We start from the raw sequence: 144179 nt of genomic DNA, 5'->3' as shown, positions 1-144179 counted from the left end.
CCCTGGGGGTAGGAAGGAGAGGTGCCTGTGCAGGAAGGTGGCGGCAGTTGCCCAGGAAGGGGCCGAGCCAGGCAGGGGACAGAGTGGGTGGCCTTGAGGGTTCTGGAAGCAGTCACGTTGGTGGCCATTGTCAGTTATTCTGTTCATGTCTCTTGGGTACTCCCAAGACTCCTCATAAAATCTTGCTAAAGAGTCCAGTCCAGTCTCAGCTGCAGTGGGACAAATTGAAGGTAAATTCTGTGTTTGGGGCTGGTTAGGGAGCATGGAGAATGGGCAGGGCCTTGGACATCAGGGGTATGATGACAGCAGGGAGACCCTGGAAGGAGAGGCAAGTCTCAGAGGCGAGACTGACATGGCCCTCCCATGGTGGACAACCTCTCCCCTGCTGCCAACCCCAGATAACCAAGGTGAGAATTTGATGAGGACCCCAGTGGGGGAGGCACCCTTTTCCATGGATTTCCCTTCCCAAGATGGGTGTCCAGGGCTATGTGCTATGGCCACGTCTGGGTCAGTCCGGGGTTCCTGGTAGGGTGGAGGGAGCCAGCAGGGCCTGAGAGAACTTCAAATTCAAGGCTTCAAATTCCAGGAGGACCAAGTTCAGAGGGTCAGAGCAGATCTGGGGTGAGTTAGAGTCTGCGCTTAGAAACCTTCGTCCATGTCTTCAAGCCTCTCTGGCCCCATTTTCTAGCACTGCACTGGACTCACCCAGGTTCCTTACTGTTCCATTAGCACATGAAGGAGCTCCACATCCGGGCCTTTGAACCTGCTATAATTTCTCCCAGAAACTCTCTTCCCACAGATCCTCACTTAGGTCTCTGCTCACATATCACCTCAGAGAGACGTCCCCGACCACCCCATGGAAAACAACAACTCCTGTCTCTCCCTACACCTTCTCTTACTTCACAGCACTACATGCCTAAAATCATATTCTACAAGGCGTGTATTGGTTTATCTGATTACTGTCCCTTTGCCCTGATAGAATGGAAACCCCCCGAAGGCAAGAACTGTGTGTTTGCTCCCCATTGACTCCCAAGGGCCTCAGGCAGGGCTTGGCACATAGTCAATACTCAATAAATCCTTGCTGAGTCAATGACTAAAAGCGATAAATGTCTGCTGAGATTCTACTAGAGTTCCAAGACTTGGTTTTAGGGAGTATGGGGCCGCTTCAAGGGGCGGGAACATGGCAGAGGCAATTCTGATAACGTCGTCCTTTCCACCGAGGCTGTTTGGCATGGGGTCCACCCCTGTCTGCCCACTCCCTGACCATCTGCCCTGAGGAGACCCAGGCTCGCAGGGCGCCCCCCTCCACACCACACACGTTTCCCCAGCCCTGCCTTTGCTCCTGCTTTGGTGACTCACCATGGTCTTCCCGGTTCTCTGCTTTCCAAAACCTGGTTCCTCCTTCAGGCCAGAACTATTCACCCTTCAAGAACTAGCTCGAGGCTCTCGGAGCTTGTTGTAAAATCACACCAGGTAGCATGAATGAGTATTCCTTTCCCTTAGTACCCAGAGCTCGCTCTTTATATTGCAATTAAAGCAGTGTTCACAGTCTGGAGTAATTAGGACACAGCAGGTCTCTGTCCTCCAGACAACGGGGTCCTGAGAGCTATGAACGGAGTGAAGGTATCTCTCATACTTGCCCTGTAAGTGCTCAATTAATATTTGCTTAATTAAATAAAATTAACATTATTCTCGGAGAATCAGCTGGGGGAAAGGAAGTAAATTTAAATACACACTGTAGCAATAAATGCCACCACATACTTTATTTTCCAAATTCCTTATTTCCAAAATACAGCAGTGTTACTGCATAGATGTATTACCATCTGCCGTATAATGAGGGTCAGAGATGTTGTGTGAGTTACCCCAGCTCACATAGCTAGTAAGATACAGAACCAGGGTTTAAAGTCAGGTAAGGGCAGCCTGGGTGGCTCAGCAGTTTAGCACAGCCTTCAGCCCAGGGCATGATCCTGGAGACCCGGGATCGAGTCCCAAGTCAGGCTCCCTGAGTGGAGCCTGCCTCTCCCTCTGCCTGTGTCTCTGCCTCTCTCTTTGTGTGTCTCTCATGAATTTAAAAAAAAAAAAAGTGTCTCTAACCTTTATAAAAATAAAATAAAGTCAGGTAAATATGGGCATGTGGGTGGCCTAGTGGTTGAGCGTTTGCCTTTGAGTCAAGTCGTGATTCCAGAGCTAGGGATCGAGCCCCACATCAGGGTCCCTGCGGGGATCTTGACTCTCTCTCTCTCTCTATCTGTGTCTCTCATCAATCAATAAATAAAATCTTTAAAAAAAATAAAATAAAGTTTCTTTTAAAAAATAAAAAATAAATATAGTCAAGTAAATAAAGTCTTTACTTACTTAAAGACAAAATGGCTTATATTCAGTTAAATCATTTTAATCCTGGGGATCCCTGGGTGGCGCAGCAGTTTAGCACCCACCTTTGGCCCAGGGCACGATCCTGGAGACCCGGGATCGAGTCCCACGTTGGGCTCCCGGTGCATGGAGCCTGCTTCTCCCTCTGCCTGTGTCTCTGCCTCTCTCTCTCTCTCTCTCTCTCTGTGACTATCATAAATAAATAATTTTTAAAAATTAAAAATAAATAAATAAATCACTTTAATCCTTATAAGTTCATAGAAGATGACATCACTAGACACAAACAGGCATGGATTTACAGCCCTGATTATAATACACCAAAAGGTAAATAAAAACAGTACATCCTTCTTCCACAGGGACTAAAATAACTTTATGTTGTATTCTTTTTGTGCAAGGGGACTGTGAATCACATAGACACCTGCCCCAGACAAATCAAAACAATTGGCTACAATGAGGTCCCATAAATTGATGACGTCTAATTTACATTTTTCCAGAGGCCAGAACAGCTAGTGTAACTCACCCAGGGCTTAAAAAGGCAAGAGAACTATTTATAGCAACAATAACAGCTGATTGTAAGAATTTGTTTGCCAATTAAATTTATTCTAGGAAATCCTATAATTACCAAGTTCACTAGCTAGCACATCGGGCTCATGAGCTGAAGCTACCATTTAAAATGGATATTTTTAAAACCCCCATTGAAGCTAAGAATAGAAAAATAAGAGTTGCCTTGGAGTGGTGTCTTGGGGCAAACTTAGCTCAGTCCCTGAAGAAATAAGACTTAATAGTTGATTAAATGAAATTTAAAAAAACTATCCATAAGAAAGCATGTTTCCAAATAATGCACTCTGCTGCTTATTGGAACTTACCAGAACATGACAATTGTCCTTTAAAGCATTTCCACGAACTTCTCAAACTACTTCCAGAATGGACGGCAATGCATTTTTAAACTTTCATGCTTTTTTTCCCAAAAAAGTTGGTTACCAAAATATATCACCTATAAACTTGAGCAATAAAAAAAGAAAACCTTTAAGAACCTAAAAAATATGTAACGAAGTGTTGAGTAGAGATACTTTTATACAATTACAGTGATTGTTTTTCCCTTCAAGGAAAACTTTCTTCTCTTAATGATAAAGGACCACATGTTTCTTTAATAGACAATCTGGAAAAATACAAAAAAGAAATAGGGAAGAAAAAAGGCTCTTGTCCCACCGCTCCCTGAGACAACCAAGGCTAACATGTCAGTGTATTTCCGTTTGCTCTGCTTGTTTTTTTTAAGCTTGGTTTTTCTTGTTTCTGTGTTTGCTGTTATTTATCTGAACACTTGTTTTGTCCTAAACAGTGCTGGTGACCTGGCAGATGGAGGTCCTGGGGGCGACAGGAGGCTGAGCTATCATCCACGCTATGATCATACGTGAGTTACTTCTTACCTCCAGGCTGGACGTTTATACAGGTGGGTTCTGAGAATCTAAAAAAGCAATGAACCCTCTCTTCACAGAAACACAGACACCCACAATACCTTGCAGACAAGTTTAGTGCCCATGCCAAACTCCTTAGCCAGCCTGGATTCCCCCAGGTCAACGCTCCTGAAATAGATGGTTTTCAAGGCCCCCCTGGCAGCTTACTGCTCTGCTTTCTTGAAGAGGCTTTCACAGGCCTCCATGTATTTATGTACACCCCTGTGAGTTCTGAGCAAGAAGCGGGGAGGGGAGATCCTTCCCAGGACACTGCCTGGGACTCCCCACTGCAGACTGCACTGCCATCTCTGTGATCCTCACCATTAGGTTGGGGAGGGCAGCTTTCTGCATGTGGTCCCAAGTCACAGTGCTGGGGTCACAGGCTATTTGTGTCAGGGTCAATAGAAAAGAAGCCATAAGTCAAGGCTTAAGGAAAGGCTTTGCTTTTTCTGTGCCTGCAAAATGGTCGCGATTCATTACATGCCCTGGCATGCATCTGATGCCACCCAGGCCTGACGGCCACACCCAGGCTCTGACCACACAGGGTCCAAGGGCAGCAGGACAATGAGTAGTTTTGAGTCACCAACCTCCAAATCCCCCAGCCTCTGTGTGTTCTAACTGTGGCACACCCCCTCTCCTCCTCTAGGGACACAGCCAAGCCAGCACCAGGCAGCGCAATGGGCAGGGCAGTCAGGGACAGAACCTCATCCTGGCAGGCAGTGCAGAGAGTCTAGGGACAACCGGGGCCCAGGAGTGAATGGTGCCCTGGGAAGGACTTCTAACTGAGAGTCTGGAAGGAGAGGGAATGGGCTGGAAAGGCACAGGGAAGCTTCCACTTGCTAAGTACTTACTGTACCCAGTGCTTTGTGTACAGTAATTCTATTATCAAGCTTCTCATTTACCACGCGAGATCAGTATTGTTTCATCACTTGCCCACAAATACCATGGGGTGGTAGCTCTGTGCCGGACAGACTGTGGGAGACGGCAGCAAACAGATACTAAGCCTGCCTCTGCCCTCTAATCAGGGGAGCACACAAGAAAGAATTGCACACAGGGATATATGAGACAGCAAGTGAAAGGGCCCTGAAGAAGGGTGGGCTCAGGGAAGCCTGGGAACCGTGTGGGGGTCTAGGGCCGAGCCCCCAGGCAGAGGTCACAATCATTTTACTGCCTGAGGGGAAGCAGCAGGGAGGTCAGGTGGGGGCAGAAGATCCTAGGCCATGCTGGGCACTTTGGACACAGTTCTGGGTGCGGGCTGAGATGGGGATCACCAAGGACTTTTGAGCGAAGGAGTGGTGGGATCTGGCTTCCATTGTGGAAGCTTTGGTCTGGCCCTGGAGTGGAGAATTAGCCCACAGGTGGAAAAAAGGGAAAGGGGGGGGGCGGGAGGGGGGCAAGTATTGACCCTGCATTTATAGATGAAGATTCAGGGGCTCAGGAACGTGCCTCAAAAACCTGATGACACTAGGACCGTCTGGAATTTTGAATGATTTCCCTTTGCCTTTAGGATAGAGCATGTGTGTGCAGATGAGATCCTGAGTGGTCTATGCCAGCCTCATTCCCCAGTTCCCTGGATACTCATCGCCTCTGGACTTGTCTCTTTGACTCCTCAAGAGGCCCTGGTTCAGGCACTTACCTGGCCTTTTTGTGTCTCTCCTGGTACCTGCAGTACCTCCTCACACTTGCTCACCTGGCGCAATCCTTGTCATCCTCTGAGCCCTTGACCACCTTTTCCCAGGGAAGCCTATCGTGTCCCCTCAGACCAAGCCAGGTGGGTGGGGTACCTCTGCGGGGTCCCCCTCCACTTCAGCTGCAGTCCTCACCTTTGAGTGTCCCTGCTCTTTGTTGGTCTCCCCTCTGGGCTCGGAACACCCCAGGGCAGGTTGGCTTCTCTCTTGTTCACCCATCAGCACTTAAGCCAGGCACATGATCTGGCACATTGTACGTATGGACACTTGATAAGTAAAACTTCATGAGTTGAATAGAAAACTCGCCCAAGATCACACACAACTAATTAACAGGAAGATCAGGGTTCAACTTTCTCTACAACAGTCTTGTAGCCTCAGAACTTCAAGTCTTGGCTTTGTAGGCCCAGCTCTTGATGGCTCATGAATAAGCCATTTCATTTTTCTGGCCTTCTATTGTTTCAGCGTTAAAAAGAGAGCATCCGACATTGAGTGTCTTTTTGGATTACTTGCCCAGCAAGTGCTCCCTGAATTCATCTGACCTCAAGAACCTCCCAGGCCCTGGGCGCTTCTTTCCATTGCTGATTCCTGGCCTCGCGCCAACCTGCAGAATCTCAACTCCAAGATCAACTTGCGATCCTTGTTCTGTGTATTTTTCAGTTTCATCAGGAATCCCAAGTGATTCTTACCACCGAAGAAATTTTGGAAACACATTTCAATGAGACTGCTTCTCGGAGAGGCTCCCCAAAGAAAAAGTTCAAAGAGGACATTAAAACATGATAACCATGACTATTTCAACTATAATAACCGTTCCTTCTCAAATGTCTCCTCTCTTTTATAAAAAGAAACTGCAACTGAAGCCTCATATTTATTTATGTGAATTATTTTGGAGGCCTAACGGAAGGCTCCTGAATTTCCACCGAGAGTATAATTTCCTAGACAACCCTAAATAGCACTGCTTTGATGAGCATTAGCCAACTCTAGATGAAGGAACGCTCAAAAGGAGCACAAGCAAAGGTGGAGAAACTCTCAGCGGCCGTGAAAGAAGAAGCAGAAGCCCCGAACAGTTAACCGACTTATCTGAACATACATAATGCACAGGCGGTAGAGATGGAGCCAGGCTCAGCTCTCTGAGCCCCTGACTGGTGGTATCTTTCTGAACCACAACACTGTGCCAGGGCACCGTGGCCTTTGTCCAGAAGTGGGAAGTTCACACTTTAGAGCAACAGGTGTCCCATAAACATCACATCAGTAATGACCAACTGCAAGAACAGCGCGTGGCACGTAGTATCCACACAATAGCCAGGGCTTCACTGATTGACCAACCCCACTGTCTAACCATCTTGGTCTGGAAAGGGGGCACTTTTCAGACTAGTCCATAGCCTTGTCTTGTCAGAGTAAATCTGGTGGAATTCCTGAGATGAGTTCCTGCTGGTCAAACAGATATGCGCTTGATGATCCAAAAAAATAATCAGTGCAGGATCAAGGGAAGCAGACTAATTCTCACTCTGCCATCTCCTGACCTCTCAAAACCTGCTTCCTCCTCTGGAGAATGGGGATGACACCTGTATCATTGTGTCATTAGTGAGGACTAGGTAAGATACCCAAGTAGCATCTGACACAGACTCAGCCAGCATTGGCTAAATGAAATGACCAACGAAGGAAGGGGAAGAAAGGGTTCGTTGAGCTCTGGGTTTGGAATTCTTCCCCCTTCTTCTCAGCCTCTGGCTCTCTGTAACAAGTGTGCAGCAACTGGACCTTTCCTGAATGAGATCTGTGGCTAGGGGGAGAGTGTAAGTTCAAACACACTAGACGAATAAAGGTAGAAGTGAATGGCAAATCAAGAAGCCCACAGAACTCACCACCTTCCACTGCGTGTGGTATGTTTGCATTTTATTAGTTATGAGGAAGTTTGGCTACAAGTAACAGAGGAAACTAAAATAATAGTAACTTAATCCTTATAGAGATTTATTTGTCAGTCATGATCCCAGTGGCAGAGGGAAACCAGGGCAGGGCTGGAGTGGGGCTCCACTGTTCCTTCCATGTTGCTTTTAGGCTAAGCGTGGCTTCTATTTTCAAGGTCACCTCATGGCCCACAATGGCTGCTGGATTCCAGCCATCAGTGTAAATTCTGGCCAGCAGGTAGAAGGAAGAAATGAAGGAGGCAACTTCTCCCTCTGTGGTGGCCCATTTTATTGTCACCCTGACTAGCCACAGGTGCCCAGATTAAATATTGTTTCTAGGTGTGTCTGTGAGAGGTTTCCAAATGAGGTTAGCATTTGAATAAGTGTACTCAGTAAAGGAAACTGCCCTCCTCAGTGTGGTTAAGCACTGGCCCATCTGTCAAGGGCCCGAATGGAACAAAAGGCCCAGGAAGGAGGGATTCTCTTCTTTTTTTTCCTGCTTGAGCTGGGACATTTCATTTCATCTTTTCCTCCCCTTGACTGGGATTTGCATTATCGGCTTCCTGGGTTCTCAGGCCTTGAGACTCAGCCAGAACTACACCACCGGCCGCCCTGGGGTTGCAGCTTGCAGGCAGCAAATCGTGAGACTTCTCGGCCTCCACCACCACGTGAGCCAATTCCTGCTAATACCCCTCCAAAGAGAAAGCCTATTGATTCTGTTTCTCTAGAAAACCCTGAGTAATACCCTCTCCAAGGACCTTTTCCCCGAGGTTGCACACACGATTCCTGCATAACTCTGCTTGATCAGAGTTAGTCCTGTGGGCACGCCAGCTCCATGGATGGCTGGGAAATGTATTTTTATTTGAGGAGGCCACACTGTGGCTTAGTTCAGCTTCTCTGGGTGGAAGAAGGAGAGAATGGATACTGGTGGACAAAGAGCAGTCTGGGCTACATCCTTATTATTTGCATGCTTCTTCTTCTTCTTTTTTTTTTTTTAATTTATTTTATTTGCATGCTTCTTGAATACTCACCAAGACCAGGGCTTCTCTTTGGCCGGCCTTTTTCAAATGTCAAGTTGGGGTAGAGAATAGAATGCTTTTTCTTAAGTGGGAATTGTATTCAGGAACCTGACCCGTGTCACTGACATCTGGGTGTTTGATGTCCTTGAAATGGGCCTTGGGAGTCTGGGCAACATCCACGCACACTCGAGGGTCCCGTGGGTCACAGGCAGAAAACCACGCTCCCAGACCAGAAGTTCTTCCAGAGAGGGCTTCTGGAAATGAAAGCATAAATAGGCTTTGATGGGGGGCTAGCTTTGTAAGATGCGCATTCCTGCCATGCTCTGTGGTGTGGAGCAGAAATTGAGGCTCAGAGAAGGCAAATCACTTGTGCCAGGTCAGGGAGCCAGCAGGCCCAGGCCCCACACCTGTCCATCCCCATGCTGCTCCCCATTGCACGATGAAGGGGCCCAAGGTGGTCTTTCCCCAATATTCCCTTGTCCCTACTGGAGCCTGAAGGAAAGACCCCTGAACGGAGGAATCCAGAACCCTTGGTACCCATCTTCTATTAATTTCTCTAGCTCTTGGCTCCTGAATCCTGCTGTTTCTGCACAGCACCAAGACTCTGTGAGGGGGCATTCATGGACAGTGGAGCTGGGGGGAGACCTGGAGGGGTGCTGTTTGGGAAAGGAGGGCAGGGCACCGCAACGGAAGCTCTGCAGGCCTTTGCTGGGCAATGTTTCCAGCATGCTTGGGAAACTGGCTGCCATCACCATGTAGGGTATTTTGGAGGCAGATATAAGTGGGTATTGAGCCTGGAACCCTGGGGGGTGTTAAGGCAGGTTTATTCGGGTTATAGTGGGTTTAGCGGGAGAAGCCGGGCCCATCTGTCAGCGATGGGGGGCCAGAGTTTGAGGATCAGTGGGCCAGGTGCTGCCTGGGAGCCCTCTCCTCACTTACTCTAATCTATCCTGAACAACAAGGGTGCCCAGGACATAGGACACCCAGGAGGGATCACTTCCCCAGTTCTCCTTACTGCCAGGAATGGTTCTGCTACAATGTTAGTCTCCACGGCCTCTGGTTGACTCTGAAGGCAGAGGCCCAGGGATTCTTTAAACCACGTCTGAGAAACAGGGGTAGCTGAGCCTGAGTTCAGTGTTAACTCTAAGAGGAGGGAGGGCAGACTTGGTGTGCTTTAAGTCTTCTTTCCTTTCTCTTGCCTGAAAAGATGGAGTCACATCTGTCCTGGGCAGAGCAGTGGTTCTGAGTCAGAGAGACCTGAGATTTAATCACTCACACCCCCACCCCCACCAACTGACACCGTGATGTCAGGGAAGACACAGCCAGCACATGGCAGGTGGTCAGTAAATACTTGCTGAGTAATAATATATGTCAGCCCCTTGCAAGCTCTTTGTGTGTATTAACTCACTGAATTCTCACAATCTAATGCCATATCAGCATTAGCCATGACTTGCAGACCAGGAAACTACAGCACAGAGAGATCCAGGTGGGTGGTAAATACCCAGGGGACGGCCTCCAGAATGCCGGCATTGACCCCTTCTGATGTAAAAGGCCGAATATGCAATTTCTTAGAGTCCATGTCCTCCTCTATAAGGTGGGGGCATTTGCAGAGCTGGGATGTGATGAGTGCAGGCTGGCTGGTGAGGTGATGGACACGTTTCTGTAGGTAACAGCTGGAAGGTCGAGACCCACCCCTGTCTAGGAGGTCACTTGAGCTTGGGGTTAGGTCTGATGGGAGACTAGATGGTCAGGCAGCAGTCCCAAATGGAGATTGGGATGTTGTTCTATGATCCTCCTCATTGTCTGGTCTTACCCAATATCCTGGGGCCTTGTATCTGTCATCTCCAGAGAGGAGTAGTGATGGGTAAAAACAAAAGGAACATTTCCCCCAATTGTCCTCAAGAGAAATATGGGCAGTGCTAGCTTGTAGTCCCTTCAACAGAGGGTGACATCAAAGACAGAGGCACCCTCTAGTCCCAGATACCTTAAAGGGTGTAGACAATCCTCAGGGGCCCCAGAAAATGGCAGTGATGGGGGGTGAGGCAGGCAGAAGAGATTGCGCCCACCAGGTGCTAGCCACACTTGGGCTCCTGGGCCCCCAACCACATCCAGGCCTCACTGGGCAGCCAGGGTCACACAGCGGGGTGTCATGAGGACCTAATGAGGTCAGGATGAGAAGGTCTGAAGCCCAAGCAAGTTAATTGTGGGAAAATTACCCCAGATTACTGGTCTAGCTCTTTAACAGAGGGTATCACCAGGGCGAAAGAGATGCTCCCCAAGTGTCTGAATGCCTCGAGGGCATGGGGGGGTCATGCTGGACAGAAGGAGAAAGAGGAAGAGATAGAGACTGCAAATCTGGGGTGAAGGGTGGAAAAAGCAGAGGAGCAGCAGAGCATCCCAAGAAAAACATGGAGATGCAGCCTCCAAGAAGAGGCCCAGAGGAAGTATTTAAGAGCACCAACCGTGTCCTTTCACAAAACCCTCGTAATAACCGTAAAACAAGCGTTATTATTCCCATTTTGTCCACGGTAAAACAAATTCTGAGAGATCAGATGACATGCCCAAACCACACCACACGCCACACACATAGTCTGTGCAGTTCCAAAGCCCACAGTCTTCCTCCCATACCTACTTCATATTTTCACCTAGAACTGATCCTGCAGGGAACACACTTGTCACATCAAACGGGCAGCTAGGGCCTGCACCGCAGAGCAGTGGCTCCCAGCGTGCAGGTTACTCAAAGTGTCTTTGAAGCACCAAGATCAAAGTCACGTCTAATGTGGGGTGCTCTGAGGGGTGTCTAGAAAGCTGGACCAGAATGCAAGCTGACTCAAGAGGAAGTGAAGCCAGAAAGCTGAGGATAGGCTCGTACAAACCTCTTAATGACATCCAGGCACAGGGAGTAACAGGAAGTAACACCTCGGGGTTCCTGGCTTCAGTTTAAAACTCAGGATGGACTGTCTACGGAGGCTGCCAGGTGGCAGGACAGCCTGTGTATTAACAAGTAATTCAATGGTCTTCTCTTAAATGAAAATACTGAGCTCCCTACAAATCACACAAAGTGACTCAGACAAAGTACTGAACTTGGGGAGAACAATGAATCACAAACTGTCAGACCGTGGGAAGAATCTCAGAGATTGCTCTCTTGGATGAGGATGCGGAGGCCCCACAGCACGAGGTAGCTGTAAGTCTGTGTATCTGGCCAGAGGGAGGGTCAGGTCAGCACTCCCAGCTCCTGGCCCCAGTGAGCATGGAGCATTGGCCCACTGGCCCAGGGCAAAAGAGATTTCCACTGAAGTTAAAATCTGGACACGCCTTCAAACAACCACTCCCCTTCGACTCCTTGGTCAGTTGCGCCATGAAGTTTGATTCTCTCCATCGTTCTTAATCATCTGAAATGCATCGTTCTTAATCATCTGAAATGATCCTCTTGATTGCTTTGTGCCCAGATTTCCCTGTGTGTCTCAGTAACTAGACAGTACGCTTTGAACCTCTTCTGTCTTGATTCCTGCCATGTATTTGGGGCAATACCTGGCACATGTAGGAAGTATCCAATAACTATTTGTAGGAGATAGGGTAGGAGGGTAGGAAAGGGTAGGAAAGAGAGCGAAGAAAGAAGGAAAACAGTTTAGCACCTATTAGGCACTAAGCACTCTCTGTTGAATTCTCTTTGTGTATTAATTTATGGGTATAGCCCTCCCCTTATTTCCAACACACCTGAGGAATCTCTAAGCACTGTCAGGCCCATTTCCAATGAGGAAATTTTGTTTGGAGAGCAAGAGTGAGTAGTCTCCAGTGCCTCAGCCAGCGTGTGGCAGAGCAGACTGGAACCTAGGTTAGGGTACTTCCACCATGTGCTTTCAATCGAGGCATATTTATTGAGCTCCTACTCTGTGCCAGGCACAGCTTTCCGCTCATGAGATACTTGAGCGAACAAAGCAGAGGAAGACCTCGGCCCTTACGGAGGTTACAGTTGGTGGGAACCTAATGCTTCCGGGGTGTGTAACAGGGCAGTGGGTGCGTTGAGCCTTGGGGCGGAATCCGCAGGACGCGGGCCTCCCAGGGCCGCCAACCTGGGCTGAGCTATGCCTGACAGTTCGTGCTGCACCGCAGGAAGCCAGGAGCTGGCTGGAAGGCAGTAGAGGAGGTGGCCTGGAGCCTCTTCCTTGCCCGAGGTTTGGGAGGTTGGAGGGTTTGAGCTCTTCTGACCAGAGGGGTAAGATCCGGAAACTGGTGGAACAGTTTGCAAGACTCAGGAATCTCTAGGACCAGTCAAAGCTGTTTTTTTTTTTTTTTTAATTTATTAGAGAGAGAGAGAGAGCGCAAGCACAAGCAGGGGGGAGGCAGAGGGAGAAGAAGACTCCCTGCTGAGTAGGGAGCCCAATGAGGGGCTCGATCCCAAGACCTAAGCCAAAGGCAGATGCTTAACCAACTGAGCCACCCAGGCACCCCTCAATTCTGTTTGGAGCTCCGAATTAAAGCTGAGCTTGGAGAGGAGGCCATACTCCCCTGATCTATGCAGCACCCCTGGAGCTCCACGTTTTGAGGGCTCCGTGAAAACCAGGAGGTGGCAAGGAGCCAGGTGTCTCGCGATGAGCCCTCATGGGGATGCTCTGTCAGCGCGGGCAGTGGAAGGGCCTTCCTCAGCGGGGTCCGAGGGCTGCGAGGGTCAGAGCAGGAGCCCAGGCACCTGTTGGGTTGGGGCTCCGAGTGGTGAGGGATTGCCCATGGCTGACTGGATGGATGAAGCACGCTGCTGGGGACTCCCAGAAATACCTCAGGGCTGCCTAAGAAGCATCTAATTTCCTGCTTGGGAGGGAGGAAGTGGGGCAGGGCAGAGAGTCCCTAACTGTGACCTAAGTGTAAATGAGACTTTATTTTGCAGACAAGATATTGAGGCCTTATTGAGACCTGCAGACAGTTGCTACACATAATCATTGCACTTTTTTTTTTTTTTACCAGCACTTAGAAGGAGAAAGGCAGTACGAGGTGTTAGATCTAACGGATTATTCCAAAGACCAGAACCCTTCATCCTACAGGAAAGATTGCTTAAGGACACCAGGGCCCTCACAAACCAGTTCCGGAGCACGCCCCTGGGCACTCTCCCACCAGGCATCTCTCTCTGGTGCCATATGGTTTCCTTTTCCCCTCCCTACCCTCCCACCCCCGTGCTTCCTTCTGGGGTGACCTTCTTGAAACCAACACAACACCATTACTTCTCCGCTTTAGGACCTTAAACGGTTCCCCCATTGCCTTCAGATGGTCTGAATCCCTTGGCACGGCAAATGAAACCCTTCACAACCTGACCCTATCCAGTCTCCTGCTCTAGATTCATTTCTTTGTGTTCATTTCCTCTAATACAATGTTCCAGGCACATTACCATCCTGCCCAACGATATCATGGACTGAATCTGAACATACCTGGGTATGCTGACTCCTCTACTCAGAATGTCCTTCTCCTTGTTCTCCAGCTGGTGAACATCTCATTCCAAAGGATTAGCTTAAGTACTACAGCCCATAAGAGCCTATTCCTGGTCCACTGAGGGCTGAACTCAGTATTCATTGCTATTTTCATGCCCATGCTTACCTTGTCCTCTCCCTCTGTTGGTGCACCTAGAATTCAGAATGCCCTTTGTTTCCTCATGAAATGGTGACATTTTTGAGGGCTGGACTTGGTGTTAATCATCTCTGCATGCTTACAGTCTAGTATAATTGGGTACAGAGCAGAGTCCTAAAAAGCCTGTTTAGTGAATGAAGGGGAATATATGAGAAGCTCTGGTCCTGACTAGTATTGCATACAGTTATGCAAGGACCAGCACAAAATATTAGGGAATGCTCAAAAGCTCAATAATTGAGATAAGTAATATTTTAATGCGATATTTAAAAAAATTACTATCTATGCCCCAATATCTTGATGAACAAAATCATTATGTTAAGTAAAGGCGGGATCTGATCCTGCACCTTAGGACTCATTCACTTTCCCCCAAGTCCTGACCTAAGCAATTTGTTCAAAGGGAGTGACTCCCACATGCAAGCAGAGTGGCTGAGTAAGCACCGCCACTGTGAGACTGTCAAGAGAGACGTGGGTTAGAAAGTAAAGTGAAGGTGAAGGAGATGGTAGAGGTAGTGTTTTCATCAATCAGGCATTAACAGGAAGCAACTCTGGCCAATCTTAGCCAGAGAAGGAATATACTGGGGGGTATTGGTTGGCTCCTGGCCTCATCAGGAGGCTGAAAGAGCAGAATCAGAACCAAGGGCAGCGGGCACAACCTGGTTAGGATATGGCTGTTGGCACCTGGCACCACCCACACTCCCATCACTGCCGCCCTCTGTTGGTCTGATTGGCCCTATTTGCTGCATCACACACTCCAGAATCAAAGTCATGGGCAGGAGTGGCCAGCTGGCCAGGCTGGGTAGGACCATGCTTTGAGTGCATGACAGGTCAATGGGAAGTTAATCATTTGGCCTTTGTGGTGGGAGATGTTGAACTGGCCCACTAGTACTTCCCATGAAGGGGTGTTTGTTTCACCTAGAAAAGGGGCTATGTGTTGGACAACTCTACAAATGGCAAATACTAACTACAGGTAAAGTTGAATTTCTCTCTTGGGAGATTGTGTAGAGCCATTAATTAGGATAGAAAACTGGCAAAAGGAAAACCACTAAATTGGTTTTGCTTTCAAACACATGTTCTGGTTCTATTGGTGCCCGTGGAGGCCAGTAGGACACATTTGGGTTGTTTTCCATGGTGGTGATGGCTGTGGAAACATGTGGCTCCCTTATACCTTCTAGTCTAGTTTTAGTGAAGAGCTGCCTTCTTGTGGTAGGGGCTTGGGGTTGGGATGTCAGAGCCATCCTATAACCTGTAGCTCCAGTGTCTTTTTGATACCACGGTATCCCATGAATCCAGTCAGCCACAGACCTGTGGGATGGGAGAAAGCAAGGTGGAGTCTAAAGAAGGAACATTGTCCCGCCCTAAATATAATCAGACGTGGAGTGGTCAGGAGGAAAGAACCAGCTGTCCCTATACTGTGTCTCATTTAATGCTCTCAGAACCCACTGGTACTACCAGTGTTAACTCCACTTTACAGGTGAGGGAAACTGAGGCTCAGAGGAGTTAGGTAATGCAACCAAGGTGACATGTGGAGTTAGGTGCACCAGAGCCAGGCTCAAACTTAGGTTGATCGTTCCACAGTCCATGATTCCAGAATCCATGTTACTCTCCAGTCCATAAGAGACAGGGAGCTGGCCCTTCCTTATTAAACTTCCCAGGCATTTGCATTGTCCTTTTATAAGTAAAACAAGACATAATCAGAGAGAGAGAGACAAACCATAAGAGACTCTTAACCATAAGGAACAAACTGAGGGTTGCTAGAGCGGATGTAGAGTGTGATGGGGTAACTGGGTGTTGGGCATTAAAGAGGGAGAGGACATAATGTAACCAGCACTGGGTGTTTTGCACAATTGATAAATTCCTGAACTCTACCTCTGAAGCTAATAATACACTATATGTTAATTTATTGCATTTAATTTTTTTTAAAAAAAGAACTAATGTGACGAAAATAGCCAAGACGAGACAGACCTTTCTCTTTGCCCGCTGACTGGTCTTTCACACCACATTCAACTCAGCCCTTCGGCCTCACCCCCAGCAGCCATCATGACCTTGCTACAGCTCGTGGACAAGCCCCAGTGCCACTTCCTATTTCCCTCAGCCACTGACTTGATTAATTAATTAATTAATTTTTTACCTTTATATAGTGGAAAATTCAAACTGGTGTGAAATAGAACCCCTGATACCTATTACTCAGCTTCAGTAATTTTACCAACTTAAATTTCACTTCAGTGCATGCTTACAACATTTATTGGTATTCTCTGCATCTATAGGGCTCCTTACCAGGGGATTTTTCCTTAGGATTTAACTTTACTTTTACTTTTTTTGTTCCTCCACTCCCCACTTCTTCAAATTAGACACCTCTAAAAGCAGTACATCCTCTTTCTGGTTTTACGCATTTTAGCATTTTTAGCGTTAGGTGGCTTCTGAGATGTTTTGCAGAATGAGGTGCATACAAATGTTTTTTTCCCACAAGTCTGTAATTTTGTCTTTTGTACCAGTTAAGCTCTAGAATCCCCCAACCTCAGCTCAATTTTTCTAAGGCCCTGCTTCCCCAGGTTTATCATCGTTGTTCTGTTGTATTCCAAGAGATCTAGGATTTTGTTGTTCTTTCTATTACACTTTCTTTTATTTTTTTTTAATTTTTATTTATTTATAATAGTCACAGAGAGAGAGGCAGAGACACAGGCAGAGGGAGAAGCAGGCTCCATGCACCGGAAGCCGGATGTGGGATTCGATCCCGGGTCTCCAGGATCGCGCCCTGGGCCAAAGGCAGGCGCCAAACCGCTGCGCCACCCAGGGATCCCTACACTTTCTTTTAAAATTATTTTTCCACTACCACTGTTACTTGCCATTTAATAGAGTTTAGTGGTGCAACTACAGTGTACAGGAGGCCAGGTCCACCCAAAGAGTTTCTTATTGGGATGGGGCTGAAGTCACCTCTGTGTTTCTAAGTTCCAAGGACAGATCTTACCTGGCACAGACTAGGTGCTCATTAAAAGCTCACTGAGGAAGTGTCTTTACTTCCAGTCGTAGGTCTGAAGGCTGCCATCTGTAGTCTTGCATAATAGCTTCCAGCAGGGAGGCAGAAGGTGGGATTGTGAAACGAATCATCCCACCTGTAAGCATTTGTGAACGTCTATCTTCCCTCCTCTACTGTACACTTGATGGGGACAGGGCCTGTCTGCTGCTGTGTCCCAACCACCGGGGGCTATCCTGGCACATAACACATGCTCAACCGACTTTTGTTTAATTTGCTTAGATAATACCTGCTCCCTACAATTATTTTAAATACTAGATGAGTTATTTAGAGTAATTGTTACCCTGATAAATGGTAACTATTATTCTTATTATGAAACCAGTAGATAAGCCGGTTTCCTTCTCTGGAAAATGCAGGTAACAATGCGCCCTTAGGAGGGTTAATCGAATAAGGGAATGTATGGAAAGTACTGGGCTCAGTGCTTGACAGGTAATAGATAGCCAATAAAATGCCAGCAACAAGCACCCAACTGGATACACGTTTTCTACCTTTCAGCACTGTCTTACCATTACTATACTTATTTGCCTTCTTATGAGGTAATAGCTTCACCTTATTCCCCTTATTTTTCTCTGAGGTCTACTGAAACTGTGTAATGTGCCAGGCACTTTTTCACTAGGTCATGAGAAATATCATTAACAGTCTTATTCTTTTTTTGGAATGCTTCTGTGCTCAAGTTTCTAAGTATGATGTCCAGTTTCTCCAAGGGCTAGGTTGTACTCAGAACAAGCACCCAGCACCCACCACCCAGCATGGGACATCTGTGAATGTCTCCAGGAGGAATACAAGTAGGCAAATTACTTTTCTGAAATAACTCACTTTGCAGTTCTTCCAGGGCAGGCTGTCATAGGAGGTGATGTGGAGTTAACATGAGAGCTGTCTTATCAGGGCCAGGTACCTAACATGAATATGTCGAGTTTGGGTAACAGATATGCTTCAGTTTATGTGCAAAGTCCTTAGCACTGGCCAAATCTGTTACCAGGAAGTCCCTCTTTAATATGTCTGATAAAATTCTGCCCAAACTCAATAATTTTTCCTATGCCTTAAAAAAAAAAAATCAACTCCAAGTTTCAAGTATTTTTGGTTGTCACAGCTGTGAGGGGGGTGCTACTTATATCTGGTGGGTAGAAGTCAGAGCTGTTGAACATCCTTCATGCCCAGAACCACCTCATGACAAAGAATTATCCAGCTCAAAATGCCAAGGTTAAAAAATCCTGATCTAGAACAATTTTCTCACTTTGCAAGTTTTCCTCCTTTCATAGCGAAAACTATTCTGGAACTCTCTCCCAGATTTTACCCAGATTACTGGAAGGAATGATCCTATCTCCAGGCATAGTACTCACACACACACACACACACACACACACACACACACACACTCCCCAGAGCCTGTCTTTCCTATTTGCTCCTCGATCTTTCATGGGTGAGGTGTCCACTTGAATTCTGAGAATGGAGCAAAGAGCCACATTTGCAAATGTTTGAGCCTGCTTCCCAGCTACTTTCCTTGATCTTTAAGAACCTTAAACCAATTAATTAAAAACCAAATCATTCTGTGTTCCCAGCAGCCAACCAATAGTTTATTGTGATCTAACTTTTTAAAATCTTTCCTTTTCTCCCTAGCTGTGTCTTGGAGCCTCAGGTCAAAGATTGTTCTAAATGGGTTTGCTGTAGGGAGGCTTTGGGAGAGAAGTTGGCAGGAACTTTGGTGTGCTGCTTGCAGCATCTCTGTCCCAGTGAAAGGGCTTTTATTATAATATTAGAGTCTATACAAAGATTTAGAATTTCACCTTTCCAGCATTTATTCAAATTGTATTTATTCTATTTTATTTATTTTTTTAAAGATGTATTTATTTATTCATGAGAGACACAGACTGAGAGAGAGAGAGAGGCAGAGACATAGGCAGAAGGAGAAGCAGGCTCCTTGAAGGGAACCCGATGCAGGACTCGATCCCAGATCCTAGGATCACGACCTGAGCCGAAGGCAGGTGCCCAACTGCTGAGCCACCCAGGCATCCCTCAAAGTTTAATTAACAAAATTAATTAATGTTAAAATTTGCCATTTGTCTCTCTAGAGATCATAAGTTCCATTAGAGCTTCTAAATTACGACTTTCAAGGAATTAAAAACATGACTTTCATGTAAATATATAGTGGACACATGTCAAAGGTTTTACTCAACTCAGTAACTACTGAGAGAACCAGTCATAACATCTTACTATTATGTAAGAGGACATTTTGGAAAGCAGACGTTTGTATACACAATCAGGAATGTCGAAATGAATATTTGCCAGTAGTTGCAAAACATGTCACCAGTCTATTGAAAACTGAAATGCTGTGTTTGGGGTCATCTTTTCTACAGGGTAGAAATGAAATTATCTTTCGTGGAGAACATTCATTTGCATCATTATCTGTGTTCTACAATATCGCTTCTATCCTTACACATTTGTAATGCAGCCTAGTCAATAGAAATACAATGAAAGAAGGTACACATCTCTGTAGAATCCAGTAATCCCCTGAAGGTCCCTTAGACCATGGCCCTCACTCCACCAAAAAATACCAGTGCCATTTCCAAGTGATAGACGATTTCTTCTGCAGAGCAGAAGCCAGAATACATCCCGAATATGTTTTTTTCTGACTCGGATCTTGCAAATCCTTGGGGCATAACATGTAAGTAACTGTGGGATGCTTATTTAGCTCGTGGATCCTATAGTCCCACACTCCTAATCTATGAAATTGGAAATAAAAAGACGAGTGGGAGCAGAGGGTGAGAGAGAATTTGACAGAGAAATAGAAAGATATAATAGTGGCGATTTATCGCCCACTCTGTGCAAGGCATGTTGCATATGTTGGCTCATTTATCTTTGCAAAATTTCTGTCTTGTGAGTGAGGACACTGAAGTTCACAGACGTTAAGTAACTTATTCAAGGCTATATAGTGAACATGGTTATTGATTTGGTGGCGTTTTTTAAAAAAGACTTTATTTATTCATGAGAGACAGAGAGAGAGGGAGAGAGAGGCAGAGACACAGGCAGAAAGAGAAGCAGGATCCATGCAGGGAGCCTGATGTGGGACTCGATTCCAAGACTCTGGGACGCAGGCAGACGCTCAACTGCTGAGCCACCCAGGCATTCTGATTTGGTGGCTTTCCTGTTCTGTGTTCTCTATAAGGGAGTGAGCTCTGGAAGGGCAAGGCCTTCCCCCCTTGTTTTATTCTCTGCCATATTTCTGCTCAGTCTGGCCCACCAAAGGTGCTCAGTCAATATCTGTGCAATGTGTGGATAAGCAATGTATGAGGGAATGAATGAATGAATGGAGCAAGGACTGTTTTCTTATGTCTGTTCAAGCACCACGCCCCATGCCTCCCCTACCATACAACAACAAATTGCTGTTCCTTCTCACCCTGTGGAATAAGTAGTTGAATGGAACTATAATTTTTTATACCGTATTTCATACTTTTTATTTATGTTTTCTATTTTTACTGAGAACATTTGTTTTCCTGAGATGAGAAATTTCAAGGTCTATTCACTTGGCTACTTTCAAATACACAATACAGTATTGTTAACTATAGTCATCAAGCTGTATATCACATCCCCAGGACTTATTTATCTTGTAAATGAAAGTTTGTGCCTTTTGACCACCTTCACCCTTTCCCCCACCCCCAACACCCATCCCTGGCCACTGCAAATCTGAGCTCTGTTTCTATGAATTGGTTTTATTAGATTCCATATGTAAGTGAGATCATACAGTATTTGTTTTTCTCTTCTCTGACTTATTTCACTTGGCATAATGCCCTCAAATTTGGGTAGGACTATAATTTAACATTTTAGTTGCTCTGGCAAAAATGAATGTTTTAATTAGCATACAGTTTATTGTGCTTAAAATAAATATCTGATTATAGCTTATGTAGCAGAGTATGAAGCGAAAGAGAATTCATATTTTTTTCTTTTTTTAAAATCTCATGATGAGGAAAATAGGCAAGAGGTAGAGGAAAGACAGTGTTTGATAAGTTTCCTTTTTTTTTTTTTTCCCATAAAATATATTCTGGGTCAGAGTAATTGGCCTCTCTAGCTCCTGGCCTATATAGTAGGTGCTGCATCAATATTACTGAATGAATGACTAACCGATGGCTAATATATGCTTTCAGATAATGAGAGGAGGATAAGTGCAAATTCTTAGAAGGAAGTAATAATAGCGATCGTTCCCAGAGGGTAAAACACTTCTTAGCAGAGTAGTAAGTTTTACCATTGTATAAATTACAAGCTCCTAGGTGAGCCTTTTAGGGGATATGATTTAAAAACTGACAACTATAGAACCAGAAATTGAGAAATTTTCCTGCCTACCTGCCTCCTGAATCAGTCCAAGCATTGAGATGAAAGCACCTCGCCCTCCTTGAGAAAATGAGATCAAGTATCCTAAGGCTTTGTAATTCCCTGCCCTTCAGCTGCTCTCATTCCCACCCCTCCCTCCAACCCTCGCCCCTGCCATGCGGTTACCAAAGGCAAATTAGGAAGCCCCATGTGAGTTAGTGCATGTTAAAAATGAGGGAAAGGCACAGATGAAAGCCAGCCCGAGGTCTGAAGCATTTATTTGAAACCGTTACTGGAAGGCCGATCCAGCACAGAAAATAGAAAACCATCCTGCGCCGGCCACCAGTAAGTGTGATAGGGTTTTCCCACTTTCCAGCTTCAGAATCCAAGCACTGGGGTGCTGGCCTGGGCTTTGGTCTGGTCCCTGCTCTGTCTCTCCTCCTTTGTCGGACGGAACTGGGTTGAAGTTTTTTCTTCCTCTGTCTCTGAATTAGTACACGATGGGCTTGATGAATGAGTCACAAATCTTACCTGAAGGTTGTGGAAGGTACAAGAAGGATAGTTTTTTGGCTTTTGGTTGGTAAACGTCAGCAAAGCTATTTTTGGTTTCTAAGCCCAGGGGCAAGGGGAGAAAATGCAAGATGAACAGGAAAGCATGAGGTAAAACATTTATGGGAGAACCCTGCCTTGCATGAAGCCATTCCCTTCAAAACTAGTGGAATTTTGATTTGGAATAATCTCTCTCTCTCTCTCTCTCTCCCTCCCTCCCCCCCCCCGCTCATTCCCACCCACACCCCCCCACCCCTGCTTAACTTCTCCCTCTCTCCTTAGCTGTCTCTTACACAAATTTCAGGCTTAAGAAGGCAGGGCAGCCCATGTTGAGATGACACAAACCTGATTTCCTAAAGGGTCACTCGCTGCCCTGTTTGTTGGTCATACAAACACATTACTTTGGGGGTGGGGGTGGGGTGGGCATTGTTATTCATGGTAGAAGGTATCAGGTTAATTAGAATAATATACTCACTAACATTTTGTGTTAATCTTAGTGATTCAAAGAAGACTATCCAAAGTTTTTCGTTAAAAAAAAAAAAAAAGTCCTTCTAAGGAACAGCTCAGTAAAGATTGAGGGTTGTTGAATGACCAAGTGTTGTGTACTCTGACAATGATTAACCTCAACACTTCATTTCTTTTTTTTTTTTTTTTAAAAACTTTTTTTTTGTTTTAAATTTTTATTTATTTATGATAGTCACACAGAGAGAGAGAGGCAGAGACACAGGCAGAGGGAGAAACAGGCTCCATGCACCGGGAGCCCGATGTGGGATTCGATCCCGGGTCTCCAGGATCGCGCCGTGGGCCAAAGGCAGGCGCCAAACCGCTGCGCCACCCAGGGATCCCTCAACACTTCATTTCTAAAGCTACATAACCTTGCTAATTTCCGTGGCAATTTAAGTTTCTTACGCCAGTCCTGCTGTCATTTTTCCTTTATTATGGTTCACTATTTAATTGAGCCCTATCCAGTAGACCTTCCTGTGTTGTTGAAAATGTCCCCTATCCACGGGGTGCCAAATGGTAGCCTCTTGCCCTACTATTGGACCGATGAGGAATGTGAAGCCCACGGGGGTTACCTGACTTACCAGGGACCACACTGGCAGGTAGTGATAGAACCTTAATGAATCTCCTGGCTCTTGCTAGAATGCCACACTGCCTTGTGTTTAGATTTCATTTGGGCAGGAAAAATGAGAAGCCATTTCAGAAAGGGAGACCTAATTTTTACTTTTTGCACCTAATGACTGACTGGATATATGGAAATAATATTACCTCCTCCAGCCCTGCATGGAACAGATGACAGAGAAATTCAGTTGTGCTAGATAGTAGGACTGTAGCTTTAGGACTCCAAGCCGAATTGAACAGAATAAATCATTAAGTCCTGTGTCACTGTCTGCCTAAGGCTGCTCAGAACATATCTTAATGTTGTGTTCTGTTTATCATTCATTCATTTACTTATTGAACACCTCCAATGGTCCACATAGAGTAGGTGTTGCGGGGCGGGGGGGGGGGAGGCACATGAAAATGGATAAAAACAGTCGAAGCATTCAGTGCCTACAGGAAGACAGATGGCCAATCATTTCAATGCGATGCTGGAGTGCCACACTACATTGTCAATCAGGGGAGTACAGAAGAGGGTTTTATGTTATCTCTTGGTACACTTGCTGTGCTAGGGCAATGATGGGCTCTGGAGGCCAGATCTGGGTTCAAATTCAGCGCTTTGCTGACTACCTCTATGACCTCGGGCAAATTACTGCACCTGTTTTTAGCCTTACCTTTAAGGTGGAGATAATATGCTGTCTTTGTTGCTAAGACTACAGAAAATAATGCACTTTAAAGCTCTGGGCATAGTGCCTCATCCAGAGGAAGCATTCATTAAGTGTTAGCGCTCACTCCTACTACTGTTGTCATTTTTATTTTTATTCTTATTACTAGGAATAAACAGGAGCCCAGTGAGGCCTAACTCTCTTTTTATTTTGCAGACAAGGAAACTGAGGCTCAAGGAGATTGAGCAGCCAAAGTCACAGTGGTAAAAACGGACAGAGTCCACCTTTGATGCAAGTCTGAGGTGGCTGCTGTCAGGAGGGGAGGACTCCCCACCTGGCCCAGCTCTGAGAGGGCTGCCTTGGAGCAGAAGTGCTGGGGGCCTCTGGGGGTGCAGAAGCAGAGGCTCCAGAGAGAAAGCATCAGGCCCGATTAGATTACCACCTAAACTTGCTATGCCTCTAGTGTCCTTAACAGAAATTTTCTGATCTGGCATTTGTTGCCTAGAAGCATGCACATGCAAGATCAATTGAAACTTTAAACAAACCACTCTCTTTCCAGCACAGATTTTATGTTAGATTCTGGGGTTAGTGAAAGAGCCAGGGCAGAAATGGTCCTGTCCAGTCTGCCATCCATCCATCCATCCATCCATCCATCCTCCATCCACCTGCATCACAAACATTAAACGCCTACTGCGTGCTAGACAGTATCCTGACTATGCTTTTCTTCCATAAGTTTTATGTTTTCCACTAGTCAGTATTCTCAATTCAAGATAGGAAGTGGTGAGCAAGGTGTGAGGTGCACATTGGTGAGTGCCATTAGGAGAGTGAGTACTTAGGGGCTGGTTTCCACCGACTGGGCCTGGCAGCTTTGCAGACAGGTGAAGACTGGATGTCAGGGGAGTCTCAGCCCACATCTGAAAGGAGTAATTAAAGCGCTTTGTGCTTCGGGCTACAGCAGATGCCTGTACTCATGGGGCGGAGGATTGCTTCTTGCAGGTTTCACAGCTCCAGCCACGAGCATTGTGACTGGTACAAACTAAGGAGCAAAATGATTTGGGTTTAGTTTTGTTCGGGTAAATTAGAAAAGAAGCCTGTTGGGACCCGGCAACAGGTCTAAAGCGGTTGGGGGCGGGGGTCCGCGGAGGCCTGTCGGTGGTGGGACCGGAGAGAGTTTTGAGAAGGGGGGCGGCAGCATTCCAAGCAGAGGGCTGTGCCCAGGTGACGGGGGTGGGGGTGGGGGTGGGGGTGGGGGTGGGCGCCTGAGAAGGGCCGGCGCGCCGGGGCAGGGCTCCCGCCTCAGGACGTGCGCGCAGCCCCGGGCCGGGAGCTCCGGGCGTCGCCGCGCGGCTGCCCTGCTGGTCCAGGGGCGCGCCCCGGAGCCCGGGCTGAGCCGTCCTCGGAGTCCGCAGCGGGCCGGGGGCACCTGGCCGCGCGCTCAGCTCTGCGGCCCCGGGTGGGGGCTCGGGCAGCGCTGCCCTCCCCGAGGCTGCGGCCGCCACCGGGCCCCGTGGGCACCCCGGGCCGCGCGCGCCTCTGCGGAAGGCGTCCGGGTGGTCCCCGAAGCGGCTCATAAATCATTCACGAGCCGGTCGGAGCCGGGCGCCCGCGGCCGCCGGGGGCGGGGGCGGGGGCCCCGCCGAGCAGCCCGGCGCCGGGTGAGCGGCGCCCTGGCCCCGGGGCCCGGGGGCGTCGGCGCGGACGGCGGGGCCCGAGCGCGCCCTCCCGCAGGGAGCTGGGGGCGGGGGACGGAAGGGCAGGCTCTGGGCGCCGAGCGCGGGCCCCGCGGCAGGTAGTCCGAGCCCGGGGCGGCGGGGACGCGGGGCTGCGACAGCGGGCGTCCCGGGCCGAGCGCCGCCAACTTTGCGCGCTGCCTGGTGGCCGCGAGGTGGGTCGTGTCTGCGGCCGCGGCTGTGGCTCGCCAGGTTCCGGGGACCCCGAAGCCGCGGGCTCCCTCTGAGAGGGCGGAGGACCGAGGCGAGGCTCGTCAGGGGCTCGGGAACTGCTTTGCGCGGAGGGGGCTGCTGGGGGTGCCCCGGGCGCGGCGAGGGGGTGCGGCGGAGCGCGCGGTGCCAGACACCGCAGCAGGAGCGGGGAGCCGGGGGGCCAGGGGCCGTCCCCGCGATGGCGCACGCAGCCCTGGCTCCACGCAGCCCCCCACCCACCGAGGGGCACCCCTAGGGCCCCCGCCGCAGTCGCTGGGTGGAGAACTGGGGGCTCCGGGCGCACTTGGCCAGGACGGCGCCGGCTGGGACAACAAAGGGAAGCGTGGACAGAGGAAGGAGCTTCGAGGTGCTGCAGAGGCTGGGGCCCCAGGTCAGTTTCCCCGAAAGCCCGCTCCGAAGGGGGGGGGTCAAGGGGATGGCACGTCGCCCGGGTTCCCCTTCTCCCTGGCGACCCCGGTGCAGCGGCGGGGGACGCGCTGGGGCAGCCAAGTTACTGGGGCAACCCCCCCCCCCCACCCCCGGCGGCGGATTCCTCGAGTCTCCTGGCTTCCCGCGCCCGCCCTGCGCGCCCGCCCTGCCGCCCATTCTTTTGTGTCCCGCAGCCCGGGAGAGCTTCCTGCGGAGGAGGGAGAGGGGGAGAGGGGGCAGGAAGGGGCCCGGCCTGGCGGTGGGCTGGAGGGAAAGGCCAGGGGGAGCCGGCGCCCCAAGCTTCCTGCAGCAACAGGTTGCGCCTGTAGCCACAGGCGGCTGCTGACCTCTCTCCTGACCCGGCTCGGATCCAAAAGGTTGTCGGGGTGCCTGTGGGCAGCGGCCGACCTTCGTAAAGACAGACACCGAGGCGAATGGTCGGGGTCCTCGAACGCCCCACCGGAGACTTCTGTGTTGGGTTGAACCCCACGCAGTTGCGGTTTTCGTAGCGCAAAGACGAGTGTGGGAAACACTGGATTCACGTTGTGTGAAGTTACTAGTTCTTTTTTCTTTCTCACTCTTTTGTGAGCACCATGGGGAGCTGTCCTGTCTGTCAAGGTGAGCCCAGGGCCACGGTGGAGTGTGGAGGATTGATGCTGGCAAAGGGGGTACAGACCTTGACTGACTGCCAGCTGTCGCCTGGTGCTGTTCCTACTCCGCCTCTAACCTTCTGCTACTATTCAAAACCCCACTTTACAGACAAGCGGAGGAAAGCATGGAGAATGTAAAAAACTGATCATGTCGCAGGGCTCATGAGTGGGACTAGAGACTCCTGCCCCGTCTCAAACCTGTGGTCTCTTGTCACTTCAGCAATGTCCTCTGGTTTCGTTTTGCTTCCTTGTTATGCCCTGTATTTTTTTTTTTCTAAATGAACTTCCTTATGATTTCCACACTAAACTGTTCATTCCAGCATAGTGAAGTAAACAAGTGCATCAAAGGACAGTTCAAAGTAATAAGACTTTAAACCAAATATTATTTTATTGGGACTGTTTAAAATATGAAGGTTAAGGGTTTCGCAGGGGGCCAGGAGCTATCTCAGATTTGTTAAGGGGCCAAGATGTTTTGTTACAAATGATAGAAGCCAATTCTGGATAATTTTAGCAGAAGAGGGACTGGGTACCGGGTAGCTTAGAGAAGTGACAAGAAGACTGGCTAGCCAGGCTCAGGAGCTCATGCAGGACATGCAACAGGACCCTCGATTGGTGTGTGGCCACAGCAGCCACTGCAAGACTCTGGATGTGGCTGCTGGCACTGTGCCATCACTGCTAGACTGAATTAGAAACTTCATGCAGAAGCCCAGGAACTTAGTGAGTTTGAGGCACCCCCCAACCCAGGGCACAGTTTGGGCACCTCTGCTGACCTCACAATGAAATGCAAGCAAAGGTTCTGCCCATGGGATAGGCTCAGGAGTTGAGTAGCACCCATTTCCCCACCACAACCACTACCCATCTAGGTGACAAATATCCACTACAAAGACCCTTTCGAAAGATGGAGAAATGAAGCTAAATGCTCACCATATTTGCTTTTAAACCAATGTTTGTGAAAGTGCCATTCTCTGGACTCCAAGCTCAGAATTATGTGAAGTATTTCCTGAAAGTTCACATTCTCAGGCCCCATTTCCAAAAGTTTGAACTCAATGCTTTTGAATGGAAAACGGGAATCTGCACCCTGTAAATTAGAAAAATGGTGAGATTGCCTTATTGATTGGTTTAGTGCCTGTGTAAGGAGCTAGCCCCTGAGGGAGCAGTTTCCGAGACCTGCAAAGTCGAGGGTCCCAGCAGAAGGCATGGCCCCAGGATGGTAGATCAGTTGCTCTGCCCTGGGTAGTAAATCCAGTAAAGAGGCAGTCTGCTGCCTATATTGTGGAAATAGCTACAAAGACTCCCAGCACCTCCCTTCCGGAGGCTATGTGACTGCTAATAAACGCTCAATACAATTTTGAAATGGGTAGAAATGATCGTTTCATGTCAGCTCTCCCCCCTACTCCTCACTGCTTGATTTCAGCAATCCTTTATTGAGTGTCTGGCTCCGGGGATACAGAGAGGAGTAAATCAGAGACCCCCACACAGCAGCTGGGATAGATCAGTTTAATGCAATATAAGAAGGGCATTGGGGGAACTTGTCCCTTGCTTCTATTGTCTGGCAATTGTGTTTGAAGCCAACGGTGTCTTTGGAAAGTGGCACGAATTAGCCAGATGAGTGGGCACTCAGGAACAGTGCTGGTTTTCAGACTTTAGTTGTCTTGAGAATCAATCACCAGAGGAGGGTGTTAGAAATGCAGATTAATGGGCCCCATCCTCAGAAATTAGGTCCAATAATTAACATTTTAAATAAATATGCATTTTATGCTAATGCAGCTCTTGGTCCAGGAGAGCTGGCCTGGGCTTTCTTCTGGTGGTGCCGGAGAACAGCTCCAGTTCTCTTGCTACCCAGTAACGTTAACAGGTGAGGAGCCAGACTGTCTCCTTTAGCTTGATTTTTATTAATTATCTAATGTTTCCTAAGTAGTGAGATTTTAATATTTTCTTAACATTTACTCTAAATGTAAGAGGGTCTGACACTTTGGAGCTAGAAGTGAAGAAATCTGGACATGTGGCTCTAGGTGCTGGCTAGGTTAATTGGCACTTCCAGCTTTGCAGCCATGAGTGGGGCTGTGTTTCACTTGGGATTTGCCTTCCCCTGCTTCTTCACAGAGAGAGTTTGAAACTGTTTATTCATAGCTCTTCCCCAGGCCTCCTGCCATCTCTCTCCTGCTGTGCTTCTCTCCATCCCTGGCTGAGGCTCCATGGCATTACCAGAAAGTCAGCCTTTCTTAGCAGCTGAGCCTTTAATCCTTCTAGCTGCTGTGCTCCCTGCCCATCCTTTAGCAGAAAACAAGACGGGAGTGTGTTGTGTGAGTGTGTGCAAGGGTTGTGTATATAGTACATGATGTTTATGTGAGTATGCATGTTGTGCGTATGTGTGTCTTGTGCATGTGTGGAGTGTGTTAGTGTGTATGGTGTGTGCATGTGTGGTATGTATATGTGTTGTGTATCAAGGTGAAGTGTTTATGTATGTTAGTATGTGATACATGCATGTTTGTTGTGTTATACGTGGTGTGTGTGGTGTATGTCTGTGTAGTATGTGTGTGGTATGTGTGATGTGTGTATATGTATGGTATATGCTAGTGTGCGTGGTGTGATAGTGTAAAGTATGCATATGTGTGATATGTGTTAGTGTGTGGTGTATGTGTGGTATGTGTTAGCGTGTGTGCTGTGTGTATGTGTGGTGTATGGTATGCGTTTGTGTGGTATGTTACTGTGTTAGTGTATGTGGTTTGTGTTAGTGTGTGTGGTGTGTGTATGTGTGGGGTATAGTATGCATTTGTGTGGTATGTTACTGTGCGGTATATGTGTGGTGTGTGTTAGTGTGTGTCGGGAGTGTTAGTGTGTGTGGTGTGTGTGGGGTATGTGCTAGTGTGTGTGGTGTGGGGGGCGCATATGTGTGGTGTGCGCGGTGTGGGAGGCGTGTGCGTGCACCCTGCCTGCCCGTCCCCACGAGAGGAGCCCTAGCCTACGTGAGTAACGCCTGCCCGCTCCTTTCCCATCTTCCTCCTGCCCTGGGCGGCCCCGCACGCCCCCAGAGCGGCCCCAAAGGCTGGCCGGCCTTGTTTCTTTCCCATTTGTTCGCTCTGGAAACTATTTGAAGACGGAGCAGAGCAGGCCCGGGTGTGCGTGAACGTGCGCAGGGGTGACTTCCAATTGGAACCAGTGGAAGGCGAGGGCACCCGCGAGCCGAGCAGGGGGTCTGCAGCAGCCGTGCCTGGAAGGGAGGACGCCCTTTGGAGACAGTTAGCAGGGGCCCGGTGTCCCCAGGGTGTGACGGCGAGCCGACGCGGGGTTAACCAGGTTGCGCTGGGAGCGTGAAGGCTCCATGATTGGACAGAGAGAGTCCAGGGTCATTCCGCTGGGCGCTCCGTGCAGAAGTAATTGGGCGGGACAGGCCTTAGAAGATGAGGCAATATCCAGGGGCTTAAATATGAATTACCATCTTCACTCAGCTCCTGCTCTCGCACATTCCATCTGGAGCTTTCTCCGACTTGGTGGAATACAGGTAGCGGGCCCTCTGGCCCTTGAGCGATGTGTCACATTCTTGAGGACCTCCCTTCCCCCATCTCACCTTGGGTTTCTGGAGCACCCTGCCCTGATTTTGAAAGTCACTCAGTGTGTAACTAATATACAAAATAGAATGAAGTCAGGGTGTTCCTGACCCCAGAACAGGGAGTACGAGCTGAGCATCCGAGGTCCCCTCATACATTCTGTTCTGATGCACCAAGTTCCACGCAGTGACACAAAGCAGTCATTGTAGCTTATTTAGTTTTATACTCAAGGGTACCTTCTGAGCCCTGGCTATGCGTGCTGTCTTGCGTTCGGTTCTGGGGGTAGAAACACAAGGGGACAGGTTCCACTTTCGAGGCCCTCTCGGTCTCTTGCCCTCGCTGGACACTGGCTTGGTAGCTGCTTCTCGTGTTCCTGTTTCTTTCTCCCCGGTGGTGAGGAGTCTCCCTCCGCCTTGTGTCTCTTCCCAGGGACCCCTAATTCCCAGGTAGTGAGTTGGGGGTGAGGGTTTCCATCAGTATTACCTGGTGAAAATGTCAGAAAGGTAGATGCCAGTCTGACTCGGCCTTAGAGAGCTTGGTTCGTGTCCTTGAGGTCTCTAGTTTGGGTTGGGGGTGAGGTAGAGAGGGGAGATGTCTGAAATAAGGTCAGTGAGCAGATGAGTAGAATTAAAAAGCAGGTAAGATATGGCTCCAGAACCAGGGACAGCAGCACTAGCTTGGAGGAAAAATGGGCATATAGTCCATGGCTGGAGGCTTCTGGGTGCTGCCGGGAGCCCCAGAGAGAGGGCTCTGTAGGAACGCTGTTCTAGCGTCTTACCTGGGACCTGAAGGCAAGCTCCCAGGTTTGAATTGTGATCCCACCGCTAATCAGCCCTGACCTTGGGCAAGTCCTAGAAGTCCTCTGTGGGGGCGGTTTCTCATCTGTAACTGGTAGAAGGGCCCAGACGGTCGAGCCCCGACAACGGTGTTGAATACATAGTAAGTGCTCAGTAAGCGTCTATATCCAAGGCTGCACAGCCTTCTCTACACTGTAGGGTGTTTCCTGAACCCATAAAGGCCTGTGTTCTGCATCTGACCCCTGGGGTGGGACCTTCTGGCTTCCGAGCCCTCGCGGCTCTAAGCAGGCACTGCGCTTGCCTCCCACCTGGCGGATTAGGCTGCTGCTCTGGCTCTAAAGCTCTGCAGCCTCCTCTCCGGGCAGCTCCTGGGCAGGCGGGCTGCCTGTGAACTGAGTGTCGCCTTTTGTCTCACCAGGGATGGTGCCTTGAGCTACAGATCCGGACCCGGGCCCAGACCCAGACCCAGACCCGGACCAGCAGAAGGCTCTCGGACCCCCTTCGCTGCATGCCAGCCCGGCCAGGAAAAGGAGGACTCCGCACACCCAGCACTCGCAGCGCCTCTTCTGCACAGGAACGCAGGCTCCTGTCTCACCCAAGGCTTCCAGAACCTCTGAGGCCCCTGGCCCCCAGCTCTACCTCATGCGTGGGGGACATTGCTAGCCATGGCCCTCCTCCTCGGCTTCCTGCTGCTGCTGGAGCTGTGCTGGGACACCTCTGCCCTGGGGCCACTGTCTTCCACAAAGGGTTCCGATGGTTTGGAATTTGAATTGCCTGCCACCAACTATGAGACCAAAGACTCTTACCAAGCCGGGCCCATCAGCGTTCTCTTTCAAATCGTGCAAGTGTTCCTCCGAGTGGTGCAGCCCCATCCTTTCCCCGAAGGTAAGTGTGGGTGGCGGGAAAAGATGGAACTCTTCCCCAGACGCGCTCACGTGCGCACACTGAATATGGTTTGTTAATAATGACACAGTAAACATGTATTATAGTCAGTATTTTATTTTATTTATATATTCAGTATTTTAAAGCATAAGATTCAAAGGGATTGGATTGCACAGGAGCAGAAAGTATTGAGACAGAAGTTAAGAAAACTCGTCCTCGGTTAAATAGGTTGTCAAGGAATGTGATTAGAAGAAATGAAACCAAACGATGTTGCTATGTTGGTTTTCCAATTCTTGATCTTTCTTCCCTCTCTCTCTCCCTCTCTCTTTTTTTTTTCCTGGTGAGAGCAATGAATTACTCTCAAGTGCCAACCAAAGGTAAAAATTAGGGTAAAAATGCAAATTCTCTGGCATCAGATAAGTTAATAATTACCTCTGGTGGCCAGGCCAGCGCTGACAGATTGACCTCTCCTCCACACACCACAAAGTGTGATTTCACATTGCTTGGGACAAGGACAGGCCTGACCTCACCCCCCAGGTTTACCTGAGTTACTGTTTGCTTCAGTTCCGAGACTCTAAAGTGTGAGGAAGGGAGGCATGGCCCCTGTGGGAACTCTGATGGCAAGATGCCTTACCCTTCCAGAGTTTTGCTATTGTTTGCCCCACTCCCTGTACTTGGAAGTCTACGAGTGTGTGTTTTCAGTAACGAGATTATGAAAATTTAAATGGTCTGTGGAAAGTGTCTGCTATTACGGTTTGGCAGTCTAAATTTTTATTGACTTAACATTAGACCTATTCTAGGCTTGTTCTTTTTTTTTGAATTTATTTATTTATTTATTTATTTATTTATTTATTTATTTATTTATTTATTTATTTATGATAGTCACAGAGAGAGAGAGGCAGAGACACAGGCAGAGGGAGAAGCAGGCTCCATGCACCGGGAGCCCGACGTGGGATTCGATCCCGGGTCTCCAGGATCGCGCCCTGGGCCAAGGGCAGGTGCCAAACCGCTGCGCCACCCAGAGATCCCTAGGCTTGTTCTTCAAACTATGAAGATTTGAATACTATTATTGATTACTACAATATACGAATTATAAAATTTGTAGTAATCCTTATCATCTTCCTTAGGCTGGTCAGCTGTTGTTCATAAGAGGATTATGTGTCTGTGTATGTGAGAGAGAAAGAGACAGAGACAGAAAGGAGGGAGAGAATGTATTTAGTGAACTTTCATTTTTTTAAATTTTTTAATTTTTATTTTTTTCAGTGAACTTTTAATACTTGTTCATATTATGGGCAGTTTATAGATTTTCATTATGATACATTTATGTTGAAATTGTCTTAGGTTTTTTTTTTTTGTCTCAGATTAAGCAATCAAAACAGTTTGAAGTGTAGTTCTCAATTTACTGTTAGTTTAAATTTCAGTTCAATGAAACAAATCACTCTGAGCCCTGTTGCCATTGAAGAGAACCCTGAACAAATACTACGAACTATTTACGTCCCTGCTTAAAAGACTAAATTTGGAAATCTGAAAGATGCAAGTAGAAAATAGTTCATTTATTACTACTGTTGGATATAAGTTCACTATTCTCGATAGATACCACTTCCTTTGTTTGTGGACATGGTGTAAATATTATTGCATAATCAAATACCTGCTAATGTTTTTAGTCTTAGCTTCTGTGTTTTTTTATGCAAAAGGAATAGAATTCAGTTGTCTTATATGAATTTATAATGGTATCTTCAAAAAGATTGTGAAGCATCCATGTGTTATTAAGGTGTATCATGTAATTAATTAATCCTATAATCTCTTTCCATATGTTGCTTTATTTTGCTTCCTCTAGGTTTCAGAGGAAGGCTTCCTCACACTTATTTAACAGAGGAAAGCAATATTCTTTAAAGTTTTCGTTCAAACGATCAGGTCAAAGGCATCCTGCATCCAGTGCCTTCTCCAGTTTTGTTTTTGTTTTTGTTTTCCTTCTCCAGTTTTGAACTCCAGCATCATTATTAGTTGAGAAGGAGTTGTCTAAAGAATTTAAATCCTGCTGTAATCTGAGGGTGGTAGCCTTATTTGTCCCTTGACCTTCATCAATACTTACTACTTTGGAAAAGGAAATTACTAAAAGTCTCAACGGTAGACCAGAGTAGAGCAGCACTACTCCTTGTGAAAAAATAAATAAATAAATCGTTAGGTTGCTTCAAGAATATAACACTGACTTTCATAAGGGACATCGTGGAGTGTTGATTTTTTTCCCCACCATCCCATTTTTTAAATTCTTTCATCCAGTTACTAGATCTCAGAATGGTTTCAAAGTGCCCTGGAGGTGTTTTGCCACATAAAGGACATACATGAGACATGATTTTTCCTGCTGGGGCCAGTTCATTTCATGAGCACCAGATCATAGACAGACGTCCTCATTATTGAAGATGCAAAAACAACGAGAGAGAGAGAGAAATGCAATCCTCTTCATTAGCTTAACTAACTTAATACATTAATCAAAACAGATGACTTCTGGACCTCTACAAAGCAACATCTTCACGGAGAGAATGATCCCCTAGGTATACTCTGTCATTTGAAAGAGTGTTTTGAATGCAGAGTCCCAGGCCGGTGCAGAAAGGGAGGACCCTCAAGCCTGGGCTTCCTTTTCTCATGCTTTTGGACTGGAGAGTCATCCTGTATTGGAGCAAAACAGCATATCACCTTTTGCATTTGTAACTCTCTAAAGCAAAGCCCATGTTGTATCCTTATAAATACAAGATGGAAGGCTCTTATTTAGCTAAGACTTTACATGAAAGCCTATTTAACTTCCTGGGCAGAAGAAAAGCTCAGGTTAAGTCAGACCAGAAAGACAGGTAACTATACACCATAGCAGAATATGCTCGAGAACCTGGTGGGAATATTTCATAAACAACTGCCCTAGTCTAAAGCTGCAAGAGGGATGCCGAGTCCCGGGCATAGACTCACCAAAAAGAGACTCATGGCTGACATTCAGGAGGAGTCACTTGTCCATTCCTTCAATTTAGAAGGGGTGTTGATGGCAGGATGACCAGGGGGACTTGAGGGATGGATGTTCTGGGCACAGGCAACCATGTGCCCAGGGAGTAGAGGAGACATTGGTTCACAGTGGAACCATGAGGTGGGTATTCATTGAGTAAGTCTGCTAAAGGTCAGACCCTGACTGGCACGCTGGTGAGTTTTGTAAAGGGTAAGAAACTAAGGCAGCATGAACAAAAGTTTCCTTCACTTGGCAAGCATTTATTGAGAGTCCTTGCTTTTTGAGGTGCACCTGCTGGGGGCTGAGAGCCTGGGCAGAAGGGAATTGGGTTTTGGGAAAAGAATCTTATAGCAGCTGGTAGGAAAGGTCATAAGGAGGCAGCGTGCTCTGCAGTGGTCCAGAGGGAGGTAATAATGGACTAACTTAGCACAAGGCAGAGGTGATGGGGGAAACAGTCAGGATCCATTTCATGGGTTTCATTTCAAAGGACTTTGGTACGAATCTTAGCTCTTGCCTATTACCTGCTGGGTGATCTTGGCCAAGCTAATTTTCAGAGATTCTGTTCTCATAGATGTAATATGACTAATATTAATGATCATACCTCACTTTGTAGCTTTTATCTGTGAAAAACATATGGAAAGAGATTATAGGATTAATTAATTACATTTAATACACATACATGTAGTGAAGCCTAGGGGTATAAAACCACGCCTGAAGGGTATAGATAAAATGCTCAATAAATATAGCTGCTGCTATTATTATTATTATTATTATTATTATTATTATTATTATCATTATGAGGAAGAATTGACCAAATTTGACACCAAGATTGATGCCAAAAAGGGACGTGGGAAAAAGAAGATGTCTCCAAGAGGGATCATTAAAATGTCCTTGCTGCTGCTCCATCAGGAATATTCTACATGGAGTTGCCTTTGTAGGAAGCAGTTCCATTACTTTTGATGTTCAACGGGCTCTGTCTCCTCCCAAGCCCCATAGCCACAGAACCGGGTCTAGAAGGCAAGGCATGAATGCAGTGCTAGTCTACTGAGTGGTCTTTACTCTTCCACTAAAGGCTACATCTAGCAGGCTCTCATTCTTCTGTTTCTTTGTTTTTTCCTGCCGTCCCCACTTATCTGTTGTGAGGCATACTTTGCTAAGTGTTATCACATTCCAATCCCCCAGCAACTTTGGGAGGTAGACGATAGTGGTAAATGATGGTCTTCTTTCTATTTATTATACCCCCTTTACAGATCAGAAAACTAAGTCAGAACAAGAGTATATGTTCAAGGCACACAGCTAGCCTTTGGCAGATCCATAAACCTCTGTCCCTGGGACTAGTTGTTTCTCCTATATTCCACAGTTTACTTTGTGGGTCATTTACTTCCCTTTTACTTTACCACAGTGCTTTAAAAATGTCTGTGGGTCCCTATAAAAAAACAGTAATTTTTGCACACTTAGAGTGTGTGTTGCAGGAGATTATCTGGTGTGGAAAACAAATGGTGCCTTTTTAATTTCATGTGTCTGTGACGAATTTGGCATAAATCATGACCCAAATCAGAGCTATTCAATTGGAGCAAGTAGGGGAAAAAAAGCATCCTTTGTTTTTATTTTATAGAAAGTCTCTAAAATTATTCTCTACCCTATTTTTGGTGTATTTTTAAATGAGATTTTAGGCCGGTTGACCTGTTTCTAACAGTGTTCTGGGTTAATCGGATTTTGGCGTGTGGCCGAGTGGAGCTGGGTGAGTGGGAGGGGCAGGAGGAGGGAAGAGTGAAGCTTGTCCTCTGCTGAATCTGAGATCCAGGTAGGATGTTATAGTAAGTGAGAGTTCCCTCCATTGCAGGTAACAGAAACCTTTTAGCTAAGGGAATCAAAAAGGACTTTATTATCATGACTCCCATTTACCTCATGGTGCCCAGCCACTGGGGACTGAGCCTCACTCTGGGCCCTCCTTGCCTCCCACCTTGGCTCCTCTCTGCACATAGTCACTTTGTACCCTCGCCTCCTATCCCCCTCCCTCTAGGTTCCTCAACTCCTGCCTTCCTTGTGTCAGGGAGCTAGATGCCAGTGTCGCAGAATTCAAGCCAACTTCCTGGACAATGGTTGGGGGTTCTTATCCTTAAGTCTCAAGCCCCCGTTCCAGGCCTGCCTGGGCCAGTCACTAACCCACTAAATAGTGGCAGCCAGGGTCACACCTCATGGGCATGACACTGTGAGCCATCACTTTCCCCATGACAACACAGGTAGGAAGGTGCTTCCAGGAAAGGGGGCGGCTGGGCAGACAGCCTAATAGGCCTGTCTTTGCCAATGCCCACTGAGAATCAGGATGTTATATTATATATAATACTCATGTGTTCTTAAGTCAAACAAAGCCAGCATTGTCTCCTTTAGATCATATCACTCAGATTGGCAATGGGCCTGGTCATAGATAAGGTCATTGAGGGAAAGAGCTAATATCTAGTGATCCTTCCTCCTCAGTGTCACTCATTGTGCTGGACAGGCTACAACTGTCATCACTTCTAATCCAAACTTATGTAAGAGCAAACAGCTATTATGTACATGCTTTGGGGATTTGAGCAACTCAATAACTCTATGAGCTAGGTATCATTATTCTCATTTTACGGAAGAGGAAGCTGAGGGCCAGAGGGTAGTTGACTTGTCCATGCGACTAGTCTGTAGCAGAGGCAGGGCTGGAATCCAGGTAGGCTGGCTTTATTATCCAAGCTCATAGTTGCTGCCTGTATTTGCTGAACAGGAACTCAGGAGACTCGGGGACTGTCCCAGGGTCATACTGATGGTGAGGGGGTCAACCCAGGGCCAGTGACTTTGCCCCTCAGCGCTGCACCATGTTGCCTCTGTGGAGGAGATCTGCTGTACAGATTGCATTCATGTGTCCCAGTGACCTGTGAGTGTGGGGTGGGTTTGGGTGGGAAGTGACCCGTCCACAGACTATGATGGGCATTGCTCTAATCCATGTCTTCTGCTTCATAGAACAGCTTTAGCAGCTAAACTGAAAACCTAGTCCTATTGACTACATTCCTGTAATGTTGTCTATAAGGTCCTGCTGGAATGTGCTCCTGACACTATGCATGTAAACAACAGAGGCGTGTTATACTTCTCTGGGAAATGTGTGCCAGGCCCACAAAAAGACACAAGAAAAGCTCCCTACTTTTCTAGTCTCCAGTGGTGATGTCCTTTTAGGCAGCCTTCAAATACATGCAGGAAATGAGAGATTAAGTACGAATGTAAATAAAGAGAGGCCACCTGAGCAGCTACTGGATGAAGCCCATGTGGTGTTAAACACCACTTGTCCACTAGTGTTGAGCGGAAGAGAAGTCATAAAATTTGCTCTTGGAGAAGCAGCTGTGAAGTGTGGACTATACAGGGAAGGCAGCACTAGGCCAGAACTCCTGAGCAGGCTAGACATTAGCAGGAGAGATGGTAGGCCTAACAGGCCTGCCATGTATCCTCTGCTTGGCTGGGATCTAGATTCAGAAATGAGCCCAGTACTTGAGCAGTGGTGAGAACTCACATTCTGGAGCCACTGCCTGGTTTGAATCCTGGCTCCGTTGTTTACTAGCTCTGTAACCTTGGGTAAGTTACTGTCTGTAGTTTTCCCTCTGTAAAATGAAGAAAATAGTCATGCTACTTTTGGGGTGCCTGGGTGGCTTGGTGGGTTGAGCATCTGATTCTTGGTTTCAGCTCAGATCGTGATCCTCAGGGTCATGAGATCAAGCCCCACATAGGGCTCCCTGCTGGGCATGGAGTCTGCTTGAGATTCTCTCTCCCTCTGCCCCTCTCCCCATTCTCCCCAGTCTCTCTCTGTCTCTCTCTCAAGAAAAGGATAAATAAATAATCATGGTACTTTTTAGTCATCATAATATTTAAAGAAATAATGTTTGCAAAGCAGAACGGTGTCTAAGATACACTAAGAGCTGTGTGTTTGTCAAATAAAATTTGAATGCATGAAATTAATTTGAATGTATAAATTCCATATCTATTAAAAGCTTTTGAACTGATGTCAGATTTTGGTGATCACATGGACAAAAGAACAAGTATTTATTTGACCTCTACTGTACTGGTTTCCTAGAGCTGCCATAATAAATGATCATCAACTGGGTGGCTTGAAACAACAAAGATTTATTCTCCCTGAGTTCTGAGGGCCAGACATCAAGGTATTGACAGGGCCTTGTTCTCTCTGAAAGCTCTAGTGGAGAATCCTTGCTACTTTCAGCTTCTAGTGGCTCTAGGTGTTCTAATCTCTGCCTGTCTTCACACAGCCCCCCTCTGTGTCACTGGCCTTCCCTTATAAGGACTCCAGTCATTGGATTTAGGGCTTACCATTTATCTAAGATAATATCATCTCAAGATCCTTAATTATGTCAGCAAAGACCTTTTTCCAAATGAGGTCACTTTCACAGGATCCTGGGGTCAGGACTTGAACATGTCTTTTTGAAGGCCACCTTTCAACACACACACCCACTACATACTTCTTTAGTTCTCCCCAACAGCTCAATTATATCTAGTAGTGTGCCTAAGGTCATTATTTCAAAAAAAATGGAACCAGATTCAAACCTGACTATTTGATTCCAAGTGCTCATATTTTAATCTTGCAAATATGTAGTGAGCTCCTACTGGGTGCCAAGCCTAGTCGTGTTTGGCAGAGATGGCATCAACCAGGTTTCTCTGTTCTTGAAAGGCTGACATCAAAAGAGGAGACCTCCACCTCCGTAGTGGGCTGTGGTGCAGGGTGGGCTTATCCTTGCTCATTGTCAAGTGCCAGTAGTGGGCTCATGGCTGTCTGGAGGAGGGATTAATCATCATGGGGCCAACAGAAGGCTTCATGGAGGAAGTAGCATTTGAATTAGCCATAGGGTGTGAAAGGGTTCAAGAAGCAGAGGAGAGCACGCAGGTGCATAAGTAGAGGCCTGATTGATGCAAGTTGAAACAGGCTCTTGGGTATGGCCTGGAGAATACCAAAGCTAGACTAGAGCCCTGAATGCCTGGGAGATTGTCAGGTCTACAGAGCCACACAACTACATGAGGCTCTGTAGACAGTGAAGGATGGGCATTGCTCAGTAAACCTGTGGCCCTCACTTAAGCTAACAGGAGGAGGTCGTGGAAAATATGTGTTGTCCACTGAGCCTGCTCCTAGAAATTTTCAGGTACACTTGGACACTAGTGGACTAGCACAGTGCTACCCCAGATGTGGCATTTGGAACAATAGCATCAACATCACTTGGAAACTTCTTAGGAATCCAGATTCTTAGGTCCCACCCCATATCTACTAAATCAAAATCCTTCTTTTAATTTAAAAAATATTTAAAATATTTTTATGTAGAAGCATAATATGCATACAGAAAAGTACACCTAAATCTACAACTTGGTGACTTTTCACAAACTTCACACATCTGTGTATCCAGCCTCCAGATCAAGAAAAAACACAAGCTTCAAGAAGAACCCTGTCTTGTTTACTGCATATTGTCCTCCAACTCATCCCAAGAGTAAAGCCTCTTCTGCCTTTCAATAGTATAGATGAGTTACACCTGATGGAATGCAGTATATTATACACTTTGTTTCTGCCTCCTTTTGCACAATATTTTATTTGTAAGATTCACCCAGATTGTTGCAGATAGTTATAAGTATTCATTCTCGCTGTTGTATACTCTTCTATCACATGAATATACTATAATTTATTGATCTATCCTACTGGCTTGGCTTTTGGGAGGTTTCCAGTTGAAACCTGTTTTAGTCAGCTTGGGCTGTGGTCACAAAATATCATAGACAAGGCGGGGGGCATGTAAACAGCACACATTTATTTCTCATAGTTCTGGAAATTGAAAGTCCACAATCAAGGTGCAGGAGATTTAGTTTCTAGTAAGAGACAGCTGCCTTCCTGCTCTATCTTCACATGGAGGAGAGAGAGCACAGTCACACAGGTCTCTCTTCCTCTTATAAGGCACTAACCCCATCATGAGGGTCTACATCCAGGCCTCATCTAAATCTAATTACCTCTCAAAGGCTCCACTTCCAAATACCAGGATGCTGGCTTCACTATATGAAGATGAGGAGCACACATGTAGTCTATAACAGGGCCATTATGCATAGTGCACTATGATGAGTTTTGTGTGTGTCTTTTGGTGATTACATATACACATCCCTGTTGGGTGTATACCTAGGAGTGAACTGCTGGGCCATGTGGTGTATATTTTTTCACTTTTAGCAATACTACCAAACTGTTTTTCAAAGGTATATATATCAATCAAATATCTTTTTAAAAAAATTTTTATTATGGAGAATTTCAAGAATGTATGAAAGTAGAAGGGTCTGATGAGCCTTCATTTACCTGTCACCCAAGCTTAAATAACTTTCAACACATAATCAATATTTTTTTTAATTAAAGATTTCTGTTTATTTATACATGAGAGACACACAGAAAGAGGCAGAGACCTAGGCAGAGGGAGAAGCAGGCTCCTTGCAGGGAGCCCAATGTGGGACTCCATCCCCGGACCCTGGGATCATGCCTTGAGCCAATGGTAGAGATTCAATCACTGAGCCACCCAGGTGTTCCCAACTCATGATGAATCTTATTTTATTTCTACCTCTACCTAGTCTTTCTACTCAACCTCTTAATTTTGAAGCAAATCCCAGTCTTTCTATCATATCATCTGTAAATATTTTAGTACCTATCTCTAAAAATAAAGATGCAGGACTATTACACTGTAGAAAGTCAATAGTAGTTCTTCAATATGATAAAGTATTGAAGTGTTCGGATTTCTTTATTGTCTCGTAAATGCACTTTCTTACACAGTTTGGTTGACTTGGGATCCAAATAATGCCCATATATTGCAATAGGTTGATAAGTCTCCTTATGTCTCCTTAATTTCTAGGATGCGCCTTGAGGTCTTTTTCCTCCTTGCAATTTGTTTGCTGAAGAACCTAGTTACTTTTCCTGCAGTATTTCTTATAGGCTGAACTTTCCTGCTTCCACCTTCATGGTGTTCTTAAATGTTTCTCTGTCCTCTGCATTTCCTGTAAAGTAGTATTTATAAAGATCAGATACAAGTTCATTCTGAGGACAAAAGCACTTTATAGGTGGTATTGTACATTTGCACCAGGATACGGATACTATCTGTCTGGTTGTGTCTCTTTTTGTGATGTTAGCAGCACTGATGACCACGTCTAGTTTCATTCATTCATGATGAGTCCAGCCCTTTCAATGTTATTTGCAAACATGCTTTCAGGTCTATTAAAAATCTTGAGGAACCAAATGTAATACTTTGCATGTTCTGTAACTGCAAGTTTTCACTTAGTATTTCATGGACATCTTTCCAGGTCTGTCCCTGTTAGGGTGTTGCCTGAACTAGAAAGGTTTTTTAAACAAGGAGCTTGAAACATTCATTCACCAGCCTTTTGATGTAGAGCCAAGACTAAGACCTCTTTTTTTTTTTAACATGAGTTAATTGTTTGAAGTTTCATGATTAGCGTTTACGATATAAATAGCAGCCAAAATGTATCCTCTATAATTTTTGGCTTCTTTGTTTTGATTTCTTTGAATTCAAAGAAAACACTTAAAGTTCAGAGTTGTGTATTTTTAGTTGCTTTTTCTTCCCAGACTTTTATGATTTACTCACTCGTGATTTCATCTAATTGGCTGGTCTTTATAGAACATTTAGTTTTCTGTGCTCGTTCTTTTTATGTGCATATTTCCTCAGTTTGTGTAATATTTAATTACACATTGAACTTAATATACATAAAGAGGCAGAGAGAAGCTTGGTAGTAAATGGAGGGTTATGGGTTGAATTGTTCCCCCCACCAGTTGATATGCTGAAGTCCTAACCCCTGGTATCTCAGAATGTGATCTCATTTGGAGATAGGGTTGATGCAGGTGCCAGTAGTTAAGATGGGGCCATACTAGAGAAGAGCAGGCCCCTAACCCTGTGTGACTAGTGTCCTCAGGAAGGGAAAATTGGAGACCTATATCAACACAGGGAGGATGCCATGTGAAGGGTGGAAGGATGCTTCCATAAGCCAAGGAACTGCCAGAAGCTAGGAGAGACCTAGAACATTTCCTTCTCTAGAACCTTCAGAGGGAGCACTGGCCCTATCCCCTCCTTGATCTTGGACTTGCAGCCCCCAGAACTGTGAGACAATACATTCCTGTGTTTTAAGCCACTCCATTTGTGGTATTTTGATGCAACATGCCTAGCAAACGCATCCACTGAGTAAGTAGATGCATGGGCCGGTATTGCAGAGGGCCATGTGTACCCAGGAGAGGTGGTCACTTCACAGTGAGTGACAATGCACAGCCATGTTTTCTGAGGGAATAAACTGAGGGCTGGGTAATGTGGTCAACTGGAAAGTGGAGTTTAGCTCCCCATTTCTCCACTGTGCATTTATATATTTATGATCCGAGTCATAGCATCCATGCATTTCACTCATGAAGATTCAGTGATATGTGCTGAAAAGGGAAAAAAAAGGAGAAATTAATGCTATAAATGGGTCTCTCACCAACCTACAACCACATCACGTAGTATTCACCTGAAGGAATTACTGCTCCATCAGCGTTTAGAAGAAAAACTGGCATTGCTTGTTTGAGGCCAGTGATTTAAGGGAATTTCGTAGGTAATTCCTCTCTCTCTCTGCTTTTTGTTGACTGTAGTCCCTGTCTGACGTGGGGTCTCAAGCCCCTTCAAGGTCAAACACCTCTCTCTCTTGCCTCTTGTTCTTCACATGCCTCCTGGTAAAAGTCCTGTCGTTTCTTTAAAATTTTCCTCAGGCTCCTGGGTGGCTCCATTGGTTAAGCGTCTGCCTTCAGCTCAGGTCATGTCATGATCTCAAGGTCCTGGGATTGAGTCCCATATTAGGCTCCCTGCTCCTCAGGGAGGAGGAAGCCTCTCCCTCTGCTTACCATTCCCCCTGCTTGTGCTTGCTCTCTGTCGAATAAATAAATAAAGTCTTATAAATAAATAAATAAATCTTTACCCATGTGATACCTATCCTGGAAATCTGGAACCTCTCATCTCATTATATTGCCTGTACTATTTCTGTATCACTTGCGTGCTTTCGATGTTACATATTAAACTTTGCTTTTTTGCTAGTTTGTAGTCTTAGAATATAAACTTATTAATACCAGCAATGCCTGGCACTTAAGAGATCTTTCATAATCTCTTGCTTTTGTTTTGGTATTTTGGGGCTTTAAAAAAGATTATACTTTTCCTTCCCTACCAAACTTCTTTATTCACTCAACAAAAGTTGAGTATTTACTGTGTGCACTTTCTTGAAATACTGGTGTCACAATGATGCCATTGAGCTATTATACAATAAAACGCTCAGGGCATGTGTCTTTCTAGAGCTTTGCTCTGCTTTAAAATTTTCTTCTGTAACTTCCCTTACTGTCAGGTTTGCAAGCTTTTTCTTTTGTTTTTGCGTTGTCAGCTGTTAATGCAGCTCTGCTTTCTTGAAATCCTAATGCTTCACTTTATATAGTTGAGTTGCAGTGGGTAACTCCATTTTTCCCATAGAATTCAAAGTGCATGGACTTTATGATAGCTGTATTATTTCAGAGATTTATTACTTTATTTCCAAGTAATAAATAAATGCTTTTTTGCTTTCATGGGAAAACTCAACTTTATAATATTTAGCCATCAGGATTCTCAAACTTAACAGCAATTAAATATCTATGAAGAGCTTAAAAGCAAGGAACAGCTGTGATGTGAGGAATATCATGTGTGATCCAAATGGAAGGTGACCAGGAGTCCTGCAGATACCTGAACTGAGAAGGAATAAATATTGAATTAAATCCAAATCACCACATGAGTCCAATTATATGTATTTCTCTCATGTATTTATTAAAATAAAGCTAAATTTATTTTTAAACATGAAAGCTGTATATACACATAAAAAGCAAATAACATTTAAAGGTAATGATTGCTAACAAGTTTTGGGTGTAGCTGTTCTTTCATTCTTTCGTTCATTCATTCAGTGGGTAATTTAGTGAGTGCTTACTAAGTACCAGGCTGTGTTCTAGGCTCTGGAAATAAACATCCACAAAATGTTTTTACACATACACACACACACACACACACACACACACACACACACACACACACACATCTTCTAAAGGAATTATTCAACATATTCTTTGCTCCTTGCTTTTCAAACTTAATATATCTGATATGTTATTCTAAACATTCATTTCATTTCCCTTTAACTTCACAAAATGCAGGGAAGTACAGAGAAAAAAATTCATAAAACACTGGTAGTTTCCTCATGCTCCCAGAATGAATAAGTAGTCAGATTGTTTTAAATAAAAGTGAGAAAACATAATTGACAAAATTGGAATTTTGGAATTTATATACCATCCCCACTCCCATTCCCCTCCCGCCTTCCCTCTTTTGCTTCTCCACAGACACTGTTTCCTCTCAATGCATGTTTTTATGTACTCACTATACATATCCAAAGTGGTTTATGTGTGTCTTGTTTTGTGTCTGTTGGTTTTTTTTTTTTTAACCCACTATTAAGTTATGGGTTTCTTTTCTCTTTTTTTTCTAAGGAAAAAAAAAGCATGCTTATTTATTTGAGAGAGAGCACAAGCAGGGGAGTGGCAGAGGAAGGAGAAGCAGGCTTCACTGATCACTGAGCAGGAAGCCCAATGCGGGGTTCGATTCCCAGACCCCTAGATCATGACCTGAGCCAAAGGCAGATGCTTAACCGACTGAGTCACCCAGGCACCCCAAGTTTTAGGTTTCTATTCATGTTGAAACCCCTCAATTCTGATCCGTTCATTTGAGCTGTGCCAATGTACCATTGTAGGAGTGAGCCATGTTGTGTTTATTCTGTTCCCTAGTGATAGTATTTAGGTCTCTTTCCTCAACTGCTATATCGAGTTCCATTGATTTGACAATGCGTTTCACTGTTTTTGATGGATATTTAGGTTACCAGTTCTTTTTGCTATTTTAACACTGCTACAAAGACTGCTCTTGAATGTCTAGCTTTACATACTTGGGCGGGTAAATCAGAAGGACTCTCTAGAAAAGGAACTACTGTGGCAAATGGTATGTGTGTTTAAAATTTTGATTGATATTAACAAGTGGTTCCCTCATTTTCACTGATTTGGACTCCCAATGTTAGTTCATGAAAATGCTTGCTTACCCACACGTTTTCCAACCCTGGTTATTAAGATTTTTTTTATCTTTGCAAGTCTGACACGTTATAGGAAAAAAAAATTGTGGTTTAATTTGTGTATCTTTAATCACTGGTGAATCATATCCTTTATATTTCATTTTGCAAATAACTTCCAGTTTTTGCCTTTGCTTATTTTCCAGTTGAATTATTGGTATTTTCCACTCTGAGTTGTTCCAGTATCTCATTGAATTTTAAAAACATTTAATTTTTTGAATAGGTAACATGTTTACATGGCTCAAAATTTAAGTGTAGAAAAAGACAATGTAAAGCTTCTGCCCCCTTCTTGATTCTCAGCCACCCAGCTAGCTTCTTTACAGACAACCACTGTTATCAGTCTTATGTGTGGCATTTGTGTGTCTTTTCAGAAGTATTTTCTACATATACAAACAAAAATGTCTATGGTCTTTTTTTCATGAATGTTAACATATTGTATATATTATTTGGCACCTCATTTTCTTTTTAAACGTACAGCTTGCATGGTCTTTATTTTACATGAGTACATAAAGAGGTAGTTCCTCATTCTTCTTTTTATTGCTGTAAAACGAGTCCATTACTTATTAACTCATTTCCACCATTTTACTGCTACAAACACTGTTATAAAATCACTTTAATTATTTCATAAATGTGCAAGTACATACGGAGGATATATTTCTAGAAATAGAATTGCCAGGTCAACTTACAACTTTATGAATTTGCACTTACAATAGATGTTGCTAATTGCACTCTGTAAAAGGTTGATCCAGTTTAATCCTACATTAGTAATGCAAAAAAAATCTTAATGATGTTGTCTAGTGTCTTGTAAGGCAGACATAATTCTATATTACCTTTGTGAAAATAGATGCTCACAGAGAGGAAATCACTTAGCCAGGATCACACAGCTTGTGAGGGTGCAGAGCAGGAGTTTGGACTCTGGGCTGTCTGATTTCAGGATCTTACTTCTTTCTTATCATGCTTTTAGACTAGGCTTTGCATGATACCTTTCAGTGGGATCAAACAGTGCTTTTTAAGTTCTACTTGCAAGAAGACTAGGAAGGAAAATAAGGAGGATGATTTTAACTTTTGATATGTAGGTTCAAGTCCAGTTATTACTCATGGATTTTAGACCACTTTCATGTGCCTTTTTAGACATTGTGCTGCTTGTGTTCCACATCCGTCTTCCCTGCCACAGCAGGAATAAACTTCAAAACGGAGGACTGGCTTTTACTGGCTCCCCATGTGCCTTTTAAATGAAAAATTATGTTCATTTTGATCAATTTATTTTTAGGAACTCTTCCCTTTTGCATTCACAAGTCTACTTAATTTTCTTCTTTAACTTTTTGAGTTAAACAGTTGTTTCATTTTTATTCTCATTTCCTAATAGATTTAAGTCTGTAAAATGTCCTCTGAGAGTAATTTCAGCTTTATCTTGTAGATTTTGAAATATCTTGTAGATGTGAAATATAGATTTTCCTTTGTAATTTCTAATAGTCTATAATTTCAGTTTTGAGTTCCTCTTTTACCCAGTTTGACGCATGTCAATTGAGTAAAGGAATGAATGACAAAGGCTAATTGTGAGTCCTTATAGTCTTTTTATTTATAAATTCCTGCATCCAGCTGTACCTTCTCTCCTGGACTCTGTTCAGACCTGTGAGCTGTGCACCTGAATGGTTTGTGGTGAGCCCTCCTCTCATGCCTCTCGCCTTGCTTTCTGGAATATTCTGGCATTTCTTTGGCTACCGTCAGGACATTGTTAAGGCAGCTGTTGACTGTGTCTCAGAGTTTCCTTTTGATGAGGGCACCTAGGGGGAAAAAACCTTTCTAGTCTTGAGTTTTACCTGAACAACTGGCCTAAGCAATTGTAGGTGGCTTCTGGGTGTTGTAGAACCATGGCTCTGCCTCTAGCCACCGGTACAGGACTCTCCAGTGTACCCCTTGTTTCACGTCTTCCTTTTTCCACAAATGCCAAAAGTACATGGAGGGCTGAGCCAGGGATCAGAACGTTTCTGTCTGCAGGGACCTAAGGAGTTTCAGCTTATGTCCCTGGGCTGGCTCACCATTTTTCCTTCGTCTTATTTATGTTATCTTACAGAATAGGAATAAAAATAAGAAATCCTAAAGGCCAAATTTTTATTGAATGGGATTAAGAAAAATAAGAACTACCTAATTTCAAAGCAGAGGAGGAAGGTTGGAGAAGACCCCCGGGGCAGCAGCCAAGGTGAAAGCAGTCTCTGGAGCCTTGCAAGGAGAGTGTTGATTAGCTTACAGATTGTGGTTTGAGAGACAAGACTTCTGGTTAGTCATTCCGTGGGGAGGAAGCTTCTTAGTCCACACTGGGAGCCAAAAGGTGGTAACAGAACTGTGTATTTTTGCCTGGCATTTCTTTAGCATTTATTACATTTGTTACATCGTGCATTTGCTACAAAATGCAGTTCCTGAATTTTTTAATTTTAAAATATTTTAATTTGATGGGGTTGCTGCTTCCATGACCCATGTTTACTAATTGAGATGAAGGCTCTCTTCAGACCTGATTGGAAGTAAATAGCTCTGTGTATCCTGGGGAAGAGGGGGTTGTATGTTGTAATATCCTCTTGGAAATTGGCTGACCCAGAAACTCAGCCTAATGAGATTTGGATAGCAGGCCGCTAGGAGGGGAATTATTGTGACATGCTGCTTTTAATGCAGCCACGTCTGCTGTGTTTCAATATGACCGTCTACCCTGGAGGCCTATGTCGCAAGGAATTGCATTTCTTTAAGGAGTCATTCCTGATATAACTCATATAATAGAAGGAAAGCTAAGTAGAAATGAATACGCTGAAATTCAAGTTAATAGCTGACTTCAGAAACGAGTGCCTCCTAAGAATTGCATTATAATAACAGGAACGGAGCAGGCTTCCTAGAGACCAGTCTGTTGGCCGGTAAAGCCAGATGTTCTGCTGTGAACGTGTGTGTCAAATCTGTCCCCTTCTCTGTGTCAGGACTGTCCTCCCTCTAGTGAGGCCGTGCATCACCTGGACCATTGTAGGGGCCTCTGGACTCCCACAGACAGTGGGGAGGGATATACATCGTAGCCTCCTAATGACTGTAGTAGTCAAACCAGCTGACCTCCTCGCTCTTCCTAGAACACACCACACAACATCCTGCCTCAGACCTTTAACAACTGACTGTTCCCTTTGTTTGGACTGCTCTTCTGCATGGCTTGCACTCACGTCACTCAGGTCTTTGCTGAAATGTCATCTCCTCAAAGAGATTATCTCTGGCCATACTGCTATAGGATCACTCTCTCTGCTCCCTTGACTTGCTTCATTTTCATTTGTAGCACGTATCTTGGTATAATAGTAAAAATTTGTTTATCTTGCTTATTAAACTCTAAACAACTTGTTGGGGGGGCGGGTTATGCTATCTTGTTCATCTGGTTAACACTGCATCCTTGGAGCCTAGAATAGTGCCAAGGACATAGCGAGTGCTCAGTAAATCTTACACAAGTAAGGGTTGTGTGCGTAAGTGGATGCACTCTTGCATAGCTCACTTGTTCACTGTGCTGCAGTCACACTGGCTTAGAAGGTTACTAGACTCTAAACCACTTCCCAACACTGGTGCCTTTGCACCTGCTGTGCCTTCCACCGAGTGCTCTGCATCTTCTTGGGGGGGGGGGTGTTCCACTGTATCTTTGCCATCTCTGCCCGTGCTTCCTCCTCAGTGGTGATCTTCCCTGACACAACACAGCAAGCCACCCCCTCACTTACCCTTCTCTGACTAGGCACCCCACGTTCACTCTGAGAGCTCCTCATCTTCACTTTTTGGGCACCCACAACCCTGCATTATAGACATCCCCTTGCCTACCTCTCCCACCTTGATTCACCCACAGAATTTCAAATCTGGTTGTGCCATTTTCTCAGGTTGCTATTGGAACAGCTAACTGTACCTACTGGACTCACTTTAAATGTATGTCTGAACACGTTCCCATTTTCTACTTACCTACTTTCTCTTCTCTTCTCCAATTTCTACCCTATGCCCTCCTCCATCAGCCAGTGACCTCAGACTTCATGGAGGAAATGGATGGAATCACATAGAAACCAACCCCCCCTTCCCTACCTTTATTTCCAGTTTTTTCACCAGGGTTATTCAGACATTTAGAATTCTTTGCCCCAAGGAGACTTATCATTAGTGGAAAGATCTGATCATTTTCAAAGTTTTGGTTGTCAATTTACCAGAAGGTCCTATGATGGTTTACACCACCACCAGAAATGTGTTGGGCACTTTTAAGAATGAATTAATTGCAAGGGACAAAACAACATGTTAGTACTTAAATATATATTTCTGACTACTTGTGAGATTAATTGTATTTCCACCTGTTTCGGTTTTTTTTTTAGAAGTTTGTCTGTGAAATGCCTTCTAGTTATATAGCAGAGTCAGTCCTTTTAGTATTGATTCCTTGAGAGTAGAGACCCTGTGCCTAATGTGTTTACTGTGAATTGCCATTAGACCATTTGGATTTAGAGAATTAGTCATTTGGGGAAGATCATCTGGTCAGAAATAATCATCCAATGTATTACTTCCATTGTATGGATGAAAACACTAAGGCCCAGAAATAGGAAGTTTGCTGTTTAAGACAGTACAGCCAAGTGAGAATTGGTAGGACAGGCAAGCAAGAAAGAGAACAGGGATGTTGTTGCCTGGCAGGATTCTTAGCACTGGCAGGCAGTGGTTCCTTTGTTGTTCAAAATGGATCCCTGATCCTTGAAGCATTTCGCTGAATGAATGTGTTTCTGTCAGTCGAAGGAAGCGAATTGTTTAATCATTTGTAATGTCATTCATTGCTAACACAGCAGACATACCTTTAATTCCATTTTACAAGTAGAATATATTCTTATAGAATAAACAGGAACAGAAATTTAAAAAGTACCTATTCTCTCACCCAAAGATAACCTCTGTTTACATTTTCGTCTATTGTTTTTGGGCCTTTTTCCCCCTAAGCAAAGATTTTTTTGTTGTTGTTACTGTTTTTATATAGCTAAAATCATACTCTCCTCCCATATAAGATGGAAGCTTAAAGTTATGATCTAAAGAAAAACAGAAAGATACTTAGATCGTCTGGTTTTGAACCATTTACCCACTGGTCTCCTGTATATGCAGATTACCTAACTTGACTGTGCTTGAGGATTTAATTTTTTTATTATGATAAATGAGACTTCAAAAAACTAGGTTGTGCATTTAAAAACCAGACTGAATTAAGGGCTTAGAGCTGCAGGGAAATCATATTTTGTCTGATGTTTAATGTACCATTGGAAGGACTGGGGTTTTAAAGTTCAATAATAATGTTGATTTGAAATTGTGTCTTAGTTTGTAAGAAGTCTCTGATTTCCCAGCCACATCCCCTTTGGGACTTAATCAAGAAGGAACGTCTTAAAACAATACTAAACTTCTTATGAATAGAACCATGATTGTATCCTAGATTCTTTTTTCAAGGAAACTATTCTTCATAGAAGAATGGTAGCTTCTTGGATCTCGTTTAGACATCTTGTTTAGGGCATCAAGTCTTGTTGAACACTTGTCACAGGTGCATAGCACTGGGTTAAAGGTCACAGGATTTATATGGGAAAGGGAATTTTCTTACTTTAAGCAAAGAACAGTTTGTAGTTGAGGAGACAAATGTATTTACAGAGAATAAATAATGTAGGGAACATATAAGCCGATGGATCATTAAATGTCACAAGTGAGTGATGAGTTGTAAGTATTTAGTGATGAAAAAAGTAGGTTGAGGACCTTAAGTTTGAACCTTGAAGGATAGAAGGAGGGTTTAAATGGGTGGAGGAATAGCATCCCCAAGACTCAGGGGGGCATGAGTAAGGCACATTTCATTTTGGGGACCAGGGAAGAAGCCTGACTGGATTAGAGGGGTCTTGTTTGAGGGAGATTTATATCACCTGCCTATTGATTGCTTAATATGTGCTGGACATCTTGTTCAGGGCTTACTTATGTATTTATTTTTAAAGATTTTATTTATTCATGAGAGACACAGAGAGAGAGGCAGAGACATAGAGGGAGAGGCAGGCTCTCCACAGAGAGCACTATGTGGGACTCAATCCTGGGACTCCGGGATCACTCCCTGAGTGGAAAGCAGACTTTCAGCTGCTGAGCCACCCAGGTGTCCCAAGTTCAGGGATTTTTATGTATTACTTTTTTTTCTTTAAAGATTTTATTCATTTATTCATGAGAGACACCCACAGAGAGAGAGAGAGGCAAGGACACAGGCAGAGGGAGAATCAGGCTCCATGCAAGGAGCCGGACGCGGGACTTGATCGCAGGACTCCAGGATCACTCCCTGGGCCGAAGGCAGGTGCCAAACTGCCGAGCCACCCAGGGATCCCCTATGTATTTGTTTTTTAACAATGAGTATTATTACCTCTGTCTTACAGATGAGGAAGTTGAGGCCCAAGGATACTAAATAGGTCATACAGCATTAAGTATCAGATCTGGAATTTGAATTCAGGATCATTTGATTTGTTAGCCATTTAGATCATCATTTAAACCAGGGCATTTAAAGAGTAAAAGGGAACACTTGTAATGATTAGGCCAGGGCAACAGGTGTAAGCCAGGACTGTCTGGGCAAACCAAGGAATACATTTGGCCACCCTGTCTCCAAAGCCTGTGCTCACTTTGATTTTAATTGGCAGGATAGGGTGACATTATGGATAGCTCTAAAGATAATTAGTGGAAGCCACATAAAGGAGGTTATAGACTGATTTGTCTGACAGCCCTGTGTAGAGTGGAATGGAAAAGAAGAGAAACGAAGAGACCAAAGGAGTAATTAGTCGACAGCTTCACTAAAAGTAGGTTAGGTGTGTGATGAAGATCTGAATTGAATAACAGATTACGAGTGTACTAAGATTTCCTATAAATTGCTTATAATGAAAAATTTCAGACCTACCCAAGACTGGAAAGAATGACTCCCCAAACCATTTGCCAGCTAAAAAATGATCTGATTTTGTCATATTTGCTTCATCTGTCTTTTTTTCTTTACATTTTTCTTTGCTAGAACATTTAAGGCAAACCTGGACATAATATTTCACCTTGCATTTCAGCGTGCATTTCTAAAAGATATGGGCAGCTCTTACTATCCACAGTGTCATTGTCAACCTGCAAAAAATTAATAAGAATTTAATTTTTTTACTATTAATTCTCATTAAGTTTAATATCCACATTTTTTTTTCCAATTAGCTGTTTACTGATTCCTTTCTTCCCGTCTGATTCAGAATCCTGACAAGGAATAATAATACATTGTGACTCTCAGAAAGCTTTGAGCTTAGTAAACAAGAAAGTAGGTTAACTGGCTCACTGGCTGTTGAAAATAAAGTTTGGTGAAGGGAAAGTGATTATAGAGAATGATGGGATGAGATCTAGGAATGTTTTTCCTTCCAAATTTTTATTTTGAATAATTTCAAACCTTTGGCTCTGTTATGAGAATACAAATGAACACCTGTAAAACCTTTACCTAGATTCATCACCTGTTAGTCTTTTGCTACAACACTAAGTACTTTAGCACGTATCGCATGAGAATAAGTCATTCTCCTGTATAACCACATGCAAGCATGATACTCAAGACAACGGATCGTATTGAGACACTTTTTTCTAATGTACAATCCATACTTAACATTTCTCAAATTTTCCCGTTAATGTTCTTTATACTTTTTATTCCCTAGATCTAGTGTTCAGTCAAGAACCTTGCTTTATCTGTGGAGATTTAGTCTCTTCTAATCTAGAAGAGTTTCCTAGCCTTTTTATTTTTGTCTTTATGACGTACACATTTTTTTGAAGAGCCTAAGCTGTTTTTGCCCCAAAAATGCCTCTCAATTTTGGATTTATCCTGATTTCTCATGATTAGATTTGAATTAAATATTTTGTCAGGGCTGCCATGCAAATGGTGTATCCTCTTGGTAGATCCATCCCATCAGGAGGTTATTGGTGTCACTCTGTCCCATTATTGGTGAATTAAGTTTGATGGTTTTGCAAAGGTGGTACTTTCCAGATTTTTCCATACCCAACCTTGGTCCCCAGCAATCATTTTCTCTTAGCATCTGCAGATTATTTTTGCCTTAATAAATCGTTATTGTGTTGGTTGTAAAATGGTAATGTCTTGTCATGTCTTTTCCATTTACTGTGGGCATTCTGCTGTGTCAGGAGCATTCTGGTGCCATATTACAGGGACGGGGCTCACATAGTCTATTATTTTCCAGGGACTCAGTGGTAATTTTGTGACTGGCCAGCACAGAGCTCAGGGACTTGGATTCCATAGGAGTGCAACAAATGCATGTTTCTTCACACAGATGTGGGAATGATAAGGAGGAAGGGCCATGTGCTTCTTCACTTGCCGAGAAAGCTTTATTTAGCCCATATTTTCTCAGTGGGAGCTCACGACTGCTTGGGCTCAGCTGTCATAAAGCATTCCTTTTCATCTCCACACTGGCTGCAGGGTTCCTGGCCCCATGGCTAATATATAGGCATAGGTATAGATCCAACAGAAGTGTGTTGCTTTGCTTTTAAATAGAGAGAAGGTGGCTTTGGGGCACTTTGCTCCCTTCTTCTTCATTTGGGGCTTTGTTTTCTGATACCTGGGAGGTTTATGTAACAGAGATTCAAAACAGATAAGCAAATTGTGCTTGTATTGGGGCTTGGAGAGTTGTTTTGGGGGGCCACCAGGTTCCTGCTAATACCGGTGCCAGGATCACTAAGCCAGGGTCAGGAGTTGGGTCCCAGCTGTATCCCCTGAAATTCCTTCCTTCCACTTAATGCATTTCTACTTCTCTTTGAAGACACCGGTCAAATATCACCTGCTCTGATAAGTCTCTGCTTAGTCCCCACAGCACCCCCACAACCTGCTGACTTTGAACCTTATATGGCCACATCAGAGCACATCCATTTGATTTTATTTACTTACCTGTCTTCCCAGCAGACTATGAGCCCGTTAATGGTTGCATCTTTTCAGTTCTGTATCCTTAGCACTCAGTACAGGGTCTGGGACATATTCATGCTGGTTTAAGTATCTTCGTGTGTGTAGTGCAACTGTGTCACTACATGTGAGGAAATTTAGACCCCAAGGGGATAAGGGACTTGCCAAATATAATGGAACCAGTAAATGGAGAATAGGGCTAAGACCAAAGTCTCTCATGTCCAAGCCTTATCCCCTTCCCTGCTGCTAACAGATGTTTGGCCAATATTTTTCTTAGACTGGAAAACCCGGAGGTCTATCTATTCCTAAGCTATCACTGTGGCCCCCACCATCTCCCCCACCATGGCCACCATCACCTCCATTCACCACCATGATGTGGGGGCATTTCTTTTGTGTCAGGTACTGTTTCCAAGTGCTTTACACGTAGTATTTACATTGCTTAGAATAGTTGTGCAAGGTGGGTATGATTACCCCATTTCACAGGTGAGGAGATGGAAACAGAGACTCAAAGTCAGTGGCCCAGGTCTTCTTACGTGCAACAGGGCTGCGTAGTGGAGAGTGATCCTGAGTTTGAATTCCTGCCGCATCACTCATTAACTGAGTGATGTAGTGCAGCCTACTCAACGTTCTGAAGCTCTGGCTTCCTCATTTGGGAATGGGAACGATCCTGCTTCTTCTACTAGATTGCTGGGAGGGGAGACAGCCACCTTGAGTCATTTGTGATCTTTTTAATAAGCTCACAGATAGTGATTGCTGTCTTTCCATTTTATAGATGAAGAAATTGAGGCCAGAGAGTTTTGTAATTTGGCTTATATTCAAACCAGTCACAGAGTTTCTAATGTTGGAGGCAGACCTTGAAGCCAGCTCTGGTGACCAAATTACTACCCTTCCTGATCTGCCACACGGCCCCAGGTACTTGGCTCCATGGGCATTCATGGCTCTCATGAGCACCCATTGGAGGCTTGCAAGCAAATGCAAATTCGTTTCTGAGCCTTCTGCACTCACAATGGACATACTTGCCCATACTCAGTGTTAAGAGCTTATCAGCATTTTCAGTGATTTATTTTTACCGGACCGTCAAAGGGGAAACACTGTGTTTCCCTTTGTCTCTCTTTGGCGGGGCCTTGATGCTCTGTGGAATTGATGGCTTTGTAGGCTCAGAGCTCTCTGGTGGGCCCAAGAAAAGCCATAATACTGTCTATGATCTAACTTGCTCTTCTTGTTGGTGGGAGGGACGCTGCTTTGCAGATTTGTACATCCTGAATGTCAGAGGAGTGTGAGTCTCCTGATAGGAATTTCCCCAGCAACGCAACCTTTATGATTTTCAGCCTGGGTCTTATTCCAGAAACAAGAATTTATGGTGTAAACTCAGTTCTGATTTTTTTTTTTCCTAGACTTTTGCTGGTTTTCTCTCTGAGCTTCTAGAGTTGCTCCCCTACATTGAATTCAACAGCTCTTTTCTTTTATTAGACAACTCTTCTTTACTGAGTTTTTAAAAACATTCAACTTAGAATTTATGTAAACAGGAACTTTTGCTTTTTAGTCATGTTTTATCTGTTTACATGATATTCAATTAAATGATGTCATTGCATCAAGAACAACTAGCAAAAAGTGGTTTGGAGACAAACAGAAGAGAGCCTTAGAGAGCACATAGCTTACTTAGCTGGCAAAGCAAGAGGGGTGAACACACAGCCATGAAACACTGAAACATCGGTTCTGGTCCATCATGAACAAAACCCTGAAAGAGTGTGTTTGACTTGAACCAAACACTTATTGGGATCTTGAATACTTAATGATTTCTTTTCCAATGATTATTTATTGGGCAGCTTGTAAATTTTTGCAGATTTCAGCCTTATCTCTTTTCGAGATCTCTAGTGACAAACAGTACATGCTACGATGCTGTAAAAATGGCCCCAGATCATATATCCTACACAACATACGGTAAAATCTGATATACATTTACAGGAACTAGAATTTTTAACTCCATAGTGTTAAGAACTGTGGGTTTTTTAAATGTTATTTTTTTTGGGAAGAAAGGGCTAGAAGAATGTCAACAAAAATACTTTAAGCATTTTTCAATAGTCTTTTAAAGATTCAAGTGAAGGGCAGCTGGGTGGCTCAGTGGTTGAGCATCTGCCTTCAGCTCAGGGTATGATCCCGGGTTCTGGAGATTGAGTCCCGCATCAGGCTCCCTGTGGGGAGCCTGCTTCTGTTTCTGCTTATGTCTCTGCCTCTCTCTGTGTGTCTTTCGTGAATAAATAAATAAAATCTTTAAAAAATAAATAAATAAAATAAAAAAGTAAAAATAAAAATTCAAGTGAGTTCAAAAAACCTACAAAAAATTTTTCTCCTTTGCGCTGCCCCTCTATCCCTGGTTGGGGAGAGGCCATCGTCAACAGCTGAGCCTATTGTCACCTGATGGAAGAAAATGGGGCTTCCCTGATTTCACATTCTCCCAGGAGTGCATGTGAGATTATGAGGACCCCCCCACCCAGTGCACAGCAAAACATGTGATGCACATCTCATTCCTTTCAAAGATTCTTGAGGCAAACTTTGCCCCAACAAACAGCAGAGACAAAGACTGCAAGTGGAATTACACTTTCCAGGAATGTCTCGGGGAAGGAAATGAACTGAATACCTTGGGAACTGACAGATATTTTGACTCTGTTTCCTGCTCCCCTCCCTCCCTGGATTCACCGGTGGTGGCAGTCTAGCTGCCAGTCCAGCCCAGCTCCGGAGGCCCCCCCAGGCCCCGCCCAGCACGAAGGAGGCCAGGGAGCCCTGGGCCTTTACCCACATGCAGCTTTGTCAAGCACCCCAGGCTCCAGGAGACACCAGAAATTTCCCTTGGCCTGTGCAACCTGAGCTCCTGCTTCCTCTAAAGGAATTTGAGGTGATTTAAGGGCAAGGCTGCCCAGTAACAGGCTTGGCCACATGCTATGGGTAAGATAAAACCCCACTGCACGATCAGTGTGAACACATGGCAGGGAGGAAGCTGCAAGGGCCAGACTGGTCCCAGATGTTTTTGCAAGAATAGCTTCCCGGGCAGCATTTTCCCCACACTCTGTTCTCAGAGTGAGTTGGTGCCATCATTAATTCCAGTACAAGCCCATGTGTGTCCTTCAGGGAGAGGCTGCTCCAGTCAATTAAAGGAGAACCACTCAGAGTCATGTGTTGACAGCTGTAACGAAGGAAAAAGCACAGCAAGGGTGTTCACATTGTATTTTAAATAAAGGAAAGGAGGCTAGCCCTCCGGAATACTTGATTGTACACTTGGAGGCAGGGGGAATACATTCGATAGGTTCTAATAAACCCAGCTTGGCTTCTGATTTGTGAGGCATCAATCCCTGTATTAAAAACCAAACTAGAGTTTAGTTATGTTGCTAGAGGATTTCAATGGTATAATGAAGTGCTCCATGCGATTGGAAAGTACGGGAGGGTTACTGCATGAAGTGGTTGTTAAAATGCATATCCCTAGAGCACTGAATTCAGACAGGCTCCTGGCAGACATTCCAGAAAGAAATGTGCTCAACCGAGGGAATCTGATGAACATTAAGACCAGAAGAACTTGCATTGTTTGGGTCCCCAAAATCACTTCTTTGGGCTCAGCCTTACCCACATCAGCCACAGGAAAACATGACCTAAGAACTGGGCAGACTGTGTTCATCCCAGTGTCAAAGGATAACAAACACATTTAGTCATCAGGACTTCGCGAAGATAGGCTTGCTAAGTATGCTCTTTAGAGAAGCAACATTTAACCTTGCAAGTGACAAACAAATTTGGGTCTGCTCTTTTCTTCTTTCCTTTTTCTTTCTAGAGAGAGAGAGCATGCACGAGCAGTGGAAAGGGCAGAGGGAGAGAGAGAGAGAATCTTAAGCAGGCTCCACACCCAGCACAGAGCCCTCTGTGGGACTCAATCCCATGACCCTGATCATGACCTGAGCCAAAATCAAGAGTCAGGGGCTCAACAGACTGAGCCACCCAGGAGCCCCAGTTCTGATATTTTTGATGGAAATCTTTTTCAAGTGGCATTTATTCACCTGTCTTGTAGTTTGGCACACACCAAATGTAAATCAGTTTGGGGGCTGGTTAAGGATCATCATTCAAGATCAGTTGTCCTCAGAGACTGCATGAGATCCCTGCCTTGCACTAACTGGCCCTGATTGCAGTCTTCTGGTTGTCTGGGGGCATAGGTTGTCAGTAATGGCCATTAGTGATGGTGAGTCTACCTGCTTTGTAACAGGGCTGCTAGGATACATTCTGTTCCAGTAAACCTGCAGGGTGTGACTATTCTATGGCTAACATGGCTGGCTTGGGCAGAGCTATGGTTAGTCTTCTGGTCAACTTGGCTGGGCTGTAGTCCCCAGTGATTTAATGAAACACCAATCTATGTGTTGCCATAAAAGTATTTTATAGGTGTGGTTAACACCTACAATAAGTTGGGTTTAAGTGAAGGAGATTACCCTCAATAATGTGGGTGGGCCTCCCCCAATCAGCTGAAAGGTCTTACGAGCAAAAACTGAGATTTCCCCAAGAGGAAGGAATTCTGCTTCAACACGTAGCATTAACCCTTGCTTGAGTTTCCAGCCGACTCTAAAGATTTCAAACTGTCTAGCCCCAACAATTCCTTAAAATCAACTCCCCTTTCTCTCCATCTCTGTCTCTTCTCTCATCAGTGCTGTTTCTTTGGAGAGCTCTGATACAGGCAATCGTTTGCAGTATTTGGAGATTGTGGGGGGAGGGGAGTGTGTAGTTGGGAAAAAGCCTACTCCTCCTTTCTCCCATTTCAATCACTGAAGATTCAAATTAACCAGGTCCCCCCATATCTTGAGTCAGAGATCACCAAGTGCTTTCTCAAGAGGACCTATGCTATAGGTGGTGTCACTTTGTGAGGCAATGACCCCTTCTCATGTACCCTAAATGTGCAGTGCTGAGATGGGGTGGAAGGCAACAGTCTACCTTGAAATAAGGGAGGAGCTTTCTTTTACCATAGTCAGTCCTAACTCACCTCCATTCTAGCCAAGATGACTCATGATCAAAAATGAACCTTGGTTTCGCATCAAATGATAGGCAACAAACATGTACCTGTATGCCTTAAGTTAAAATATCTAAGGCATGATTATTCTTCTTTTTCTCTTTTGATTAATCTATCAGCTATCAGAACTGATTACGTCTACTATGCTGATTTAACATAGATTTAAACATTTTTCATGCAATAAATTGGCACCTTAAACACTTTTCTTGATAAAGGGTGAACTGAATCAAATTATCAAATAACCAGAAATTTTCCATTTTGTTCCCATTGAAATATTTCCGTGTCAAGAGAAGAAATAGATTTTCATTTATCGGAAATGTGAATCAGGAAGTTCTAAAGCACAAAAACAAAACCCAGGAAGCTTAGCCCAGGGAGAGAAGAAAGATCAACCACAATGAATTTCCTGTCTGTAGTCTAAGACCCCTTCATGTGGGAGCTCTGAAGAAAGTGCAAAGGCCACATAAAAACCACATAGAGGTTTATATTTTTACCAACTAACTTTGCATCTTGATGAAAATCTGCATTCTGCTCCAGAAAGAGCAACCTACCCTAGGGAGCTCGTGCTCTCAACCCATCTGAACAGCCATTTAGTGCCTGTAACTCTTGGAGATGACTCCAAGATCTTAAGCCAACGTAGTTTTAACTCCTTTTTGATACAAACTTCCCAGGATAACACTGTAACCTGAGAGCATTTTCCTTAGATATTTTGGCAGTAGAGATGCCTGAATCAGCATGTTTTAAACATGTGTTTTGTAGGTTAGGAAAATTCAGTTGGTAGTGAAACTGTTGAAAGGCTTATGGAAATTTAAGCCAGGACTATGGACATTTTCCAGAGCTTCATAGATCAACAAATGAGAAGCAGGCAGGAAGATGCTGTACCTGAATTACATTGTACTGAATTTTGTAGTGGTACTTCTGAGTTTGAATACCTTTTTAGGGATCCCTGGGTAGCTCAGCGGTTTAGCATCTGTCTTTGGCTCAGGGTGTGATCCTGGAGTCCTGGGGTTGAGTCCCACTTCGGGCTCCCTGCATGGAGCCTGCTTCTCCCTCTGCCTGTGTCTCTGCCTCTCTCTCTCTTTCTGTGTCTCTCATGAAAAAATAAAATCTTTAAAAAAATACGTTTTTATGCATTCTCTTTTATGGATACAGAAATCTCAACCTTTTAATGAAGATGTCTTTTAAAATCTCTATTTACATTAGTGCCAACCTAATGGCTTCAGCAAACGTCATTCTGTTGTGTTAGGTGTATGTGTGCCTGCTCCTGAGGAAAACAAGTTAACCTTTGTTTGGTCAAAGCTGGCAGGACCGTCTATAGGTAGAGGATGCTGCTGCACAAAAATGTAGGGAGTCTTGATTGGCTAAGGCTTTTTTAAAGTTAGGGTGACTGGCATCATTTGCCTATAACAAATAAGTCCAAGTTTCAGTGAAAAATGTTCTCTATCTTGGCTCAGTCTTTTATTTTTTATTTTTTTATTTTTTGTCTTGGCTCAGTCTAATGTAGAAGTGATGGAATGGAGATGTGCAGGGACTCTGGCTCCCTCCATTTAATGGTCCTTCCATCCCTGTGGGCTTCAGGATTCTTCACTGGGTCTTCCATATTTGCTGGAAGCTGGAGAAAGAGGGCGAGCACACAGGCCCTTGTGGGAGGTTTCAGAGGCAGGCCTGGAAGTGTTGTACAAACACACCTGCCCACATTTCATTGGCCAGAATTCAAGTCCTATGTCCCATCCAAGTGCATGGGCTCCAGGGAATGTAGCCAAGCAGTGGACCAAAGAAAATGAGGTGACAATCTGCCAAACATTCACATTCTGTGTCCCCACAAGCTGAAGGACTGGAAAAGGCAGAGCAGGAAGTGTGCAGTACCAGAGTGGAAGTGGAAGACGCTCATGTTTCCGTGTTAGTATATCACATACCCAGCACTGCACTGAATATTTCTCTTAGGGCAGAGAGCCTTTTCCTCTTCCATCCCTTGCACAATGCCAGCACATCCAGGAAGGTAACACTTTGAACTGTCCAGGTTTGGGTTTTATCTGCACTTGTCAGGCATTCCACTTGGTTTGCCTACCTGCCCCTTGTCCCCTCAGGAATTTGGTCTGGAGTGGGAGAGGGCGCACGTTGTCAAATGGATGTTTAAGAGCCTGTGGAAAGTCTTCTGTGTCTAGAACGAAAGGATTAAAGTTTTCATTAATATTTAATTTTTGAAAGCTATGCATTCACAAACCTAGCTGTTATAAGTTTCTAAGTTGAACTTGAATATCACTTTTATTACTTTTAGTAATACTTTTAAAAGCTAATTCTTTTAGTAGTAACCTGGATAATCTTTCACTTTGATAGTGTTGATTTAATGCACAAAATAACAGATTAAGTCATTCTTAATAAAGAGACATCCCCGCCCCCCCCCCCCCAACACATGGGTTTAAGACAGTGCCACCGGAGGTCAAAGAGGGACACTGTGGTGTCTCTTCAGGGAACACTGTTTACGCTTTTAGTTAATCACATTTCCAAGCAAACACTTTAAGTGCCTGAGAGAGCTTACTTTGTGTGCGTGTGTGTTTAATTTTTATTAATAAGCATTCTGAGTGCCAATACATTTAACTTGACATTTTGGAAAAAAAAACAAAAAAAAAAAAGGATTCACTCTCTAAGCTTTGTTCATAAAGAAAAACCTGTACGTCTTAGTCTCTAATTTTGATGCTTAACACCATAATGCTTCTAAGGTTATCACTTCATTTTTGGCTTCATTTTAACAGTTCTGTCTTGTTGCATCTAGTTAAAGAGACTAGAAAACATCAGGTAGAGAAAAGCAAAAAGACTAATTAAAATAACATGAATATAAAACTTTACTAAACTTTTTAAAAAGCATTTAAAATAGGACAGGCTAAAATTAGAATACTTTTGGCAGAAAAATTACCATCTACAAACCAAATAACATTCCATAAAAATATTTTCTCAAGAACCGCATTATAAATAATATCATTTTACATAGATTAAGAATTGGGGCACCCAGGTGGCTCAGTCTGTTGAGCACCCAACTCTTGGACTCTCGGTTCTGGCTCAGTTCATCATCCTAGGCTGCTGAGTGAGCCCTGCCTCTGGCTCTGTGCTCAGCAGGAAGTCTGCGTATCCCTATTCCTGCCCCTCTGCTCCTCCCTCCTCATCCCCATACACATACACTCTTTCTTTCAAATAAATTTTTAAAATCTTTTTAAAAAGGAATAACTTGCAATATACTAAATGTTTATTTATATAAAAATCTCTTTTTATGACATAAAAATTTCTTTCTTAAAAAATCTTTCAAATGTAATTTAGCACTTTGGGGCGGTTCTGTTCCCAATAAATGACAGGAACACGCTTTAGAAGATGTTAGGTAGCACATCTTTTAACTAGAGATCTAACCAGGTAAATCTTGTCAAACAGATAAAAGCAAAATCTTTGCAAGACCACTTAAGTTCGTCACAAATCTGATGAATCAACTGCCAACAGCAGGGGTTTTTGTTGTTGTTTTTAAGTTGTTTACCCATTTTCCAAGAGTGGAATCTTATTTTGCCCAGCTCGGTCCAGAACCTACATATGTATTAAGAGAAGCCAGTTAGGATCCGAAATATCTTAGTCAAAGATGAGTTTTGACTAACATAGGGAAGATGGATTTTTTAATGTATAGATCCTATTTTTTAAATATTTTCTTGCTGAGTGGCTTCAGACATCAAAAAATCCATAGAGAAATTATTCCCACATAGCAAAAAACTCACAACCAACCAACCAAATAAAACCAATGTACTTTCTAAGTTGGTGGCGTAACACAAGAGCTCAGACCAATGCTTCTACATTCCTTAATTTCCATCAATATATGAAATTTAAAATTAAGTCCCAAGCAAGATGGCATTGTACCATCTAAGAGTTGAATGCAGAGAAGCTGATAGTCACCATCATTGTGGAAAGACCCACAGAGCCCCTTCATGAGACCAGATACTGAGAAACAGTCTTCTACTATGAAACGAACTTCCTTATCCACTGGCTTCCATATTTCCCTCCCATTGCTATATCTGAAGTGACGACTATTAACTTGTGGAAAGAGCATGGCATTGGTGTAGGGGAAAATGAATAGCCACATGGGAAAGCTGGCCAGAAAGCTCCCCAAGTTCAGGGCAGGGTGACTCTTTCCCTGGTCTCTGGGAGTTGTCTGGCCCATGCTAAGTGCCTGCCAGGCTCTGTCAGAGTAGACCTCCCAACTTCATTTCAGGAAGGACGGGACAGGGGGGCACTGTTGTCCACACCAAGATCTCATGGATGGCAGGATAACACTGTGGTCATGCAAATGCTAATGGCTACCTTGCTCACTAGGCAATACCAGGAACTAATCACAGACTTCTGGAATCCCATCTGATCTGCAGAAAGGAAGCAACAATTTTTTTGATAGTGTCATGTTTCTGCAGCTTCAATACCACAAACAGTTCTGAGACCCCGGAACTTTCTAGGGATGCAGATGATCCAGAGGTCAAGATAGTCTCCACTGGAAGCCTTTAATGAGCTGGCCAGGAAGACAGAGACAGACACAAAGGATTGTAGTGCAGCAGAGCCACCAAGCAGGGGTGGCGGGAGCTTGGGGAGCAGAAGTGGGACCCTGCATCTTCCATATGCTTTCTGAGATGGACTGTAATTTGTTCCGAGTTCTCACCAGCAATGAACGTGTTAGAACTGACATAGAGTTTCCTAGTGTGGGCTTCATGAGTTCCCACATGAGATGTGAGCAGCAGCGTTAATACCAGGGCTTTACAAATACAGATACTGGGCTGCGTACTACAGGCATTTCCCATGATCATTACCTGGATTAAGAGCCACTTAGGGAAGGCGAAGGGAAAATGGATACTGTGGATGCTCATTTTGTGTTCTCATGACACTGGGGTACACTGGGAGGAAGGGGGAGATAAAAAGACAAGCCCTGGTGCTTTGGGTAAAATGGAATCGCTCCAAGGTAGATGACCTGCAGCTTCTAACCCTGTTCTGTCCAGTACAGAGGCCACGGCCATGGGTGGCCACTGAGCACTTGAATGGTAGCTAATCTGAACTAAATGTACTGAAGCACATCTACACCAGACTCTCAACACTTTGTGTGAAAAGAAGACTGGCTCATTAATATTTTTATACTGATTGCATAGAAAAGGGACAACATATTGCATGTATCTGGACTAAGTACAACATATTATTAAAATTAATTTAAAATAATCACCTGTTTCTTTTCACTTCTTAAATGTGGCTACTAGGAAATTTGAAATTACTCGCATGGCTTGCAATATACTTCTACTAGGCAGTGCGAGAGGGAGGGAGACCATCCCTGCTCCAAAACCTCTGGTGGGATTTTGGTCCTCACAGCAAGGATCTGCATTGGCAGAGGGACAGGGCCAGCAGGCAGACAAAGGACAGGGGTCAGCTGTCAGTAAGGAGTGTCGTTTGGAGTGGCTGGGACCATTCCTCGACACCTGGGACCACCAGGATCCCGGGAACCTGGAGAGTCCTCCAGCGAACCGAGGGGAGTTTCTGTCTGACATTGGAAGACTGTCACTGTCTCACGGTGGCTGTGGCCAACACATGATCCATATGTGTCATATTTGCTTGCCTACACATAGCTCCGTTAGGGAAGCGCCTGCTACATGTGTTATTGATAGAACCTGTTAAAGTGTCGTGAGAACGATGTGGTTAAACCCCACGTCTGTCAACCCCACGGATACAAATTTCGCAGAATTCTAATTTTTGCTTCAGTGCTCTAATTTTATCACTGGCAACAAGTCCCATCAGTCGCTTTCTTGAAGTTGCGAGCTTGGCTTCCTCCATTTTAGAGAAAATGTCTACGCGATACTTAAGTCCAAATAACCATGGATTGTCTTTCTTTCCAGTGCAAACGATGCTCTGTGAGACACCTGGTGAATTTAGCTCCCACCTCAAAATGACTGCCCCGTGCTCCTTCTGGGGACAGCTGGTCACCAGGGTGCGCAGCAGAAGCGCCTTGGGTAGACTTCTGCTTTCTCACACAGGATAATAAAAAGATGGTCACTCACTGGTTGATATTTAATAAAATCATGATTTTGTAATGCTTCATCGGGTTTATTCTGAAGTGTCACTGGGTTTTCTGTCTCTTTCTCTCTCTGTCAAATTAATTGGATCGTTTAAAAAAAATTATCAGGTTTGCTTGGGTGGCTCAGTGGATGAGCCTCTGCCTTCAGCTCAGGGTGTGATCCAGGGGTCCTGGGATCAAGTGCCGCATCAGGCTAGCCACAGGGAGCCCGCTTCTCCCTCTGCCTGTGTCTCTGCCTCTGTGTGTCTCATGAATAAATAAATAAAATCTTTTAAAAATAAGTAAATAAACAATTATCGGTAGACCCTTATATCCAATGAAATCTAGAACAGAAGCCTAATCTATAATACAAACCGAAGAGGGGCACCTGGGTGGTTCAGTCGGTTTAATCACCAACTCTTGATTTCAGTTTAAGTCATGATCTCAGGGTCCTAGGATCCAATCCCCCCGAGTCGGGTTTTGCACCTTTCAGGCAGTCTGCTTCAGGATTCTCTCTCCCTCTGCCTCCCCCCCCCCATGCATGTACTCTCTCTCTCTCTCTCTTTTTGTATCTAAAATAAGTAAATAAATCTTAAAAAACAGGGCAGCCCTGGTGGCTCAGCAGTTTAGCGCCGCCTTCGGCCAAGGGCCTAATCCTGGGGACTCTGGAGTGAGTCCTGCTCCTCCCTCTGCCTGTGTCTCTGCCTCTCTCTCTGTGTGTGTCTCTCATGAATAAATAAATAAAATCTAAAAAAAATAAAAATAACAAACACACCAAAACGACTAGTTCAAGGTCGGAGATTTGTGGGGCTGGGCAGCTGCAGGCTCCTCCTGTCCTTGGGTCTCCCTGATGTCCCTTGGAGGAATAACCAGAGTTCCTAGTACCCTGGGGTTAAGGTAGGTATCCCAAACCTACCAGTTTGATCCCTGCTCCTGCAGCACACCCTTTAAAGATCTGCTCCATCTAGTGTGCTTTGTGCAGGTGAGAAGTTGTTTTTCAGAAAGCCTTGTGAGGAGGTGGCTTGCTTTGATTTCTGGCATTTAAATCTGAACTTCTTACTTTATGAAAGGATTCACAGTAGGGTTTCCTTTGCCCCCCACCCCCACCCCCTTGGACTACACTTTAGAAGTGATCTGTACGGAATGCAGCTATAGCATTCCAGAAGCTCATTGCTGGGGTCAGTTACAGTGTGGAGCGTGGGAAGGATCCTGGGCCTTGGCCTAGCCCCCTCACACAGCAGAGATTTCAGACAAGTTATTGTCTCTGTCTGGGCATCAGTTACATCATATCATTACTAGATTGGTGAATTAGAATAAGAGGTGAATGGTAACCTGTGTAGGAATTTGAAAGGAATTTGAAACGAACATGCAGGGGAAAAAAATTCCATTTTGCATATTATTTCACATTTTCATGCACTGCTTGCAGATGGGAAGAAAAGGATGTTTCATGTTAAGGACTGCTGGATTAAGTTAATTGTAAGATTCCTTTTATTTGTAAACTATTATGTAAATGTGGAATGATTAAAGAATAAATTGCATTTGTGGTTCCAAAAATTAAGAGTGAGCAATTTCAGTGTAATATTTTATCCATAATTATTAATGATGTGTATGCTGGATAAGTATTAAGGTATCTTGTGAGAAATTGAAAACTCTTAAAAATAGCAACCCTCCCAGCACCTGGGTGACTCAGTGTGTTAAGCATCTTTAAGCATCTGCCTTCAGCTCAGGTCATGATCCCAGGGTTTTGGGATTGAGCCCCACGTTGAGCTCCCTGCTCAGCAGGGGAGACTACTTCCCCTCTCTTCTCTGCTCATGCTCTCTCTCCCTATCTCTATCACTATCTCTGTCTCTGTCTCAAATAAATAAATAAAAGCTTTTAAAAAAATGGCAACCCTCTAATTCCAGCAAAATAGTTAGTCAAAAATACCTGCCTTCCATTCTTTGCTTCTGGTTTGAGCCTCATTAGCTCAATTATTTACCTACATTAAGAAACAGGAATAAAATTGGGGTGCCTAGGTTGTTCAGTTGGTTGAACATCTGACTCTTAATTTCGACTCAGGTCATGATCTCAGGGTCCTGGGATGGAGACCCTGCATCAGGCTCCCCACTCAGTGGGGAATCTGCTAGAGGATTCTCTTCCTGTCTCTCCCTCTGCTGCTCCCCCTGCTTATGTGTGAGCACTCTCTTCTCTCTCTAAAACAAGTATGTCTTTAAAAAAGGAAATAGGAATAAAATTATAAGAATATTTCATAGAGGTACAGTAATTTGTGAGCATATATAGACTTCATTTCCTAAATACAGATTTTGTGTTTTTACTGGAAAAGTAATCTTGCTATTCTTTTGTGGCTTTTTCCCCCCCAGATATTTTAAGAAAAATTCTACAAAAGAAGTTTGACTTCTCAACTGATTATGATAAGGTAATTTTTATGGATGTCTTTGTTATTAAAATAAGTATATACAAGATTTTGGCTGACTTGGAAGTAAATCTTTAAACAATCAGTTAATCTGTGAGGTTTGTAATTTTTTTTTTTGACTAAGAACTTTTATGGAATATTGAAGCACCTTAAAAATCCCATTTGAACAACAGCAGAAATTCAAGCTGTGTGTTATTTTAAAACAGAAACTTCTTTAAGGGAAGTATTATGGTATTTCTTTTAGCTAAGGGAGAACTCTCTAAGAAGAATTGTTTGAACGTTTCTAGAAACAGGGATATATACTTTGTTTTAAAAGATAGTTTGTTAAAAAAACAGCTTCACATTTGAAGTGTGCAGTTGCCCCCACTAGAGATAAGGAAAATAGCCCTTGTTAAGAGGTGAAGAGCCAGATGGCAGAGACAGTACCTAATTGTTTAAGGAAGAAGAAGGAGAAAAAGGAAATAGGTAGATTTATAAATAATATGCAGAGGAATGTAGATGGAAGTAATTAAATCTAATTGAAGCTCTTCCATAAGGAGGTGATTTGGGGGCTTGTTGTAAAAAGGATAATAAGCAGGGCTGGAGCAAGTGGGGAGGTGGCATCTCTGGCATCCCAGGCTTTGGGGCCCAAGTAAACCGCCAGGACAAGGTGTGAAAGAGTGGAGTGGAAGGAGAGGTGAGCTGGGACCCTGAATGCTCGCTGATATGAGTGGACAGTATTTTCAGAAAGTATTAAAGGACCTTGTGCATCAGGACCTCTACTTACTACCCCAGCACTGCTCTGCCCATTCATTCCGTTTGCTCTAGGATCGACTACCTAAATGGAGGAGTGTATTATTTTGATTTTGGTTGACCACGAGTGTGGGTTGCCAGTGAAATAATCAGACAGATGTTTGTTGCACTGAATATCAGGGTAATAATAATATAATAAAATACTTGAATCTGTTTGTCAGGCTTTTGGTCCTATAGGGTCAGGGACTTTGCTCTCTCCTTCCCTGGCACGAAGGTGACTCTCAAAACAATAAAAGCAGGCATATGGAAATTCTTTAATGGCCAGCCACAGCAAACGTGAACAACAGTATCCCCAGTAGGTGTGGGGGGGCAGCATAGGGGGAGGGTGCAGTGAACTCCTGTCCAGCAAATAGGTACCTCAGATACTATGCTTACCGTGCCCTTTATTCTCAATTTGCAATAAAATGATACTCGAGAGCAAACAAACACAGAAGTCAAAGAGGAAAGTCTTATCTAAAAACTATTTATGTGTATAAAAGATGATGAGCCAGTTTCTCCCTAGTGCTAATAGCCTTCCCTAGTACCCTAGCTATGAAAACATTTTCATTATTAAATGCCACTGGCTTCATATATCTCCCAAACATGATTGCCCATGTCTGCCTGTGGAGCGACTGTTGCTTTTATACTGATATTGAAAATTAGTGTGCCATTAGCAGCCTGGCCTGAATGCCAACTAGTTCCACCAAGGAATGGGTGGAGGTTGTGCTTCACCTGGTCCCGGCCTTGGAGGATGGGATCCTGAGACCCTGAGGTGACTCTCAGCAGCCCAACAGGTATGAGCTGGAATTGGGCTGCCACCATGCATGGCAGGATTTTTAGCTGGGCAAGCCCTCTATGGTGGGCTCAGTATCAGATTTAGAGCACCTGTAAAATTGGCCATCTCCCTAGAGCCTGATTTTCTCTCCAACTTAGGTGCTTTTGCAAATGAGCAAAAACCACTGGTATGGGGGTAAAGTGGAAAAAAGAGACAGATCTGAGCCCTCACGAATGACCTGAACTCTCTCCTACATGTGGCACTGGGTCACATTTTCCACCACTGTCCGGGAAAGAAGGATTTGGTTAGTCTAAGACACTGGAGAGAAGCCAAGCACTTGGGAGGGGAACTCTGGGGTTGCTTCTAGTCGGCTGTATATTGGGCGTGTTGGGTTAGAGTCCTCCCAAGCAGACCCAGAGTTGAGGACTCATTGGTCTGGGAGGTGCAGGGAAGGCAGGCTGGGAAGTGGAGAGATAATACTAGGGAGGGTGTGGCATGAGGCCATCTGACACGAGGGGTGACGGAAGCGTCATCCTGTAGAATTGCTGGGGAAACGGTGCAAAGTCCTAGTGTCTGAGTTAGCCCATGGGCAGGGTGAGGGAGCTGAGATCTCTAGACACCCAGACGGAGGGGCACAGGGTAAGGGCCATGTGGGCATGGGGAAAAGTGTTAATCCCTAAGCACTCTTGATCTTCTACAATTCCAGAAAAGGCCTTCACACTCTTACTGGCATAGAGTGAGAAATGCCGGTAAGCTAGAAGTTCGAGGAGGCACAGGGGGGTGCTTGAGGCCTGAGGAGTATGGGGGTGTATCAACAGGACCCTCTTCACTGCCCAGTGCCCACCCCCCCACACTGGCTGTCTAATCCACACGGTCACACAGGTCAGGTCCGACCAGGCAAGTGTCCCTGGGGGGCAGCTTTTCAGCTTTCTGTGTCCTGTGCTCATCATTTTCTCTTCTGGTGAGCCCCCAGGTGGTGGTGGAGCTGGGCTGCTGAGTGGGTGGCCTTCTAGCAGGGTGCTCTCTTAGCGAACTCTCTTCACAAGGAGGTTTGGAAGCATCCAGCCGACCTCTGGTTCCAAGGCCTGGGCCTGGCTTTGGAAGGAAAATAGGGCTGCCTTTTGCAGAACTGCCTCCTTTTTAGACTTCAGCTGAAAGTCCAAAGTAATACTTTAAGATCCTTAGACCCTTGGCCACTTCTTCTTGACATTTTTTTTTATACTTCTCCTTTTGGTTCTTTTGTGTTCCTTTTATCCTTGTTTACCCTCCCCCCCGGGGGGCTGATGGGGAACAATGCACTGGGACAGGGACAAACATGGGAAAGAATGGCCTTCACTACTCTGCCAACGTTCTGTTGGGGGAAGGGAGGTTGTGGGAAAAGATATAGACATGGATGTTGGGGGTTGGTTGTGCCTCGGAGTCACATAGTTGAAGCCTGACAGACATGGAGGTCCAGGAGGGGAATAGGATTTGGAAATAAGGAGCCACGAGGAGAGCTGAGGACCAGACAGATGAAGCTATGGAAATCCAAGCGATGGCTGTAATAATCCCAGGTTCCTAGTGTGTCTGTAGCACGTGCTATGGGGTGGGTGTCCTTGTTCATGATTTTGCAAGTATTAAACCATTTGGTCCTCATAGGAATAGTGTATCTTCACCGGCGGTGTTAGTCTCTACTACTGAATTTGTCCATTCAGTTTGCTCAGTGTGTGCCAAGCCCCACACTCCAGTACAAAACTGGAGCTATGCAGAGCATCTGAGGTGTGTTCCTCGGGATCAGAGTTTGGGTGATCCCTCTCCAATCCTCCAGCTGACTGATAAACTGAGGGAGACAGCATACCATCCTCCCAGCTCACCTGGATTTACTGCAGAGAGAGCCTCTCAGCCTGGCTTGTCAAGTGGTGGCTCCTCCATTAAATAAAAGGACATGATTCCTGTCTTCAAAGAATGCATAGTTTGGGACAGTTTAGGTAGATGGTTTACAATCACTTCCACCAGCAATCCCTAGGTACCACCCGCTCTTTAGAAATCTTCCCAGGGGACAGCTCTCCCCGCAACCCCCCCACCACCTCCATCTTTTCATTTTGTGCATCCTTATCCATAGGAATGGCCAGCTTCTTTGTGATGACCTCCTGGGTTCATTTCCTTGTGGCCATGGTCCCTCACCACTCCAGCCTCTTGGTCGTCTCCCCTTCCTCATTCAAGTTATCCCACCATTGTTACCTTTCCCTTTCTTGAAGCTTCCCCTGGGGGCAGGTGCTGGGCCTGGGCCTCCTCCCTGCTGTCCCTCATGACCTCACCAGTGCTAACAGTCACTGGCTATCAATTTGGCACTTAGGAAATGGCAGGTCATCATGCCAGGTGGGTCTGTGGTATTTGGAACCCATTCTGTGTGTCTGCAAAAGGTAAGTGAATGAGTTCCTTGTTTCCTGCCCTCCAGGGGGAATGTGGCATGCTGCCTGTAAGAGAACACTGTCCTTTCCAACTAAGGGAAGTACCTTCTAGGACTCTCCAAAGCATGTAGAGAGCAAGGAGTGCCAGGCAGTCGGTGACTGATCATTGCCTGAGGCATGTTGGAGCTGAGGGATGAGAATCATGCTAACATGTTTTGATTATTATTTCTGGTGATAATGATGACTGATTGAGCATTACTCTGGGAAATCCTGGTCTAAGCAGTCCACATGTATTAACTCAACAAACATTAAATAGTTTACGTGAAGCACTTAGAATAGAATAACACAAAAAATGTGTTGCTTCTCACTGTTTTCTCTTGTTCTCTTTGCAAAAACCGCATAAAATAGGGTCTCTGCTTACCCCATTCTGTCAGTAAAGTAACAAAAACTCAGAGTAGCATTGGTAACAAGGCCTAGGCCTGTCCCCAGAGATTCTGATGTAGTTGGTCAGGGCTGGCTGATTATTGATATTTGTCAAATGTCCCTGGGTGACAATAATGGGTAATTAATTGGAGGGGAATCCCAGACACAAAGTGGCACAGCCGGATTCACACTGCTGCATTGCATGATAATAACTTGTTACCTGTGTGACACCAGCATGAACAGGGGAAAGGAAAAGATGCACCCAGCTTCACTAGGCAGGGGAGTTATTGGTACCCCATCAAATATGTCAGACCAGACCGACCCCTCCATGTGAAAATGAAACACAAAAGAATCAGCTGATTATTGTAGTTTACAGGTGGCTCTGGCCTGGCCTCAGCGCATCACGATCAGCCCTTAGAGCTGACAGCAGGTTTCCTGAACCCACCTGATCATAGTCCTGACACCAAGCTTTGTTTAAAGACAGATTCCTGGTTTTACCGAAATCTCCTGATCCCCACTCTAGGGGAGGAGATGGAAACCAGTCTTTTTAACATGTCCTGTGAGGTGCTTATGGTAGCAAGTTTTGGGTAGTGCAACAAGCCCGTAGAGCCCACACCCAAGAGGGGAGTCCAGGGTCATTCAAGATGCCCCATGTGATCCTGTGGACATGTACATCTGAGCTGCCCACCCCAATATTTTGGATGCCTCAACTTAAAAATTAGTAATATCACAGACATCATTCTTTCACGTCTTTGAAAATCTGCCATGTAAAGCTATTGTTTCCGAACTTTTAGATTTCCCAGAGTTTCAAAAAAGTAATCCAGGAAATGACTGAGAGGCATCTAATTTCATTTTGCCACACAATGATATTTAAAACCCATTATAGCAGCAGTATTAACTCTGTCCCTTTCATATACATATCACCTCCCTCTCTCCACAAAAGGATAAAATGAAAAAAAAAAAAAAAAAGGATAAAATGAGCAAATTTCACTTCATGGGAAACTCATTGCGTCTTCATTTTCCTAATTCACTGGGGGACGGTCCAGCCCTGTCTCTGGACCACCATTTCGGGAACTCCCTCAGTTCATCAGTTTACCTGATTCCAGTTGGGCACCTGTTGCATGCCAGGTCCTGGAGTGGGCGCTTGGGAGAGAATGGTGAGCATGACGTCACAGTTCTCACTCTCCCGGAGTGAACAACACAGCTCTGGCAGTGCTCCCGTGGGAGCCAGTCCTTCCATGCAGGACTGGTGTGGCCTCCAAGGCAGCATGAAGCAGGCCTGAAAGCAAACCCAGACTCGGTTATCAAGACAGATTCTCAGGAGGATGCAACATCCAGACAGACTTGAGGTTCATGAACCGCGGAGTGAAGGGAATAATGTTCTGGGTGAGGAGGCAGCACCAGTGAGCCGGAGGGAGGAAGGGGGAGCATGAAGCTTCTTCCTAGGAAGAGAATGGTGGGCATGAAGAAGAACAGAACATGAAGCCAGGATTAAGTAACAAGACGACTGCATTAAAAGGTTTGAATGAAACATGGTGGGAATCCATGGAATGCTGTTGAGCAAGAGAATGCCATCAGATTCTCAGTTTAGAAAGGACACTTTGGAAGTGTTGCATTTGGTTGGGGCTCTAGGCAGCTACTGATCTTCTATTGTGTGAAGACCACATGGTTAGTGTGTAAAGCATGTGCAACTTTCCCTCTAATTTCCTCCCCTGTCCACAATTGATTAGCATATTGATAAGAACCTTTCAAGAAATCCGAATATAAAGTTCAGATGTAGATTCCAGACCTGACTCTGCCTAAAGGCTGTTTCTGTAATAAGCACTCAAGTTTTCTGTTCCTGTCTTGTGTGGATCCACCTCTCACTTGATTTTCTCTGTATGGAATATTAACGTTCTCAGTTGTGGTTAATTGCTCATGTCACTTTTTCTGTTTTCTTGATGCATGCTTGCCTCTGCCTCACTCTCTTCAACTCCTCAACTGCTTTGACTTCCACAGCCAGAAAATGTAGTCTTGACTCTGAAGGTAAAGTCTTTGTTTGCTGTTTCTTGTTTTGCTCTGTCTAAAGCCAGCGAGTAATGAGATGCTTCTGCCAGAACTTTCTGTTCTTCACTGTCTCTCCATTGTGATGGTTTTTTCAATGGTTTGCTTCATTTTTTGTATATGGAATCTTCATTAAATCTTCTCTTTCAGTTTTAGTACCTCACCAAAGAATAGCGACCCATCTCCGCAAATTTCAATCTTGATCTTCTCCTCAACACAATCCACGAAGCTCTCTGGAGATCCTTGTGTATCAGAAAACTATTTAGGCCCTTGCCAGACTTCAGCCCAGAAGGGAACGCTTGATGTGACATGTCCTGTTCCTGATACATTTTGACATAATATTGAGTCAGTAGCATTGCAAAGGTTTTATATAAAGCGTGAAATTTGTACTTGGAGCTAAACATAGTACAATTAAAACTGCAAAACACCTTCCCTTCTGGGTTTGGGTTCAGTGTCTCTTGGGATTCAGAAAGGATTTTAAACCCCTTGAAAAGTAAATAATTTAGAAAATTTGCTGGGAAATAATAGGGAAATAGAGAAGAGTTTAGGGTGTCTGAGGCTGGTTTCTCAACTGGCCAATGATGTGGGTCCTCAGGGGTGGGTTACACGCACCAGCAGGTAATGACTCTGTGGCCATGCGGTGCGACTTAGTTTAAGCAGGAGCGTGAACTTGATGAATGCAGCAAAATTCAACCACTTTTTTCTTTTTTAGCATTTTATCCTTAACATCAAAGGAGATAATATTCAAATGCCATGTGCACCTCAATACTCTGAAGCATTTGTCCACAGTTAACTAATATCGATTGAATATTTGCTGTGTGCTGGGCACTTGACTGGTTGTTTTCACATTAAAACATTTAATTATCTGACCCTCACTATTTATGACAATAATGCTAATTCTGGTATAGGAAACCAGAAGCCCCCTGGAATTTAAGGCAGGTTCTGGTTCAGTACTAAGAACCAGTACTTAGTACTTAGTACTAAGTACTATCGCATTCACTCCTTCAAACAGCAGTTGTGTTGTGTTTATACTCTGCTCAGCGCAGCTTCAGAATCTGTTGCTAGCTAGCTGGTCCATTAGTTGCAAACAGCCAATCTGTAATTGTCATTCATTAAAAATGCCCTGCTTTCTGAGAATTTAAGTAACTGTACATGTGAATTGGAATAAACTCAAGTTTTGTCATCTGGTTGCATCAATTTTTTTTATCCCAGAATGCAGCCAGCAGTGATTATGAAAATATATTTAGTTCACATGGTTATATCTAGAAGTCATGCTAGTCCCTAGGCACATAGGACTATCTGAGACACAGGCTGCCCAGCCCAGCTTCACAGGAACAGCATGGCAGGTACCACTTATTAAGGTGTCTGCTCTGGCCCACATACTTTACTTGGCCATTATCACTGATCACACATCATCTGCAATATTCTCAATGACTTTACAAGGTATGTATTATTATTCCCAGTATATGAATGGGAAACAAAGCAAGTGGCCTCTGATTAACATGTCTGACTCAAAATTCTAAGCCTTTTATCTCAATTTAGATATATTCCAGATTCATTTGTAACTAGGAATTTGTCATTAATTGATCCAATCCAAACTGCTTTGAATCCTTAATAGCTTATATTGGTCCTGTCTTTCTGGTGAAAAGTGCCCTGATATGTAGATTATTCATAGAGCAAATATTTCTGCCAAAATTTGTTACACCATTTAAAAACAAACCCAATTGACCTTGGGATTTAAATTAAGCCATTTGCAACTTGACCATGCATTTGGACATTTTACTGTGAGTTGAAAGAAGATAGTAACTGGTTGGTTACATATTCCGATAATTCACATCTGCTTCCTCTGTTTCAAGAAGGAGCATCAAGAGACTCCAGGGTGGCCTGATCCATTAAGAGCCTCACTTTTGATGTCAGATGAGGTCATGTTCTCAAGGTCATGAGGTGGAGCCCTGCATCGGGCTCCATGCACTAGGTGTGGAACCAGCTTAAGATTCTCTCTCTCCCTCTCCCCCTGCCCCTGTCCTTCCCTCTAAAGAAAAAAAGAAAAGAGAGAGCATCAAGATGGAAACACACACACACATTAAGATTCAACTCATGATGGCAAATAGGTTAAAACGAATGAAACATGCAAGCTATGGAATGTGCTACTTGGTATTTTGTGTTACAGTATATGCTGTTTCTTTTGTTTGACTTGCAGATTATCTACTATGAAATCGGGATTATTATTTGTGCTGTCCTGGGGCTGCTCTTTGTTATTCTGATGCCGCTGGTGGGATTTTGCTTTGGTCTGTGTCGTTGCTGTAACAAATGTGGTGGAGAAATGCATCAGCGACAGAAGAAAAACGGGGCCTTCCTGAGGAAATACTTTACAGTCTCCCTCCTGGTGATTTGTATATTCATAAGGCAAGTAGAATCTGGGAGGACAGCTGATTTGTGTTTGGGGTGGGTGAGGAATGTCACATGTGGTAACTGTTAAACCCAGGAGTTGAAAGCAAAATAACAACAACAACACACTCATAATACAGAAAACAAAAAATGCGTGTCCAGGATGGTTCAAACACAATGTCACTATGCACAGAAGTTAGTGTTGTAATCAGGCTGCCCTAATTTACATGCCAAGCCAACTCTTCGGTATTTTTTTTTTTTCATCTTGAAGACAAGCTGATAAATCTTGGCCTGCAAAAAGTATTTACCTCCCAGAACAGCAGCGCCTTCCTTAAATAGCTGTTTGGAGACAGGCGGCCTGCAGAAGGCAGAGCATTTGCTAGTTGATTTGTACATTCAAAGGGATCTTGAAAGATAGGTATAGTCCCTGAACTGGGGAATGTGAGAATACTGTAGAATAGAATTAACTTTCTAATAATAAACTCAGCCTTCTTGGATTTGCAGTGACGCTGCTACCCTCTCCCAAAGCCTAGAACACGCTTCATGATTTAGAATGTTTTCTTCTGCAATTCCTTCTGCTGCCATGAGCTTTCCAACAGACTGACCAATCGGAAGTACACTGCCTTTAGGACAGTAACATTTTAGGGGCGCCTGGGTGGCACAGTCCATTAAGTGTCCAACTCTCGGTTTCTGCTCAGGTGGTGATCTCAGGGTTGTGAGATCGAGCCCCACATCCGGCTCTGCACTCAGTGCAGCGTCTGCTTAGGAGCCTCTGTCTCTCCCTCTCCCTCTGCCCCTCCACCACTGATTCCCTTGGTTGGGTTATTTGTCATCATTTCACATCTCCTCATTCATGCAGCCAATGAAATGTCCTGACATTTAGCAACAGAAATAAAGTGCCCACAATGTGAATAATGCTAGGCCGCCAAGGACACACAGAGACAGTGAGGACAGGAAGTCAGCCTCCCCCTCGCTGTTTTCTCCAAGCACCGCATTTGCTTGGTAGCTATAAGTAGGATATTTCAGGTTTTGCTAAATAACCAATGGAAGGGAATTTAAGCAGAATTCAGAATTAAACATAAATTGAACAAAATTAAACAAACAATTGAAGCTGGCCAACCAGCTGAAGTGTTTGCTGGAAATCCAAGAAGTTCTTGCAGTATGACCATTAGCAGGGTCTTGATAGAACCCATGCTTTGGGGTGATCATTCATCGGAACACAATACACCTTTTGGACGGGACCGGGCAGCTCTAGACATGATAATAGGAAACAGTCCCCAGGAGAGACAAATTGAGAGAAGCAGGCCCTGGGACAAAAATGAAAAAGGAGAGAGACACAAATACTTGGTTATATTTGCATAGAGCATATGTGGTAGGCTTGCCACCTGGCAACAGTGGTTGCCTCTGGGAAGGAAATTTGCTGGTTGTGGAGGGTAGGAAGGAAATCAACTTCTCATTGCAGACAGACTTTTTGTCTCTTTTGAATTATCTCCATATAGGAGATATGCTCAGGTGTTACTTACTGAACTAACTGCACCAAAAATTAAACTTAACCAAAAAAATCTCCACAAAGAGCAAAAACGCGAGTGCATTACCACTGATTCCGGGGCATTTTTTTTTGAATAAAGATATCCTTTTTCTGAAAATAGTTAATAGACTTTAACAGTCTATGTGCTAACAGGACCCAAGTAAATGGGTTGCTAATTTCACACACCCTTGTTTGACCACCAGGGAGGGTTTTTTTCTTTTTCTTTTTTTTCTCTTGTCTCTATCTCCTCACTCTCTCTGTAAATAATTTCAATCTGTTCCTGTACGGTGAATTCTGAAAAGTAGCTTGAGATCAAGTCAATGGTAATTTCAGATGTCCCTGTCTCTCTGCTTTGTGTTTGAAATATTTTCAGGAATGCACAGACCCTCCAGCTGTGGGAGTGGTTACTTCCTCTCCAGCTACTAGAAAAGTGTCAGTTGCAGTCCAAAGACCTGTCAGACCCAGTAGGGATCCTTGTGCTTTTCTTTTAACACTAAAACTTCCATCTTTCATTCATCCAGAGACTTGGACAGCTGTGCTTCTCCCTCTCTAGAGGCATACTCTGGACATCAAAGATGAGGCAAAATGTCATCTGAAAATACTTGCCCTGAGGGCTTCTTGTTAACATGATTACTTATTTAACAAGTTAATAGTTTTCACTTGACATAAATACATGTGGCATAATTTCAGGAACATTTTTTGTTGCATGTAGCTTCTTGTTTACCCAAATAAATGTTTACATATGTAATAATAGACTTTCCATTTTTTTTAATGAAGCACACATTCTATATTTAGTTTCTATTTTAAAATTGGGCTTTTATTTACATTATACGTAATTATGTGCCAGATATGTTGTACTTCACCCTGAACTGTTTAAATTATTTACATTATGTATAAAATGCCAGTGGGCACCTGGTTGGCTCTGTGGGTTAAGCATTTGACCTTGGCTCAGGTCACGATCTCATGGTTCTGAGACTGAGCCCAGGTAGGGCTCTGTGCAGGGCTCTGTGCTCAGTGGGGCGTCTGCTTCCCTCTCTCCCTCTGTCCCTCTGGCTCATACTCTCTCTCTCAAATAAAATAAAGTCTTTAAAATTTTTTTTAAAGTACTAAAATATGTGAACAATAAAGCTACAAAGTCAGAAATAAACTCGGCTTTCATTTATATGTAAAATGAATGCTACAGTTAGTTTTTAATTTTTCAGAACTCAGATCCATCAAATACATTTAGATAAGTTGTATGTGTGTTTTTTTTTTTTTTCCTTCCAGGGATATTTTAGTTTAGAAAATTCTTTAAAAACATACATGGTGTGATTCTCTATAGCCTCCTCTACATTCAGTTGAGATATTTTTCTCCACCCAAGTAAAACTTATTAATGTAAAAACCACATCTTAAATTTCAATATAATTTAAACAAAGTTGATCATCTATTTGAAGCTTGTGACAAATTTAAACAAACTTTCCATAATCTACTGAACTTATATATGAATCATAAATAGCTCTAAAAAAGTAGTGTTAGAAATTGTTTAGCTTACCTTAAGCTCACATTAGAAGTTTGAACTTCTTGGCTTGCATTTTTACATTTGGAATAGATATTATGATATCTTTCTTTTGAAACCACAATTGATTTGCAAGTATTTTCAACATTATGAATTGAATAGTAGCTCTGTATTACTTCCAGGTAATCAAAACCGGCCAAAAAGATGAAGGCCTGGGGAAAGCAAAGATTTCTACGTTATAGTTAGAAAGGAGAAGAAAGTATGTCCATAAAATCATATTAGATAAAATAAGAGGGAGGGGCACCTGGGTGGCTTAGTCAGTTGAGCAGTTGAGCATCAGACTCTTGATTTTGGCTCACGTCCTGATCTTGGGGTCATGAGATTGAGCCCCGCCTTGCATCAGGCTTTACACTGGGTGTGAAGTCTGCTTAAGACTTTCTCTCTCTCTCCCTCTGTCCCTCCCCACATTGCTTGTCAGTGCACAGGCTTTCACTCTCTAAAAAAAATTAAAAAAAAAAAAAAAGAAAAGAAAAAAAAATAAGAGGCAAAAGAATGTCAATAAAGCTAGAAGACAGAGAAAGAAAAGGAGGTATAAGCCTCTGGCTTACACTGACCTCAGCAGAGATTGGATACAATTGATAAATAATCTTTGGATATGATTTTTTAAAAAACTCTTTGATAAATCTAAAGCAGCTTACTTGCCTTTTAAATCAGTCTCAGCTTCATTTTGTGGCTATATACTGCATAACAGTTAATCCTGAAGTTGATTTTTATATTAGTCTTGAGTACCCTTATTTTTCTTCCATCTTTTTCTTTAATTTAAAACAAATTAAATCTTTTTTTTTTTTTAATTGAGAAAAGCACAGGTGTTAAGGAGAAAGGCCCCCTCATATATATGGAATATATGTGGTCCTGTTCTTTCTCTGAGCTTTTCCAAAGGCAGCTGTGGAATGTTAGAATTCACAGACGTTGACATATGTTTATGTAAGGCTGTTTGACCATCAGCAGAAGATTGAATTTCCATCTCTTGCTGTAGACTGTTTAAGCAGATGTGTCTGACTCCAGAAAAAGCCAAGTTTCCTCTCCTTTCTTCCTTTGTGCTTTGTCATCACTGCATTTTTCAGAATTCCAAAAGGGTGGTGGACAACAACCAAAAAGTAACAGCCATGCCATTATTTTTCCAGTATATTTCTACATTTCTGATTACAGTAAGTCAGCTTTTGCCAATTGTTGTGGTGAAAATTGAATCCTAGTCTCTGCCAGGAAGATGACTACTTTCAAAATTCATTTTTTTTTTTTAATTAGGATTGTGATGGTCAATTCCTGGCTTAGAGTCCACAAGGTTCTAGAAAAGAAACTGAGCTAGCACGCTTGAAAATCATGAGACTTTCTTAATGTGAACAAGAGCAATCGTTATTTAAAATTAAAATTTCAAAAATTTCTTTATAAAATAAGAGATCAGTTATAGGCTGAAAGCAGTTATTTGGCTTTTATTGGCTAATTTCATTAAGTCATTGGAAATTGGTAGGGAAAAAAATTGCTACAGATTTTCAGGTTGAGTCTTAGTTTTTCAAAAGCTTTAAGTATTTGCTTTTAAGTGTATATGAGATAAAATTGGTCTGTCCGTAATAAAACATAGAAGATGTAAAACTAATATGCCATAAAAATTAAAATTCCTGTCTTTGGCTAAACATTTCAAGAGATTTTATTGTACTGCATAAAAACACACATCAAATGCCAGATTGCTAATAGTCATTGAAATTTTATTTCCTTTTTGGGTGAGAAGAATTTCCCTCAGTGTTCTATTCTAATAGATGACTGATGGTTGTTTAAACAATAACATTAATTCATGTGGGTTTTTTTTTTACTTAAAATATGTATTGAGTAATAAAGACTTTGTAAATCAAGGGCACCAAAAACATAACTTTTTAATTCTTTGTGTTCAAGTGGGAGTTTTTTTTTTTTTAAGATTTTATTTATTCATAAGAAACACACAAAGAGAGGCAGAGACACAGGCAGACGGAGAAGCAGGCCCCTACAAGGAGCCTGATGCAGTACACCATCCCAAGACCCTGAGATCACGCCCTGAGCCAAAGGCAGATGCTCAATCATTGAGCCACCCAAACTAAATGGGAGTTTTAAAGGGCTCCCAGGTGGCTCAGTCAGTTAAGCATCTGACTCTTGATTTTGGCTCAGGTCCTGATCTCAGGGTGGGGAGCCTGCTTGAGATTCTCTCTCTCTCCCTCTGCCCCTTCCTCCACCCGTGCCCACACACTCTCTCTTTCTAAAAACTAAATAAAATAAAGCATAAATAAATAGGTGTTTTAAAGTAGAGATCACAAATGGAGACTATCAGTTGGTTTGCATAGTATTTAGAGGTTTTTTTTTAATTAGTTGGTAATATTTAAAAAGGGATGATTTTACATAAAAATCCAAACCTCCAGATTTTTGTGAGTAACTGGAAGATCTGACAATACTGGTCTCACATCATTGTGGCACCTGCCAGACAGAGCACCTGCTCCCACTCCCACTTGTGACGTCCCAGCTAGCAGAGTTTTGTACCATACAGTTTTGCCCCTTGTGCTTTCTGCCTGGTTATGTAGGCATTTGGATTTGCCATCCTTAATTTAAATATAGGATTTACAATGTGTTATGGGTCTGAAAATCAGCTTTGGAAGCTGCTGAATTTTATTCCAGAATTCTGTTTAGGACAGTTTGTTTTTTAAAAAAGATCGATGCTTTCATTTTAATTGGATCCATAACTGATTGGCAGAAATGTAGGTATTTTTAAATACATCACATTGAAATTCAACGTTTTATTGCAAAGTTGTATTGCAACTCTTTCTACTGATTGATGATCTTTTGAGTAAAGGCATTTGTTCAGTAAAGGAACACTTGATCTTAGCCAAAAGGCCAAGATGCGATGTTCAATAAAGGAACAAAGGCAGTTTATGACCTAGGCATTCCAAACATATGGCTAATCTTCTAAATGGATCAAATGAAACAAAGCCCACTCCTTAAGTCCACTTTCACTGAGCACCCACCATGGACAAGAGACCCATCATTTATCCAAAGCTGACAAAGAAGCAGTTTCCACCCCTTTCTAGGGAAATTAAACATGGGTAGAAATAAGGGCAAATTAAAGTATGAAGTGAGAAGTAGCCCACCAGAATTTCAGGGAGAGCCCTCTGAGAGTTCAAGGCAAGGAGGTTCTTCTCCCATCCAGGGTGCCCAGTGAAAGCCAGGTGGACTTGGACCTGTTGTTTGTTTTCCAAGTTCGTTTTGACTTCTATAACAAAATGATGAATGGCAGTGTGGTCATGCTGCAGAAAGAAAGACAGCAAGGGGCCCCCAGCGTGAAATGCTGTGATGGGCAGGTGTATTCAGGTGGTGGCCCCGACGCATCATGAGATGGAACATTTGAAATTGGGCATGACAAAGCTGCAGGTGCATTGCTACAACCCAAGTTTTTCTCTTCTTCTGTTCACACTACTCCAACATTGTGTTGGGTCATTTGGCCTTGTTTGGCATGAGCGCATCATTTAATAGCTATATTTTTATAGTATGCTACCTGTCTCAAAAAATACCAGTGCAGACTTAAGGATGGTGAAGATGGATTGTAAGGTGATCATTCCAAATGGCACAGACTATTGTTAATGTTTTTTTTTTTAAATTACCATCAGCATGAACCCAAACTTTAAAAAATGGTCTTAGAGAACTTGTGGACATCCAGACCTCCTCTCCTTTGCAGTTCAAGAAGTACTTCTCCAATTTAATTTTCAGTTTTGCAATATCCGCTGAAGCTCACAAAATGAGAGTGACATTTTCAAGCTCCCACCGTGTGAGTTAGGGGTAGCAGTGGGGCTAGAACCCATGTCTCATGTTCCTACCCTAGTACACATTCCACAGTGATTTGGTAACCATAAGAGATGTCCAACATTGTATGTTACAGACTTTTTGGGATCAGTTTGGAAAACTTAATATACCTATGGAATTCTGCTGTGGGAAAATATGTTTTAAATGAGACCAGTAATGAACCAATGCTGCTTGGAACGAATCATGACTATAAATAGGGTGAATGACTATCCCCATTTCCCAAGACTGAGGCATTGCTAGGGGACTTTGGGTGCAAAAACAAACACTTGGCCACAAATTTGGCCTATTATTTGCAAACCTTTGTTCTGGAAACCTATCCATACCTTCCACTGGATGGTTACAAATGAACAATTTTGTCATGAACTTCTGTAGGTTAAAGCCTGTTGTGTCAGGTTAGGTAATTCCTTGCTGCCATCTAGTGGCTAAATCCAGAAGGGCCTTGGTAATTAGCAATTTTCAATGTAACGTTTTAATGTTGGAAGGCTTTGACGCAAAAACAAACTAACCCGTCAAATTAATGTAAGTCGGGATTGTTAGTAACTAGTTAGAATTAAGAGCCCTTGATTAAATGCAGACATTTTAGATGGCTCGAAAACTTGAACACTTTTTAATATTCCTGTAGAGTAACTTTCCATGCAAGATACCTTTCATAGTGTTGTTTTACTTAGAGAAGAGTGTCCACATCATAGGTACGTAGGCATCAACTTGCATGACGTGAGCATGGCGATGATGTCAATAGCCGCCCCTCTCCAAATACAAACACTGACTTTTAGCACCATTGGCTTCTTGATTTCCTACATTATATAAAATAGAATGATACAGTATGTATGCTACTGCAGCTTCCCAGGTGACAGTTTAATACTAAAGTGGTAACTCATGTTTCTTTTCCACCTGGGTGATAAAGTAATAAAGACAATTAGAGCAAAAAATGTTGGGAAGCCCAAACCATTTTTACCATTTTGGTATTTTGCCCGATAGTCATCTTAGGAGGGAGCAGAGGTATGCAGGTGGGGTGGGTTTGTGTGTGCCCCGGGCAGGAGGGTGTGTACCTGCATTCGCATGTGCGCAGGAACAGCACTATGTTGCACATGCAGCCTCATAAGCTTTGCTCCTTCTGTTCCCTCCACAATTTAGTGGGATCATTGTTCCATTTATAAGATTCATATTCAGCAGAACAAAATACTTTTTTTTAGAGATTTTATTTGTGTGTCAGAGAGAGAGAGAGAGAGAGAGAGAGAGAGAGAAGCAGGCTCCGCGCAGGGAGCCCGATGTGGGACTCCATCCCGGGACTCCAGGATCGAAGGCAGGCACCAAACCGCTGAGCCACCTAAGGATCCCCAGAATAACATATCTTAAGTGGTTGTGTGTCTCCTGTGAGAGGACTGAGTCTCATTTTGTGACCCACATGTTGGATTATGGGATCTCGGCAGGAAAGCGGTGGCAGTGGGAGAGGGTTGGGTGGGGGCCCCCCGCTTGGGAGCCCTGCTCACGTCGCACCTGCAGAGCTGCTCTCTCTGTGCCTGGCCAGAAGACCGCAGATCACATAGTAAATGCCCTCCCTTCTCTTTTCTATTTCCTGCAGTGTGGGTATCATCTATGGTTTTGTGGCAAACCACCACCTGAGGACCCGGATCGAGAAGACTCGGAAACTAGCAGAGAGCAACTTAAAAGACTTAAGAACCCTCCTGATCGGAACTCCAGCGGTAAAAACCACAACTGTGTCTCCCATAGCACTTTGTGTTTGGGGCCTTTCTGAGTCCCTGTATGTATTTGGAATCTCATTTGGACTTCTAGGAACCCAAGAAATCAGTGTAGACGGCTACTACCTTTTAATTCTGTAGATGAGAAATAACGGCCCAATGAGTGATTTTCAAAAGCATACAGAAGAGTTATTTTAGAGCTGGTGTTGTTATTTTATTATTTTATTTTACTTTATTTTAAGGTATAACATAAAATTATAGTACTTATAAAACTGCTTGACTATTTTATGGTTCTCGTGATTTTTTTTTTTTAAAGAAAAATCTTTGGGTGCCATCGTCCTTTCTCTTTGGCAAGATAGTTAATTACCCATCATTTGCATGAAGTTACAGAAGAGTTTTCTGCTTTATAAACAGCCATTTGCTAATATCTGCATAGATGTGTAGAATTCCTTGGGAAGGGGATACGCACACACGTAGACACATGTGCATACACACACACGTTTATGTACAAACACACACAGAGAAGTTGTTTTGAGAGAAGGGGGACAGGGTGGCTGGAGGGCATATTTTTTTCTGTATCCCAGAAGTATGTTGGTGTCTTGCTTGTACAGAATATTGTTTATAAAAGTGTCTGAGCAGAAACCAGCCCAAATACTTGATGCTGAGCTGATGGGTACCAGTATGTGGAGGAGGATGCCTTCCTGTTGAATTTACAATCAGACCCCGCCAGATTCCATGGGTCTTTTCACACAGAGATGTGCTCTTGTAAATTTATTATATTCTAAACAATACTAACGTATTAAATACGGTAGCAGTTTTTAAAAATGGGGTTGGAACTGAAAGAGCAAAAAATGCAAGCTTTTTTTTTGATATTTGAGGTTAGAGAAGCTAATTTTCTTCATAGCTTTATAAGAGGGAAATGTTTCCTTTTCCCAATCTGTGAATAAAAATTCATGATTTTTACCCACCATTCTGAAGACTCCAAAGTAAAACCCTTTTCCTAAAAAGTTGGCAACATTAAGTATTTAGTAGTAATGGCTGGTGAACTTTGGGATTGCTTTCATAATCTTGGAAGGATAGTAAATTATTATGACTTCTGGGGAAACTTGTCTAGTTCAAAATATATGAAGAAGTCTAACAAATGTATTTTTAAAATGGGCAAAAAGTGACTAGTCAGTTTACAGAGGAAATATGACTGGCCACAAACATAATGAGATATTTAATCTTACTCTAGTAGTTGGAAAAATGAAAATTTGAATACTGATGTATATTTTGGCTGAGGAGATTGGCAGTGGTTATTTAACAAATGGTAGCACCCAGTGCTGTGGAGGGGATGGGGAAGCAGGTCCACTGGGCCACGGAAGACAAGAGATTAAGCAGCCCCTTTGGGGGCCAGCTCAGTAGTAGCCCTGAATAAAATGGTGGTTCCTACTGCAATAGATTACTAATGGCCTCAAATTCTTTTTATCTCTCCTGTGAAGAGGTGGATGTGTTTCCAACCCCTTGAATCTGGTCTGTGCCTGTGACATGCTTTGACCAAAAAAAAAAAAAAAAAAAAAAAAATGCAGTAGATGTGCTCTTGTGCTAACCCTGACCTCAGGCTTCCAGAGAGCTCACTGTGTCCACTCCTGTTCTCCTGCTGCCAAGACCATGGTGTGAAAATACCCTGGCTGGCTGCTTAGAAGACGAGAGGCCCCATCAGGAGAGGGGCCCATTTGTCCCCAGCCAAGCTGGCCCTGCCCCAACTCTTTACAGAGCCAATGCTCAGAATCAGGACAAATTATACATCATATTTCCTAAGATGATAAGTTTTGGAGTATTATTAAGAAGTCTGGGTATCAGAAAATAGAGATATCTCTAAGAAGCTGCTTTCTTTTTAAAATGTTCTGACTCAGAATAGCTTTTGTTAAATGTCTCTTTATTGTGGCTTTGGACTTTAGAAGAGTTTCATGAAATGTTTTTTTTTGTTGTTGTTGTTGTTTTTTAGCAAATCAACTATGTGCTGAGCCAGTACGCAAGCACTAAAGAAAAGGCATTCTCAGATCTGGATAGTGAGTAAGCTTAAATTTGCCTCAAATTCGTTTGTTTTTTGGTTGGTTGGTTTGGGCTAGAAATCACTGAGGCCATGTCCCATAAAACATGTGCCATGTGAGGAAGTATGCCAACTTCTGCCTCAGATTTGAGGCAAAACAGAACAATTCCCCAGAGTCACAGAGGTTAGAGAAGGTTTGCTGCTTGCTACCCAATGAGTAAAAGCCAGCCTTTATTGTAAAAATACTTTGGATTTTTCTGTGGTCACCAGTGCTTGTTTTTCCTTCTCTGTGTGACAGGGGACATGAATCTCTGTCAGGTCCATGGTGACAGACAGAAATGGGCTCCCCAGAGAAACCAGCGGGCTTCAGAGATAGAGGGATGGCTAGTTCTGGTCCCTGTATGTCCACAGCCTCTTGCTCAGGGCTTCTCAGCCAGGGGTTGTTTTGCCTTCAAGACAACCTTGGGTGACATCTGGAGACATTGTTGTCCCAGTGGGTGAGGCTGGGGACAGTGCTACTGGCATCTGTTGGTCGGGGGACCAGAGATGCTTATAAACACCTTGCAACACACAGGACAGCCCCTACAAGAAATAATATTCCAGCTCAAAACACTGATAGTGCCATAGTTGGGAAACTCTGGTCTTGCAAGGAGATTGGAGACACAAGCAGGTATGACTCCACATTATAAACATCGTGTTCCTAGTATTTCCTGCCATCCGAAAACTGAGCGTTCCTGCCATCCGAAAACTGAGCGTTCCTGTGAATACTTTCGTAACACAAAATGGCATAAAGAAAAGAAACAATTACCATTAATTTATATGGAAGATTTTTGGAGCCTTCCCATAACCCCCAAATCACCCTTCTTAGGCTTTCTGGTTACCATCGGACACATCTTGCTAACGAATGCACACAGTAGGTGGAGATGCTCACAGACAGCACAGAACTCTGGTGCTCGACCCTGACATGCTGGGTGTGATTCCCGGGGAAGGTGCTTGGGGGCGCCAGTCTCGCTGTCTCTGCAAAATCAGCAAGGAGAGATGTTTTCACTTTTCTCCTTTCCTCATGAAAGCAAGAATCCTTTATGTTAGTGAAAACTGGTACTAATGTTCGTTCTTCCGTAAAGGCAGAGATGACAAAAGAAAAGAAAATTGTCAGAGATGACAAAAAAACTTTCGGAAAGCGGAGGTGGGGTGGGTTGGGGGGGGCACCTGTAACGTTAAATACCCAGTCCGTGCTGACTGCCTTTGTACCCAGGACTGCTGGTGGGGGGACTTTGAATAGCAGGAAGACATGTCCCCAGAAATCAACACATACTTGAGGTCAAGGATGACAAGGGGGCAGGAGAGACCACAGATGGCTTTCCAAGGGAGGAATTCCTGCAGCAGGAGGAAAATGCAGGTGAAAAGGGGAAATTTGTGGAGCCTACCCTTACAACCCCTTCTGCTTCTTTGAATTTAGATATTAAGTCATTGCTAGGAGGCGGAATTCATGACCAGCTGAGACCCAAAGTGATCCCCGTGCTTGATGACATCAAGGCCATGGCTGAATGTAAGTCCTGTGCTAGGAATGGACACAAGAGTGTTTGCCCTGGAAGTCTCTGGCTTCCCAGGATCACGCTCCCCTTTCTTCTGTTCCCCAGATGTGGGCATGCCAACAGACCAGTTAGAGACACACAGCCTCGCAGTGTTTTGGTTTGGTTTGTTGTTTCTTTCTTTCTTTCTTTTTTTTTAAAAAAAGCTTCTGCCAAAGAGGTTGTACTAATTGTCTAAAAGTCCTTTGAAGTAATCACAGCAGAATGTGATAGGAGCTTGCCACCTGTTTCTGTAAAGACAGTTATCAGAAGGCAGCCGTGTTTGTCCGGCTAGCTGGCATCTGAGGCTCCTTCCACACGGTGACTGCCCACAGAGTTACGAATAGTTGCAGCAGGGACCCTGTGGCCCACAAAGCCTACAATATTTCCCATCAGCCCTTTGCAGAAAAGGGTTGTCGACTTTTGCTATAGAAGATGAGTAACCTAGAGAATTTTAGGTCTCTGGATATGTCTATTGGTTACTCTTTCCTGCCCCGCGCCCCACATTGGAAAGAACAACTTTTAGAAAAGGGGAATATAGAGAGGTATCTTCAGACCCACTGTTGATGATTTAAGGGAGCAGATGTGCTGATTTTAAGAAACAACATATTCAGTTGCAATGAAAATAAGACTCCTAGACTCTTCCAAATGTTGAGGTGATATCTGTGTTCAGCATCTGATAGAATAATTTCATCTACGTATCGCATTTGTCATCCTGCCACTGTGAATTTTACTGTCGTGAGCCAGGATTCCCGACAAAACAGTCCACAAAGGAAGGACTTGTGTAGAAGCTGGAAAGTTAAACCTGTTCCTTTTGGCATTCCTCCCTGCCACCCTCATCCCCTCCGTAGAGTTAAAAGACTCAGATGGATGTACGAAAATAAATGGTACACAGAACAGGCCAGGAGTTGGTAAAATTAATTTTAACCAACTGATTAGTCATCCCTTGCTCTTCACCTTGACCCAGCAGTGGAACTACTACACCTGGAAGATGCGTCCTCTGCCATGGATGCCTTAGATACCTCCCTGGCCCCTGCTCTCCTCATCACCAACCGTGTCTTTCCAATGCAAGGAAACTGAGGCCCACAGAAGGGATGTGACTGCAAATACCCATGCCTCTTGCCTTCCTCTTAGATTTTTACATGTAGCTCCTTCTTTCCTCATTCCTTCCTTTCTCCCTTCTTCCCTTCCTTCCTTCCTTCCTTCCTTCCATACCTGGCCCCTGCCTATCCTTCTAGTCCACTTCCCATCTCAACCCTCTAACCCCTAAACCTTTCCTTCCAAGCCATGAATCTCAGTGTTTATTCTGCAGATCTCTGCAGGCATAATTCTCTCTCAGACCCTTGTATTGGGTGTGCTTCCTTGGCCTGAAATGCCACAGGCTCTTTCTGACAGCATCTCACCTACCTACCAGACCACAGCGAAGTGCTCTGTTGTCTACAAGCTTCTCCTCATGTCTCATCTCCTCCTTTGCCCATAATAGAGCACGACAGCCCCCTGATTTCTGTTCCTTACTTTGTGACTCTAAAATATGGCTCATTTGTAGTATTTACAGCATTGCCCCTCTTTGTTAGGCAATGAGCTCCTTAAGGACGAGACCTGTTGATTTTGTTCATGTCTTAATTCCCCTGGCTTGTGTCTGGAGACACCCAGTACAGTGTCTGGCCTGGAGCAAATTGTCCTTTCTTGAACGAATAAAGGCTGGCAGACCTTACCTTAATTTTCTAAGTGTAGGATACTGTTACTTCGCTGATTACAGAGTAGAAATGGATTATATTCTTTCATTCATCATCCTGCTTCAGTTGCTAGGCAACTCCTTTGACTTTACAAGCTTCCTGATCTTTTATTTTACTTTATGTCTGTAGTCATTTGATTTTGGGTTTTTTTTTAGTTGCCCTTCATGTGCTTCATGGATATATCTATCTATTCAAATCAGATTATAGCTGCTTTCATTTGCTTTGGGAATTTTGCAGATAATTCTGATACTTAGAGATCTTTTGGAGGTGCCATTGTTGTGATATCAATGCCAAAGACCCTTTAAGTGTCTTAAACAGCAGGAAATATAGCACACACGACAAGAAAGTGGAGTATGGTGGTTCCAAATTTAGCTGCTTCAGGAGTTCGACAACACCATCAAGGAGCCCCTCACTGCCCTGCCAAGTCCTGTGGCTAGCAGGAGGTATTATTTAACCAACCAACAGGAACAGACTGTGAAAGGAGGTGGGGGGCCCACTGGGAGAGTCATCACTCCCATAAGATACTGAACCTGCACTTCTCACGTCTTCGCCATCACTCTTGCTGATTATCCTCCATGTCCCCTCATTATAGTTTCACATATTTGCACTTCACCAAGGGATTAATGATGAGTTGGGCTGGCTCTGTGACCTTTACAATCAAATGTCTCCAGTTATGGCTCTTCTCTTAGGAGCATCTCTTGAGTAATCATGTGTCATTTCCCCAACACATATGGAAAATCTGTCTCTATCTGGCTTTCAACTAAGGGGATTATTTGCTCTTGTAACTAACACTGGCTTCAGGTAAGTCTTGATCTAGTGGTGAGATTCTTTCCACCAAGCTGTTCCCTACAATGCCTGTATCATTCTAACACAAACTCCCCTTGTAATTGCAAGAGGGCTAACACCAGCCACATTGCTCTTCCTCCTCAACCAGATTTCTCTCCAGTTGGGCCACCTGGGATTCCACAGCCATCTGTGGACCAGTGTGACCCAGGGGAGATGGGCTGGTGAGGATATCCAGGGCCCACTCCTCAAATGGGAGGTGGGACACGTGTCATCCAAACACAGGTCTGCTGAAGCACAGGAGTCAGGTGACATGGTTTCTGAGATGTCAACCAACAAAGGCCATAGCAAGTGTTTATAGAAATCATTAGCCATAAAGTAATATTTAGAAAACTTTTGAGTGTCAAGGGCCTGCCACAAGTCATGTGCTTTTCCTAAATCCTGTTAGTACTCACAAGAGTTCTGTATGATCAGTACAGTCACCTCCGTTTTACCAACTCAAGGCAGTAAGGCTCAGAGATCAAGTAACCAAGACCAGGTAGCCAGGAAGTGGTGGAGTTGGGATTCAGATGCAGGTCTGACTATGAAGCCTGTGCAGCCTGGTCCACACTAGATGGTATTTGGGTACTAACACCATTTGAGTATTAATATGTAGGGTGCTTCTGTACTGTCCATGACAAGACAGCACAGAGTAACTTTGGAGGAGGAGTTAGAAATCTAGAGTTCAGGAGCTCGTACAGCCACAGGATGATTCCAGGCATTTGGAAAATTTGTCTTCCAAGATCTCTAGCTCCAAAATCATGTGATGCTATAATTCTGTGCGAAAATACATGAATGATGCAGTGTGGTTGCTGTGTACCTTTACTTTTAACCCATGATTTGCCCAATTTTTAATGTTTGAATTATACCTTTTTTTGGATTAAAGACAACTAAAACAGATTTTAGTTGTTGCTTCAGTGCTTCCCTACATTAATGTTAAAGTTTTATTTTTTTTAAATAGCCTGAATAAGTTAAAGTTCAGCCACCTGGTGTTGCCAGAACTTCTTATAATATGATTAATAAACTGCTTTGACAATTTTTTTTTTTTTGTCCTTGAAAGGGTGCACCCTTCCTGGAGGTACTGGATACCAGGTCAATGTGTGGAGCCGATGGAGGAAATTCTCATTCCGTCTCCCCACTCCAAAAAACTATTTAATGTGTTGTCCTCAGATAGAGGACATATCGGATATTAAATTGTTAAGAACAGATCCTATACTGGGTCTTAGCCAAAAGGCTGAGAATTGATGCTTTGACAAAATTTTTGCTAAAAATCCTTTGTGGCTTTACATGTTTAGTGGCTTTGGAGAGAGCAGAAACATGCAAAATGATTTGTGTAAATCTTATTTGAGCTGCAGATCAGGACCCACAAAGGAAATGTGCTATGAGCTGGTAAAATGTTAATCAACTAAAATTGAGAATCTGAAATATCTTTCCACTGACTTCAGATACATAATATATGTGATCTTGCTAAGTCTGGAATGACTCCCAGAGTTGTAACCCAGTAGATATTTTATAGACATCAAATACTTTGAAGCCTTTGGAAAAAAATATATGTGTATTACCTCCGAGTCTTTCTTGGCACATGACAAAATAGTTACCCATAACCCAGGATGTCTGTAGACCGTGCTTAAATGGACACGTGTATTCTGGGCCATCAATTTATTTTATCACCCATCATTCTAGGCTGTTGTTGCTTGTCTCTTGCCTTAAAATACCTTATCTTAAAATGGAAAGGACTATGAGAGGTAGACTGCATTAAAATGTGAAGCGTGTGTTGTGTGATGGGAGGCGTACTTTGGCACACTCTCTTGCATTCTGTTGTGTGTTTTTAGCTGCAACCTTGTTCTTTGTTTCTAGTAGACATTCACTGAGCCTCTAAAATGAGCCAGCTTTGCTGATAATTCTGGGAGGTAGATGCAAGAGATGAAAAACTGACACCCAGAGTGATTCTCTGACAGAGTCTTAAATATTATATCTCCAATACTGTTAAGACATGACTGGACCACAATTCAAGAGGAAAGACTGAAGCAGATGCTAAGATTTCATATCTAGATAAGGTGACAGAATTTGGGGCCAGTGGTCATACCATCCAATCCTGGAAGCGTCCTCAGGTCTCAGGGTAAATCATCAAAGTTAGGCTGCGGTGCCATCTTGGGTGACACAGGCAATGCACCTCTTAAGAGCAGACCTGCCAGGACATGGCCTAGAATCATCAGCTCTCATAGTAACCAAGAGATGACCCAACCAGCTTCCCAATTTACAGAGGAGATCCCCCCGAGGTGTAAGAGTTTGCTAAAGATGCTATAACAAGGTGATCACAGAATTGGGATAAGACCTCAGGCGAGATCCCACAACACGAGGCATTAAATTGCATATGTGTGCGTGTGTGCACATGCGTGTGCATATACGTGCTGCTTTAGCACTCAGTTTTTATGAGGTTGCCAGGGAAAGTTGGGGAAACTGACTTTTAAGGGCATTCACACTTTTCCTTGCAACACCCAAGTGTGGCTTGATGCTCTGCCGTCTGTTCTGTGAGCCTGGAAGACTTGCTGGCTTAGAAGAAAACCAGTGCCCTCTGATTTAAATTTCACATCTTCTACTGCTGTGGCTTTAAGTCACTGTGGAAAAGAGTTGTAATTCGTTACCTCCCTGGTCATGAATACACAGCTCTACACCTCAGAAAAGTGAGGAGGATAGCAAACAATTATCAAGGATTTCCTAGCATAAGAATGTATCCTGGGCTGTGAGGCTCCCCAAATAAAACAGATGGATTCACTGCCATTGAGGAATCGCAATCCGATCATTCTAATGCCCACATTCCATGATGCATGTGGTGGTGGTTTCACCATTTTCAGATGAGAAAATTGCTAAAAATCTTTCAGGAATCTGTTTCCAGTGACCAGCGAGTAGCAAGGCTGGGATCTACACCTAGACTTGCCTGAATCCAAAACCATGCTCTGTTTAATTCCAGCTCTCTGAAACTCCATAACTAAGCTATATCTGGGTGTGATCAGTTTTTACGTGGGGTTAAAACTATTTGGGTTTGAAGGTGCTAGCTTGTCTGGGCTGGCCTCTTCAAAGCTGGACAATTCTAGGGTAGTGATGCCTTGTCCTGCCATTGCCATTTTTGTGCTGGCCAGTTAATGCTGCACCTAGATGTCCCCCTTGCATTGCTGGGTTAGTTCTTGCTCCTTCTTCTTGTCTGAAAGGCCTCAGGCAGGAAAGCTGAGCTGGCTAAGGTAGCAGGGCAAGGAGGCCAACAATGTCCTGTATTCTCCTAGAGGGATCCTCTGGTTGCCTTCCAATGTCTAAGCCCAGCTCAAGTTCTTTAAGGGTACTTTGTAGATTAGAAGGAATTTCACCATTGCCAGCCAAGTGGGTGCCTCTATTCTGAAGCAAGGTGTGTCTCTACAGCAATCAAAGAGACCAGAGAAGCCCTGTTGAACGTGAACAACACCTTAAAGGAGCTGAAGATGTCAACTGCACAACTGAACACCAGCCTCAGTGATGTTAAAAGGAACCTGGAGCAATCACTCAATGACCCCATGTGCTCTGTCCCTCCAGTGGCTACAACTTGCAACAACATCAGAATGTCTCTAGGCCAACTGGATGACAATACCAACCTGGGTCAGGTGAGGAGGTGACCCTGCTACAGGGCAGTGTCATTGGGACACCTGTCAGATGCATGGTGGCCTGGGCCTCCGCTGGCCTCCCTGGTTCTATAATTGCCACATTGGCATGGCTGCAGCAGGAGAGAAGGAATAATGGGAAACCTCTCCTTAAGTGTTCTCTGCAGTTGATTTGGTGGAACTGATCAGAATGAATTCAGCCTTAAAAAGAAAAAAGGGAGCAGAATGCATTTTTGTAGACCTCTAAAAATTAAAATATATTTTCAAATGACATGAGTAGTGTATTAACTATGTATGCCTAAATAATAAGGTAATTCCCCATATTCCAAAGAGAAAATTATGGGGAAAAAAGAATTTAGAGCAACTTGAATATATAAAGAAACAACTCAACAAAGAGAAGTTAAGCTAAGATATAGATAAAATAATCATGTCTATTCATGATATTTAATGTATCAAGATAGTGGTGTATATGTGCCACATCTTTTATAAGACAATATTTTAGTATGGCTGTACTCTTCTCATTTCCTATCTCATGGGTCAATATTATGCAGATCCTTCTCCTTCAGCCTCTGTATGTATGGATCTACCACCATCACTGTGGTCACCAGTGCATGGCTTTTCAGAGGCTGGGATCTTCACTTGCATTTAAATTGTTTCAGATCAAAAAATTAAATTAAATTTAAAAATTTTTGGAGACCAGGTCTTTTGGGTGTAACTTTTTATTCTGGTGTCCTTTCAAGCACACAGAAAATTTGCAAGAATGGTACAAGGAACCCTGTTTACACTCTTTACCCAGAGTCACCAATTGCCAGCCTTTTGCTGCATTTGCTTTATCATATTGTATCTGTTTATCAACCTGTGTAGCTACCATCTACTCACATTATCATTTCTATGTATAAAATACTATGTATTTTGTGTTTTTCTCAATCACTTGGCAGCAGGTTGCAAACTATGTCCTTTTACCCCTAAATATTTCAGTACATTTCCTAACCATACACAACCTTTCTACAGTTCTCAAAATTAGTACATGTAACACTGACCCAATAGTACCATCCATGGTTTATATTCAAATTTTGCTGATTTTCCTAAAAAACTGACTTTATAGCTGTTTTTTTCTTTCTCCGGTCTAAGGACCACTCCAGGGTCGCACACAGTCTTTCGCTGTCATGTCTGTTTGATTCCTTCAATCTGGGACAGTCCACTGCCTCTTATTCTCCTTTTTGACATTGACATTTTGGAAGACTACAGACCATTTATTTTATAGAAGGACCTTCAATTTAAGTTTATCTGTGTTCCCTCATGATTAGATTTGAGTTACGCATATTTGCCAGGAATATCACAAGAGTGATATTGTGTCCTTCTTGGCACATCATGTCAGAAGGTCCATGACGTTTGTCCCTGTCTTGGCAAGAGAACACTGTAAATCCATATACAATGCTGTAAATGAAAAATGTATTCCAGACCACTCACCCACTTGGCTGTATTATTATTAAACATATTTTTTAAAAGGTTATTTACAATTTTACTCAAAAGTATTCAGTATCTGAAATTATAGGTCACACACATTTGATCTGTGTTAAGTTTCTTTCCCCAATTTTTGCCAACTGCAACAGGAATGCTCCAAACATCTAAAATGTAATACCTATAGAATATGTGTATACTTACTTTAGCTTAGAGTATGCTCTAAGCTAAATATCTTTTTCCCCAAATAACATTCTGTTGTTCAAAAGAAATTTAAATCATACCATATAACATTTGGGACTTTGGGACTTGGATATAAGGTGATTCCCTTTTTTATGACAAATAATGTTGCTAGTAACCACCTTGCCTTATACTTTGTTTTATGAATTTTCAGCTCCCATCTTTGGATAAGCAAATTGATAATATTAATAATGTTCTTCAAACAGATTTGTCCAGCCTGGTCCAAAAGGTATGTTTTTTAGAAAAAAAGATTACAGTAGTTTGTTTTACGGCATTTTAAAGGGTAGACTAGTACATAAGAAAAGAAGTAACTGCAAAAAAGTGTGAAATTTTGAAAAGGGTGGCAAAATTTTGCCAAGAAGTGTGTTGTTAACAATTATCCTCCAGGTAATTTTGCTCATTCCACTTCAAGAAATTTGTATCAAGCATTCGTTGTGTGCAAAGCACCATGCTGGAGATAAAAAGCAAAACATGATCTTGCCTTCCTGGGACTCAGAATCTGGTGGGTGTAGTGCTGAACCCCATACTGATTCTGACGCAAGGTGCCCTCCCACTCTGCATGAGTCAGTCCTGTTGCTTTGTCTCCTCCCCCTTCTGCTCATTCACACATGCTGAGGGCTATGCCTGTCATTCTCTCCTTCACCTAGCTACTTAGGCTACCAAGTACTAGCTTCTTAAAGTATTCAATATCACTTTCTAGATTGATTGTATGATTGATTCGAGAGGCAGAGAGAGAGTGTGTGTGTGTGTGTGTGTGTACGTAAGTAGGGGGAGGGGCAGAGGGAGAGGGGGAGAAAGAATCTCAAGTAGACTCCCCTGTGGGAATGCCTGGGTAGCTCAGTGGTTTAGTGCCTGCCTTCAGCCCAGGGCATGATCCTGGAGTCCCAGGATCAAGTCCCACATTGGGCTCCCTGCATGGAGCCTGCTTCTCCCTCTGCCTATGTCTCTGTCTCTCTCTCTCTCTCTCTCACGAATAAATAAATAAATAAAATATTTTTTTAAAAAAAGACTCCCCTGTGAGCTCAGAAGCCAAAATAGGGCTCCATCATACCATTCCAAGATCATGATCTGAGCCAAAATCAAGAGTCAGACTCTTCGCCAACTGAACCACCCTTGTGCCCCCAGTATCGCTTTCTCAATGAAGCCTTTCCTGGGCATCTTGACCAAGTCACATCCTTTTTAATACATTCTTCCAGCACCACACATATTCTTTGTTAATGTCCTCATGACTGCAATTATTGCTTTAATGTCTCAATCGTCCCACTGGAGTGTAAACCCTAAAAAGAACAAGAGCTATGTTGGTCTAACACATCATCATTTCCCTGATAGCCTACCAGTTATTGCTGTTTCTTTAGCCTATGTGTTGAGTGCACAATAAATATTCCTTTGTAGATTATGATTTGATGAGAGTGCCCCGGGCCTGCAGGGCACTTGACTCTGACTTAGAGCATGGGTATAAAAAGATCATCAGTTATCTGTTAAACACCTACTTACTGACAAAATTAAACATCACCTCCAACAAGTCATGAGAAACTCTTGGTCTTTCCATTCCAGTGTCCCTTCATTTGTTAAATGAGGGACTTGACCCAGGAGATCTGTAAGGCCCCTTCGGCCATAAAACCTCTTACAGTGAGTGACCACCACAAGTCCAAATGCAGATAAATGCAGAGGGGTCAGGTGTACACTAATCCAACAAGCACCCGTGTGCTGGTAGCTTAGTTACCGCTGAGGAAACAGAAGTGGTGGATGTTCTTTTTCTGGCATCGACGTTACCACGCCAAACTGTACACTTGCTTGCACCATAAATCTTATAACGTCTATAACCGAGATCGGAGTGCTCTAAAAGCCTATCACAGGCTGGGTAGCTTCTCAACAAGAGAAATTTATTTCTCAGTTCTTGCAGCTGGAAGTCCAAGATCAGCACGATCGAGTTCTAGCAAGAGACCCTTCAAGAGGCTTCACTCTCCTGACCTAATCACCTCCAGAAGGCCCCACCTCCTCATACCATCACTCATGTTCAGGATTAGGATTTCAGTGTGTGATGCCAGGGACAGGAGGCAGGGCTATGCAGACATTCAGTCCATAACAAGCTGTAATTGATACAGTGTTCCCCAGCAGATGGCTAAATACACCAGCAGACAGCTAAGAAACACAAAATAAACCACTTCCAGAGGAAACGCTGTCTGTTCAGTTGAATTACTTGGAAATAATGACATCTTCTTATCCCAGATTTAGCCCCAAAATGACATAGCTTGGCTTGGCTGTTTTTGTTTTCACTTTAGTCTCACTAAAATGTGTATCCTCTATAAGCTGTGTGTTCTGTGAGACTAGACTTACTTCATTAACTGCCGTGACTCTTGTTTCGTTAGCAAACGGACTCTTGTTTTGGAAACTCACTTTCTACCTGCATGAGGATCATTGTACAGATCAGAGCTTCTCAACATCAGCACTGTTGACATTGTTGATAATTCCCTGTGGTGGAGGTTGTCCCATGTTTTGGGGCTATTTACTAACACCCAGGTCCCTGCTCACCCAGGGCCACTGTCGTGATGACCAGAACATCTCCAGACATTGCCAAATGTCCCCTGGAGGACAAAATCCCCCCCCCCCAATTGAGAAATGCTGGTATAGATGACATGAGTTAAAAGTTTAAAAGCAGAAGACTTTTAGCAGGAACTTTGATAGATACAATTTAAAGAGAAAGCCCTCTCTAAAGGGGAATTTTTTAGTGATCTTTTAATGGCCATATGGTTATGATTTCAGGCTTAATATGACTGTTAACATTATTACTTTGCTTCTCTATTCCACACTTTACTGAAAACTGAGTACTTGTTAATTGCCTTTCTACTCACTATGTATATCAATTTACTTTGAACTATTTTCTAGGGCTATAAATCCTTTAATGATATTCCTGAGATGGTGCAAAATCAAACCACAGACATCATATCAGGTGAGAATCAGAGTTTGAACTCATTTTGTTTCTCTCTGTGTTAAGAATTAGATAATTAATACCAAAAAAAATCATATTGTTAAGAACTATACTTTTTCCCCCTCTTAAAAATAATCTCTCGCTAATCTGGAAAATTAAATGAGCATCAGAGCTTTTTAAATGTGCCGTCTTCACACAGTGATTTGGATTTTAAGAAATAATAGTCCTCTTGAACTCTGATTAATATCATCCTGCTAGCTGGAGGCGGCAAGATCAAGGGCCACACTGTAGTGATGAGTCCTCGTCATTGTCATGAACTGTCAAAGCTAAGGACAGCCATAGATGAACTAGGGAGGTCACACTTTGATTGGTTTCACTGGGGAAAAACTGTAGGTTATTATATTTTCTTTAAAAAAAAGTGAAAAAAGTTTTCCCAGGGATACTATGTATAAGGATTTTCTTTTTAGGAAAATATTTATCTGCCTTCCGATGCTGCTGTAATGGTATCTTAGGCTCTTAAGGTTGCTTATGATTTTGGAGAAGCAAGACTGATTTTTGGGAGAATTCTACTAGTCTTAAATGATTGAATCACACTGTATTTGGGTTATGATATTTGGGGTAAATGTGCAGAGAAAGAGTGAGGTGTAAACAGTTTTTTGTGTAGCAATGGCAATAGACGTGGGTTATTTGCTTAAAGAAGAAATCTCTGAAGCTATATGAGATTTTCTTCTCCTTTTAAATCATCTTCCCTGTGCTTCCTTTTATCTGTTGACCAAGCAGTTTTAAAATGTTGTGTTAGAAATATTTGATTTTTTTTCCTGTAATAGTGTTCTCTCAACCCATTAAGGCTTCGGGTGAAAAGCATTTCACATAGTGCTTTAGATGTTTTGTGGGTTCCTTTTTGTTTCACCTAAGATTCTACTTTAAAATATTAGGATATTAAAGATGAAGTTCTCAGTTTCCTATGCTAGCCTCTGAAGGCTAACACATGCTGTGTGTCTGATAGCCACCTGCTTACTAATTTCTGTGTTTACTTTTTTTTTTGTTCCCCCTTTCTGGACCTCTTCTGCCAATACATGCAGCCCTCCCCTGTAAGTCTGGCAAAGCAAGGTGTGCAGTATGCGTGAGCGAGGTCCATTGCACACAGTGTCATTGCCTAAACACAAGCCAGAGTTTTCCCAGGTCTGGGCGGGTATCAACTCCATTAGCCTGAATATCCATTGCTTATTTTCATGTCTTTCCAAAAAAATAAAAACCCTTTGCTCCCATGTTTTGATAACTCGGCCCTACCCTGCACACATATCTTGAGTGCCTACTGTGTGCCAGGCTCTGCTGGGCTTAGGGGGTGGGAGATGAATAAAGCATGATCCCTGCCTGCCCTTCAGCTGGGCATGTATACAGATGCATTTTCCCACACTCTAGAGACATGACAAAGTATGTGCAAGGGATCCAAGGTGGGAAAGGCTAGTGGAATGCTTCCTGGAGGAAGCAACATCTAAACTGGACCCCGAGGGAAGTATTTGGGGAGAGAGGACGCCGGCCATGATGGTCACCCAAGCTGGCAGGGCCAGGGAGTTGTGTCATATGGGAGGGCAGACAGCCTGAGAAGCAGAAAGAACCTATTTCTGAGTCTAGGGAATGTTCATAGGTGAGGGAGAGTCTGCAAACCACATCTCTCAAACTCCCAGAAATCCTAGAGTTAAAAAAGAGATCCACCAAGTCACCTTGTTGAGGATCCTCAGGCTTTTGGACATAGGTGGAAGAGAATTGAGACACTGTGGGTACCAGTCTTCTCCTAGGAGCTCTGTGTGAACAACACACTTTGAAAAAGATCCCCACCATCTTATGTAATTCCGTTTTGATTTATGCAACCATCTGCCATCCGAAATTCACCAGGAGCCCTGGGATCACGTTGTGAGAACAGCTCACCTTGTCTCTGCTGCTGCAAAGAGATTTATCTCCCTTTTCAGGATCAGCGAACACTTAACTGATTAGCACGTTCTTAGGACATCTGTGTCAAGAATCACTGTGGATAGTGGCAACTTCATACCTGTGTGAGCATTGAGTTAGGTGATGCCCATGTCCTAGGTAACCTTGATCCCAGGACTTGTCACAGACACACTTCCCAGAAACTTAGAACTTATCTTTTCTCTGAAAGGTTAGGATGGATGTTACTAAGAAACTCTTTGACCACTGGGAATACATTGCTATCTACATATGAGAGACAAAGATGTACTTTAACAAGTCTTAATTTGTAGGCGTCACATACAATTTGAACAAAAATGTCGCCCGGGGCTCACTTGTTCAAAAAATTGTTCCTGGTGAATTATAGTGTTCCTGAATGCTACTCCTTATTAAATTTATTTTTTCCAAAATCATTTAACCGAAGCTTTGGAGTTAGACAAACCCGGGGTTCAATCCTATTTCTAGCACTTTCTGGAAAAAAAAAAAAAGACCTATAGGCAAGTAGTTTAACCTCAATAGACTTCTGGCTCACTTCATAAAATAGGAATAAGAATATCTACCCCAGTGGGATAAATGAGTTAACATTTATAAAAGTGCCTGGTCTGTGGTAGGCATGCCATATGTTTTAGTCACCAAGGTTCATTCTATTTCTTTAGTGAAATAAGTAGCAGAGGAAAACTCTGGCTTGACTTCAGCACCATGTCATTAAAAGTCAGCGCTCATAGCTTGCCGTTTCGTTAAGTAATTGCTCTTTGATGGTCTTGGCTACATTCATGCTTGTTGTAGAACCTTTCCACGTTTTAAACACATACATAACATGGGGAAAACTCAAAAAGTGGTTGAAGCTCTTCATTTTTGTTCCAAAAACAAAGTTTCTGTTTCCCCGTAGTTTTGAAAATGCATAACCTGGATATATTTGTTTTCAGATGTCAAAAGGACCTTGAATTCCCTTGGCTCAGATATTGAAAATATGAGCGAACAGATTCCTATTCAGGATAAGCTGTCAGATTTCATAGGTTACATTAATGACACTGAAACTTACATCCACCGCAATTTGCCCACGTTGGAAGAGTACGATTCGTACAGGTGAGTGCCCCCCTGGAGCTGGCAAACTAAAGAGCTAACCTTGCTCTGGAACAGAATAGAGATCTGATATGATAACTAGGATCATCATCTTATGAGAGAAGATCGTACAAAGAGCCCATAGCCTGATAGGTGTTAACCCTAGTTTATGTTTATTTAAAAAGTTGGAGTGCTCGCTTTGGCAGTGCATATACTAAAGTTGGAACTAGACAAGAAAGATTAGCATGGACCTGCACAAGGATGGTATGCAAACTCGTATATTATGTATTTTTTAAAAATGGCTCAAGAAAGTTCTTGAGCCAAGTAGTCAGTAACTTGCCATTTTGACATCATTAATGGCTTCTAGAATCTTAGTCATAACTATCTAACACATGTAAAATTATTTTAAAGCCTGAAAATAATTAAGGAGAGCATTTGAATAATATTCTTCTTTTCATTGGCTTAAAAAATAAACATGTAAAGGTTTGTTCTCACAGAAAGAATTTCCTCGAAACGAGTAAATTGCTCAAGAGCTCAGGGAAGCAGCTGTGGTCCTCAGCTGTTGATTGCTGCATTAGAAAATGTTAGCAGTGGGGTTTGGCCCTGGAGACGACAGTGGACATCTCAGGCGGGAGTGCTAGGGAGCCATGGACTCACAGACTTGAGGAATTTCAAGGACCACATGAGATAAGATGTGCTCTCCTCTCTGAAAGGCTCAGCCCCACCACCCATCACTTTCAGAATCATTCTTACAGCCCAAACTCATGGAGATTCCAGAGACTTTTCTTCCTGTTCTGGTATTTGTTATGTAAGACCCCAAGATAAATAATAAAATACTAACAATAATTGCTAGCATTTCAGAAACAGTTGAACAGTTGCATTGTGCCCTCCAAAGTGTGTTTCGTGGGATATCTCATAATACTTAAAAAAAAAAAAAATCTGCCGTGTTGTGTTCTATTTGTAACCTTGTTTCACAGACAAGTTGAAGCTCAGAGGAGAGGAATAACCTTCACAAGGTCAGCAGCAATGTAGCAGAGATGGGTTTTCAACTCCCATCTGACTATGCTCTTAATTACTACCCTGTAATCATGAAGACATTTTCTTACTGCGGCTAGGCCATCCCAGAAGGTGTCAGGACAAACATAAGACAGACCCTTTCTCAATGAATTTTCAATATCATTAGAGGTTAGAGTTTCACAAATGGAAAGAATGATACAATTATCTGTCTATACAACGGGCTCCCCCTGCCCTGAGAACTAGAAGCTTATTTTTAAAAGGAAATCTAACCAAGCAGATGAAGCACGTATTAGCTGCAAAAGATTTCTGAGGTTCCATGGCTTGTTTAAAGCCCCAGTGTCTGGAACAAAATGCCACAGAATGGGTGCAGGTGGCTATTATAATTATCAAAATTGCTCTTAATTTAATTAAAAGCTTCAGTGGCAGTTTTTGTCACAGAACTAAATTCTTTATTTTTTAGTGTTTTACAGATTGGAAAGCATTTCTAGCCTTGAATGCTCCTCAGCTCCTGGAAAAGGTTGTTGTTCATTCCGGGAATGCCACTAAGACCTAATTGATGATCCATTATCCTAAAATGTCTCACAGGACCATTACAAAACTGAGATTTGCATTCTACAGGCTTTTGATTTAGGATGGTTGTAAATTCAGCGCACTCCCCATGTAGAGTTTCTGGTTCAGCAAAGAACACGATGCCCCCTTTCCCTAATAATTCTTGCAACTACAAAGCATTTTAGAGAAAGACCAGGGAAAAGAGCCTGATATTTCTTTATCTGTTATCTAATCATGATCCACATCTCGTCATCATTATAACAAGTGCTCACAGCATCGGGGACCTTGACAGGACTTACAGATCTGAAGGGGTACGGTTATCAGTAGCTTTGGAGAACCTGAGTAAACCCTGCTTTAGGAGCCCCACAGAAATGAAACAACGGAAGGGAGCAATCGTCTCCCAATCAGTGAGAGAGACAGAGTTCTTCAAAACCAAGATAAAAATTAAAATTTCCTGCTGGTTGGGTTGGAGGACTAGGGGTGAGAAGGGATCCTGTCACTACAGTGTTACTCTCCGAGGAATTAACAGGGGAATCTGATATTTGATTGCCAAGTATTTCTCACCTGCTCCAGCCCTAGTCTGACAGCTTTTGTGTTATAACAGTGCCACCTCTTTTATGTATAATAACACCGTGCTTGCTTCACCAGGTGGCTGGGTGGCCTGATTGTCTGCTGTTTGCTGACCCTCATAGTCGTCTTTTATTACCTGGGCTTGATGTGTGGCACATTTGGCTATGACCGGCATGCCACCCCGACCAGACGAGGCTGCGTCTCAAACACCGGGGGCATCTTTCTCATGGTGTGAGTGTTTGCTCTTCCTTGCCATGTGGGGGGTGAAAATGTAGGTGGGAGAGCAGATGGCATGAAGCCAGTGGCCTCTGCGCTGAGTGTTCTGGGTTCCAGTGGAGCAGGCATCCCCATGTGATTGTACCTTTCGTCGGTTTGGGAAATCCCGCCAAGTGTAAAAAAGTAAAAGAAAACTCTAAATTGTTTGTACTTTGATAGACAAGCTGAAATGCAGCGTCTATAGATGGTGGGCTGCTCTGTAGCTAAATTATTTCTAAGCTTGCTTTCTTGATTCCCGTTGTATTTTCTCTCTCTCCCTGCCACCCCCTCCCCGCCTCCCTCCATCCATCCATTTATTTATTCACCAGAAACTTGCTGAGGATTGGCCTGGTATCAAACACTGTTCTCTGTGGTCAGCAGTATCATTAGCTTGTTTACTTTGAAACTGGAAACTTGATTCAGCAAAGGGATTGTCGACCCGGCACCCTTAGGATTTCGACTCGTAACCTAAATTAGTGATAAGAGCAGGTGTGGGGTATCAGCGAGAGGCAAACCTGCAGTACACTGGAGCAATTGTCTCTACCTCAAAGACATTCATACCCAAGCTCATATTTTTGAAACAAACAAACAAAAAACCTTTACCAGGATGTGACAAAGCACAGAGGGCATGAGCTGGGTGTGACTGGAGATGGAGCCAGAAATGTCAAGTAGGAGGCAGAGGTAGAAGCTTTGAATGCACCTCAGAGAGGAAGCTGTATGGCTTCCAAGTTGACATTTTCTTTTCCAGTAAGTATATCAAGAATCAGCAGCGGGGCGTGTGATGGGGCTGGAGAGGAAGGTAAAGCTTTAGAACAAGTTCATGGAGCAATGGAGAATCAAAATCTCAGCCATGCTCTCATTTCTCTGCTTGTATCACTAGTAGCAGGCTGGGAGAAGCTGGTCAGCAAGTGTTGTGCATTAACGTGCTTTTTCAAACATTGGGTCACTACAATAATTAATTAGACTGTTGAGTCATGATGGTAAGCCTTTCCCTCAAACCCGTAGCCTCCAGTAGAGTACAGCTTTTATTAGCATTAACACAGCCACAAAGAGCCTTCCAAACAACCTTGAAGCTAACAACACGGGAATCTGCCAGAATCGGACACAACTGAACAGCGCTCCATGCATGGAAATGCCTGTGTGCTCACATACCTACACTTAAGAAATTAACCCAGCAAGGAAGAGTATATTGCCCTGCCATTTTGTATCTGTACACAATTACAGATTGTGTACAGATACAAAATAGTTTAGATAGAAAATGAGTTTAATGTCCAGATTTTACTAATCCTGGTACTTGGCTGTTTTGTCAGTGTTTCAAGGTGAGTCTATGCACCACATCTTTTTAACTGCTTGGTGGGAGGGAGCACCTTGCTCTGAAAAGCTGCACTTCTCATAAAATTCTATTTTGCACATTTTTAAGAGTCGAAGCCAAAATATATGCTATCTGGCTTTGAAGATAAAAGAAACGGGAATCCTGAGCAGTGAGATGGAGTCTAAAATTACTTCAATTTGGGTATAATTCTCACCTCTGCAGACTAAGGAATCTGTGAAGAGACAAAGTCACATGGAAGCCCATGGCTTGGGAATGAAGGGCTTTATCACATGGTAGGAAAAATGCTGGCCAATGCACTTCAGGTGCATTGTTGACACCTACCACTTAGCATGGAATTCATGTTTGCTGTGCTTCCATGTCTCTTGAGACATCTGGTAAACAACTGGATAATTATAAAGGAGGAAAATGGTACAAGTATAGTTAGTGTAGTCAAACTGATTAGATGAATGTAATTCCCTCTTAAAAACTGTTTATTTGGTTGTAGGAACAAGAATGAGTGTATTTTGTTCAGCTACAACCATAACACCACCTGTTCTTAAAAACAGTGACGCCATCCATTGAAGAGCATGGTCTCTTCAAAAACCAAACAAGAATCCTTATTTCCCAGGGGGCTCCTAGTGAAAGAACTGGCAGGAGGAAAAGTAGAAAGGCCTGGCTTTGCTCTGATACTGTGTCTTCTGAGAGTCTAGGGAGCACATTAGGGACTGGATGGGATACAGTAGGAATGTACATCTGTCTCAGGGGCACATGGAAGGTCTCCCTTGAGGTAAGGAGACCTAACCCAGGTACAAAGAAAACAACAAGCTCTTGTACTGAAGCCCACTGTGAAACTTCCAGTTTTAGCTCTTGCAAAACCACACTCAGATTATCCGGAGCTTTGAAGAAAAGCTAATACCCAGCATGGCCATGGGTGTCACAAAATGGGCCACATGTACACACCGGTGGCAGTTCAGCAGTCATAGATATTTCAGAAAGCAGTTTGTCAGGCTGTAGTTGGGGCCAGAAAGACACAACAATCTCCTTGGCCAAGTCATCTCCATTTTAGGGGATCGGTTTTTAGGAAGAAGAACCCAGCTGTGGAAAAAGCATCACAAGCAGGGAAGTGTTCTTGCACTTTTAGTTATAATAGTGATGCATTGGGAATGACACCAAGGTCAGCCACCAAAGAGTGAGAGATCCTGGGGTCACTGAAATGTAACCAGGTTGTCTACCTTGGATTGTTGACCAGAGTCCCTAAGATGATTGACAGGGGCTCACGAGATTATGCACGTGTCACTACCATAACTGTGTAGATTTAGGAGTCAGCACACGTTTCTATAAAGGTCCAGATAATAAATATTTTTGCTTTTACTGGCCACATGCAGTCTTTATTGCATGTTCTTTTTCTTTTTAAAAAAATTTTAATAGTTTTATTTAACCTATGACATCCAAAACATTACCATTTCAACTTTCAATCAGTATAAAATTACTGAGGCGTAGTCTATATGCTTTTTTTCTCTACTAAGACTCTGAAATTCAGTGTGTATTGTACAGTTATGACACATCTTTATTTGGAGTAGCCACATTTCAAGTGCTCAATAGCTCTTTGTGACTAGGAGCTTAGGACATTGAAGTTCTAGGTAATGATATTAAAAACATAGAATTCAAGTCAATATGGGAATTTTTTATTTTCCTGGGACATCTAAACTACTTTGTGAAATTTGGAGGTGAACCTTAAAATTCCCTTGGCTCCACTCCTTTATCTAACTTAAACCAATCTCATTGATTTTTTTTTAACATTCTAAGAATCTTATCAACCCATTCTCTCTCTCTCTACTCCCAACACCCCAATCGAAGATACCATTTTATCTCAACTGTGTATCCTCTTACTGATTTACCTGCATCCACTGACCATTCTAAACTCTTCTCTATCCGACACCCATGGTAGTGTTTTCAAACATCTAAATCTGCTCATGTGATCCCTCTGCTTAAAACACTTTAGTGGCTTTCTGTTGCTCTAAGAATAAAGACAAACTATCATAATATGATCTACAAATCTCATTTCTGGTCTAGCTACACTGGCCTCCCTGTCACCACTGAGCCTGTGTACATCCTAATTAACTCCTATTGCATGTTATTTTTCTTTTTTTTATTTATTAAAGATTTTATTTATTTATTCATGACAGACACAGAGAGAGAAAGAGGCAGAGACACAGGCAGAGGGAGAAGCAGGCCCATGCAGGGAGCCTGATGTGGGACTTCATCCCCAGTCTCCAGGATCACACCCTGGGCAGAAGGCGGCGCTAAACCACTGGGCCACCGGGGCTGCCGCATGTTATTTTTCTTATTCTTGTTTTACTTCTTCTTTTCAACACTTTGAGCACACATTAGCCCTTGTATCTGAGTGACAGGCCTTGGGTGTGGTGTGTTTTTTATCTAGATAGAGGCATATTTAGGAAACAAAGGCTGGAAATGCTAACAATAAGCTATTTAGAGTAGCTTGTTGTTTTGAAGCATTCTTTCAAAGGTTTTGATAATTTTTGTGACTCCAATACACACACATGCTCAGGCACACGGTTAAAACTATGGTGACTGGCATACGCTTCACACGTGTTCCCCTTCTTTATACTCTCCCTGACCTCAAAAGCCTCTTAGGTCAGAGAAATTCAAGCTGAGAGAGGCCCCTGCAATGAGCAGATCTTGCTATTTATTTCACCCAAACCAGACAAATATTTGTAATTGCGCCTTAAGTCTCTCCACCGGGCAGATTCATGCCCTTAGAAAGGGAGGCTGTTGTTTCTAAGTCCATCAGCCTATGTGCTTCTGAGGGTCCTTCCTGTTTGAACCAGTGACGGTACAATCATCAGTGATGATCTGGCTATTCCACCTAGACAGATTCAACACTCTGCTCTGTCTGTGTCTACACCTGAGTAACTGAGCACCCTAGAGAAAAGTCACACAATGGGGCACGTTGGCGTCCCTACAGAATTTTATTCCTACCTCAAATGGATCCTTCAGAGCCCTACAAGTTTCTTCCATCCTTACCTTCCCTCCCTCCCTCCCTTCCTTCCTTCCTTCCTTCCTTCCTTCCTTCCTTCCTTCCTTCCTTCCTTCCTTCCTTCCTTCCTCAATGGCTTTTTTCACTCTGGTATATCCATCCTCCTCATGTTCCCCCTCTCTTAGTAGAAGGCCTTACCACCTTCTTCACAAAGAAAATAAAAACCAAAACAACTTCCCAAGTCTCCGGTGGCGCTGTGTCCACACACATACGGTGCCACATGCAGAGGGAAGTCTCCCATCTGGGCCTGTCCCACCTGCGTTTCCCAATCCCATCCCTGCGCACTGCCCGAAGCGTTCCATGGGTCAGTCTGCCCTCTCTTGCATCCTCCTTCTCCTCTTCCCCTCCCCCCAGACTTGCTTCTCAACACTAAACATGTTCTGCTCTCTCCCCTCTTTAAACGTGAAAACAGAAAACCTCCCAACACCCCTTCTTCCCTCTCACGCCCTTCCCTGCACGGACTTCCGGAAATAATGGTGTTTGCTTCCTCTTGTTTTCCTTATCTCCATGCCCTGCCCAGGCCACTCCCCTGCCCTCAGGTCCTCAGTGGCCTCTAGGCTTCCAGCCAGAGGACTTCCTTTACTTCTTTTGGAACCTGCGTGCCCTCCCTGCAGTGTTTGGGACCACTGCCCACTCTCCCCCACTGCAGACACACCTTTGTTTTCCCTTCAGTGACTGTGGGCCTGGTGCTTTCTTTCCTACATTGCAACTCTCCTTAGCAGTCTTGTGTGCTGCTTGCCCTCCTCACCTCTTCCTCCAGCAGCCAAGTCCCCCAGGCCCAGCCCAAGTGTGCTTCTCCCTCCAGCGTCAGCCCCAGGGTCCAGTGGTCACGTCTAAGCATCTGATTGCCTCCTGCAGGCCTGGCACCCACATATGTGTGCTCCAGATGCAGCCGACTCCCCGCCCCAGCATCCCCCCCCCTCCCCGCCACGCGTCACGGGGTGGCGGGGGGGGGGGGGAGCAGGACCAGGTCGCACCTGTCTTCCCTTCCTGGGCCCCGGCATCTCCTTCCCCGCTGCCAAGCCCCGGCTTCATCCTGGCCCTTCCTCGCAGCATCCCCAGCACATCCTGTGGGGTCCACCTCCCCTGTCCCATCTCCTCTCTCGTCTCACTTCTCTCCCCTGCCTCCAGCCACATCGGGCCACCGCCCAGGGCTGACAACAGCCTCTTCAGTGGTCGCCACTGTCCATCCTGTGGTGCACACTCTGCCGAGAATGTTCTTCCTCAGAGAGAACTGGGCTTATGTTCCTCCTGGGCTTCAAGGCCCGCAGCAGCCTGCCCTTCCTGGACCAGCCAGGCCCCGACCCGTGCACCCGCCTGCCCCCCGAAGCCTGCCTTCACGCCCTCCCCCAGCCCTCCCTCTGGATGCAGAGCCACGTTGGCCCCTTTCAGACTCCCAGCGGTGCATGTCCCCCTCAGAATGCCGCCCCTCCCCGTGTCCCCGCAGCTTCACCCCCCTGACCCCAGAGACCATGTCTGAAGCACCGTGCTGGCTGCGAGGAGAGCAGAGTCTAAGCCTTCCCTAAATACGTGTGTGCGGCCCACAGATCCCAGTGCTTATGGCTTCCTGTCTCCCTCCTGAGCAGGCAGGGTCAGTCCCTTAACCTGCACAGAGCAAAGGTTCTCGGTCTCTTTCCTACACTGCATAGGTAGCATTAGCAAGGACCAGCAGGTAATACTGGATCTCTAGTTTTTTGCTGTGTGTTTTTTTAAAGTACTCCCTACATCTGACGTGGGGCTTGAACTCATAACCCTGAGATCAAGGGTCACACACTCTACCAACTGAACCAGGTGCCCCTGAATGTTGAATGGTTTACTGTAGAATTCCAAACTTTATTTCCGTTTTGGTTTTGGTTTTGTTTTCCAGCGGAGTTGGAATCAGTTTCCTCTTTTGTTGGATACTGATGACCATCGTGGTGCTCACGTTTGTCATCGGTGGAAACATGGAAAAACTGGTCTGTGAGCCTTACCAGAACAGGAAACTATTCCAGGTTAAGTATGACTTCTGGGCCCGATGGGATATGCCTTCAGAGGAAATTCTGATGTCTCTGTATCTTGTGGGGTCAGAAAGATGAGCAGTTTGGTTTCTTAATTCACTAAGTTAAGATTCCTTCAATTAGAGCAAATAACTGTGGTAGTATTGTTTCTCGAACGTCAAGTGAAATGAGTACCAGGACTTGAGGCGTCCTCATCAGTGTGGATTGTAATAAGCTGGGAAAGAAAATTCTTGAGGAGGGGTACCCCAGGAAGTTTCTGACATTTTAAAGAGTTTCTCAAATGACAATTGCCCATGCAGATGGTGTGAGGCCTTCAATTTGAAGTGAGAGACACCAACAAATTCCATGCCTTGTGGCCAAGTATCGTCCCTGGTGGACGTCTGAGGAGACCATTGAGAAATGAATTTGGGCTCCACTTTCTCCTGAAACTGAGTCCTGTGGGCTCACCAGGACCACTTCTCAGTTCAGCTTCATTAGTTAATGAGGAGGTTTGGGTCTATGTGCCAGTCTTTTCACTCTGGCTTTCTGGTGCTTTTTTCTACATTTTGGTTTTTAAAATATATTTGTTTTCCTGTTTTATTGTATGTACTTTTTCACTTCATATCTGTTATGAAATCCGGCGAGGAACTATGCAGGTAACCAGTTGTCATGGAATTTTATTTTATTTTTTAAAAGATTTTTTAATTTACTTATTTGAGAAAGAAGAAGTGTGCACACGTGAGTGCATGGAAACATTAGTATGGTGAGGGGCAGAGGGAGAGGAAGAAGCAGGCTTCCCACTGAGCAGGGACCCTGACATGGGGCTCGATCCCAGGACCTCAGGATCATGACCTGATCTGAAGGCAGATGCTTAACTGACTGAGCTATACGGGTGCCGCTGTTGTCATGGTATTTTAATTTTTCAGTTGGCTGAGGAAAATTAAATTGGGAGTGTCGATTTGTCAAATTATGTCTGTTTGGCCTCTTGATAAAAATATAATAGCGATCATCAAGCCAGACTTGATGTTCCATGCTGCGTTAAATTGCTAAAGTGGAATTCTTTAAAAATAGAGGGATATTTTGAAAACATTTACATTCCTCAAGCACATACATGGTCTTGCATTAAGGAGCTCGTTAAGATATATGATATATTAGCCATCTTAAATATATGATGTTAAGTGAGAGAATATGCAAGTTTTAATTCATTTTGTCTGGAGTAAAGGAGTAAAGAGATGGGCCAACTGTTTTATGGCTTTCTATAGGCTATTCTGAATCAAGTTGTCAGTTCTTCTCTTATTTCTAATGTCTCTGTCTTACTAAGAGAAATGTTCTCTCAGGGCAGCCCCAGTGGCTCAGCGGTTTAGCGCCGCCTTCAGCCCAGGGCATGATCCTGGAGATCTGGGATCGAGTCCCACATCGGGTTCCCTGCACGGAGCCTACTTCTCCCTTTGCCTGTGTCTCTGCCTCTCTCTCTGTTTCTCATGAATGAATAAATAAAATCTTAAAAAAAAAAAAAGAAATGAAAAGAAAAGAAAGGGAAATGTTCTCCAAAAAAAGCAGTTTCAGTAATTCTTACTGAAGTATCAGTAGGAACTGCCCCCATTGGGCAGTTTATTATGATCACACTGTTATTTTCTTGTTTTAAATTGGAAACCAATGAAGAAAATCATGATCTGAAAACCCCCAAATATACTTAACAGAATATTTTATTATGTATATGTATATTAGTGTAAAAGCATCTCTTTCAAAATAGCTTTTTTCAATTTGTTCTAGATTTTGGACACCCCATATTTACTAAATGAGAATTGGAAATACTATCTCTCTGGCATGGTGTTGAACAAACCGGATATTAATCTCACTTTTCAACAAGTTTACAGGTATAAATAATGGCATGATGCATTTTTTTGGCTACTGAAAATGTTGTTTGTTCCAGAATGAGAATTTTGCTTTCAAAGTGTCTTTAAGCTTGATAAGACCAGCTGTTCTATAATCTTCACAAAGAGATAGTAGAAATAAGACCAAAAAGAGATCCTTCTTCTAAAAGCCTTCTAGACTTTGGTGTGGTGATGTCTCAAGGTCCTTCTGTTCAGCATCCCCTAGACCTCGCTAGTTAAGGTGACCCTACGCGGCATTAAAGAGATCCTCTGATCAGTCACGCTGCCCCAAGTAAATGCCATATAACGAGATGTCAGTGGATGGGTCCAAATCACATACATGCTAATAGTGAAGCACCTGACAGGCCAGGCTGTGTAGTCAGTCTGCCTGGGCTCCAGTCTTGGCTCTGCCATCAGGGAGCAGGCCTTGGTGATCTTGGGCAATTTTACTTCTCTGTTCAATAGGGTTCAAAGCCTTCCCATTATCTCTAGCAGAAACAACAAATGAATGGCACACGTGCCCACCTGTTGATCTCGCCCTTTTGATAGCCGTTGGTAGTTAGCAGTGGTCTTGTTCATAGCCCAGAGAGTCTCAGGATCCTTCTCAGGATCCTGCCTCAGCATGTTGTAGGCAAAGGTTATCAATCGATTGGAGTTACTGTGCATGATTAAACCATCCCTGGCCTGAAAGGACAAAGCCAACCTTCTTGGCCTGGCCTGCCAGCTCTTTATGACTTGGGCTCTGCAGTCTTACCCCTGGTGGTTAGTGTATCAAGCTCTCTGTTCCAACAACACCAACCTACTGGGAATTCCCTGAAGAGGAGCATCACACCTCTAGGGCTGTGGGAAAGTCACTTTACCCAGGCACCCCTCAGGGCTAGAGGGCTTTGGCTGCTGGACCAGGAAGAGGCACCCCCAGGAAGCAGCTATCTCAGCAGCAAGGATATACATCAGATGAGCCTGCCCTTCTTGGCTCAGTTGAAGAAGGATTTTGCACGTTTTAAAGAAGCATGAAGAGGTGAAGCCAAACTATGTGAACTGACTGTCTGGATCTTTTTGTGTTCCGCTTCCGTATCTCAACCCTGGAAATACAGAGGCAGGTGGTCTGGCAGAGGTTTGAATCTTTTAATAAAGCCCATGATATACTGTGTAACATACATCTTTTCAGCAGGTGGTGACTTGTTTTGTTTGTTTATGAGAATTTATTTCTTCCCAATTTGTGAACTTATGATTCCCTCATAGCACTAGAAAAAGTACAAAGGAGACAGATGGAAGGATGACTTACCAGTCTTACTGTATCTGTTCCAAAGATGGGACATTTAGTAAAGCAGGGAACGAAGTCCAGAATGGTAGGTCTCCGGGGCAAATCCATGCAGCCACTAGTGACCGCCCCCACTGCATCAGCACTCAAAAGCCGCTTCTGTGCTTGCAGATGTAAACAAAAGATACACCGTGAACCTTTCTCTCCACCCATAGCTGGGGACAGAGATGGACACAGCTGCCTTTTCTGGATCATGATCTCTCTGTTTTTCCCACAGTGACTGCAAAGAAAATAAGGGCATCTACAGCACACTTAAGCTAGAAAACACCTACAACATCAGTGAGCATCTCAACATTCAGGAGGTAAGGAGTAGAGCCAGGCAGGAAACTGATGTTCATCTTTAGTAAATCCATTTCTTTCTTTCTTTTCTTCCTTTATTACTTTCTTTCTTTGTCATTGAGGTGAAATTCAGATAAGGGAAAATCCTTACATTTTGGTGACATTTTCGCCACCCCCAACCAGGTGTCTCTCTTGAGGCATGAGTTCCTCTAGTGGACTGCACAGGTGCCCTAGAGGGGTCTGGCTGCAGACGCGATGCAGGAGGATCTTATCTTGCTATGTGTCAGGGTCCTTAGAGGAACAAATCCCAGGGATGTTGGCTTTCCAACACTGGCCACCCTTTCCTAGTAGGTGCCTGAAGAGGGACAGGACACCCAAGACTCCAGCCTACACAGTCTTTGCCCCTTGGGAGTCAGAGCTGTGGCCCCAGGGCTCCAGGGAGGCCCTGCAGAGTTCTATTGGCCTTCGAAAGACGGCGTGGCAAGAGTGTTGGGAGCAGACAGGAGGGAATGATTTCCTCCTTCTCCTTTGCCTGTGCCCACCCACAAATCTTGAGCCTTAAGACTCTGAAGAGAGGCCACTCGAGAGCATTCCAAGACAGGAGGAGGAACAAGAGGTTCCTTGGCAGGCCTAGGGTGCCATCAGCATAGGCTCTCCCCCTCCCCATACCTGGAAGCCTCTGGCCTTCTCGGGGGTTAAAAACTTAAGGAGGCTTCTTTCTTTTGGGCTTCCAACTGGAAGCAGATACCAAGAGACACCAAGGAAAGAGACTGTTCTCCAAACCCCATACCTTGTCCACTGACACATCACTGGCTTTCAGAGGCACCGTGAGACCATGGTGGCCTCACACTTTTCAGATATGAAGAGGTTTATTTAAAAGCCGAATGCAAATTCTGTACTGTGTTGTATTTTGTATTGTGTTGATTATCCTCCCTAAATATTCCCTGCATGTATATACAAACAAAATGTAATTCTGTAACCAAGCCCAGACTAAATGTCCTCTACTCATTTGGCATCACACCGTGTGTCATTTTCTCTGTGCACCAGAGACAGAGTGCCTGGGACGCTGGCACTGCATGCTGCCTGAAACTACTTAGGTCAATCTCAAGTCCCCAACCAAGTCCCCATGATCTCAAGCATCCTCACTACGCAAGTCCAGTGCGTGCTGCTTTTTTTCGCCCTGAACAGAGCCTGCCTGGCTCTTTTCAGCACCCATATTTGTCAAGACCCATTCAGAAGTCTCCTCCTCTCTGTTGCCCTGTCCAGGCCCCTGCCTCAGCAGACTCTCTCCTGACCCTTGGGGTCCTGACGCAGTTTGTGTGCTTTTATTATGACACTGCCTCTTCCTTTGAGGACTTTGAGGGCAGAGATGGAATCTTATTCTGTTTTGCATCCCACCTCCTCACACAGTGCTTGGCGTGGGGCATAAGGAGGGAGGCGGGGATGCAGGGAAGGAGTGGGCGGGGAGAGAAGAGTACCAAGGAAGAAAATGCCAGTCAAGTGCCTGACTGTGTTTTTTGTCTTGTGTCATTGCTCTTTTAAAGCATGAAAGCCTGTGGCATTCTTGAAGAATGGACTTACTTATCACTTTTCTTTTCATCATGCAGCATGCTAGAAACCTCAGCAATGATTTTAAAAACATGAATGTAAATATTGACAATATTGTTCTGCTGGACGCAGCAGGAAGAAAAAACCTGATGGATTTCAGCTCTTCGGGAGTAGACACCATAGACTATAATGTCTACTTGGCAGAGGTGTGACCCATGATCTTGATCTGTGGGGGGCAAATAACAGCAGATTTTCTTTCTTTCTTTCTTTCTTTCTTTCTTTCTTTCTTTCTTTCTTTCTCTTTCTTTCATTGAAATGAAATTTATGTAACATAAATTGGCTATTTTAAAGGGAGTTAATTCAAGGGCATCTGGCTGGCTCAGTTGGTAGAGCATACGACCCTTGATGTCAGGGTAGTGAGTTCGAGCCCATGTTGCATGGAAAGATGACTTTAAAATAAAATCTTTATAAATAAATAAATAAATAAATAAATAAATAAATAAATAAATAAAGGGAGCAATTCATCAGCTTGTAGTATAATCACAGTGTTGCACAACTACTGCTTCTATACGGTTTCAAAACATCATTATCACCCAAAATGAAAGCCTCCTTCCCACTCCATGGTTGTTCTTTTCCCCCAGCTCTGGCCACCACCAGTCTGTGTTCTGCTTCTATGAATGTACCTGTGCTGGATGTGTCATACAAATGGAATCATACAGCACGTGACCTTCTCTGTTTAATGGCCTTTCATGTCACCTAAAGTTTTTGAGATTCATCTCCATTATAGCGTGGATCAGAACCTGATTTCTTTTTATGGTTGGATAATGTGGTTGGAGAAACATAATATGGTCTTATATGTGTAAGTCAGAATGTAGCTGTTGTCATCTCTGTAAGAGTTTCCAGCCCTACTTTATGGTCACAGGACCATAGTTTATTCTGTTGTCCATTAGATATTGTTAAGGTCTAAAAATCCCACAACCATGACGCTGTTTCCCTCCCCCTCTTTTGTAGATGGGTAAAACTCCCACCAAAGTGAATCTTTTATCCTTTGCAGATGATCTGGACACAAAAGCCAACAATCTGGTGAGTTTGAACGGTCTAGTTTTAAACGCTATAATCGTTATAGATGTCAAATGTCCATACTATTCCTAGTTTCCTTACAGCACAAGTGACCTTTGGTTAAAAACGCCTCTCTCTTGTGCATGTCAAGACTTCCCACCAGTCGCCACTGCCGTGTGGCCCAGACACCTGTGAGCATGCGAATGGTTCCAGGGTGGTGTCAGGGTGCCCACAGCTGCTCCTGACCTCTCTTCTTGCTGCTGCCCGCACTGCTTTAGAATGAGCTCTGCTCTCACGCCTATCAACCCCTCTACCACCACATACACACATGCACACACACACATCATTTTTCTTGCAGTTTAGGGAATGGAAGGAGATTCTATTTGGTGATTTGCATCACCAATAACAAGTGGATAAGTGAAGGCAAAGACACCACCCAAGCCCCTGTAAGCTTCTGTTCTTCACTTCCCCTGCTGGCTGGTGACTAAATGACTCAAACCCGTCCCTTTCAAGAAGCAGCAGCACATGGGGGTGAGGAACCTGGGCTCTGGAGGAACACTGGGATTTAAACCCTGACTCAGCCACTTCCTAATGGTGGGCCCTTGGACAAGATATTTCACTCCTCTGTGCCTTACTTTCCTCCTCTGTAAAATGATCACAATAAAATTGTTACATGTTAACACATTAAACATTATTTAAGTTGAGCCTGGGTTTTTCTCATCTGTAAAGTGGGGACACAGCTGCTGTAAAGTGGGCTTTACAGTGGCTATATTATGGTGAGGTAAGAAAGAGAGCCCAACCTCCAGCACTCAGGAAAGGCTCATGGGTTTGGGTGGCTGCGGAAAGTTCGTGGTTCTAGGATTCGAGGTAGGGTGTCTTGGTGATGCCCCTCCTACTGGTCCCCACACGCACAGCATACTGGAGGGCTGCATGCTTGTCACCACCACCCTGCCCCGACCTCCTGCAGTTAAAGAGTGCTCCACAGTCTGGAAGGATGGTGTTGATTCTGTTCATTTTATTCTCCTTGCAGCCCCAAGGAAGTTTGAAACAGTCCCTCAAAAATAATGCGCAAAATCTTAAAACGATTCACCATGGCCAAGTCATGCCTTTGGAGCAGTCAATGGTAACAACCCGCCACCTCTGGTGTTTCCCGAGACCTGAGCAAAGCCCGTCCCACTAGCCGGCTTTCATTTAGACTGAGTGAAACATCTGCATCTCATGTGTGGGTCAAATCCAGTTGGCCTCAGGAACTGAGCTGTGTTAAAAATAAATGATGGCAGCGGGGCGCCTGAGTAGCTCAGTTGATTGAGTGTCTGACTCTTGATTTCAGCTCAGGCGTCAACCCCATCTCCTAGTATCGAGCCCCACATCAGGCTCCCTGCTCAGCGGGGAACCTGCTTCTTCCTCCTCCTCTGCCCCTCCCCCTGCTTGTGCTCCCTCTCTCTCTGAAATAAATAAATCTTTAAAAAAATTAAATAAATGATAGCACCTGGGCTTTAAAGAAGACACATTTTCAATGTCACCACTCCTTTTGTGCTTTATTTCCTTGCCTTTTCCACTCACCTGTGTCCAGGTAGATTAACTCTGTGGTTGCCCCACGCACGGTGCTCGGGTTCCCCGGCCCCCAACAGGCACCCGGGAGCCAGGCACCTACCTGGAGGGCTGATGTCTGTGCTCTGGACTCACTCTTACTTATTCTCAAATTCTTTTTCTCCAAACCCTGCCAAGAAATATGGGAAGGCGAGGGTAAGTTCTTTTCTCCCTGCCTCATTAAGCTTTGTTCACTGATCTAATGGGCCATGTTTTCTTCCTCCTCTCTCGTAGCCTTTGATCTGACTTCCCCCGTTCTTTTTCCTCTCTCTGCTCCTGGCTTCTTTCCCGAATTCCAGAAGGGCAGTCCGTAGCAGAGAAAGAACACGGGCTCTGGAGTCAGGCGGAGCTGATTTCAGATCCTGCTTCTGCCTCCCCAAAGTCTTACCACTTTCCATTCTCTCCTCTGAAAATGGTGGGGACGGATCCCGCCCTACTGTCACCTGGTTCCTGGACATGACTCTGTAACTAGCAGGAATTCTTATTAGGCTTGTGTGAGCACCCAGTCAGCTTGCTCAGGTTTGGAGAAGCACAGTAGCCCACTTGACTCCAGCTTTGAAGCCTTCTAGAACTAATTTTTACCATCTCTCTCTCTCCCCCCACCCCTTCCCTCCTGATTCTCTAAACTCTTTAGAGTATTCACAAAGAAAGCTGAATTTTCTGAATTTGTGTGTTGTGCTCGTCACAATCCTCTGTTCTGCTTGCTATGCCTACCACCGGGTTGTTAACATTTTAAGTTGTTTTTTCCCTGTTCCTTACATGGTTTCCTTCAAGTAGACACAGGACTCCTTGGCCTTTTCAGAGCTGGGGCAGCCTGTCTACAAATAGGCAAACTGCTCTGGACATGTGACCTACCATCTAAAACAGGGGGTAGCAAACTATGCCCCCCAAACTACAATCTGTGGGCCAAATCCAACGTGTTGCTTGTGTTATAAATAAGATTTTACTGGAACACAGCCATGCCCCCTTATTTACAGATGATCCTTGGTTGCTTTCAGCTAAAAAGGCAAAGTTGAAAATAAAAGGGCAAAGTTGAGAGCTTTGGATAGGGTTTGGCCCACTAAGTCTGAAATATTTACTGTCTGGCCTCTGTTTCACCAATCCCTGGTCTAAACCACTCAGAATAAACTACTCTGGGCAGTTTGGGCAGACTTTTTCTGATATAATGCCTGCCACTTGGAGCAAACCTGACTCAAAGTGGTTTCTTGGACACTTTGCATGAGATGTACCACCCTTCAAAGCTTTAGAATATATATCCTGATTTTCTTCTTCAGCTTCTCTAACACGAGAGGGATTGTTACTTCCATCTGTTGTTTTTTCTAGAATGAAAGCATCACAGAGTAAAATCAGATTTGGTGGCTGACTGGGAGAAGGGAGGGGAGACAGAGGCATGTGATCTTGCTGATTGATTCATGTAATAAGTTTGAAAATATGTATGTTTGTTCACCAGAGCACTATCAACCAAAGTATCAAGGAACTTCAACACAAAAGCAGCGGATTGAGGGTAAGGACTTATTTTCCTTTCTGCCGTGATGGGGGACGGGCACACACAGACTCTCAAGAGATGTTGGTTTTATAAGTACTTAGGTTTAAAAAAACAAAAGTCTTGGTTATCTGCCCTTGTTAAATTCCAAACTGCCAAACTGAGTTTTCCTACCATTTGCTTTCTGCAAGTACTTCTCACCTTGGCCCTAGTAGACACACAGGTGAAAGCCGTGTCTTAATGTGTAGAACACAAGCTCAGAAGGTACACTGGTCACTTTTACTGAGATAACGCTGCCTGCAAAACCCAGTGCCTTTGGACCACAAACTCATTCTCACTGTTGGATGGACTGCAGGCTTCTCCACCTATCTCCCCACCCAGGGACAGAGTGAAGGGAGCACAGGAAATGAGGGGGTGAGTGAAAACAGGCTGCCCTTTAAGTGACAGGTTAGAACCAGCATGCTGCCACTCCATCTACATTCTGTAGGCCAAAGCAAGTGACACAGCCAGGCCTATCATCACTGGTTGGGGATGTATGCAGGTCCCTTACTGTCCTAAGTAGCTTGGCCTTCAGGTGACAGTGTGCGGCTCTGCATTGCCCTTCACAAGGAGCCAGCGTGGGGGCAAGTTGGGTTGGAAATCAGCCCTTGTCCCACTGGCCAGGCTGTGTGCCCTGAAGTCTCCAGGCAGGACAGAAAAGGCACCTTTTCTCATTTGCACCAAACTGCCATGTGGAGATTCTTATCTGTGTGAAGAGACTAGGTATGAATCCCAGGTCTTGTGTCCCCAGCTTGGTTACATAGAGCAGGATCAGCTACCTCCTCTGTGAAGGGGGCCTAACCCTGCCTTCCTGTAGCCTGTGAGTACCGGAGCCCCCCCTTATCCCCAGGGGAGGGGGTTGGTTCATTCAGTGAATGCCTGAAACCACAGGTGGTACGGAGCTGTATTGTACTTACGGGTTTTTTCCCCATACATACGTAGCTCTGAGAAAGTTGAATTTATAAATTAGGCACAGTAAGAGGTTAACAACAACAACAATAAAATAGAATGATCATAGCAATATAATGGAATAAAAGTTATATGAACGTGGTCTCTCTCTCAAAATATCTTACTGTACTGAACTCCCCCTTCTTCCCGTGATGATGTGAGACGATAAAATGAGTGATGGGAATGTCTTAGGCATGTGACGTGGCATTAGCCACTGTTGACCTTCTGACCACACGTCAGAAGGAGGATCATCTGCCTCTGGACCCCAAGTAACAGAAACTGTGGATAAGGGGGAATTCCTGTCTCAGTGAGACGATTTGGATTCTTTGGCCCCGTGTCTAGCACAAAGCGAGGCTTGGTATGTACTGCTCTCATTCCTCTGCCCTCAGAGGGCTGGGCTGGTTCTGTGGCCTTCTTAACTAGCAAATTATGGTGGTGTGGAGCTGAGCTAACAGCACTCGTATCCACATGCCAACTCATATCCACATGAAATCCCTTCATTGCTTGACCCCCCGGCAATTGCTGTGTTTTCCAGGTGAAAGTGGCCAATATCCTTTCCTCTCTGGATTCTGCTCAGGACTTCCTCCAAACTCGCATCTCCTCAGTTATTGTCGAAGTAAGTGGGTGTGAGCCCCTAACTACATGGCTGCAGAGAGTATGGGATGATCCCCTCAATGGTGTTACTACTTTTTGATTTCTTTCCAGGAAAGTAGCAAGTATGGGAACATGATAATAGGATACTTTGAACACTACCTGCAATGGGTCAAGATCTCAGTAAGTAGTTTATCTTTTATGAACATAAGAGGGCCATGTGTTAAGATAGTCATGTTCTAGGATAACATCAGGAGGAAATAAAGTAAAATTCCTAGTAATTTGGTAGGAGATAACCAAAGGACCTCAAATCTGGGGACCATGAGGAGGGGTGTCGTCAGACTCAGCATGTGTCGTCTGAGCTGGACCCTTTTCCCAGCCTGCCCACTGACCTGGAGAACATGCTCCTCACTTTCTCCCCTAGTTCCTTTGCTCACGTTGTGGAGGTTCCTACTACAATTAACTCTGTCTCCCCAGGTAACTGTGAACTGCCTTTGCAAGGGTGGTTTGTTCATGCCCTGGGCCCCACAGAACCTGTCATGTGGTTGGTGTGTAAGTCTACGAGGGGTGGCTTGAGCTACAGAAATTTGTTTTCTCACAATTCTGGAGGGGCTGGAAGTCCAAAATCAAGGTGTCAGCAGAATTGGTTTCTTCGGAGGCCTCTCTCCTTGGCTTCTGGAAGACCATCTTCCCCTTGTGTCTTCACATGATCATCCCTCTGTGCCTTTGTGTGCCCACATTTTCTCTTCTTTTATAGACACCAGTTATTGGATTAGGACTTATCCTAATGACTTCATTTTAACTGAACTGCCTCTTTAAGAACCCTACCGCCAAATACAGTCACATTCCAAGAAACCAGGAAGGAGGACTTTAAAATGTGAACTTTTGGGGGTCACAATTCAGTCCACAACAGTTGGGTCCCCCTGAATATATTAGAAGAGAAAGTTGAGGAGTAGAGTGAAGTTTCCAGTGATTTCAAGGCAGCTCATTCCTCCCAGAAGCCAATTTATAGAGAAGTAAAGTGGCTTGGAAAGTGCTCCTTGCCATCTTGGGCTTTGGGTCAACTTTCCTCTGAGGATTTATTCCCCTGGGGCAGGGGTAGGGAGAGATGCTTGCAGCTGAGTTACTTGAGTAACTGGGGCTAAGTTATTGGGCTGCTTGCTGCTAGCCAAGACGGACTTTGAGAAGTCTAGGGACTCAGGAAAAATTAGACTACTCCAAGCAGCCTTGAGTATTGCATTTGTATTCCTGGCCCTTGACGGTGTGAACCCAGACTACCGCCATCTCCTGCTTTGCTGCTCCACCCCATATTCCAGCCACATCCAACGGCTTGAGTCTCTGAAATGTTCATATTTCTTGATGTGATACCCTCTATGTCATATCCTCCTCCCTGGTTCCCACCTCTGGCCCCCACCATCTGAACCCTGAGCCTGGTTCTTCTTCAGGGCCCAGCTTTCTCATGTCTGTGCTGACACTTCCTCCTGCCTCCCAGATCTGAAGACCTCAGGGTCTTGTCAGTGCTGGGATGAAGGGCATACGCACACAGGTGAGTTGTGGTGGAAGAAATGCGTTACCATCATTGCCACCATGGCCACTAGAACCTGTGCATCTCCTCCTCCAGATCAAGGAACCATATTTTGGTCACATTCAGACCCAGAATATGAAGCAAATACCCTGAAGCCAAAGTGAGTCTGGACAGGAATGGTTAAGTCATACAAGAGCCACACCATGTGAATATTAGGTGGCCGTTTATACAAAATGGATCAGAGCTCTGCCAAGGCACTAGGAGAGATTTTCACAGGGTATAAATAAGAGAGAAAAGCAAGATGCAGAAAAACATATGGAGTAGGACTCATGCTCTGTTTTTTTTTTTTTTTTTTTTTTTTTTTTTTTTTTAAAACAGTTAAAAAGCCTATACAGAGGGTGTACCAGGTTGTTTAAGCTTGGTAAAAATAAGGTTGTTCACATGGGTTGCCTTGTAAGGCATAGGTGGGAGAAAAGGGAAAAGTGATCCAACCAATAAAGGCAAAGAAATAAGACACACCTCTGCCCTAAAGAGCTAACATCTAGCTCATTTTATGTATTTTTTTTAATGAATGAATATAGTTATTTTAAGTCAATGGGATTGGAGCATCTGTTTGTCATTAAACTTGTTTAGTGAATTGTACAGTCTTCTGCTTTCTAAAATGGGGTCAGCAGGTAGTGCTGTTTTTCTGTAAACACAATTTTATTAGCACACAGCCGCACATTCCTGCATATTTATCACCTGTGGCTGCTTTCACCATACCATGACAGAGTTCAGCACTTGAAACAGAAATGTTTCAGTCTGTCCTGCGGGGTCAAAAATATTTACTCTTTGATTTTTTAATAGAAAACGTTTGCCAAGCCCTGCTCTAAAATCTATAATTATTGATTAATTAGCTTTCCATTTCCTTCCCACATCCTTTGTCAGATCTCAGAGGGGTCAGGCAAGAAATTCAGACTGAGACCCAGTACCAAACACCTGGACTTCTTCATTCTCTCAGGAGCCTGGTAGGGTGGGTCTTACTGTTCCAGATAACAAGTGCAAAAACCAGAGACCCAGGCTCCAAGAGAATCCGCATCTTGCTTTCAAGTACCTACTTGTATGCATCATCGAACTTATCCATAGAAATCAGCTCTCAGCTCTGTACCTGAGACGGTATAGAGAACAGGTCAAAGGTAAATGGCACATCTAATTCTTGTGGATTTTTATGGGTATGGCTCAGAGTTCTCTTGTGCTTCCCACCCATAGATTACTGAGCAAATTGCAGCCTGCAAACCCGTGGCCACTGCTTTAGACTCTGCTGTTGACGTCTTCCTGTGTAGCTACATTATCAACCCTATGGTAAGAATTTCATCTTTCAAAATAAGGAAACACAATAAACTCATCAATCATCATGTTTTGTTGGCAGAGTATAGGACACTCTGATATAAAAAGAGTTTTGCGCTTGGATCGGTTACCGTTGTAGAATCCAAAACCTAAAATCTAAAATTCAGATGACTGTGTTATGATACCTAACAGACCAAGGAAAGCCAAAGACCTAGCTGCATATCTTTGTTCCTTTGTAGAATGATATTTATGGAGGCCAGGAGACCCTCATGAAGAAAAATCCTATTTGTCCTATTTGTCTCGATTAGTCAGAAAGGAGCAGTCACTGGTGTGCAGATTGCCAATATTCAAAAGGATTTTGAGTGCAACTGTGTGATGTGTATATGTGTGTGTGTGTGTGTGTGTTTGTGTGTCCCCATAGGAATAGCAAACTTAACTTAATTTTTGATTTAAAAGGCCTTTGATATGTTACCAACGGGATGGTAAGTTCCAATTAATCAAGTTTATTCCTCAGCTCTATTCACCCTTCAATATATCCTGACTGTCTGCGAGCCAACCCTTTCACTTCCTCTGCTGAAAGCACCGCAGTGGCTTCCTCCTGTGGTTATCCACTGTAAAGATCAGTATCCTTAACTGAGTACACCAGGTACTGTATGATTGCCCCCCCCCCCCCATTGAGGCCACATTTTGCAAAATTTGAACACCTTTCCTGCTGTTCTTCAGACACATATTTTCTTTCACTTCTTTAAATATATCTCATCCCCACCACAGGACCTTTGCACATGACATTTCTACCTGGACTGGAGGTCTCTCTCTCTCTCTCTCTCTCTCTCTCTCTCTCATTCTTCCCCTCCACATCCACACCCCACCTGGCTAACTCTGATTCTAAATCTGCCAGTGAGTGAAAACAAAGGCCCTGGATTCAGATTCTACTACATTTCCTGAACTCTGTGACTGAAAAATTATTGGACTTTTCTGAGCTTTCTGAACTTGTCTAAGTGGGATTGTTTCATGGTTCATGTGATTATGAGAGATTATGGGTAAAACCCTTAACACCATGCTTAGTGCATTAACAGTCAATACATGTTTGCTATTACTAGTGAGCTGCTTTCAGGTCTTAGCTCAAACAAGTCTTTTTTTTTCCAGGAAGCCTCTTCTGATCTTCCCACCTAGACTGGGCTCCCTTTTCTACACTCCCATAGAACTCTGTACTTTTCCTTAAAGATGTTATTACTGATTGAATTGTACATTTGTGTGGTTCTTTGGTTAAGACCTGTCCCCTGCAGGGGCACCTGGGTGGCTCAGTGGTTGAGCATCTGCCTTTGGCTCAGCGCATGATCCTGGGGTCCTGGGATTGAGTCCTGCATCAGGTTCCACACAAGGAGCCTGCTTCTCCTTCTGCCTGTGTCTCTGCCTCTCTCTGTGTCTTTCATGAATAAATAAACAAAATATTAAAAAAAAAAAACACCTGTCCCCTGCAGCACACTCTAGACTCTCGCCTCCATGAGCAGAGGGCTGGTGTGTTCCTGTGCCCCTATCATCTGGCATATTGCCTGGCACAGGCAATGGAACGAACGAAGAATGTTCAGACGGCTATTTGTTGAAGTACATCTGTATTGCTCCATCTGTCCATCTCCCTACCCTACATCCACATGTCCATCTGTGTGCAGGACGGACTTTCACACCCAAATGGAAACACTCCTGTGCTCATAGCCATGCGGACCCCAGGGCTTGGCTTCCTGGCCACCTCCCTTCTCCCCAGCCCCTAAACCCCTCTGTCTTCTGCTTGGACTCCTGCTGATGGCTTTGCTTGAACCCTCATTGGACAAGTGCTGGGCTAACTTGGCTGATTCTGAACTGATCTCCTGTCTTTACCACCTACCCCAGCTACTCAAATCACCCAACTATCAGACACCTTTCCACAAATAATTGGGGGCCACTGGAGGGGAGGCCTAGAGTCTGCTCAGGAAGACTGTAGGCTGGAGCTTTATAGCCAGGTGGTTTAAACAGTGAAAAAGAGCTCTGGGCATTGATTTTGCCAGGAAAACAGACTCCAGACTGACTAACATATTTCTCTTATATTTTGATTGTTCCCAGAAGAATTGTGGCAGCTTCCAGTAAAAGGATATGCTTGTCATAAAGCTCTAAAGCCTCTCAAAATAAGTCTGAAAGCATAGAAATATGCCAATAAAAGAACATGGCGGGGGGAGAGAACAAATTTACTGGAAATTCTGGGCCAAGAGGTGTCACTGCCATTGGGCAGGACACCACCAGGGGGGAAGCAGAACCTCAGTGGCTGAGCTGTGAGGGTTGGAGTGGGGCCATTGTGACATCTAAGCTGCCTTTGCCTCAAGGTGGGCTGGGGAGGCGGCCCTAGTGTTGCCAACAACTTCTTAAGGCAGCAACCGCAGACTTGAGCTTCTGTAGGGATCCTGCAGGTTGTACATTTACAAAGTAGGCCAAGTGTAAGACACCGGCCATGTGTGGTGCCCAAAGGGTCATGCTGGTGGTTCCCAGCTGTGTCTTTTCTGATTGGTGGATAAGGTTAAACAGTGTTAGGTGTCACCCCTGCAAAAGCTAGTGGTGTGGCCTGGGGCAAACCAAGGACAGATGCCCCTGTTGACGGAAGAACCACCATTCAGCTACAGCTGGTGTAGCCTTGTGAGACTAGGGGCTCAGTGTTAGGAGACCAAACTTCAGACTTTTCAAGAAAGGATGGAAATCCAAGTTCCTATGTGAAATCTGACTATGAATGTTGGTAACCATTTTTTAAAAATACTTTAAGGGATGCCTGGGTGGCTCAGCAGTTGAGTGCCTGCCTTTGGCCCAGGGTGTGATCCTGGAGACGTGGGATCGAGTTCCACATTGGGCTCCCTGCATGGAGCCTGCTTCTCCCTCTGCCTGTGTCTCTGCCTCTTTCTCTCTCTCTTTCTGTCTCTCATGAATAAATAAATAAAAATCTTTTTTAAAAATAAGAATAAATAAAAATACTTTAACCTACTTTTTAGAAAAAACGAAGTTGAATACAACCTACCCTAAAATGGGTTAAATTAAATACAGAATGTTTATTGAGAGCCTCATAATTCTGCCTTTTTCACACACTGCTGTTTTGGGATAAGGATGCTCCTGTCCCACTGTTCCAATGCACAGCAAGGCCAGAAAGGTCAATTAGCATATCAAACAACTCCTAAAAGGGATTAAGCTCAGGCTAGCTGGCAGCCACCGCTCTTCTCATTGGCATCAAAGGGACACCATCACCTGGTGGAATTCTTTTCTTTCTTTCTTTTTTTTTTTTTTTTGTTTTAAGAAGCATTATCTTTATTTCTAAATTTTATTTATACTCAATTAATTGACATATAGTGTATCACTGGTTTCAGAAATAGACATCGGTGATTCATACATCTCATATGACACCCAGTGCTCATTACATCATGTGCTCTCCTTTTTTTTTTTAATAATAAATTTATTTTTTGTTGGTGTTCAATTTGCCAACATACAGAATAACACTCAGTGCTCATCCCGTCAAGTGCCCCCCTCAGTGCCCGTCACCCATTCACCCCCATCCCCTGCCCTCCTCCCCTTCTACCACCCCTAGTTTGTTTCCCAGAGTTAGGAGTCTTCATATTCTGTCTCCCTTTCTGATATTTCCTACCCATTTCTTCTCCCTTCCCTTCTATTCCCTTTCACTATTATTTATATTCCCCAAATGAATGGGACCATATAATGTTTGTCCTTCTCCGATTGACTTACTTCACTCAGCATAATACCCTCCAGTTCCATCCACGTTGAAGCAAATGGTGGGTATTTGTCGTTTCTAATGGCTGAGTAATATTCCATTGTATACATAAACCACATCTTCTTTATCCATTCATCTTTCGATGGACACCGAGGCTCCTTCCACAGTTTGGCTATTGTGGACATTGTTGCTAGAAACATCAGGGTGCAGGTGTCCCGGCGTTTCATTGCATCTGTATCTCTGGGGTAAATCCCCAGCAGTGCAATTGCTGGGTCGTAGGGCAGATCTATTTTTAACTCTTCGAGGAACCTCCACACAGTTTTCCAGAGTGGCTGCACCAGTTCACATTCCCATCAACAGTGCAAGAGGATTCCCCTTTCTCCACATCCTCTCCAACATTTGTGGTTTCCTGCCTTGTTAATGTTCCCCATTCTCACTGGTGTGAGGTGGTATCTCATTGTGGGATTCTTCATGCAAACCCTGGCTTCCTTACCTGCTGCTACTTTTCCTCATTTGCAAAATAACTGTAATGATAGGACTGATTCAATGTTTTCAGAAAGATCTAATGACTTACAGTAATATGCAGTGCTTTACACAGTGGCTGACTCCTATTACGTCACAAATGGTCTTTACAAACAAAATTAGAGCTCATTTAAAAAATTGCAAAAAAAAAAGGGGGGGGGTTGTATTTCTGCCTCAAGAAACTGCTGTTTCCCATTCCCTGTCTTCAGGCATGTAATCCTCCTGATTTTCTTTTCTCCCCTAGAATTTGTTTTGGTTTGGCATAGGAAAGGCGACCATATTTTTACTTCCAGCCATCATTTTCGCTGTGAAGCTGGCTAAGTACTACCGTCGAATGGACTCAGAGGATGTGTATGATGAGTAAGTAGACAACTTTCTGCAGAGTTTGGCGGGATGGGGGTCATTTTCTAAGTGGTACTGATCTCAGAGAGCTTGCAAAAAGATGAGCTCTGATGAGATTCAGCTTGGTCTTTTTTTTTTTTTTTTAAGTAGGGGGTCATCTCTATTCAGGTGTTTTCTTTGTACCAACTTTCTTATGCTTGTGTTATGCTATATTTTCCCTCTCCCTTACTCTTCTCAGAATCCTTAACTGACCTTCTTATTTCTTGTTTGCAGTTCCTCTGTCTTGGGGACTTGGCACTTTACTTTATAACTGTTTTTACTAGTTTCCATTTTGACTCTGTAGCCTATACTTCACTCTGTGCTGACCCTGTATGCTTCGTTTTTACTTCTCTCATCTCCCTCTCGACTGTGTCTCTCCTGAATTTACTCTGTTAGCATCAGTATTAGGGTAAAAATGTGGGGGATGCAGCTGTTGAGCTGTAATAGTAATTTTAAAAAAATAATTGTATCTCCCTTTTTAGTATTCTATAGTGCTGAAACTGTATCGCCAAAAAGTAAGCCTTTTCTTTTTTAAACCATATTCATCAGATGGGACTGGGGAGGTCTTTATTATTATATGGTGGACTTATAAGACAAAATTAATAGCATCTTAAAATTACATAGCAACATTAGATATGCCTAGATAAAAATCAGTGCTAATGTCTCTTAAAATGAGGGCTGACACATGCAAGATACTGAAGAAATACTTGTTGAGTTAATGAAATTTTATACATTAAGCTTATGTATCTATAAAATGGTTGTCTTAATACTCGGTTTTTCAAAGGGAGCAGAATGTTGATATACCCTTTTTACCTTCTTTGTAGACTTAACAAACTGTCACATACTTTTCATGACCATTCTATTGCCTTGTAACCCATGATGTAAATACTTCATCTTAGAGATAACATGGTGTTTTTGGTATATTTATTTTTGTTACAGTATGGAAAATGGTAATATTGGTTTTCATAGACATCATTCCACTCAGACTGTATGAACAAAGGTTTTAAACAGATCCAACGTGGCACGAGTTCTTGACCTACAGCATCTCCAAATGTTGGAAAAGAAACCCTTCTCTTCTGGAGTTTACAGAGTTCAGTGATTTTATATGCAACATGCACTGATGCGCCAAAGAGTGAAAAGCGTGCTCACCAAAATTTTTTTAAATCTCTAGAAGTTTTGCTCTGACCATCTGAACCTTCGATGAAAGTTTCAATATGTAATACCTTCATTAATTTCCAGTTTAGCTTTTGGAACAAGACATGAATTGTGTCACATTTCATTGCTTGGAAACTTAGACTTGTAGTTAGAGAAAGTTCAGCAAATCACAGATGTGAGTGTGAACAATAAAAGAATGATTTCAGAAATCTGACTCTAATCTTCTCATTGAAAAATATTCCTAGGGACGCCTGGGTGGCTCAGTGGTTGAGCATCTGCCTTTGGCTCAGGGCGTGATCCCAGAGTCTGGGGATCAAATTCCACATCCAGCTGCTCCCTGCAAGGAGCCTGCTTCTGTCTCTGCCTCTCTCTCTCTCTGTGTCTCTCATGAATAAATAAAATCTTTAACAAAAAAAAAAGAAAAAGAAAAATATTCCTATTTTATAGATATTGGTTACATTACTGTGTTATTTGCTTAGGGCTACTGTAACAAATTATGCAAAGGGAGTGGCTTCAAGAAGTATCTTCCTCAACCCTTCTGGAGGCCAGGGGTGTGAAATCCCCATGTCAGCACCACTGCTTCCTCAGAGAAGTTCTGTGGGAGATTCTGTTCCATGCTTTTCTCCTAGATTCTGATGGTGGTGACAATGCACCACATTCCTTGGACACATCACTCCAGTCTCTGCTTCTGTCTTCCCCATCATAGAGTCTTCCCTTGTGTGCCCATGTCCACGCATTGTGTGCCTATGTTTACAGAGGGAAATGTGGATCATGGCCCATCCTAATCAAGAATGACCTCGTCTCGATTTCATTACATTTGCAAACAACCTATTTCCAAACATTCACAGGTTCTAGGTGGATACGAATTTGGGGGAGTGTGGAGGGGATGGACACCATTCAAACCAGCACCATCACCCAACAGCAATAACAAATAGCCAGAAAGTTAGGGAAGTAAATTTGAAGGAAAGAACACTATACACACAGAAACTAAATTAAATGACCAAAATCACAAAAAATGGAAAAATAACAAATTTTATTAGACACGTACAAAAGAGTGACTCATCCCCCTTTTCATTTTATGTTTGTCTTTAAGAACACATTAATACCCCAACTGCTTGTGAGCATAAATTGTCTCTTTATCTAATGCAGTGAGGCCCAGCCCCTGCCACACAATGGATTCACATGGCTGGTACTTAGGTCCCACTCTTAGAGATTCTGATATAATTGGCTACGGGTGTGGATTTTTTAATTTCTTCAGGTGTATTTCCTGGATGGCCCACTTGGTTCGGCTTCCAGTTTTTGGTTTTGGCTCAGGCCATGGTCTTGATATTGTAGGATTGAGCCCCAAGTCGGGCTCTACGCTTACTGAGGAGTCTGTTTCAGATTATTTCTCCCTCTCCCTCTGCCCCTCCCTGCTCATACTCTCTCCTTCTCCCTCAAACAGATGGATAAATCTTAAAAAAAAAAAAAAAAAAAAAAAAGATTCCTCAGATGATTCTAATAGATGACCAAGATTGAGAAACACTTTCCTAGATTAACTGAATCATTTTCTGGGATATATACCATGTAATTCTCATGTAAACCTGGCTTGAGAACTACTAGTGCAGCTCTATATGCATTTCATCCGTAAGGACCCTGTCCCTCAGATATCAGAGATTTGTGTTCTGATCGCTGATTGCTGCTCCTAATCCAGAGGTGCAGATGCAGAAAGGGGCAGCACTGTTACTCTCCTTCTGAGGACGAGCTACATTGTGCTCTCACTGTCTTCTCTCTGGGGAGCCTATAATGCTAATGACATGGTCTATCCAGCAATCTCTCCCAGTCAAGTCTTTTAAAGTCCTTTCAACTTCTTGATGGCACCACCAGCTAAGAATGAGAAGGAGCATAAAATGCCCACTGAATGTCATGTCCATTGGCCCACTGTCAGGGACCTTTGTCAGCATTTGATTGTAAATGTCCCAGACATCCAAAATATGCCAAAGCTTGGTCTCAAATGCTACTCTAGTGTGGCCAGAATCTGCCACTCCCACAGAACAGCAATTTTACTTACTGGATTGTGTCAAAGACCACAAGAAGCCAGAAGTTGCCACAAGATGGCAGCAGAGGACACATGTAATCTATTTGCAAGGCGTACCCCTAAAGCCCACGGGCTAAATTCAGAGACACCTGTTCTGAAGTGCTGGTGATGCTCTTGGCTGATGGGCCACTACCACAGTAATCCATCCATTTCTACCAGAGAGGTCACTAGCACTAGAAGTCTGCTGCCACCCAGGGGACTCAATCAACTTATAGTTGGGATGAGCCTTCAGGAAACCAGGGCCAGGCATCCTCAGACCTACTTGGAAGCCATCACCAGGTAGCCAAATGCTCCCATGTGAGTAATCAAGAGAGATATAATGGGTCCTAAAGATGTAGAGATGTAGCATTCCTTTGTCTTTGGGAACTGACTTGCTGTTCTGGGATGTTCCATTTCCTTTTTTTTTTTTTTTTTTTTAAAGAGAAATTTGTTTTCCCAGGATCTGAGGGGGCCCATGCAGAATGGGGACACCTGGACACAGTGATGTCTGATATTTATCTGTCCCTAAGCCACTCACTCTCCACAAGTGCCCAGTAATAGGCGAGCAGCAGTGTGTCAAGTGCAGCACAGCAGGGAGACATGTGGGCAAGAAGTAGTACCCCCAAGGGGTGACCCTGGGCAGAGGTGCCACTCAGCACATGTCCCTGTGTCAGATCGCTGGATTCCACCAAGGTCCTTGGGGTCTACAGGCCTTAGCTAGGTGGCCTATGGGGCTGCCTCTAGCATACCTGCTATCCAGGTCCCCAGGCACATTTGGCAGATCTTCTGGTCAAGTTGTACACAGGGCTCAACAAATTACCTGGATGAGGCACATACTGTCTCCTATCCCCAAGCAACTCAACTAAGTCTGGGCTTCCCTCTTGGCTTGGGAGGGCTCTAGAGCGTGTAACTTTTCTTTTACTGTCTCAGGAATCAACCTCTGAGCCTCAGTACACAGTCCTCCCGAGAACTGACTGGAGGCTGATCCCTCAGAACCCTATCCCTAAGCTGCAGCCACCTGCTCTTCATGGGAGCTCATCAGCTTGATGTCATCAGCGCAGTTACCCCCTGACGGAGAAAGGCCTGCCCCATTATTGGCCCTTCCCTGGTGGTACAGAATGTAAGCATCCAGGTGCCCCTATGGCAGGGCAGTAAATCTGCTTGCAGGTCCAGGTGAGCTTGCAGACAAATGATCTTTGACACTTTGTGCCAAAGAGATTAAACTAAAGGCATTAGCCACATCCAAGACTGAATCCTGCCAAAATAATAGCAGTTGGAAGTCTGACAAGGCTGGGGTTCTAGAGGTGACAACTGAATTTTGTTCATGATAATCCACTGTGGAAACACCCATTTTGGATTTAAGCAAAAAATTAGTTTCCAATGGTTGGAGTGTTATTGTTCTAGCAACTGGCTTTACCTGGCTAATACAGTCTGCTGCTTCACAGGCTCTAGGACCTTATGAGTGGCACATAATCTGTCTGGGTTTCATACAAGAATAGCAGTAAATGTCAAATTAATTGAATTGATGAATTTAAACTGATGGTTTGACTTCCCCATCTCTAATATATATATACTCCTCCTCTCACATTTGGTAATTCCAAGTTTATTTTATTTTATTTTTTTGGGGGGGATAATTCCAAGTTTATATGAACATGGGACAGATTAGGCACAGACCAGTTACTGACCTTTTAATAATCATCCCACCATCCACAGGAAGAATTTAGAGCATGTTTGGGAGGTGCATATATTATGGCAGGGGTCCAACTGTTTTAAATAAAATGGCTAATAAAAATGGGAGAATGAAAAATCCTTGGTGTGCATCTGCTTGCAAATATATCCAGGTTGGTGACCTCCTGAAAGATTGCAGTTCATAATCAGCACAGAGGAACCCCCAGAAGGACTTCTTTCTGCCTGTAAGAGCTCGCCAGATGCTGTCTGGGAGGCACATGCCAGGTCTTCTGACTGGTCCTTTAAGAATATAAATTTTTGAGGAGTGCCTGGGTGGCTCAGTTGGTTAGGTGTCTGCCCTCCGCTCAGGTCATGATCCCAGTGTCCTGGAATCAAACTCTACACACATCAGGCTTTCGGCTCAGCAGGGTGTCTGCTTCTCCCTCTCCCTCTGCCCCTCCTCCTACTCATGCAAGCTCATGCTCTATCTCTATCTCTCTCTCAAGTAAATAAAATCTTTAAATATATATATATACATTAATATATATTAAATATATATATTAATGTCCTGAAATCATATGTGTCCATGCTCTAGAAATTAGAGCTGGAAAAACTTTGAACTTATTAATATAATGACCAGGTTTGTGTGGAGCCGTATTTCCCACCCCTCTCTATGCATCCCCACTATTCATCCCCACCTCCCACCACCTAGGGATCCCAGTTCCCTTTCTGATCTCTTTCCTCTCCTTCTCCTCTCTCTTGGAGCCAGGCCAGGCTTCAAGCTGAAGATTCATCAGGATTTCCTCTCCTGGATTCTTTCAGAATCCTATACTCAAGTCGTGTCAGGCTTGGTTTGGAGTTATGGTGTCCCTTTTTATCTTCTTCTTTCAGAGAAGAAAGAAGGCTGTACCTGGAGCAGGAGATCTGGTGCACCCGGGAGAGATGAATTCCAGGACTTTAGGGAAGTAACTTAGGTCAGCACGCTCATTGTTAATTCAGTTTAAAATAATGGCCATTGCTGATAGTGTTGTGATAAAGGTCTCTTGATTTACAAGATGCAAAACTGATGCTCAAATGAGAGTGGATAGTAATTTGGTTAATCAAATGCAAATAAATTACCAAATTTCCATTGCCTTTGTGGTACATTTTGACAGCAACCTAGAGTAAGGGCACAGATTTTTTTGAGTCTCCATGACCTGTTTTGGAGTCCTGGCTTTACCAGTCACTAGCTGTCTGTGCTCTTTCATTTATTCCTCTCCACAGGCAGATTGAGGGTAGCATTTATCTGCTAAGCAGAGACTCAGTGAGCTCATCACACAAGCTGTGTGCAGTAATAGCTCATGTCATAGCTGCTGTCACCCTCACCATAGTGTTGCTAAAGCACTTTTAGGAATCTGTGAGTGCTGTGGTGGGGAGGTCTGCCCAGGCCGTGGGTGTCATAAGCAGTCCTCATACCTGGGAAGATGGGGAGTCATTGGTCTGGGTGCAGCCTCAGGTGAATCTAGAATGCCCTCCTGCCCACTTCATCTACCTTATCCATAACTTCTCTCCAGTGCAGACTTGAAACTGCAGTGTCTCCCTGTGCTGAGAACAGATCTCCATTCTTTGAGAAAAGTTGTTCCTTTTGTAAATCCAACCACATGTTTTAGGTGCTGGGCTGTTCACCCCAGAATCCTGCTCTTTGCCAGGATGAGGAATCCAATGTCAGGAATGTGACTTAAGCCCAATCTATCAAAGTCTTCACTTGAGATTTCCACACTGCAGCTCAGCTCAGAGCTGTTGATGCCCATATTTCCAACCACATGGAGAAAAGCAGAGAGAGAAGCAAAGCACACATGCAGAGAAAACTGAGATATGATGTGAGAACAGAGCTTCAGGTCCCAACTCTTTGGTGAGTGGTATCCCAATCCATGCATTCATGATTTATAAGAAATTTTCTACCCATTCTCCATTTTCTTTGTTTAATACATTACATTTAATTAGTTCCTACCATTGAGAATAGAAGGTTCTTGAAAAACACAAAATCCAATTCAATCCAGGAATATATGCTAAGTTTTTTCTAAGGTTCAAGCTAGAGATCTGGGCTGGGATGACAACTCACAAGATGATGACAGTGGCAAGTTTGTAAATGAACCAAATATAATGACGAGTCAATTGTAATAATAGTGAAGTCTGTAAAAATTTAGGGGAATCCAAAGAACCATGGATTTTTTTTGTGTGTGGGCATAGAAAATCAGAATGACTATTTGCCAAGTAGACAATGGCAGAATGGAATTTTGAGACAAGAGTAACAGTTTGGCAGACATTAAGTGTCTCGAAATAGCCTCATACTTGAAGAATGAACACTCAGATAGAACTGCAGCCCAAAGACGTGCCTATAAGGGGTGATGGATACTGGATCATATCTGGCAGGGATTAAAGGAGTAAATTCTTATTTGTTGCCCTCAAAAATTAGGACTTTATGCTGTGGAAAAATGAAAGCCAACTGGTGCTTGATGTTTGGAAGTGACTGGTGTCACCACTACAGCCATCATCAGATAGTGAGCCACAGACTAAACCAGCCCACCTTGAGGGCAAAAGCCAAACCCTATTTCACTTTGATTCCCTAAACTGATATGAGCAACTGCCATGGAGCAGTTACTGAGTCAGGATTGAATAAATGACATTGCTTTTCCACCAGCTGTTAAGCATCCCTTAGCCAGTTACAGGCTCTTAAGCAATTCTCTCTGCCTCTGGCTAGGTTAGATGTCCCCATCCAGATCACTCCAGGTTCCCGCCTCCACAGCAATTACCCCTCTATTGTCAAGGTTGAGATCCTTGTCTTTCCCTTACTGTATGCATCTCCTTGAGGACAAGGACCATGTCACCTTGATTACATTCTGGGCAATGACACAGAGAGCCTGGGACCTTACATGTTTCATGAGTGCTCTCTGGATAACTGCTAGAATGAGTGAATGACTGGGTGAATGAATGATTGGTGGCGGAATGAATGACATCTGGTTAGAGGGCAACCCCATTCTTCCTAGAGCCAACCAGTGTCTTATTCCCTTGCCCAACCCTGACTTGCCCCCAACAGCCCACAGCGCCCGAGAGTGCTTTGCCCTCTGGGTGTGAGTGCCATCCACTTGTCCTGGGTGTGCCTTTCCTCTTAACATCTTCACTTCTCCTTGTGACAGAAGCTGCCATGCATGTGCCCAAGTGCATGGTGGCTCACAGGGGTAACACAGAGAAAGAACATCTTCTCTTCTCCTTTTGCCACTTTCCTTGTGGCAACTGGCTCTCTTTGTAACACACTGAAAAGTCAAAAGGGCTACTAGCTTTTTTCTGAATGTCTCAGAAACTATATTCAAATAAAAGTAAGCTTCTTTAAAGTATTTAACCTGTTTTACAATGTTTCCCTTTAAAACAAAAATACAGAAAACCTGGAGGTGATCAATGAACTTGTTTTCTGAAGAGTTTGTTATAATATACTAAAAAAATTGTAATAACATATAAGACTTTGAAACAGCCCTTTTACTTGAAATGGGTGGGTGAAACCTTAATATTAGTTGGATACATCCAAATTGCTGGTAATCTACCACTTTTGATCTACTACAAACAGTAATTTATATGGTTTAAACTATTATAAAAATGGGCATTTCTTTTAAATGGGCTTAGAATAAAAACCATGTATTGCACATAACTTCTAACAAATGGGTTCAAAATTATGGTGTGTGAATCTGGATGTCTTATTAAGGTACATAAACTTTATAGGCTTTCAATTTTCATTCATACAAAATACTGTGCTATCAACTTTTCACTGTCTTTTATTTTTCTAAAGGAAAACTTTGGCACTATGTGTTAATTAATTTGCTGACCAGGAATTCTGAAACCTTATGACAAGTGAGGATTTTAAATTTGGGACACAAATACTATTCAGTGGAGCTAAGATGAACACTTTTTGTCAGGACGGTTAGATTTTAATTGAAGTTTTTCAGACAATTTCCTTATTTTCTGACGATAAATTTTTAATGCACATTACCTGACCCTACAAATTAATATCACTTTTATGAAATGACTCAGCATTTTCTAAGCCTGCTCATGTGGTCACTTTTGAAAGAGGTACTGGCTTTTGACCAAGTTTGGCTTGACACTATTGAAGTTAAAGCTTACCTCATAACCAAATTGTACCCACTGGGGAATCTCTGGTGTCTGTACCCATAAGTACCAGCCCCCTAACCCAGGAAATGATATTGTAGTAGCAAATACATGAGAGTAAAATCAGCTTTTGAACTTGAAATCACCTACCACTGACCAGACTGAATGAGACTAACATTCAACCACCAGCCTTACCCTGTAGGTGGTCACCAATTGCATTCAGACATCATGGAACCCCCAATGGAAACCTGACATCTACCATTTAAATCTTTGATGAAGAGAAGAATGACATAACACCAATCTGATCATGAGGAAAACACCAGGCAAATTCCAAAAGGGACACAGTCTCAAAACACCTGCCCAGTCCTCCTGAAAACTCTCAAGGTCATCAATAACAAAGAACAGCTGAGGAACATGACAAAGAAGATTAAGTAGTCAAGACTACATTAAATGTGATGTGGAACATTGGCTGGCATCCTGGACAGAAAAGACCACTAGAGGTTGAAAACTTATGGGCACAATAAAACCATGAATGTTTATAGCAGCTATTTATTTACTTATTTATTTATTTAACCAAAACATAAACATGGGAGCAACTGGGATGTCCTTAAGTAGCTAAACAGATAAATGAACTGTGGCGTGTCCAGACATTAGTATATTATTCAGTGCTGAAAAGAAATGAGCTTTCAAGCCATGAAAAGACACAGAAGAACCTTAAAATAATAAAGCTAGTGAAAGAAACCAATCTGAAAACACTAAATTCTGCATTGCTGCAACCATCTGACATTCTGTAAAAGGCAAAATTATGGAGTCAGGAAAAAGACAAGTGATTAGCAGGGGTTATGGAAGAAGGATGAATGGGTGGCATCCAGCGAATTTTCAGGGCAGTGAGACTGTTCTCTGTGAGACCATATTAGTGGACATATGTCATTATATATGTCAAAATCCATGGCAGGTAGAAGGCCAAGAGTAAACTATAGGAAACTATAGTTTCCTATACTGGGTCACCACGATGTACCAATGTTGGTTCATACATTGCAACATACGCTACAGTGCTGGATGTTAGCAGTAGGGAGTGTCTGTATATGTAAAGAGGGGAGGTATATGGGAACTCTACTTACTTTCCACCCATTTTGCTATGAGCCTAAAACTGCCCTAAAAATAGCCTATTAACAACTTCAAAAAGAACATTAAGTGAACTCTAAAGAGTTTCAATAGTACAAGGACTTCAATGATAATGTATCAACATTGATCCAATTCTTTTTATATATGTAGCATAGTAATGTAAGAGATTAATGATAGGCCAACCTAGGTGAGATGTGAGGAAGAGGTCCTACTTTTTCTATATATCTAAAACTTTTTTTTTTACTTTACTATAAAAGAATAAGGGGAAAACAGGGAGAGTTTTTTAATGTATAAGTATGTTACTTCATTTTTAAAATACTAGAAAGGTCTTCCATACATGAGATTTTTTTTTTAAGATTTTATTTATTTGTGAGAGACACAGAGAAAGAAAGAGAGGCAGAGACACAGGCAGAGGGAGAAGCAGGCTTCCTGCAAGGAGCCTGATGTGGGACTCGATCCCAGATCCCAGGATCATGCCCTGAGCTGAAGGCAGATGCTCAAACACTGAGCCACCCAGGTGTCCCCATACATGAGATTTATAATTATGTGTCAATCACTGGGTAAGGCACCTACTGTATATATCACATTTGAGCATAAAACAACCCCATGAAGTAGGCATAATTCTCCCTCATATGCAGCTGAGATCTACTTGCCATGTTAAAATAACTTGTCTAGAAAGATCCTTACTTTTGGTGTAGTTCAGCTCCTACATTTATAAAATGGAAGTAATAATAGGGTTCTTGTGCGAATAAAGTGAGATAACTTTTTAGAATGGTATTTGAAATATAGAAGCACTGTGACAGTGCTCATGAGTTACTATAAGTATCATCACCATCACCACCCACCACCATCATTATCTTCAACACCATCATCAACACCACCACTATTACCATCATCACATAGATATTTTGAGGGAAAAACACTTAATATCTTTAACTTCTCTTTCCTCAAATATAAAATGTGTTATATCTGTGTTATATATCATATATATATATGATATATGATATATATATATATATATATATATATATATATATATATAATGTGTTATATATCAAATATCTCACCAGTTTGATGAAAGGATGAGAAAAGTTTGTTTGAGGGCTATTTCTAGACTTCAAATCCCCAAAAAAGACAATCTTGACATGGAGGCAGTGTTCAGATTTCTGGTTCCTCATACTCTTTTGTCTGGTTTCCTCTCTATACCATAGTTTCTGTTTCCCATCTTCACTTGGGGGTTGGTTGGCCAAAGACAAATTCTTTCTCAGATCAGTGAAAGACACATTACCCTGGGCTATACATGCTACTTGCTTTTCTTTTTGTCAAGGGTTATTTAATCTGAATCAAAATGTGAAGAAAGGTAAATCTTCAATGTAAGTCCCACTTCTGATACAGGCTCACTTGTGCAAGGTTGTGGATTCTCTAAGGTGTGAATTTGCTCACTCTTCTGCGCAAAAATACTAGAAATATTCAAAAGCCCCATCAATGGCAGGGATGGCAAGTAGGCTTTGTCCTTCATGCCAACACTGGTAGATGACTAGTGGCTTTCTGGAGGACTGGGTTGGAATGACTTCTGAAGCTATGTCCAGGCTTAGCAGGAATACTCTACACAGCCTCCTGGTAAGTCAGCCAAGGACACTGGAAGGGAAGGTGATGGCTCCTGGATTGCATATCAGTCATCCTCTGCCTGTGAAATAAAACCCTCAGCTTTGCATTCAAGACCTCTCTTTGACTTTGAGATCTTATCTTCCACCTTCTCCTGTCACAAACCTTCTCCTTAGGCAACTTGCTTACTTACTGATCCTCAACCAGATTAGAAACAGTTCTGTCCCATGAATCTGATATGGCTTCCCTAATTAGTTAAGTCCTACCTCGCCAGAAGAAAGTCTTTCTCAATAGGTTAGCCAACAGCTGTGAAATTCCAATATAACTTATTATCTGCATTTGTTCCCATTAAGTGAGAACCTGTTGAGACGTAGATTGTTTTTTTTTTTTAAGATTTTATTTATTTATTCATGAGAATGCACAGGGAGGAGAGAGAGACAGGCAGAGACAGGCTGAGGGAGAAGCAGGCTTCGTGCAGGGAGCCTGACGTGGGACTCGATCCAGGGTCTCCAGGATCACACCCTGGGCTGCAGGCGGCACTAAACCGCTGAGCCACCGGGGTTGCCCTAGATTGGTTGTTTTTATCCACTTTTCCTGCTTCTGTGGATAACAGGAGCCCCCTTTCTTGTTGAGAACTGCCCATCCTCCACTCCTCTTGCTTCTGGTGGGCTGTCCACCTCTGTCTCTGCTCCCTGCAACAGACTCAGTGAATGTACCAGGAAGGGGTTATCCGAGTTTTCCTGGGCACTCATATGATGCTAGGGATGAAAGGTCATGTTCTCTTCTATGACAAATGCAAGGACCTTGCCTGAGAATGAAACTAGACAGCAGAGAGTACAGAAGACAGAGAGAGAAAGAGAATGTGATAGAGACAGAGATCCAGAGAGAAATAGAGACAGAGAAAAGAGACTTTTAAACCTTTGAATCTATGCATATATGAACCAGCTTTCTTCCCTCTCCTACCCAGTCTAATAAGCCAATAAGTGTTGTCTTTTAAACTAGTTGAAGTTGAATTGTTCAATCATTACTTCAATAATTCTGATAAAAACACCTACTATATGCCAAGAACTGCTGTGGATAATGGCGACATGGAAATACATTAGACAGCAGGACTGGGTCTTCTCACAATGTAGAAATGAGAAAGATTCAGGCCTCAAAACCATAAGGCAACAGAATACTCTGCTAGGAAGTTAATCAACAACAGACCCACCCTTAGCACAGGCTCTGACATTCAGAGCTCAGGACATTTACCAAGGGACTTGGTCCACTTAAGCCTCATGTTCATTTTTGTACAAGAATCCACGGTCGCCCCAAATTTCTCCTGGGGTTCTTGTGGAAAAAATAGGGATGAATCTTTACAGAGTCAGTCTGCTGAAGGCAGGTTTCCCTTTGGTCCTGGGAGCACGGGGAGGCAGTGGGACTCCCCAGGGCACTGTAGTACAAGTGCATCTTTTTCTCAGTATGTTGAGATGTGAAATAACACAACCTCAGCACAATGCTGGCACAATGTATACACTAACAGGGAGCAATGGTCTGTTTCTCTCCAAGAACATCCATGAAAGGTGGGGAGCATAGGCAATGATGAGGGAGCCAATGACATCAACAGGGAGGAGATGACATTTGAGCTGAATCTTGAAGGATGGGCAGGTGTGTGCCTGCCAAAGTAGTACTGGGGTGGCATTTCAAGTAAGGGAACAGCACGAACAAAGATAGGAAGGGAACAAGCAAGTACACCAAGAATTCAGGAGATATTGGGCCAGTGATTTAGTGTGGCGTGATTGGAGGGTGTGTGTGTGTGTGTGTGTGTGTGTGTGTCTGTCTGTCTGTCTGGAAGAGTCTGGAAAGACAGGCTGAGCCAACAGGACAAGTTATGCAGCCTGGTCTCATATTGTGCCATCTGTTTGGAACACAAAGACCAAGGCAGAATTTGGGATGGGATCAGAGAAAGACTGAAGGTCCATGTAAAACCAGTGGGAGAAGTTCCATGTTCTCTGCCAAAGCTTACTGACACTTCTCAGAAAAGATCCTGGAGTCCATGTGTTTCCTTATAAATTTGCTTTGGGTTCTGGCCTACAGTCTTCCTCCAGAAAGAACCTGTTTGCCTCCTATAATCAAG

At 43.7% G+C, this 144179-nt stretch overlaps 1 protein-coding gene and 2 non-coding genes across 6 annotated transcripts; 2 read left to right on the top strand and 1 right to left on the bottom strand.

Moving 5' to 3' along the window:
- Positions 1-25457: 25457 nt before the first annotated feature.
- On the top strand, positions 25458-131675 carry PROM1 (prominin 1). Of its 4 annotated transcripts, XM_055326842.1 has the most exons (25): positions 25460-26006; positions 31458-31924; positions 68469-68524; positions 77124-77329; positions 85794-85914; positions 87899-87962; positions 89403-89492; positions 95487-95704; positions 97557-97631; positions 100289-100352; positions 103223-103382; positions 105573-105725; positions 111987-112110; positions 113869-113972; positions 115508-115592; positions 117177-117323; positions 118129-118200; positions 119207-119299; positions 121217-121270; positions 122772-122852; positions 122942-123010; positions 125601-125693; positions 130181-130296; positions 130800-130832; positions 131257-131675. In XM_055326842.1, the coding sequence occupies exons 2-24, from the start codon at positions 31705-31707 to the stop codon at positions 130807-130809; spliced, it is 2475 nt and encodes an 824-aa protein (XP_055182817.1). In that variant the 5' UTR covers positions 25460-26006; positions 31458-31704; the 3' UTR covers positions 130810-130832; positions 131257-131675. The 4 variants fall into 4 exon arrangements, with proteins under 4 accessions (XP_055182816.1, XP_055182817.1, XP_055182815.1 ...); XM_055326841.1 differs by lacking the exon at positions 130800-130832 and having other exon boundaries at positions 25458-25578; XM_055326840.1 differs by lacking the exon at positions 130800-130832.
- LOC129510692 (U2 spliceosomal RNA) lies at positions 93129-93318 on the bottom strand. Its single transcript, XR_008664660.1, has one exon. It is a non-coding gene; the product is annotated as a U2 spliceosomal RNA (small nuclear RNA).
- Positions 103549-103651, top strand: LOC129510685 (U6 spliceosomal RNA). Its single transcript, XR_008664652.1, has one exon. It is a non-coding gene; the product is annotated as a U6 spliceosomal RNA (small nuclear RNA).
- Positions 131676-144179: the final 12504 nt, after the last annotated feature.

The sequence above is a fragment of the Nyctereutes procyonoides genome, unplaced genomic scaffold (genome assembly GCF_905146905.1).
Source record: "Nyctereutes procyonoides isolate TBG_1078 unplaced genomic scaffold, NYPRO_anot_genome, whole genome shotgun sequence".
In the NCBI taxonomy this organism is placed as follows: domain Eukaryota; kingdom Metazoa; phylum Chordata; class Mammalia; order Carnivora; family Canidae; genus Nyctereutes; species Nyctereutes procyonoides.
Note: the sequence above shows the minus strand (reverse complement) of the source record. Positions and strands in the feature narration are given on the sequence as shown.

What these genes read in the sequence shown, in the direction of transcription:
- PROM1 (XM_055326841.1), top strand. Translation starts at nt 31,705, where the DNA reads ATGGCCCTCCTCCTCGGCTTCCTGCTGCTGCTGGAGCTGTGCTGGGAC. An exon ending in GGGGGCATCTTTCTCATGGT is followed by an intron (nt 105,726 to 111,986) that starts GTGAGTGTTTGC and finishes TTTGTTTTCCAG; the next exon opens with CGGAGTTGGAATCAGTTTCC. An exon ending in AGCATCTCAACATTCAGGAG is followed by an intron (nt 115,593 to 117,176) that starts GTAAGGAGTAGA and finishes TTCATCATGCAG; the next exon opens with CATGCTAGAAACCTCAGCAA.